The sequence below is a fragment of the Mustela nigripes genome, chromosome 2 (assembly GCF_022355385.1).
Source record: "Mustela nigripes isolate SB6536 chromosome 2, MUSNIG.SB6536, whole genome shotgun sequence".
In the NCBI taxonomy this organism is placed as follows: Eukaryota; Metazoa; Chordata; class Mammalia; order Carnivora; family Mustelidae; genus Mustela; species Mustela nigripes.
The window spans coordinates 202,980,713-203,124,891 of NC_081558.1; the positions used below are offsets into that span (position 1 = coordinate 202,980,713).

At 36.5% G+C, this 144,179-nt stretch overlaps 1 protein-coding gene across 1 annotated transcript; it reads right to left on the reverse strand.

Moving 5' to 3' along the window:
• Positions 1-136,476: 136,476 nt before the first annotated feature.
• LOC132010636 (deoxyuridine 5'-triphosphate nucleotidohydrolase-like) lies at positions 136,477-136,815 on the reverse strand. Its single transcript, XM_059388383.1, has one exon. The coding sequence runs from the start codon at positions 136,813-136,815 to the stop codon at positions 136,477-136,479; it is 339 nt and encodes a 112-aa protein (XP_059244366.1).
• Positions 136,816-144,179: the final 7,364 nt, after the last annotated feature.

Genomic DNA, 144,179 nt, shown 5'->3' on the forward strand with positions numbered 1-144,179 from the left:
TGTACTCTTTCACAACTTTTCTGGAAATCCAAATAAATTCTGAAATTTAAAAAAATGCTTAAAAATAATAGTTAGACAGGTATACTCACTGAAACCAAAGTTAAATTAACTTTGTCTCAACTTTTACAGCATTATTATGCATTTACTCAATATATTGTCTGATTATGGTAACTTTTTACTGCTCAGTCTCTCATTTTATATATGCTAACAACAGAGCAACTCATGATTATATATTTAAATGTTTGGCTGGACTGGGCGTCTGGGTGGCTCAGTTGGTTAAGTGACTGTCTTTGGCTCAGGTCATGATCCTGGAATCCCAGGATTGAGTCCCGCTCCACTGGGAGTCTGCTTCTCCCTCTGACTTTCTCCTCTCTCATGCTCTCTCTCACCCTCTCTCTCTCTCAAATAAATAAATAAAATATTTTTAAAAAATAATAAAATAAATGTTTGGCTGGACTGATGTTTAACATTAATTCAGTGCATCAATTATTTCACTGAGCACCTACATTGTGCAAGAAAATATATTCTAAATGCTTTGGTAAATACCCTGATAAATAAGAAGTTAATCTCTCTTTAATCTAGTAAAGGTCATAAGATAAACACAAAATCTGTAATTCAACACTAGAAGCAGTATGACAAGGGGATGCTCTAATGTGTCGTTCAGATCCTGCATTTAGGACACAGGCATTCTTTCAAGGAGCCCGCTGTATCAGTGAATTTTCAGTGTCCATTGATCTTGGGCATGCCAACATATGTCTTTCAGAGAAAAGAGAAAATCAATGTGTCTTGGCAATTCTCAGCACTAAAAAAGAAACATAAAGCTTTCTAGGCACCTTTTGTTTTGAAAATGCCATATGCTACACTTAAGAATACTACTCTAAACCTTTTATGGAAGGCTGACAGCTTTGAGTGGACCAGAAGAGAAAAGATCCTTCAGTGTGTGGTGAACAAACAACCCTGCCAAACAGTTATATGGCCAGACAGTTTCTGGTACCTGTGGTGGAGAAGGATATGTGGTAAGGTCTAGTTTCAATAAGAAAATAAAAATATAGACCATCCTAGCATTCTATAGGAATTCCATATGAAGTAGAAAACTATGTACCATTTGAAAAATCGCTTTTGATGTGCTCCTGAGACCTGTGGAGACCCAATGGCCATGCTAGGAAAGCTGCTCAACACAAGGTGTGTCCTATCAGAGCCACCACCTCATAACATTGGATAGATCCAGTGACAATTCAGCAGAAGATGAAAGTGATGCTTACAGTATCAGCAGAATCAGAGACAGAGGAGGTAAAAGTAAGCTGTACAAATAGGTAGTCCAGCCAACCAGAAGTGAACTATAGGTGTGCCTGGGTGGTTCATTCAGTTAAGTGTCTGCCTTCTGCTCAGGTCATGATTTTGGGATCCTGGGATGGAGCCCCATGTCGGGCTTCCTGCTCAGCCAGGAACCTGCTTCTCCCTCTGCTTGCCGCTCCCCCTGCTTGTGTTCTCTCTGTCTCCCTCTGCCAAATAAATAAGCAAAATTTAAAAAAGAAAAATGAAGTGAAATATATCACCAATCTGCTTTATACTAGTGCATCCTCCTTCATATGTACAGAACTAAACAATAAAAATTAAAATAATCCAAGAAAGACTAGGGAAGTTTCCTTTGTCTTAACAAGACATGTCTGAAATTTGTACATGTATATTGAATATTAATTACACTCTTCCATTTTTTAATGCGAGAGCTAACAGCCAACCTGCTATTAAATTAATTCCTTTGTCCTTCACATTGAGGGATATATTTCAAAAGTAATGTTTTTATATGATTATTTAAAAATACAGCTTTCAGTATGATAACTTAAAGGAATTAGTATGAAGTCAGAGGTGCACTAGGCTGAGTTGAATAGGCAGTATAATGGAGATTCTGGTGTTTCTAGAAACAAATGCTACACCCTCATTTTTCTCATCCTCAGAGTAGTACCGGGCATCATGCTATGTGGGTGAATCCCATATTACACTAAGTGAAAACAACATACATTTTAAGACTGAAATGCGAGTCTCATTCTTGTAAAGTGTACGTTGAAGAAAGAATGAATTTGAACTACTTAGGAGAAGGAGGCTGCATCCATTATTTTAACAACTGAGAGTGACATTGGGCAGGATGGTGAAAGAGAAGGTCTGAGTGCTCTTCCTCTGTGGAAATACCAATTTAAGAACCATTCACTGGTGAAAATATTTTTTATGAGTGCTCCAGAGACCATGTGAGAAATTCCAGCTCCTTGTTGCATGCACAGGCTGAAATCTGCCACTTGTATCAACTGTCCTCTTATAGCTCAGGGCCCAGAGAGACCCAGGGAACCCACATTTTCTCCCGAAGAGAAAGAAAATAACGTGAGCATCTGGTTTCCCCAGCTTTCCAGCTGCTGGTCAAGAGACCCACTTCTTGTCTCTTAACGCCCAACACTGAGAAAACCGACATAGTTTGAATCATCTGGGGACAGTTGAGAGCAAGGAAAAGGGTGTGGGCTCACATTAACGGGAGCGTGAATATCAACTGAACCATGCACCTCGTCAGTCCTCTGGCTCAGCTACGACCCTGGCAGCTGGCCCCAGCACTTCCCTGCTGGCCCCTGATTCCCCCAAAGCCCCCGCAGCATCTCACACACCTCTGCAGATGGCACACCCATCTCAGCAACCAGTTCAGTCCTGCAGGACTGGGAGAAGGTGCGTCACCCTGAGACTGCTGTTTCAGGAAGGAGGGAGAAAAGTAGGGCAGGTGTCCATCATCTTAGGATCAAAGTGCACTGCCCTAGGGAAAAGAGCCTGATGACTCTCAGTGTTGGCATGACTTTGCAGAGTGAGGAGAGGGTGCACAACACTAAGACATCTCTTTGGGGGAAAATGGAGAGCCATGCAACTTGCACGCAGTTCCCTGACATTTCAGGGTACTTTCCTAGGGAAAAGCAATGGGCAGTTCTCAGCACTTGACGCAGTTTTCTGGGACTGAAAGAAGGCGCACAATTCTGAGACTTCCTTGACAAGAAAGAGCAAGAGCGGTAGAGTAGGTGCATCAGCAGAAAAGGCTTGAGATACCCCAAGAATGTCCAGGTAGACTGATTGGTGAAGGTATTTCACTCTCAAAGCCAGTCCCTAAAGATTAGTAGAGGTGATTTATTCACTGAATGCACAGGCATCAGTGCAAGGCAAAAAACAAACAAACAAACAAACAAACAAAACAGGAAGAATCAAGTTACTACTATCTGAAGTGATCTATAAATTCAATCCAATCACTACCAAATCCCAATGGCATTTTTTACAGAAAGGGAAATAACATTCTAAAATTCATGTAGAACCACAAAATGCCCTGAACAGCCAAAGCAACCTCAAGCAAAACAAAGCTGGAACATAATTGATTATCTAGAGCATAATTAATTACTTTCTGATTTTAAAATCTATTACAAAGATCTGGTAACCAAAACAGTACATACTGCCATATAAAACAGACATCTAGACCAGTGGTACAGAATAGATAGCCCAGAAATAATCTCACACGTATACCGTCAGCTGATCCTCAACAGTGTTCCAAGAATACACTAATAAGGAAAGGATAGTCTCTTCAATAAATGGTGTTGGAAAAAATTAAATATCTACATGCACAAAACTGAAATTAGACCCTACACTATATACAAAAATAAAGTCAAAACAGGTTAAAGATTTAAATCTAATATCTGAAACTGTAAAACTCCTAGAAAATTCCTAGTTAAAAGCTCCTTGACATTAAGCTTGGCAATAATTTTTTGGATATGATGCCAACAGTGACAAATGAAGTGGGATTTCATCAACTTAAAAGCACCTTACAGCAAAGGGAACTGTCAATAAAAACAACCTATGAGATGGGAGAGAAGATCTGCAAACCATATACATCATAGATAAGTGGTTAATATCCAAAATATACAAGAAACTCAAACAACTTGATAGCAAAGAAACCAATAACCCAATTAAAAAATGGGCAAAGAAACTGATTAGTCATTTTCCAAGGTATATTCATATACCTTGGCAACAGGTACATGAAAATGTGTTTACCACTAATAATAAGGGAAATGCAACTCAAAAAACCACCATGAGACTTTACCCCGCAGGTATTAGAGTAGCTACTATCAAGAAAATAAAAAAAACATAGTAAATGAGGATGTGGAGAGAAAGAAACCCTTGTGCATTGTTGGTGGGAATATAAATTAGAGCTACCAATATAGAAAATAGTATAGTCTCCTCAAAAAATTAAAATAGAACCAACATATGATTGAGCAACCTCATTTCTGAGATATCTCAAAGAACTGAATTCAGGACTTTGAAGAGTTTTCCATATCCCCATGTTCATTGCGACATCATTCACAATAGCCAAGATATAAAAGCAACCTAAATGTTCTTCAGTGGCTAAATGGATGGAAACTGTGGTATTTACATCCAATGGCATACTATTCCACCTTAGAAAAAAAAAGGAAGTCCTGCTATTTGTGACTAATGGATGAAAGTTTAGGACATCATTGATGAGGGAACAGAAGGCTGCCTGAGCACAAAGCAAAAGCTGACATCCTGTAACTTTCCACCCTAAGTGACATTCTTTAGGAATCTCCCAACTATCTTAATGTTAATACTTTGCTAGAGGGAAAACTCTTGACAATGGCAAGACTTCTGGTATCTGGTATCTTGTAGGTCCTCTGTAGTATATAAAAGTTCTATTGAAATCTCCCTTTTTCCTTACCTCTCCCAACCCCAGGTGAAGTATCTAACTTGCCACCCCTCAGAAGCCCAGGGCAGCAACTCTTTCTGGCCACTGGTCCTGTCCCCGTGCTTTAATAAACCATGAGGGACTGTGGACTCTGAGAAACACACTGAGGGTTTTGGAGGGAAGGGGGTTGGGGGTTGGGTGACCCTGGTGGTGGGTATTAAGGAGGGCTCCTATTGCATGGAGCACTGGTGTGGTGCATAAACTATGAATGCTGGAACACCAAAAAGAAATAAAATAAGGGCGCCTGGGTGGCTCAGTGGGTTAAGCCGCTGCCTTCGGCTCAGGTCATGATCTCAGAGTCCTGGGATCGAGTCCCGCATCGGGCTCTCTGCTCAGCAGGGAGCCTGCTTCCCCCTCTCTCTCTGCCTGCCTCTCCATCTACTTGTGATTTCTCTCTGTCAAATAAATAAATAAAATCTTTAAAAAAAAAAAAAAAAAAAAAAAGAAAAAAAAAAAAAAGGGGAAAAAAAAAAAAACCACCATTTTACATCAAAAATGTCTCAAGAATTCTTTCCTGGCCATCGGGTCTGGACTCCACCCCACTGAACCTCATCTATATTCTAAAAATTCATCGTCATGGTAAGTGAGGTAAACCAGACACAGAAGAACAAACTCTGTATGATCCCACTATATGAGGAATCTAAAATAATCAAACTCATAGAATCACACAGTAGACGGGTGGTCAACAGGACCTGGAGGGAGGGGGAAATGGAGAGGTGTTAGCCAAATTTTCAGTTATGCGACATGAATAAATCCGAGAGATCTCATGTATGATATAGTGTCTATAGTTAACTATACTATTGGTATACTTAAAATTTTGCTAAGAGGGTAGTTAAAAAAATTTTTAATTTTAAAAAGAGTGGGAAGAAACTTTGGGGGGTACTAGATAAGTGTATGGCTTTGATGTCTGCTTATCTCTCAGTTTATCAAGTTGCATGCCTTAAATACGTATAGCTCTTATATGTCTCGTATCTCAACAAAGTGTGTGTGTGTTTGTGACTTTAAGTGAGGCTAAGGAACTGTTCATGCTGGGTGGGGGCTGGGGGGCACTGCACCTGGATGTCTCAGTCAGTTAACTGTCTGCCTTAGGCTCCATTAGGATCCTGGACTCCTGGGGTGGAGCCCTGCCTTCCATTCCCTGCTCAGTGAGGAATCTGCCTCTCCCTCTGCCCTTCACCCTGCTCTTACTCCTCTCTCTCTCAAGTAAAAAAAACCTTAAAAAAAAAAAAAAAAAAAAAAAAAAAAAGATAAATTGTTCATTAGGTATGTATTGAAGAACTGGAAAGGTAAAAAGTTAGAAGGTGTTTCAGAGACAGCAACTGTAGGAAGAAACTGTCACCCTTGGGGCTGGGTGTACAAAGAGAAGCATTTGAAGTTATTGAATTTAGAAGCTTGGCGAGGTTCCTCCCCAAACCCCCACCCGCAGAGAGAGAGCTGAAACTCAGCCCGCTGAGCTAGGAGTATCCTTGGGCAGCCTATGGCATCTCAGGGAGAAAAATGATGTGTTTGTGAGCCTTGGGAAGACTGCAAAATCTGCTATGGGGAGCATAGTCACTGCAGGGTGAGGAAGTCTTCCTGCAGCGATGCTAATCAAAAGAGGAAGCAAGTACTGGAACAGTCAACAAATAGCAAAGAGTTTCAACCAGCTTTCTCTTGGTCCCTCTCTCTTCCCTGTCCCCCCTCTGTCCTTTCGTTTGTCCCTACCTCTCCCTCCTTCTCCCTCTCTTTTCCTCCCCCCCCCCCTCTTTGCCTGAAGTGTGTCCCAGATAATGGATTATAGGTTGTCAGCTTACCATGAGAATTTATTTCTCTTATGATGTTATTCTAAGTTAGTTTAATTTTGTTTTTTATAGTAATCAAATTTTCAAATGTTTTCCTTTCTGTTTTTTTGAATCTAGTACTTATGTTCCTCTAGTAATATTTATGGCCTCATATTTTACAGGTAACTATTTGATCCATTTAGAAATGAGTGAAGGGTTAATCATGTGTCCCAACAGATTCTACTTAATTATATGTTCTCTACGCATTTATTTGAAGTGCTATCTTTACCACATATTAAATTCCTACATTTTTTTTTCTAGTCAATTTTTTTTAATTGTCAGCTGGATTATATCTCTACTAGTGTTAACCCATTTTAATTATCATAGCTTTGAAATAGAGTTTATTGTCTACTCATACCTCATTATTCTTTTAATTTTTTTTGTATTTATCTTGCATATTTATTTTTTAATAAATTTTGATATTATTTTTTAAATCCAAAAATATATCTATTGGTAGTTTTTCTACAATTGTTCTGAATTCACAGAATAATTTAAAAATTGTTATCTTTACTGATGTGGGAAACAGAGGCAGAAGAAAAATTATTACATTTCCTTACCTACTGAGAAGCCCTTGAAACAGGCAGAGTGACTCTCCTCTCCTCAACTACCCTCACTTTGAGGCTTTGCTAAGGGCAAAGGATAATCCTAGCCTGACTGACGCCCAACCTCCAACCAGGATCCTGTAAGTCTACTTTAAGGATTCCTTTAGGAAATTTTATATCTAAACCTCCAAGATAGTGTCGACAATCATTCTCAAGCATAAGACCCACTGAAATACATCTAAAGGGTCTCATGAGAAGGTTTTTATCACTGGTAATAAATAACCTTTTGCCCGAACAATAGCTAGCCCCTCAAGGTCCTAGAAACCTTGCTTCCAAAATTCCTTAGAGACTTACGCCACCCCTAGCCTCCTCCCAACTAACAAGTATATAATAGACCACTCCTCACATCTGTGGGGCAGCAACTCTTCCTGCCCACGGATCCTGTCCCCGTGATTTAATAAACCACCTGTTTGCCCCAGAGACATCTTAAGAATTCTTTCTTAGCCATCCGCTCCAGACCTCACCCCACCGAACCTCACCTAGATTCTAGAACTTCATCATTTACCATAGAGAATGAAGTGTTTCTTTTGTTTTACTTATTTTTTTACTTTATAAGTTCACCATGTTTAATAAGTATTTAAACTTTTGGGGATTCTTGTAAATGAATTTTTCCCATTATATTATTTAGCCCATCATTATTTTCATAATGAATAGCTATCCTTCAATATTAGATATTTTACCTCTTGTCATATATAATTTGTTATTTATATTTTAAGTTGACCTCCATTGCCTTGAGAAAAAAAAATGTATATTCTGCAAATAATGACAATTTGATCTATCAAACTTTTTTCCTATTAAATTATTTTTTTAGATTTTGGTAAAATACACATCATATAAAATTTGCCTTCTTAACCAGTTATAAGTATACAGGTCAGTAGTGTTAAGTACCTTCACACTGTTGTACAACCAATCTCCAGAATATTTGCCATCTTGAAAAATTGAAACTCTACACCCATTAAACCACAACACCCCATTATCCCTGCCCTCTAGCCCCTGGCAAGCACCTGCCTTTCAAGCTTTCTATTGATTCTTTTCTTTTCTTATCTTTGATGTATTGAACAGTAGTAGTTTAATAATGACATCAAACAATTGAGGTTACACTCAGAATCTTTTGCTTTTGCGACTATTAATGGGATTATGTCAAATTACTAGCTAATTTAAGCAGAAGAGCAATTTTTTAAAAAGGATGTCTATTAATTCACAGAATTGTTGGAAAAGACCATGGTGAACAGACTGAGAAAATAGGCAGGGACAAGAGAGAGCAGGCAAAATGGTGCCACAGAGCAAATTCAGTGAGGACATCATGACCACCTCTGCCAAAATCCCAGGTACTATATTTTATGTTGTTCCCAACCATGGCCTTGGCCCTGATCCCTGGTCACTTAATTCCACCACTGACAACATGGCCACAGTGATCTCTGGAACCTGGGAATGGTTGCTTCATTGTCACCATTGTCATGAGTGGAGGGTATCTGTGAATCCGTAGGTCCCATGCTAAATCTGAGCCAGATTTGTTTAACTGATCATGTTTAATTGCAAGGAATAAAGATGTGTGTGCATGCAGAAGTGAGTATCTCTTTTTTCTTTTGATTTTGCTCTGTATTTGGCTTCTACAATGAAAATCGATCTTTGACTTCCACTGAGACCCATAAGGTGGAGAGTATCCTTATGTATGAGGAAGGTTCAGATACTAAAAAGGTATATTTAAAATGTCCAGTTCATTATGCTTTTTCTAGTCATTCACAGTTAAGCTGGGATCACCTCTGGACAACCTCTCCGAATTTGATCCCAAATTTTCTCTACTTGATTGAAGTTAATTACAATTGAATGGCAAGAAATTTGGAATTTTCCTAGATTTATTGAATTGGTGTATTGGGGCCAAAAAATGGCCTTTTTTGTGTGTGTGTGCTGTCCATTCTTAGGTAGGTGTTTTATATGGATTCCAGAGAAGAGATTATACTTTTATTCTGCTAATATTTTTTTTTAGAATCCCTTGATAATTAGAAATTAGAAAAGAATACATACATTCTGGTAGGGCCTTTTCTCTTTCTTTCTTTCTTTTCTATTTTGTTTTGTTTTGTTTTGTTTTGTTTCACATACTTAAAATACTTAATTAGAAAAATCTTAACACATGTACACCCAAGTATCATAAAAGGATTTTTGGGGAGGGCATCTAATTTTACTATTTAGGAATCTCCCAATTGTGCAATTTCCCCCCTTAATGATAGAATGAAATTGTGGAGAAAGCTTCCTGAGGAAGGTAGCATTAGCTAAGTCAGATAAGGCAATTAAATCTCAACCCAAATTCATAAAATAGGGAAAGGTTGGAGAATAGAAATAAAGCCTATCTTATCTGTCTGATGTTTAGATTCTTCTGATTGTTGCTATTTATCATCATGGAGGATTTAAAAATGCTTAATCAAACCCTTTTTTTCTTAAAGAAACAATTGAAAAGTGAGCTTAGCCACTGATGAACTAGGCAACACTGTTACTGAGAGTAGCAATCCCAATTCAATCTTTGCACTCTTTTTTTGCATTAGAGCAACCTGTAGAGTTTTGACCACCAATCCACTCTTGAATACACATTTCTATTCTGTGTGGATTATATAGTATTGTTGCATAAAAAGGATGTTTTTGCTTTTATAGCAATGGAATCTGATTTTTGTCTTTAACTTCCCTTTAACTTTCTTATTCTTCCTAAAGAAATTTGTGCATCCTTGAATTCCATTTATCATTACCCTCAGGTGTTAATTCTGGAACTGTACTTTTGGAGCTTAATTTCTCCTTTCTTCCATTGTAGCTTGGCTCCATGAGAGAGACACTAGAATCTCCACACTATGGCAGTAATACTCTGGGAGCCCGTAAGTGTGAAGCACACATATTACCATTCTGTATTTGCCTTCAGCAGCCTCACCAGTGTATTTGGGAAGGGCTCTGCTAATATAGATGCAGTGAAGATCTCCATCAGCACCATGCTGATTGGGTGTAAGGGAAATTGTTTTTACATACCAAGAAAAGGAACATGTGCTTTACAAACTGTTATTTTGTCCTCATTTTCATCCTGTCCCAGGAATGGAAATCATCAGGATTGGAATCCGAATTATCACTGAGAGTTGATCTACCCATAAATGCAGGTATACCTGACCCGACCCTCCCCATTTGTCCCAGTTTCACTCAGTTTCATAGTTCCAGGTGGGTCCAAGCGTCTCTGGGGCTTTCTGTTGGCATATAGGCCATTTCAGTTCTATTTGGTTAACAACTGCTTAGTGCAAAGTCCTGGCACACCTTTCCTAAACTTCAAGATTCCTGACCACTCCCACCACAGACAATCTCCGGAATGTGAAATCCATATACTTGCTCTACTTTCTTCCAGAAAAACAAACAAAGAAACAAAAAAGCCAACTGTTTCCAATCCCCATTCACCCTCAAATTCTGGTAAACAATATTTTCTTTTATTATTATTATTATTATGTTATGTCAGTCACCATACAGCACATCATTAGTTTTTGATGAAGTGTTCCACAATTTGTTGTTTGCATATAACACCCAGGGCTCATTATCTTCTATCTCATTATACTCTAGTGGTGGTGGTTTCAGGAAGGGGAAGATTCACCAGGAAGTGGGGATCAGAACTGACAAAGGTCTGAACCAGGAGTCGCCTTTAGAAAAAGATTTTGATTGAAGAAAAAGTATGTTGGGCACCTGGGTTGGTTAGGCAACTGTTTTGGGCTCAGGTCATGATCCGTGAGTCGCTGGATTGAGGCCTGCATCGGGCGCCGATCTCCACAGGGAGTCTCCTTCTTCCCCTAACCTTCTCCTTCTTGTGCTCTCCTCACTGTCTCTCTCTCAAATCAATAAAGAAAATATTATTAAAAAAAAAAAAAAAAAAAAGGAAAAAGTACTTTGGTTAAAAGCATGCCTATATTAGGATTCTCCAGAGAAACAACCTCTACACATAGAGGAAGGTGAGAGAGACTTGAATGAATTAGCTCACAAAATTGCAGGAGCTTGAAGGTCCAAAATCCAAAGGGCAGGCCCACAGGCTGTAAATCCTGGCAGGAGTTTGTTACGGTCTTGGATTCTAAGGAAATCAAGAGGTAGGATTCCTTCGTCTCCCAAAGACTTCAGTCTTTTAAACTTTCAATTAATTAAATGAAGCCTTCCAACATATTTATGAAAAATTTACTTTACTCAAGGTCTATTGATTTAAATATTAGTCAGACCTAAAAAAAAATAACCTTCATAACAACATCCAGACCAGGTTTGACTGAATAACTGGGCACAGTAGCCCAGCTTCGCTGATACATGAAAGTAACTGCCACAGCATGTAACAATTTATTTTGTCAAGAAAACTAACAAAATCCCCAGTTAGGAGAATAGAGCGTGAAAATGAAGGAATTTTAGGGAGTTTTGTTATCACTGAGGGTCAAGATTGGGAATATAGTCTAGAAGTATGCATACAGTGTGATCATAATTTGGATGAGAAAACAAAAATACATTAAAGGAGGTGAAAATTCCCTTATTCTAGGACCTAAAAATCTGTGTTGACCTACTTAGTCTGTAAGTTTTATGAGGGGTGGGCAATTGTTTTGTTTGGTGCTAACCAAAAACTCTGACATCAAACCCCATGTACGAAATAAAGTGGAGACTAAATATCAGTGGCATTAATCAAGAAAATAATACAAAAATAGTATCAGCTCTTATCATGAGGAAATCACTATTACATCAGGAAGTAGAACACAAAATGACAAAGTGTGTATCCTTAAAAGATGGAGAGGTTTTTAAGTCATAACTGGGCAGTAGGACTGTCAGAGGACAATATGTATGCAGCGTGTAGAGTTGGGAGAGAAATGACTAGACGCCATACAGATAACAAGACACACTGATCTAGGACCTTCCTTGAAGCCCTCGAAAAGTACCAAGCTCGTCCTCATTTCTTGGGAGGACACCATCTCAAGGGTGGTGGAAAGAGTCTGGATGCCCAGTTTTGTGGGAACAGGATTATAATTAGGATGACGGGGTTTGTAACTCTGTCTTACTTTCACACATTTTTTGCTCTTCTCTGAATTTTATTTCAAGCCTAAATTATAACCATTCCCCATCCTATATCTCAATAACAAAACAAGAAAAACCCTTTCTTTCAGCTGCACTACACTCTGAAGTTATTACCCATTTATCTTTCCCATGGACGTCGCTGCAATTCTTAATTATGTAGCTATTTTCCATCTACTTCCTAACTTTATATCTCCTCTCTCACTTTGTTCCTTAACATTTTACAAAATTAACAAATCTGCTATTTTTTCTCACGCTCTTGACCTCAACTCTTTTGTCATATTCAATAGTATTAAATTCTCTTTAATTTATCCTTCCTTGCATAATCATATCTTTAGTGGAAACATTTTTTCTTTAAATTCCAGAATCTGATTGCTCTAAAGCGTTGTACAGGTCTCTCTTCCCATTTACTTGCTTATTTGGCATTTTCCTCCAGTTTCTTTGCTGAAAATCTTATCTTCAGTTGAGAATATATACTGTTGTAGGTTAATTGTATATGCCAAGTTGAGTAGGTGATGGTACGAGTTGCTTGAAGAAACACTAGTTTAGATGTTGCTGTGAAGGTGTATTTTAGATATGAGTGACATTTATAATTGGTTGTTTTGAATAAAGTAGATTACTCTCAATCATGTAAGCAGGTCTCATCCAATCAGTTGAAGACATTAAAGATAACAACTAATGTTTCCCCAAGAGGGAGAAATATTGGTCCACAGGCCTGCAATATACATTTTGGATTTGCTGATCCCCACAACATCTGTTTTCACTGCTTTCACTAATGTCAGGCTAAGGTGTTCTTTAACAGGAGGGAATTTAATGTAGCCAATGCTATTACAGGGCGGGGTGGGGATACTGAGAATGACATCAAATGGGACTTTTTATGCCTCAGAAAAAGTTAGGAACCATAAAGCAGGATCCACAAGACAGACAGTTTTCTATAACTCTATAAACTTGAAATTCCTCCAAGTTTGTACATGTTGCTAGTGGTTTAATCCCTGTGTCTTAGTTGGGGTTGTTTAAATTAGGATCATTGAAATAACATGAATTCTTGTGTCTTTCTTGGGGGTGGCGAGGACAGAGGAAACTGAAAACATAGGTTTCACTCCATAGCTAGACTTGAAGGTAAGGAAGCAGAGAGACAGAAATAGTTGCAAGCAGGTAGAAAGTAAGCCTCGCCCCAGGGCCTTTGGAAAGGAAATTCCCCTCCAGTGGTGGTGGTGGTGATGGGAAAAGGGAACCTGGCTTGTGGCTCAGACATACGTTGGGGATGTAAGCCAAAATAATTCCTGAAGAGATGTTCCTATTGCCTGTATATAGGTATTCATAATTTTATTACAAGTTTTAGACAATGAATCAACTCCATTCATATATTATTTTTTCGGATCTTCCTAACCTGATAGAGCAGAAATTATTTCCATCGTTATATAGATCAATTACTAAACCTAATTAGATTCAGGGTTTATTTGATGCATCTGTGATATTGTGATTTATTGCAAGAATTATACATTTGATCTTTTTCCCTATCCCCAGTCCTCCTCCTGGTCCTGGTGCCGAGTTCCTAAAACCCTTGGAATTTCTTGTATTGAGAGCAATAAAGGTGTCTTTTGTTATGTTTATGAGATGACTTTTGGAAAGCACCTGGAGATGGGATTGGTTACCAAGGGATAAAACCCTGTGATCAAGAGTTGAAACTTCTAGTTTTATCCCCCTGAGGTCCAGGGAGGGAGAGAGGCTGGAAGTTGTTGAATCAATCTCCAAAGGTCAATAATTTTATCAGTCATACCTATGTAATGAAGTTACCATAAAATTCCAAAAGAATTACATTCAGAATGCTTCTATATGGGTGAACCAGAGTGCTTCCATGTGTCACCTTGCTGGACTCCAAACTCCATGAGGACAGAAGGCCCTTTGTTTGGGACCTAGCCCTCTGTGTCTTTTTCAGCCAGCTGTTGGTTTTTATCCTTTGGCATCCTTTGTAATAAACTTGTAATACAGTAAGTAAACTGGTTTCCTGACTTCTGAGAGCCTCTGTAAAGAATTAATCAAACCCAAGGAAGGCATCATGGAAGCTCTGATTTACAATGGGTGGAAAGTACGGGTAACAACGTGAATTTGAAAATGGCGTCTGAACTGGAGTGCAGAGTTGTAGGCCAGAGCCCTAAACCTTTGGGATCTGATGCTGACTCCCTGGAGACAGTGTCAGAATTGAGTTTAATCATGGGACACTGAGCTGGTGTTGGAGAATTGCTTAGTGGTATGCAGGGGAAAAACCCCCATGTGTTATCATTGGAGTCAGAATCCATTAGCATCGTGCTGAGGAAGTTGCTGAGCCCCACAAAGTAACTCCAGGGCCCTCTCCTGATCACCTGTGCCCTCTTTTCCCAGGAAGAAATAAGAGACACTCACTAGAATCCAGGATGGATTGACTAAGAAGAAGTCCTGACTTTTCCACCCTTTTAAGAGAGTTGCTAAACTTATAAAACAAAGAACATGAACATGACAGCAACTATATTTCTTAATTTCAAGCTAGAATATACCTTACTTAGCCTGGAGCAGTTGATTTTATCCTGCAGTGTCTAGGAATGCTGCACTGGTGCCCAGGGGCCAAGAGGGTAATGAAGCTGGCCTCCAGGCCCTCCCTGAGCATCACCCAGGGGACTGCCACTAATACTTGGGGTTACTAAATAAGAGGAACACTGGCCTAACTCCATGATAAAAAGAGTGAACTGTTGATATACATAATGACTAAAGAAAAAGACCACCTCAAAACATTACATGTTATTTGATTTCATTGATACATTTTTGAAACGACAAAATTATAGAAATGAAAAATAGATTCGTGTTTTTCGAGAATTAAAAGAAGTGAGAATGGTGGGGAAGTAGATGTGAGTACAGAAAAATGGGACAGAATAGAAATGTCCTGTATCTTGGCTGAGGGTAATCACACTAATCTACGCATGTGATCAGCGTCTCTGGGACAAAATAACACACACACATACACAAATGAATATAACAAATATATATAAAACTGGTGGGATAGGAATAAGTCCATGGATGCCAATTTCCTGGTTGTGACATTGTACTAGTTTTGGTTGCCATTGTGTGAAACTGGGTGACAAGTAGAGATCTCTCTTATTTCTTACAGCTCCAGGTGAACCCACAATTCTATCCAAAAAAAAAAAAAAAGGCGATGACTTAAAGAAGTCATTGTCTAAAAGAAAGTAATAGTTGATATGCTTCTAGGTTCCACCCTTGGGCTTTTTTTTTTTAGTGAACATTTATAGCCACATCAACTGAATGTTTAGAACACAAACTCAGCCAGTAAATAGTGCTGTGCACATGGACACCACCTCAGTTGTTCTTACCCCAAATCCTGCAAGGCAGTTACCAACTTTATTCATTTTATATAGATTAGGAAAAAGAGTTCTTAGAAAGTAAGTACTTTCTCCCAAAGTCAAAATACCAGGAGGCATAGTTAATCAACCCTCATGTCAAATGTAGGTCAGTGTGATTCTGCAGTTTCTATTTAATTATTTTTCATTTAAAAAAATAGCTAATTCAGCAAACAGGATAAAAGAGAGCTGGATTACAAAAGCTTCATGAACAAATGTGTGCACACATTTATTAATTGGAAATTTCTGCTCATCAGAGATTTGGGTACACACTAATAATTCCAAAATGATCCATCCAAAGGTGTCACTAAGAGAAGTAGTAAATCCATATCAGAATAGTTATTTGTTTCTGTACTATATTCTTCACTAATAAGTGTCCTGCTCTTCTATATCCATTAATCTCATTTGAACATTAGGCATTATATGTATGATGATATTTATAAGTAATTGTATACAAGGAAGAATATGTTCAGGATGATCTTGAAGGCAGGCGTTCTTTCCATTTCTTAAAGATTTTTTTTTTTTTTTTAATTTGACAGAGAGAGATCACAAGTAGGCAGAGAGGCAGGCAGAGAGAGAGAGAGAGAGAGGAGGAAGCAGGCTCCCTGCTGAGCAGAGACCGATGCGGGACTTGATCCCAGGACCCTGAGATCATGACCTGAGCCGAAGGCAGCGGTTTAACCCACTGAGCCACCCAGGCTCCCTCCATTTCTAAAACCCCACCCAACCTCTAGCACAGTGCCCAACACACACACATAAATCTTGGTAAATCCTTGTTATGGGAGAAAAGAGGGACGCTTAGCAGAGGTCTCCACCTGTCACCCAGTTTCACACAATGGTAACCAACAGTGTCACAACCAAGAAATTGGCATCCGTGGACTTACTCCTATCCCACCAGTTTATATGCATTCATTTGTTTATGTGTGTGTGTGTGTGTGTGTGTGTGTGTATGCGTTTATTTTGTCCCAGGGTTCAGAAACCTTTTTTCTATAAAGAGACAGGTAGAAAGTATTTTAGATACTGTGGACCATACTCTCTGTGTTGAAACACAGCCATAGACCATGTAGGAATAAATGGGAGTAGCTATGTCTTATAAAACTTTATTTACAAAAATAGGCAGCTAGCCTGATTTAACCCATGGTAGTAGCTTGCCAATCCCTAGTGGAAACCTAAAAGGACTAATAGGAAGTGTAATTTTTTTTAATTAAAAAATATATATTTTTTCCTTTAAAATGCTTTTATTAAATAAATAAATAAATAAAATGCTTTATCACCTTTCGGAATGGGACTGTAACTGTTTTGTTCAGAAGTAAAAGGCAACATAACTAAATTAGTAAAACTTACAGAAGAGTCGTCATTTTTATCTTTTTGATGTAATTTTTTTTTTGCAAACATCAAAAATATTTTCAATAATTAAATTACCCACTGATGGTATAAGTTGTCAACACACTGTGATTTTCTTGTCACTTGGTATGTTCAACCAATGCTACCAGACTATCCATCTAAAGATGTAAAATTATGTGTGTAGCTGAATCAGGTGTATATGAGTCACATGTGATTGAAACTGGTTGAAATGCAGATTCTGATACCTGGGTGCTTCTTTGTGCTTAAGATACTGCATTTTTTTTTTTAAGATTTTATTCATTTATCAGAGGGAGAGAGGAGGAGAGAGCAAGCACAGGCAGACAGAATGGCAGGCAGAGGCAGAAGCAGGCTCCCTGCTGAGCAAGGAGCCCGATGTGGGACTCAATCCCAGGACGCTGGGATCATGACCTGAGCCGAAGGCAGCTGCTTAACCAACTGAGCCACCCAGGCGTCCCGAGATACTGCATTTCTAACAAGCTCTCAGGTGATATCATTATTGTTGATTCAGGAATCACATTTTGAACACCAAGGATCTGGTAATAAGAAACATAGATTCTGAGACTTTTAAAAAATTTTCCAAATTCGGGGTGCCGGGGTGGCTCAGTGGGTTAGGCCGCTGCCTTCGGCTCAGGTCATGATCTCAGGGTCCTGAGATCGAGTCCCGCATCGGGTTCTCTGCTCCGGAGGGAGCCTGCCTCTCTCTCTCTCTCTCTCTCTCTCTCTGCCTGCCTCTCCATCTACTTGTGATCTCTCTCTGTCAAATAAATAAATAAAATATTTTAAAAAAAATTTCCAAATTCAAGAATGTATTGAAAAATTATCAATATAAACTGCTTGGAGTTAGGGGAAAAAAAACCCAAAACAAAAACAAACACACCCTTTTTTTAACTTTTTTTTTTTTTTTTAAGATTTTATGTCTTTATTTGACAAACATCACAAGCAGGCAGAGAACCAGATGGAGGAGGAAGCAGGCTCCCTGCTGAGCAGAGAGGCTGATGCGGGGCTCATCCCAGGACCCAGGGATCATGACCTGAGCCAAAGGCAGAGGCTTTTAACCCACTGAGCCACCCAGGTGCCTCACTTTTTTTCCTTTTAATTTCAGGAAATTATTCATTTGTAAGTTTACTTCTAAGTTTAATCTGATTTGAAATTACTTCTCCAAGTATTGGCAAATATGTCATTAAATATTTTAAGGTAGAAATCAAGTGAATTTAGATGGGATTTTTTTTTAATGTATTAAGCTAGTATTTTCAAAGAACCATGAGATATTTGACTTCTATCGAGCATATTCTACAATTACTTTCATAATAACCCAAGTAAAGATGTGTTGAGTGTGAAGTGTAAGCTGGGCACTCACCCACATAATCTTTTATATTTATCTCAGCCCTGCATTTACAGAAGTACCAAGAGTGGCACAGAAAAGTTTACAAGGTCTTCAAGTCTTGGAGCCAAGACTGATTTCAGAGCTCCACACTGCCGTAAACACGTCTCTCACTAAATCTTATGGCTAATGTTGACAATAAAAAAGCGGCAATTGCAGGTAAATATGTGGCATAAAAATCAGTGAGTTTAGATCCAACCCGACTCGTTTCTACATCTATCTTATTCATGTCAACTCTAATAAAAATGCAAGAAAACTGCCCTTTCCGACTATAAGGGGAAACCTCTGATACATTTTGGGTGCGTGTCTCATGAGGAGGGACAGAGGAAAAGAGAGAAAGGAAGAGGAAGGAGAGAGGAAGATTCTGGAGAGCAGACAGCCTTAGCTCCGGCTTACTGAGCAGAGAAAGGGTGAGCAGGCTCAGCCCCTGTGCTCCCCAGCTGGTGCTTGGTGAAGCCATTAGAGCAGGAGCCCCTGGCAGCAAGCTCTCTTGGGCCTCCAGGCCACCGTAAAACAGCAGCGCCTTTTTTCCACCAGAAGAAAAGGCCAGTGTTTGTGGCACAAGCACTTTACCACATGCTCCTTTTGGTAGAGAAAGGAGGGCAGGGGAAAAAAAAAAAAAAAAGCCAGAGTCATAGGTTTTTCCTTACTTTCTTCTAAGGAGAATATTTCCTCCACTTTGAATAAACTTTAAGAAATTCCATGTTTGAAATGATATATTTTAAAAACAATCAAAAACAAACTAGGTGAACCCGGAACCTATCTCAGTGGATAATAATGATAGCTGAACAGCGCTGGAAGTGTTTTTCATGAGGAATCATCGAGCAGACATTAAAAGAAACCATGATGAATAGAGGGAGTGACTGACTGGCTAGAACAAATATATGTATTAAAAAATACAACGCTTATGATTATTTACTTGACTCTGTGCCTGTGAATTTCTCTTATGAGTTCAGCTGGGTGGATATCAGTTTATTCTAGGATTACGTGTTTTTTCCTGGTATTTGATGTGCTCCTTATCATGGCCTACAGCCAAAGTCAGATGCATTTCATAAGGTAGAGGAGGACGGTCTTCCTGAGGCCAGAACAGACTTCAGGGGACCATGCATACCATACTCCGCTCCAGCCTAACTGCCTTTGGAAAAGGCCAGAACAAAAGGCTTGAATCAAGAATCATTCAGGAACAGAAATTTCAGGGGCTGTGGTAAGTAGATAAAAATTTAATCTACTCAAAACTCTGAGTGCCCTTGTTCAAAACCTAATTATGATTTAAATCTTATGGAATACAATTTGGGCTTTCTTTGGTGATTCAACAGAGTTTCAAAACCATCTTTTTTCTTTATGAACCTGGACTGTCATTGTGCACACTATGAAACCATCTAGTCTGGGTGTTAAACAGGTAGATACATGGGTGTTTACCTCTCGGTTTTATGGCCGGTTTAAAGACTTTTTTTTTTTTTTTTAAGATTTTATTTATTTATCAGAGGGAGAGAGGGGGAGAGAGCAAGCACAGGCAGGCAGAATGGCAGGCAGAGGCAGAGGGAGAAGCAGGCTCCCTGCTGAGCAAGGAGCCCGATGTGGGACTCGATCCCAGGACGCTGGGATCATGACCTGAGCCGAAGGCAGCTGCTTAACCAACTGAGCCACCCAGGCGTCCCTAAAGACTTTTTTTTTTTTTTATATGTACGTGCATTCTGAGTACGCAATACACATATGCACATGGACTCAAACAAATGTATGGTCACTTGTATTTGACAACCTAAATATTATATATTCAATGAGGGCTTAATATCCAAAATATATAAAGAACTTACACAACTCAACAACAACAACAAAAATTCTTTAAAAAATGGGTAGAGGGGTGCCTGGGTGGCTCAGTCAGTTAAGTGTCAGACTCTAGATTTTGACTCAGGTCATGATGTCAGGGATGTGAGATTGAGCCCCATGTCAGGCCCCACACTGGTCATGCACTCTGCTTAAGATTCTCTCTGTCCCTCTTCCCACTCACTTTCTCTCTCTCAAAGTAAATAAATAAATAAATAAATAATAAGCAGAGAACCTGAATAAGCATTTTGCCAAAGAAGGCATACTGACAACCAACAGACACATAAAAAGACACATAAAAAGGCAATACAGATCAAAAGAGCAATGAGATATCCCCATATACCTTTCAGAATGGTTAAAATAAAAAGACCAGAAATAACAAATGTTGTTGAAAACATGGAGAAAAAGGAACCCTTGTGCCCTGTTGGTAGGAATGTAAGTTGATGCAGTCATTATAGAAAACAGTTGAAGTTCCTTGAAAAATTAAAAATAGAAATACTACATGACCCCAAAATTCCCTACTGAGTATTTGCCCAAAGAAAATGAAAGCCCTAATTCAAAAAGATATATGCACCCCTCTGTTTATTGTTGCTTTATTCACAATAGCCAAGATATGGAATCAAGCTAAGTGCCCATCAATATATGAATGTATAAGCAAAATTAGATACATAGATAGATAGATAGATAGATAGAATGGAATAATACACAGTCATAAAAAAAGTGAGAAAGTGCCATTTGTGACAATATGGATGGACCTAGAGACTATTATGCTAAAGGATAAGTTGGACAGAAAATGACAAATTCATATGATTTCATTCGTATTTGGAATCTAAAAACAAAACAAGTGAATAAACAGACAAAAAACAGAAGCATACCTGCATACACGGAGAACAAACTGATGGTTGCCGGAGAAGAGAGAGTTTGAGAGATGGACAAATGGGTGAACAGGAATGGGAGATACAGGCTTCTAGTTATAGAATGAATAAATCACAGGAATATATGGTTCAGCATAGAGCATATAGTCAATGGCTTTGCAGTAACATTGCCTAGTGAAAGATGGTAGCTACACTTGTGTTGATCATAACATAACCCACAAGATGTTGAATTGCTATGTTTTACACTTGAAACTAACATAACATTGTGTGTTCAGTGTGTTAACTCTACCTAAATTAAAAAATAAAAGACCAAATATGGCAAAGTTAAAATATGGGAATTTTTCAGACATTATAAAATATTTTTGCTTTTAGCAAGTTTACAAACATCCTTTATACTTACCAGTACAGGTTTATCCAACTATGACTGGAAACATTTCTACCAGGTCAAATGAGCAAAGAGCAATTTTCATTGCTAGCAGTCTCTTGAGAAAGCATCTCTGATCAGAACAAGAGTTCAGCACAGTACTCACAAAGCAATTTCTGCAGGTGGCCTCCTGGTAGTGGGGTAGGCACTCCGAAGCACATAGGACTCCATTCTTCTTTGGCCATTGAAGCAGGTCTGTACAACAAAATGTCAGTTCTCAAAAAACGCACCCTGAGGGCTATGGAGATAGCACCATAGGCTCCTGACTCTGTCTGGACTGGTTTTTAAACACTAGTCTTACCATTAGATGGATGTGTTTGCTGTGCTTGGTTTTATGGGTTAAGAAGAAGATCCTCCTGGATTCTACATTGTCAGTTTGAACTAAGAGAATGCTGATATTCAAGCATCTTTAACCTAATGGTAAATTTAATTTAATCCAATATACCCATATGTGTATTTTGTTTTGTTTTTAGAGAGAAAGTGTGCACCCATGCAGTTGTGGGGAGGGGTATAGGGCTAGAGAGAGATAATCTTAAATTGGCTCTGCACTCAATGTGGGTCCCAACTCTGGGCTTGATCTCCCAACTCTGAGATCATGACCTGAGCCAAAAATCAAGAGTTGGATGCTCAACTGACTGAGCCACCCAGGCATTTCTTTACCTATACATTTTAAACTTTGTATAGAGTGCCTGAAATTTCACCGATTAAAGATTAATTTACTAATTCTTGCTCCTTTTGAAAATGCAAATATAAGATTGCCAATAACTTTTCTCATTCAGGATGAATTAATTCAGTCAGAATCCTTTTCCTTCCTGCATCTGGGTTCCACTCTACTGAGGAAATGGGGATTTTCTCTTGCTTTATACTTCTGAAGAATGAAAACCTGAGAAATGGAGATCTTCCTATGAGAGAGTGTTAAGGAATTTAAGTAGACAAAAGAGCAGATTTGGTAGAGAAAGCTCTCTCATATACTCTGAAAAGACAGAGTGTATGAGAATGTGGAATTACTAAGCCAGAGAGGTAGTAAGATTTCACAGAGCGCAGTGGGACTGCTTCCCCCACTTCCTTTGGAGCTTTTTGGGGATGAGAGCATAGACTCTGGAATCAGACTGCCAGGGAGGAAACACCAGTTCTGCAATTTACTAATTGTCAGAACTTGAACAATGTCCCCAAATGCTCTATCTCAGTTTCCTCTGTAAAATGCAGTCATCATGAGGGACTCTGAATTATTATAGTTAAAATATCTAGAAGAGAAAGTGGCATGAAAAATGTGCTATACCAATATAACTGTCATCATTTCTCTCATCTCCATGCAATAATTCAACTGAAGTGCTATTACTCAGAACAGTATAAAATCCCTGATTCACATGTAATATTAAGATCCTTGTAAAAGTAGAAGTAGGGGTGCCTGGGTGGCTCAGTAGGTTAAGCCGCTACCTTCGGCTCAGGTCATGATCTCAGGCTCCTGGAATCGAGTCCCGCATCAGGCTCTCTGCTCAGCAGGGAGCCTGCTTCCCTCTCTCTCTCTCTCTGCCTGCCTTTCCATCTACTTGTGATTTCTCTCTGTCAAATAAATAAATAAAATCTTTAAAAATAAATAAATAAAAAACAAAAGTAGAAGTAAATACCGGAAAAATTAAGATGAACCTTCTGTGGAGAAACTGACCTTATTCCACCAAGGAGGTATGTTACTGATATTTCAAACTATCTTAAAGTACAGATACCGATCTCTCAAGTATGTCACTCAAAGTATGTCATTCCCAGAGGAACCAGGCAATTTGAAAATTCTTAGCCAAAATTCTCTATCAGACAAACACAGAGATTTCTTAGGGATTCAGCTCCAGTTATGGCCTCTGAGTAGAACAGGTGACAATTATTTTCCTAGCACTTTTTGAGTAGAAATGTTTTTTGCATCTATTAGGCAGGTTATACGGTTTCCACCAGTGTTTTCCACCCCCAAGGGACAGCTGTTGTGCTGCCACACCTCCTTTATAATATGGAACCCCCAAATTCACCATTTAGTAATTACTCATTTAAACCACAGAAGGCCAAATTATAGTTCAACTCATTATCTCCTTCTTTGACCCAACGTGCAAAAAAAATATATTTGTCATGAAAAACAAAGCATGCACGTGCGCACACACGTGCGCGCACACACACACATACACACACCACCTTTCCCATACCCTTGACTCCTATTTTACCTCCATTCTGTTCTGCCAGTGGATCAGTCTCTTCTCTGACCCAGCTCTCCAAATACCAAACCTTAGAGTATTGTCTAGTACAGGACTTGGCCCAAGAGTCCCATTATATGTTTAGTGATTTACTCATTAGTGTCTATCCTTGGATAATAAAAGGGACCCATCTCATTCTCCCCTGCTTTTATTAGAGCAGCGATGCCATTCTCTCCTTTTCTAGGTGTCAGTTCACTCAGCATTGTGAATTCACTGAAACGTCTAAGAAAATCTAGTACTCTAACTCAACTATCAGTGTGTACCTGCCCTTAGTGAAACATACACCCCATTGTCATCATTTCAAGTAGATTCTGTTTAAAGGGTGTAACAGACCACTGGGCTCTTAGGACCACTATGAATCCTCTGTACACTGACACATTAGATTGCAGAGGGAAGAAAATCACATGAGTTTCATCTCACGTGGCGCAAACCCAGCCAAGTTCTAGGCCACAGGAAAACAAAACTAGACCTTAATCTCGGCTTGATGGATATCTTTTTTTTTAATGAACACCTGGAACAAATCCATCTTTGAGAGCTGTCTGATAGAACTTACCAAACAAATCAACTAAGTGAATCATGAAGAGAAAAAAATATGGCACTACTATTCAATTGTCAAAATAACTCTACAGTCTAATGCCATGTTTCAAAGCCCTGTTGTTTGTGTTTTTATGAGTTTGGTTTCTAAGCTCTTTTAAAGTACACATTCTAGGGCTTTGTAAACAGTCACATTTTCAGAAAGTGTAATCGTTTTTACTTTCTTGCTATATATCCAAACACATAAAATTATTATTTATTTCTGTGGTAAGAACACCTTAATGTTTAACCAAGGGGCTCTTAAAAGTATAACCAATGAAAAAACCTGGATTTGTTTTAATAAATTGATTTTTACTCAACCTACTTTTTCTTGAGTCTTTGGCATGACAACATTCCTTTAGAATTACTTAGCCCAGCTGTGTGGTGGGTGAACCAAAGGACACTGTTACCTAATAGGAAAAATCCACCGTACATACACTAAGGTGTTAGCCCTCTCAACATTCCTAATTCAGGAAAATAAAGCAAATGAAAAGAACTTGTTCAAAGGGAGAAAAGTTGACTTACACTTCTGTCTCCGAGCTGCTTTCAAAAGGCCTCCAGGGGAGGCATCAGGGTTCTAGAAATACTTTCGGATAAGGCGTCGGGGGAGCTCTGGGTTCTGATCCTGCTTGTTCAGCTTTAGCCAGGCTACTTGACCTTAATGGACCCCAGATTCCCATCTATAAAATGAGGAGTGTAATATTTGTCTTTCCCACTTTACAAAGTTATTGTGGGGATAAAATAGAAAAACAGATGTGAAGCTTCCCCAGAGAAATATATAAAATACTACAGATATTAATACTGATTCTCCTTGGCCCTTAGGTCAAAAATTCTTCAGACCACATCTTACCATCCTTAAAAGGAACAGGTTTTTTTCTATGAAGGTTAGAAACCTGAAGTTAATGATTCATTCTTGGTATTACACATTAGATGTAACTCAAGGTCTAAGATAATAGAAAAACAAAACAAAACATCAGTTATTTTTTCCTGAAATTTCAAAGGAAATGTACTTTCTCTTCTCTCTTTTTCAAGCCTACTCCTTGTTTTGAAAATTTGTACATTTGTATACCCTGGAGTGTTTTATTGCACATATGCAACCCCACACCCACCTGCACACATCTCCTACCATTCCCATATGATCTCTCGAATAACCATTCTTTCCTCCACTTTAATTTTTCTTTCACAGTTTCTCTACGCTCTACTATCCATCATAATTCTTTTTTTTTTAAGATTTTATTTATTTATTTGACAGACAGAGATCACAAGTAGGCAGAGAGGCAGGCAGAGAGAAAGAGGAGGAAGCAGGCCCCCTGCAGAACAGATCGCCTGATGTGGGGCTCTATCCCAGGACCTTGGAATCCTGACCTGAGCCCGAAGGCAAAGGCTTTAACCCACTGAGCCACCCAGGTGCCCCCTATCCATTATAATTCTTAACCACAAACTCTTTGATACCACAGGGCTAATATATTTAGATAGTTGCTTCTGTTTTTTCCTTCACATCACAAGAAAGAAAGGGCCCCTGAAATTCGCCTCCATGAATTGCTGTATAAGTCGTGTAGATGGTCACAATTTTATATTGGAAAAAAAATACACTCCAGTGGTTGAATGGGTCTGATTATCTAAACATTGTCATTTAATTTTAAATATTCCTAGTGAACATTATGTAATTTGTCTGAGACATCCTGACCTGACATTTGCACAAAGTTTCAGAAAAAAATTAAATCAAACAACTAACAGCTAAGACAGTGATCAGGAGCCTAGTTAGCATTTAAAGGTCATCATGGAGACTTGTATGGGAAATAGTATGATCTCAGAAAGGAAAAGGGGGTCATGTACTTTTCTTTGGCTGGTCTCTATGACACACACACACAAATATGTGTGTGTGCAATATATAATAATATAATATTTAATATATAATAATATATATTATGCACACACATATCACATGGCATATGTACATACCATTTCAGAATCTTCTTTAGCTTTTCTTGCTAGAATAGAAATGATGTCAAGACTTCAACTTACCCTAATGTATATAAAAATATTTCTTTTTCTAAATTTAGAAATTCCATAATGGTCTTGGAATTCATATGATGTCACTGTCCTAAAAATATATTACAAATTTCCAATAACTTCCAAAGTACACATTTCAGAAAAGTGGTCTTGAAAAATTACTTATATTTTATACACACACACACTTTTTTGGTGATTTTAATAAAAAATTTTCATAAAATATATTTGAATAGTGACTACACAATTGGAATTCATACTGACATGGAAAAATGTTATGTCTACATAAGTACTTTCTCAATTTATTCTGTTTGATTCTTATGGTACATTGAAGCTTTTAATTTATATTTAAATGTTTTACTACATAATTAATTGCTCTTATAATAAAATTTTTATTGCTCTGACTACCATACCGTCTATGAAATATGATGTTGTACAAGTTGTATAAATTCTCTGTGCTTCCTCTTTTTTTTTTTAAGATTTTATTTATCTATTTATTTGACAGACAGAGATGACAAGTAGGCAGAGAGGCAGCCAGAGACTGGGCAGGGAGCCTGACGCAGGACTTGATCCCAGGACCCTGAGATCACGACCAGAGCTGAGGGCAGAGGCCCCAACCCACTAAGCCACCCAGGTGCCCCTCTGTGCTTCCTTTTTTGTTGATTTTTTGTTACTTTGTCATAATTTGGGGCATGGGTAAGAGTACCTAACTCATACTGTAGGTATAAGACGTCATGAGATACCACATATTAGATGCTTAGAAAAATTTCAGTCACAAAATCAGTTCTCAATAAATGTTGGCTGACATTATCTATTTTACTCTCCATCTGACCTAGTAAAATGCACATAGCAAACTTTTCATAAATAGTTCATGAACAACTCAGTAAGTTGTCAAATCTATGACATGGCTGTTGTATAAATAAACTACTTACTTGCATACATACATGTATAGATATGTATGTTTGTGTATGTGTGGGGGGGGGTGGTGTGGGTGTATGCATGTGTGTGTGTTTACAATGTCATAGGAAAAGTTTTAGATAAGGCCACTAATAAAAACATAATGAACGAAGACAGAAAGAGACATCTGAGTGTCACAACTCAGCTAACATGCATAGTCTAACACTGTATTTTCCTAGCATTTCTCATATTATTCAAAATATCCATGTTTATATATATATTTCTTCTTTTAAAGATTTTATTTATTTATTTGAAAGAGAGAGAGACAACAAGCAGGAGGAGGAGCAGAGGAGAGATAAAAAGGGAGAAGAAGGGTCCCTGCTGAGCAAGGAGATGAGGGACTCGATCCCAGAACTCTGGGATCAAGACCTGAGCTGAAGGCAGCCACTTAACTGACCGAATCTCCCCAGATGTCCCATCCTTATATATTTTTGAATACCCTGTTTTTTCTCTTTTGGGAAGGTATAGGTGAGTATGCCGGCCATTTTCTGTCAGAGTATTGAGTCCCATTCTCACCTTTTTTTGTGTTCTTCTCAGTATCACAGGAGTGAGAAGCTTGCAAACTGTATTTCCGAAGCTCCTTTACAAAATGGGAGTTAGCTGGACTTGGCTGGTAGAGATGCTTGTAATAAATGGGCAGTAGGAGGAAGGGCGACATGATTATGCTTCCAGCTCTGGCAGGTGCAGCAGCTGGGAATGCAGGTGCCGACATCAGCCACAGTCTGAGCAGGGGCAGCAAGGGCGGTGCCACGAAAGAGCTTCAGCGGCCGTGCCATTGGCTCAGTGCCCAGGGCAGGTTGGTGCCCTCCATCCACAGATGGCAGTAACTTCCTAATCTCTGAGTGAAACTCCTTCCACCATTTGCTCCTCCAGACTTTCCAACACCTTTCTAACCAATTCACTGCACAAAATGTCTGCTTGAAAGCTCCGGGATGGTATCAGTCTAATTAGACAGTGATTTCCTAATTATACAACCATTTTAGGAAAAGAGTAGAACTTTGCTCTTAGCTGTGTTTATTTGGAAGAAAAAAGAAAGGGTTAAAAAGCTTTTGAGTATGAATGGAATTTTTAACCATAGTGGAAAACTAGTCAATTTAAGTTTTAAAAGGAAATCATTTTTATTTTAGATAGATTTTATTTGATATTAAGATGATATTAAGATGAACATTAAATATTTGTTACTTTTATCAACTGAATATGGTAGAGTATGCTCGATATTTGTTTCTTTTAAGAAATATATTTATACAATATATATTTGTATGCGTATATATTTGTGTACATATACATGTATACATATTTCTATATGTATATATGTATGTGTGTGTGTGTGTCTATATATATATATTTTTTAACTTACTTTAAATGTTAAATCCATTTATCTCACTGGTCGTCTCTAAAAATAAGCACCCATTTCTCCCTCCTCCAAGGCCCACACCAACTTATTTTTTCCTCTTTTCTCTGTTCTCTGATTTACACACTCCTTTAATCAACATATTCAGTTCACTCCTCACCTGAAAATATACTTCACAAACCCACTTCAAGTAAAAATTCCAATGCTTTTATCTTCTCCAGTTTCTGCCAAAATGAAAAAAAAGAGAACCCTAGGTTTCTAATCTTCTAGTACCATATCCTATTCCCGAGTATGTCTCAATCCCCTCCACAATGTTTCTGAAGTGACAGGCTGCAGACTTCCTGCATAAACCCAATACACTACCGCATCAGGATTTCTGAGCAGACTCTCATAGTCTGCATTAATAAAGCCTCAAAGTGATTTCTTGTGATGATGACTACACTTCAAGAAACTTTAAATGTGGATTCTGATCCACCCATCTGAATGGCAACTGCACCCCACTCATCAAATTCTCTAGGAGATTCTTAAATTTCAACCTGTCTGATTTATAGCATTTCACCCCAGCTCCCACTCCCTCCCCCACTAGAATTTTGAACAATGCCATTTTATCTCAAAAGCTTTTGGTCATAATTGCTTAAAATTCTGCCTTTCTCTATTTATACCTGCACAAATTCTCTTAATGAAATCCTTTTATGCTACTACTTCCACTATAATCCCATAGAGGTGATGCTATATTCTCTGTGTGTATGTCCAGTTGTATACGTAGTTTTAAATGCAGATTTCACATTTCTAATCTCTTGCTAGATTTCCTTACTAAAGAGCAACAAGTTATTCATTCAGCCAATATTAGAGGAATATAAAACCACATATCAAGCACAGTGCTTGCTTCTGGAAAATCAATCCAAGAAGCACTCAGGCAAACATATCTATTGCCCCCTTTTCCACTAGAAAGTTACACTTCTTTTATCTCATTTACCTTTTCAATTCGAATTTTTCTTCTCTCAACTAAACCTTTCTCAATTCATGTATCCACCGTCTCCCTAGCTAGTTTCCACTTGAAAACTAAGAATTCAACGGAGAGGGAGTACATGTGTAACAACAGTTTTCATTAAAAAGGCCCTAATTTGCAATGTTCATCATTTCCGTGTTGGAATTCTTTATGCCGTGGTTAAGTAAATATTTGATGTCACTGAACAGGAAATTGGGGACAGATGTGCAATATCTGCTCTTGGGAGCCAATGCAAATGGTGCCCAGGATACCAGTGGAATCGCCTCTTTATCTTCCATATTTATATCACATGTTCACTCAATCACCAAATTCCAAAAATTCTCCCTTTGCATGGTGTCTAAAACTACTCTCCATTTCTCTCATCATGGCTCTCACCTAAACCTCAGGTGTGTTTACCAAATTACATGGTACTGCTTTAAGCTCTCTACCCACAGCTGCCTGACTCTGCTCCTATCTGCCCTCCTCAGGGCATGATGTTTATGTTCTCCAAGGAAGATGTGATCACATCATTCCATGTTTCAAAATGTTTAATCACTTTCATTGGTCAACAAAATCAGTTCTCTCTAAGGCAGCTCTAAGAGTGAAAATGCTGGATATAGTAATGATATGAAACAATAGATTGTGTTCAGGAATGAAAACAAGGTTGTTTTAATGTTTTTAGATTTTTTTGAACTTTTCATATCTTGTGATGCTTCCTTTTTGCTCTTAGAAATGTTTATAGTGCCAAGAAAGTATGCCTGGTTCTTTGTATCCTTCCAATTTCTCATAACTCTCTCACACTTCTTATTCTTACTGTTAACACAGACAGGTCCAAAATAATCACAGTACCTTCTAACCTGCCTTTAGAAACCTCTTATCTCCACTTCATTCTCCATGCTATGGCCAGAGACATTGTAGATAATGACCTGTTTTGAGCATCTAGTACCTTTGCCATTGAATGAGCCACACTACTGCATAGGTCTCCTTCTTATCCATTTCATGAGAAGAATAAGACTTAGGAAGTAATTTGTGCCAGGTTGTAGGAGTATTAAGTGGAAGACCATCTCAGGGTTCTCTCTCAGAACAGCTTCAGTAACAACCCACACTAAGTACACTCTCTACAAGTCTCCAAACTTTCTTCAACCTGAATCCTCACCACTCCCCTTCACATACTTTCCATACGATGTAAATAGCTCGCTAGTCTGCATGCAGCTGCCATTATATCTCTATTCATGTAAGTCAGCAGCTCTAATGCCCTTCTTGTGTTCACCTGGAGGAATTTCTTCATATTTAAATAAACACAGATCTGCTTTCTTCATGAAGAGCCCTTGATTCCTTCAGAAAGAGCTTCTCGCTTTTTTTTTTCTAAACTCTCATGGATCTATTTTGACATCTTCCATGAAGACTTCCATAGTTTAACTTTTATTTTAAGTTTGTAATAGGCTATCTCTCAATACAATATCAAGGTTGTGAGACGAAAGAATAGATCTTCATGGAGGGTGCATTAGTTTTCTTTGCTGTATAACAGATTACCACAAATATAGCAGCTTAAAACAATTCCCACTTACTGTCGTACAGTTTCAGTGGATCAGGAATCGAAGCATAGCTTAGTTGGTCCTCTTCTAAGGGACTCAAAGAATGCACTCAAGGTATCGGCTGGGGTTGGCATCTTATCTGAGGTGGTGGGTACTCTTTAAATTTCACATAGTCAGTGAAAGAATGTATTTCTTATGATTATAGGACTAAAAACTCTCAGCTCCATTTCCTACCATATGCTCTTATCCTCAATGACTTTTTGCTTCTTCAAGGATAACAGGAGAGAAAATTTCTGACTTCTTTGTTCCTAGTATCCATGTCTTCTTTTAATAAGCTCAACTGATTACATCTGGCCCACTTATAGTAGTCACCTTTTTGATCAACATACTGTCAACTGACTAGGGACCTTAACTGCAACTACAAAATCTCTTCACCGTTGCGATATAATGTAACATAATCACAATAATTATATCCCACAATCTTTGTCATAGTCTAATGATTAGAAAACAAATTATAAGCCTGACCCATATTCAATAAGGGGGGATTATACAAAGGTGTGGGCCACCAGCGCTTATTTTAGTTTTGTATCTACTGCAAAAGCCTACTTAGTCTAATGCTTCACTAATAAAAGTTTTGAATTATTGAATAATAATTGTGAAATTGACAAAGTAAATTGGTATTTTTTGTAATAAGTTATAACTTATACATATAAAACACATTTTATATGTGACAAATAGAAGCTTTTAGTGGTTGAACATATAAAAAAAAAAAAGCAAGTAACACAATCTTTGTGAGCTTAAATGGATTCTGTCACTCAAGTGTCACTTTTTTAAATGAATAGAGAATTATAGCAAAACCAAAAGGATTTTAACCAAAGCTAATGCTTAATAAAAACTCTATTCTAAGTACAATGTGGAATCACTCTATTTCATCTTCCAGCCTGCATTGCACAGGTGGGAGCAGTAAAACTGACCTCACCCTGCCCTTTTTTGGTGTGTTGGGGAAGCTACCATCTCTAAGGAATACTACTGCTAGTCATTTAGTTGTTATAATTTTTTCTCCATGTGAACATGATTCCATAAAGACTTCTAATTTTATTTTGTAAGGAAAAGCACTTGATTTGTGAAAAGTTGACATGTTTTTGAATAGTAAGTCTATTAGTCACAACCACACTGAGCCAAAGGAGCAACGAACAGAATAATTAGGTGCCTGTACAGGTGAAATAGTGAAATTAAAACATCATAAAATGTTTGAAATGAATTATACTTCTGCTCACATTCTTTAAGGGACCCAAATTTGTCCACCTAATCCTTTTGGTTATCATTCCAGTTGATCAAGTCCTACAAGTCGGTGTAAGTTATGACTATAAAACATAGACCACTTCAGAACTTCTATTGGTATGAATTCTGGGTTAGCAGCCTATTCTTAACCAGAATTAAAGCCTTAAGTGGCTGAAAGTGACCAGAAGGGGCTTTATTGTGGTCTAATGGCATCCAAGTAAAGGAAACATATTAAATTTACAAAAATAAAACTGACTCTTATATTTGTGAATAATGGAATCCATTTCTACAGAAACAAGATAGGCCAAATTATATAGAAGTTATAGCATTTAAAAAGATCCTCAGTCTACCTCTGTTCTGAGGAATTAAAGGCATTGCTTTCAGGTATAGAGCTGAAAGTCCAATAACTGCATACCAGTCTTGTAGATCTTAAGGACACTTGAGCTCTGAGTCATGTTGAATCTATTTATGAGACTTTCAGATCAGTCTGATGAGTGGTGTTCAGTTGAATTGTATGGTTAAACTGATTGAATCTCCATCTTCAGAAACCTGTCATAGAGATGTTTGAGACTTGATTGACCTCTGAAAATTGAGTCTAGTGACAGTTCCTAGACCTTAAGCATTTACAGAAAATATTAACTAACCATTGCCATACACTTGTAAACTTGTATAAAATATTATCTCATCATTCTTTCTGAGTGAAATATGAAGATACACTAGAAGAAATTTTACCATTTTATTTACCTCCCAAAAAACTCCAGGTAGTTTCTTTCATGAAGATTACATTTCAGATGAAATTACAGATACCTTGAGAGGAGTGAAAATTCTCTATAACTCTACCTGTAGAACTTTCATTTCCTAAGCAGTGGTAGTCATTTGTGCTGTATCCTAATACACCCATTTGCCTTCTTGGCACAAGGCTTTACTGTGGCTAGAAGAGGACATGTGACTATATGACTATGTCTTCACAGTGAGCCTGGAGCACACATGATACAGGTCATTTCCAGAGTGAAAGGAGGCTTGGAGTTCTCTTTCATTCAGGCTTGGCTGCTAGCAGTTGGTAATAGACAAATGTGGACACTAAAGCACTGAGATGAGTATAGCCACCCTTCTTCCAGCATGCAATGAACATCAGCTTACACAGGAAATAGTCTGGTGTTTTAAACCACCCAAGATATTGAAGATACTTATTTTTGCAGTATGAGGCAAATCAATTTGGCTGATACAATTATTTATAGCAGAAACTTAAAAGATTATTGTTAATAATTCTGATAATGGTGATAGCTTGGAAAAATACAGACATGAAATATATTACATGTCTTATATATGCATGAGTCATAATAAAAAGCACCTAAGTTTTCTTCCAAGTATAAATATGTCTGTAAATGTTGGTCTGATGTTCTGTCTTAGCATAATCAACTGAAGCTACAAATCCATTAAATTAATTGGCAATTTAGGCTCCTTTTAAATTTTTCTTTAAAGGAAAAATTTTAATTTTTCATTAAAAGAAGTGGGTGAACATATTGATTTTTAGCACAGATTTAAAAGGGACATAATATTTATGTAAACACATTAAAGTATATCACATATTAACAGACACTGAATATTCATTTATATTAAGATTTTTAGAATAGAATTAAATATACCAATTCTCATGAAGCTATTGCATTCAATGGAGTGCTATTATAGATTCTAAGTCAATTGTATAAACAAAAGATAAGTAGATAGTAGATAGATAATGTATAGATAAAAGATAATGTATGGATAAAAGATAAAATGAAACTATTGAATAAACCAAGAAAGATGTTTCAGTAAGTCATATTACCTGAACCATTTTTTGAAATAAACTTTCTGGCTGTCTTCAATGTCAGATTTCCTTCTCTTGAGTCATTGAAATTAGGTCTTCTTGAAACTATAAAACTAAAATCCACCTCATGACTGGTATTCTTACAGAATAATATTGAAAATGTTATTTATGTCGAACATTTTGCTATTTTTACTTAAATGCATCAGATAGTTTTATGTATGTATTTTTTTCTCTAATGTCCATGACTTTATTGATAAAGTATTCTGAATGTATTTGAAAAGCATATGGATGTCTATGAAAACAATAAACTTGCCTTTCATACTGAAAGTATTGACCACTTGCTTAATAGACTTAAGGAATTCAAGAGGGGTATATTTTTTTCAGACCATGTGAAGTTTAATACCTGGGATATTAAAAATCAGAATTATACCACTTAAGTACTACCAGTCAATAGAACAGAATACAATAATAATATAGTATAAGTAATTTGAATACTTTATATTTATTTCTAGAATATTTTAATCTTGTAAGAAATCAACAACTAAAATTTATTTTGTGATCCCATACCTCTTTATATATTATAGCACATGTCACAATGTATTTATATTTCATTATCTGAGTATTTATTGGTCTTTGAGTATTTAGCTTTGCATCTAGAACATAGCAGCAATCACAACCTTTGACTTTGTTTCTGCCCTGGAACCCCAGGCAGCATGGGGATGGTCTAGCTATGCCTGGCCCAGCCACCCTATTGTAAGGAAACCCTATCAGAAATTCAACTGGCTTCCAAACTGAAAAAAAAAAAACAAAAACAAACTAGGAACTATCCCATGCTATTCAATGCTATTTTAATTTTTTAATCCCTAAATCAAGTACTGTTTTACAACACTTTTTACTTATAAGCATTCAACGAAATTTATATAAAGAAAGATAAACCCTGATGTATCTTTTCTAGAATCTTATGACTAAAGTGTCTAACCTTTCAGAAGGGCATACCATCTAGAAACTACCTTGCATTGAGGAAATGGGAGAAGCTATAATGGTCAGCAATGCATGGTTTCTGCTCAATTAATACTTAAGATCTAGCAAAGAAGCAAAATTTTAATAATAAATCTATGAGCTAATATTATAAGCACTTTAATACAATAGTATAGTTAAAAGTTTGAAATGCAAAGAAAAAAGCAGTTAATAATGCTCAGGTTCTAAGAGAACTTTATGGAACAAAGAGTTTTGCATTGAGGTTCATTTTTTTTTTTAAAGATTTTATTTATTTGTCAGAGAGAGAGAGAGCATACACACAACCAGGGGGTACAGCAGAAAGGGGGAGAAACAGGCTGCCCAATGACCAAGGAGCCTAACACAGGACTCAATCCCAGGACTCTGGGATCATGACTTGAGCCGAAGGCAGATGCTTAACCAATTGAGTTACCCAGGTGTCCCTGTACTGAGCTCTAAAGAATTATGTGGGAAAGTTCAAAAGAGAATATTTACTTTAGATATAGAGAAGAACATACACAAAGATATAGAGGTAAGGGCATGGCAAGTCCCACCATTCTCATTATTAACCTCATTGCTCTGTAGTTTGGTTGTGTTTGTAGGTGTTGAAAAGGAACAAACATAGAGCACTGAGCAATGAGGCTTCAGCACTGGTGTGAAATGGAATTGTGAAGGGCCTTATGTTTCATGTTGTGAAAGCATAATTTTTAATCCTACAGGCAGTTCTGTGTTTTAGGAAGATTATCCTTGTGGGAGTAAAGAAGTCGCGGAATGTGGAGATCTTAGACGCACAAAACGCTAACTAGAAAACTGCTAAGTGTTTAACTTGGGTTAGAAAGGAGAATCAAAACTAAGGTCAAGAAAGCAGGAACTAATTGAATGTGTGGTTTTTGTCCTCAAGGATTGGATCAAGGAAAAGAATCAAGAGGAATCATCTAAGTGATTCAAAGGAAAGTTTGGGCAACTGACTATACCATGAGAGGAAAAAGACATTTTTGACCAGGAAAGCCTATAACTTTTCCAAATAAAGTTAGATTGTGGGAATTCTGTAGAGGATCAGAATAATAATTAGTGAAGAATACTGACCTGAATAATCTAACAACTGCGATGGTCCCATGAAATTTTTAAGAGTCTCAAAGGATGTGAAGACATTTTCTAATTGACAGTTGTACTCCTAAAGGTCATTCAAAAATCGAAGTGACTAAATGGATGAAGAACTAACCACCCTTCCCCAAGGACACATTCTTAAGTTTTCTATGCCCCTCATTATTTTGGCATTTTCTGTAAATTCTAAGATGCTTTGCCAAAGATACTGACTATTCCATTGCCAATTGTATACAAACTAAATGTATAATCTCTAATAATTAAGTCCTCGTAGAGTTTAATGGATATGGTGTGGTATTTAACACAGTGAGAAACCTGAAAATAAAATGAAAAGAAAAAAACAAAAAAAAAAAGCTTGGAGGGTAACTTTTGGAACACCTTTAAGTACTTAACCTGAAATTGAATGGAACTCTGATAAAATGAACAGCTGCATTGGCCATGAAGTTTGACCTCTGGGTGCTAAGACCAAAAATTTTCCCTCAACTTGGATGACCTACATCATCTACTCATGCAGACAATATTAGAATATTAACAAACATCATTTTTTCTTTTCTAAATTAAGAAAACATTTTTATAAAATTATATTACTAAGACATGCAATATATTTTTCAAAATCTACTGAGGGAAAAAAGTGAAAATAATTTAAAAAGGGTCTGAAGGATGATTAGTAGTGATAGATAATAGTTATGTAAGATATCCTATTTGTGAATCCAAAATAATAAAAGTAGAAAATATTTATTAAGCACTTACTGTACATTGTTTATTATATCATTCACTTGGGCCACAGAACTTAAACAAAACTGTGAGGTCAGTATTTAAATGAGTGGCTTCATCACTTCACATTTTGACATTATCTAACATGGAATATATGCAGTTTCTGCAGATATTCCCACTTCACATGAATTTGTCTTAAAAATCCTATCTCATTCAAAGGCTACATTTTTTACTTGAATGTTTAAAAATATTGTTTTCATTTGAAAGAATTTCTGTTAAATTAATAAATGGCATAATATATTCAAGTTCAATCCATAATTTTATGGATTTTAAACATATTCTTATTATTTGTAGTTATTCTATTAGGACTAATGTATATTACTTTATGGAGAAAAGCATTTTTGCACACTCATCCACAAGTGATTGATTTGGTTATTTATTAGCAATTTTTAATTTAGTGAAAATAAAGCCTAACTCAAAGTATAGCTTTTTTTTTTTTTCTCAAAGTATAACTTTTAAAAGTATGAAAACAGTTCAACCTTATATACCCAGGTCAATCCTATATCAATATAATATTTGATCTATAGTTTTGGAGATCATTCAAAAGCAAACTTCCTCTAATGAAGTAACTTTGATGAAATTCTAAAATATTCTTTTAAGGCTGTATATTACATATTCCTTTTTTTAAACAATTACTGAAATTTTGGGTTAAAATTTTATCATTTCGGTATGAATGAAGGGATAGTTTTCACATAAGAACATGGAATATCTTTTGCTTATGAAAGTATTTTAGAGTAAATTCAAAGTTAAAGAGCTATATTTTAATAACAGTGAAATATGAATTAATGAGAATAACATTATGTTCTAGTGTTTAAATTCAGACTGTGCTTATGTACTTTATTTATACTGAGTCAGTAGTTTCAAATAATTTTTACAGAAAATTTTTATAGAAAAATTTTTACAGAAAAAAGCACATTTGATTACATGCAATTTTTCATACAATAGGTACTATTAATGTTTATCTATAGCTGAGTTCACAGAATTTAATCTATCTAGTGAGAGCTAATCTTATAAATAAAAAAATAAAATATAAAAAAATTAATCCTGGGGCACCTGGGTGGCTTAGTGGGTTAAGCCTCTGCCTTTGGCTCAGGTCATGATCTTGGGGTCCTGGGATCAAGCCCCGCATTGGGCTCTCCGCTCAGCAGGGAACCTGCTTCCCCCTCTCTCTGCCTACTTGTGATCTCTCTCTCAGATAAATAAATAAAATCTTTAAAAAAAATAATCCTTTTATTTATAAAACATTTCATGAGTGACTATTATGTGTTAAGATTTTACTAACCAATATAGCAGATATTAAGCTTGAAAAAATAAATAAGCTTGAATAAAATATTATTTCTACTCCAAAGACATTTATAAATTTACAAATTTATGAGACACGGGAAAAGAATTTTATGGCAGTGAATTCATAGTAGTACATTATATGGTGACAGCAATTGTCATAGCAGATACCTGTGAAAGCCACAAGAAAATTAGTGGTTTGGTAATAAGGAACTTCCACTTATCAAGCAGAGTGATTAATGGTTCTACTACTGTAAGAAAAAGTTATGAGATAATATGAAGCTATATAATTGTCTTAACTTGGCCTCTTTAGAAGCTTCAGAAAGAACAAGACACAAGTATTCCAGTTAGCATTCTTAGAAGAAAAAGTAAAGGAATGGGAAGAGTAAACAAGGAAGGAAAGCTAATGAAGGATGAGTAATTGAGCTGGTTACCATTGTTGGCAGATGGGACCAATTGTGCCATTAACCCTTTGAGGGACTCCGTAGAACATACCTCAGAACTGTTCTCCTAAAGAATGGGCTTTTATTTCCTGATTTTTGGTTTTACATTTGTTGAGTTTTGTTCCCAGAGGTTCTAACTTCCTAGCATTTCCTGGCTGTGCCTATTTGCAAACTCAGCAGACTTTTTGAGCTTCCAAAAAAAGTCGCATTACACTCACTGGAAGGTCATTAGAATTTGAATTGCAAATAAAGAGCATGTTTTTGCTGAAACTGGTGGACCAAGGGAGTGTGACCCTGGTTACCAGGCAAGATCTGTTTCTATAATTCAGTTTAATGATTGCATTGATATGGTCATTAAAATTCATTTCAAGTATTACATTATGAAATAATGTTCTTAAAAGTTGCTTGAAAGTTAAACCAAGTTTTTAGGATTATATATCTTAAGTTTTATTTTCATCCTACGTGACCCATATTATATAGTGAAGTAAAAACTCGATTAATAAAGGAATATTATTCCAATGACCAATACATTTTTCAAACAAAAGTCATAACATATATAGTCTAGTGTCCTAGAGTGCATTTTAGAGTATGAAATAAAGAAAAAAGAAGGAAACATAATGGCAAAAAATATATTATTACATACACATTAAAAATTTTAAACACACTAAAATATGTCCTCCAAGAGTTGACAGAAAAATTATAAAATATAAAGGAGGGGGTCTTCCATTATCATTTTGGAAAATGGAAAGGGGGCAAAGAAATATTGGTTCTCCCTGTGTTGAGGTCAGCGTGAGGAGGATTTCAAGTATAAAGCAAACTCAAAACAGAAATTTGAATTCAACTATTATCAGTTTTCACCAATCTTCCCAGGAAAGCACTGAGCTGCCTAGGGAATGAGGAGGAAAAACCCCTGAAACAAAAGAACTGTAACATCGTATTGACTTTCTGTCTTCAAATATCTCTTATTTCGTTGAAACTTCTATACAAATATAAAATATCTGTCTTTCTATCATTAAATTTCTTTCCTTACAGGATAAACACAACACACAAACGTGAATGAGCTACAAATAAAGTATAACTGGTTACTTTGATCCACCTTCTCCAGATGTGAAAAGGTGAAATGAGCCTAAAGAATCCTAAGATTACATCAAAAAGGAAGATTCATAAAGAATAGGTTGCAAACAAAAGATTAACATTAAATCTTTTATATGTTAAACTAAATTTGCTCTAGAGTCATGGACGATCGGAACTAAGAACTTCATATGAAAGATGATAAGTGGTTCCTGGGTGACTTACTCATTAAACATCTGCCTTTGGCTCAGGTCATCACCCCAGGGTCTGGGATTGAGCCCCATGCCAGGTTCCCTAATCAGTGGGAAGCCTGCTTCTCCCTCTCCCACTTCCCCAGCTTGTGTTCCCTTTCTCGCTGTCTCTCTCTGTCAAATGAATAAATAAAATCTTTTCTAAAAATAGAAGATGATAAAAAGGAGAAACACTGGGAGAAAAGATTCTCAAGATCTTACATGTGAGTGTATCTCAGACCAACACCAGATCCCAAAACCCATTTTTCTCAACAGTATTCTGCCTTCAGTTTAACTAAGAGCAATTGACATCTTTCTGAGCGCATAGTTTATCCATCCCTCATCACTCACTCTCCTCTCTCTCCTTTTTCCCCCTTTGCTCATTTGTTTTGTTTCTTGTATTTTACATATGAGTGAAACCATATGGTGATTGTCTTTCTCTGACTATGTTGCTCAGCACTATAATCTCTAGGTCTATTCCCTTACAAATGGAAAGATTTCATTATTTTTTATGGCTGAGTAATATTCCACTGTGTATATATGTTACATTTTTCTAATTTATTCATCAGTCAGTGGACACTTGGGCTCTTTCTAAGATTGGATAATGTAGATAATGCTGCTATAAATACTGGAGCATATTTACTTTCGTTTCTTATGTGATTTCATATAGGATTGATAACTGCAAATGATTATAAAGTAAGGACTCCTACTCTCATTTTTTGAATGGTGTACAATATGTGAACAGCAGATGGGGACTAGAACCACTACTGTGCAACTACTAACGCAGGTCTTTTATATTTTTTTAATTGTACAATAATATAAGGTTTTATGTTGTCTTTTACTTTCCCCTGTCCCATTGACCCCTAAACATATTATTTAAAAATACTATTTTTTCCTAATAAGAGGTTATTTATAATGTCAACACCTGCTTATTTATGCTAGAGGCTAAATCAGAATTTAGGGTTAATTTGGAGCACTTCCTGTCATCTTAGTGGTGGGGAGCCTTTCTCGAAGACCGAATAAGGCAACTTTTGATTCCAACTCTGCATACTGGGTAGTAGCTAATGGTTTATTTTTGTGTCCCAACTCCCAAAGGGAGGCTGGAGAACAGTCGAGTGTTGTTCCTGACATCAGTGGTTTTGGCAATTATAGCATAAGAGAGAGAAACAGTCACAAGTTGAAAACACAGGCCAGTTTACCCTTTTAAATACAGTTGCAATGAAAGAATTCACCTATTAATAATAATAAAGTGGGCCTAAGGTTAAAATTGTTTTTATAGCTTGATCTTGATATTGGTATTTTCTAAAGGAATGTTTTCCACATCATTTGCCAAAGCATTCTGTTTTCAAACATATTTAAATTTCCTTGTTAATTAACTTACATATTTCCCCAACAACACTGAAGGGCTTCTGCTCAAAACTGGAGATTGGTAACCACTTTGTATTGGTGAATGTGAAGTTTTGGTGTTTAAAATATAATTTCAAAGACTATATGAGGAAATGACTAAAGCTTATATTAAAAGAGTATTAAATAAAATTCTTTCAAATGTGTTCTCTATGTTCTAGTTAACTTTAAAATAATATTTAAAAGTTAATGCAAAACTATGGTTTTTACTTTACTATATAATCTTACTCTTGGCCTAGAAATTGGTAAATGCTGATGAAATCTAAAAATCATGTCCTGTTCTGTTGAGTTAGCCTTGGCTTCACAGCGGTGGTTTGCATAAGTAGTTGGAAGTGTACACTTTTCTTTTCCCTTAAATCTGAGGTCACTATTCAGCTCAGCTAACTAAATTTAATGTGCAAACCTGTATTTAACTGTTAACACCTAAATATACAGCTGAGTTTTCGGCCTTCTAACAGTAAATATTAACTTCCCAAACAATTGGCATTAACATTAACACCATGTTTTGAAACCAGAAAGAATAAAAACAGGTTTTTTTAATTTAAGGTCTTTTAATCAATATCCAGTGATAGCTTGTTTGAGAAAACCCAGATTCTGACAGTTCCTTAATATTATGTTCCATATTTAACTGAAAAACTTCATTTTAATTGACATTTAATTGACATTTTAATGTGTAAATTCAAATGGACCTAATGAGAAAATTATAATTTAATGCCTTAATTGACAATTTAAAATGATTTTACTTAACAGAAATACTAGGTTTAGAAAAGTCTATTCTAGACACAAAGAAAAACTCAGTTGTTTTGGTTTCTGATTTATTCTAATCCTGGAATAAGCTGAGTAATCTTCTACTCAACACTGAACCTATGGAGGGCCAACAGAGCTCCTCTAAGTGGGACTGACATTTCAAATGAACTAATCCTACATATATGCATCTGCACACACATGATATGTGAACTTTTTATTTATTTATTTATTTAAGATTTTATTTATTTGATGGAGCACCTGGGTGGCTCAGTGGGTTAAAGCTTCTGCCTTCAGCTTGGGTCATGATCTCAGGGTCCTGGGTTTGAGCCCCACGTCAGGCTCTCTGCTAAGCAGGGAACTTGCTTTCTCCTCTCTGTCTCTACTTGCCTCTCTGCCTACTTGTGATTTCTCTCTGTCAAATAAACAAATAAAATCTTAAAAAAAAAAAGATTTTATTTATTAGAGAGAGAGAGAACACGTGCACAAGCAGGGGAAGGGCAGAGGCAGAGGGAGAGGCAGACTCCTGGCTGAGCAGGGAGCCTGCTGTTGCGGGGCTCAATCCCAGGACCCTGAGATCAAAACCCAAGCCTAAGGCATACCAGACCCTTAACTGACTGAGCCACCCAGTTGCCCTGTGAACTTAAAAAAAAAAAAAAGAAAGAAAGAAAGAAAGAAGAAATAAGAAAGAAAAAGATTTTATCTATTTATTTGAGAAAGAGAGTGAGAGAGAGCATGAACATGAAGTAGAGAGAGAAGCAGGCTCCTTGCTTGGGAGCCCAATGCAGCACTCAGTCTTGGGACCCCAGAATCACAACCTGAGCCAAAGGCAAACACATAACCACCTGAACTAACTAGGTGCCCAATTTGTGAACTTTGTGCTGACATTAGATTCTAGAACAAATAGTACATTATGAACTACCTGTCCAGTGCGAATGCCTTAACGAAGAATTTGTCTGAACAATGACTAAAACCAGGATTATCTCTGGATCATTTGAGATGCTGTGAAACTTCTGGGTGATTGATGCTTTTGTGTTTTTTGGGGGGATGGGCTGTTGTGTCTCATGATGGATAATGAGACTTATTCTTTGATCTGCAGGCTATATAACACATTGGAATACAAAGTTTATTTTAAGTGAGATATTTGACATTTGGTGAACCATGTTAAATATTGATGGATCAACTATCGAAGCAAAAAAAAAAAAAAAAGTGTATGAAAGGTTTATACCTTGAATCTTGAGATTCCACCCTCTGATATATCTCTAGATTTATCTGCCCAAACACTGCATTTGTTGCTGTTAATGTGTTTTCTTGTCTTTTCCCATTTATTGTTATATTAATATTAGTGAATCTTTGATTTTCAGAAAGTCTATCATTAACCTATTCACGTTATTTCTATCTTCATTTTATTTATTTTTTTCTATCTTCATTTCAAAAAGTGGGGTTTTCATTGATTGACATTGAATAAACACTCATTAAAAACTTACTGTATTTCGAACTCATTTTGAAGGAGATTCACAGTGGAAAAAAATAGACTAATGAGGAAGTCATAGGGCCCTAAGGTAATATGAAGGTTCCCGGGTTCTACTGCCAGATTAGGGAAAAGTACATTTCTTTTGTTTTTTGGTTTTTTTTTTAAGATTTTTATTTATTTATTTGACAGAGAGAGATCACAAGTAGGCAGAGAGGCAGGCAGAGAGAGAGGAAGGGAAGAAGGCTCCCTGCTGAGCAGAGAGCCTGATGTGGGACTCGATCTTAGGACCCTGAGATCATGACCTGAGCTGAAGGCAGCGGCTTAACCCACTGAGCCACCCAGGCTCCCGAAAAGTACATTTCCTGAGAGATGGCTTCCAATAGGGGTTAGGATTTTCTTTTTGTATCCCCCTTTTCTCCTTTTCTGCCTATACTTCAGAATTGAAATAATGACCAAAAATGGAAGAAATTAAAACTTGGCTCTACACAAAATAGCATTTCAAAAGAAGCTTTCGTACAACCTTTATTAAAACTAAGTGGGTGAACACATCCCAGATAGCTTTATTTAAAAATTAAGAGACAGATATGCTTCTGTATCTTGGTAACAGATGTCTACAGTTAACCGTTGACGTGACATGAATTGTACTTTCAGCTACTTCAATGATGGAGTCTCCATCTTTTAAAGATTATTCTACGTTGGCACTTTCACACTAACTTGGCCTTGCTCCTCTAAATGTCCTTGGCTCAGTAATGTTTTACAATAAACTTCTAAGCCAATGCAGGCAGAATCTTGGCTTATACAAAATCTGCCTCTGCCCACTTCGGGATATGTGTTACAATAAGCAGATGTACTTTTTTTTTCTTTATTAATAATTTAACATATCTTTTCATGTTAATGAAACCTCAAATTTTTTTTTAAAGAGTTTATTTATTTACTTGAGAGAGAGACAGTGAGAGAGAGCATGAACGAGGGGAAGGTCAGAGAGAGAAGCAGACTCCCCATAGAGCTGGGAGTCCGATGTGGGACTTGATCCCAGGACTCCCGGATCATGACCTGAGCCGAAGGCAGTCGTTCAACCAACTGAGCCACCCAGGCGTCCCGAAACCTCAAATTTTTAATTCAATTCTTTTTGTAGAGTAAACTCCAGTTTGTTTAAACAGTTTTGATACCTGCGAAGTTGGCTTATCTTTAAAAGCATAAGAAAAAAAGAAGAACTAGGTACAAATAACTAAAATTAAGACATCAGATAATTTTCTGCCTGTAATTTTTTGGGGGTAGGAATGTTCCCCCTTCCAGTAGTATATATTCTTAAATGATACTTTAATGCAGTGTATTCCTTGAGATTTTTCCTTAGTCATGTTAGCCGTGAAAAAAAAATGCTAAATGCATACTTGTTCAATATTTCATTTTCAGTTTTATTTCTCTATACCTATGTATAGAGAATCTCACTTTACCCTTTATACCAACAAGAAAATCTCCTCACTTAATGGAACTCCCAAGTATAAAATTGATTTTTATGTCAACTTATTTTATACACAAGCCATTAAAATATAAACTCAGAAATATATACCATACTTAATTGTCATTTAAATCACGTTTGAATTATCATACTATTCTTCTGTCTTACTAAGTATGGATCAAATGATACGGGGCTTTGCAGTGAGGGTGTCTGGGTATCACAAATGTGCTGAAATCTAAGGGTTCAAAGGTCTGTGCAGTTGGAGAAAGCTGAAGCTGCCACAAACCAATTACTGACCCCTTCTTAGCAAAAAATATAAAGGAGCATGATGAACACAAGAGTTGCCTGCAGTCCTAGCTTGTGAACTAAAATTACCTAGGAAATTTTAACATGTCCTAATGCTGAGTCCTATCTCCAAGCATTCTGGAAATTGCTCCTAAATTTATTAAGAAATATTAATAAGAAATATTAATATAAGAAATATTAGTAATACTTGGAATACATTTAGGTGCATATTAAATGTATTCACTTTGGGGAAGAATGCTAAGGAAATAATAAATCCTTTACTATTATGCATTTAAATTAAAAGACAACTTTTATTTAGTGCTATTTTAGGCAATTAGACTCTTTTTAAAAGGAGACTTGAAGATGGGGACAACCTGATTACATTTATAAACTTGGTATCCTTGACTGATTTTATTTCTACAGTGAGTTAATCCGGTTTATCTTTCTTGAAACTTAAAAAGTGCCTATATTTCTGTGAGTTTTTAAGTACTAGTCATTTTTAATTCACTTCTATAGGATGAGAAAATTTATTAAATTAATAAAGATGAAATACAAGTCCCTGAGTCCACTTGGAGTATCTATTACACTATTATAAAAATGTACTTAAATTTTCAGTACATATAATAAAAAAATAGTTTAGCACTTGAAACTTTGTCAAAGATTGGTTAATATGGCCTTTCCATGTCATATTGGAGTACTGTTTAATAGTATTACTAAATTTTCTAGACAACTGTATCTGCATTTGATTTTGCAGTTAACTATTTGATCAGAGGTAAGACACTGTGAAACTACATATGAACTTGGAGACTTCTGCCCAGAAGAGTATATATTCCTAAAGACTATGTATTAATGCTTGTTTGGACATTAGCTAATTTTCAAGTCTCATAGTATTCATATTCTAAGATTCTTTTCTCAAACTGCCTATAAATATTCACTTCCTTAAAATACTCTTTAGCCCATCTTTATCAACATACTGGTTCCCTTATTAATCAATTACATACATTTTTAACACAGGTCCAGTATCTAGACATTATTTATTAACATGTTAAAATGAAAAGACTAGTTCTTAGAAATCAATATATAATAAACATAGACATTCAAAAGAATATAATTTATTTAATTCAGCTCTTTATTAATGCATTACTAAAAACATGTTAGGTATATGTGTATGGGTATCTTACTTTTCATGTGTTTCGAGCTCATTTTCAACATGAATTTATCATTTTTATATAACACAATAGACTTTGCTGTCACAAAAATGAAGGATGAGGGGGTGCCTGGGTGGCTCAGGGGCTTAAAGCTTCTGCCTTTGGCTCAGGTCATGATCCGAGGGTCCTTGGATTGAGCCCCACATCAGGCTCTCTGCTCAGTGGGGAGCCTGCTTCCCTTCCTCTCTCTCTCTGCCTACTTGTGATCTCTGTCAGGTAAATAAATAAAATCTTGAAAAAAAACAAAAAAAGGAATGAAGGAGGAATCTTGCAGTCCTACTTGATAACTGATTTCTCTTATGCATCTCTAAGAGAAACATTGCCAGGATCAGATAATAAACAATCACTCAATTAACATGTCCATGGTTCTGCTTCAGGAGAACTGGAACAATGGTGGAGATCAAGCTGGGAGTCAGAAGCCCGTGGTTCATGAGGTGCCTCATTCTGGAGTGGAGAGGAAACCATTTTTTGAGGGTAAGCTCTATTATCCTGAAAGCAGTATATTGAAATAAGTTTAAAGATATGCCCAGTGTTCTACTGGTTAAATCCACTGGACTTGTTAAAATATTTCTTGAAGTGTTTTATGAGATGCAAGTACTCTTCCTTTTAAAACTTCTACTCCTTGGCCTCTCTTATATTTTTCTGTCTTTGTTCTTCACCTACCTCTTTGCATGGCAGTAATACCTATTTTGTGTCTCCATGTTCCCCTTCTGTTCTCCATATTGGTGGAGACCATCATAACCATCATGATCCTCATCGTCATAGATACCTCTAAAGAGCCAATCATTGTGCTAGATCCTTTAAATATACTAAACTGATGTTTGACATGTCTCTGCAAGATACACATATATGCTATACCTGTGAGTTTGAGTGTGACAAATCCCATCTTTGTAGATGAGATAACATGCTTGGTTAGATTAAACCATGTGCTCCAGAGCACATTGAGAAGCTGCATTGTGGTTCACAGTGGCTTCACAAAGGCGCCTGCTAGTGCCATGCTTCTCAAATTTTAATATCCATATTAAGAACTTTCAGATCTTGTTAAAGTGTAGATTCTGCTTCACTAAATTCAGGAGGTTTCTTGAGATTCTTCATTCCCAGCAAACTCTTCCATGATGTGACTATTTTTGGTCCACATACCACACTTTAAAGTAGCAAGGTGAAGAGTAAAGATAGAAGAGGAAAATTGCCCTGTGATTCAAAGCTGAAGTACTCAGGAGCACACTATTGTTAATAATTACTCGATCTTGGTTGGCACAATGTCAAAGATTTGAAAAGATCAAGAGTGTCTTGGAAGGTATACAATAAAGGGCTAATTCAGCATACCTGGGGAGACCCAAATCCAGCACATTCTGAAGTCTTCAGGACTGGCCCTTGACCAGCTGCTGGGAGGTAACCTGTGAGCCTTGGAATATCTTTCCTGATAAGAGTCTTCGTACCTCTGAGACTGTAGACCGCACCAGACAGTTTATGTTAACAATGTTTATACTAACACTGTAATTTACTGGGAACATCTGTCTCTGTGTCCTGGGGCTCAGCTCCATGCTGTGTCAATTCAACTTTTGTTGGGAAGTGGGGAGGCTGGAAACCAAGTAGCTATGGGTCCTGCATGCACACATGATGAAATTCGAATAAGGCCTTACACACCAAAGTGCAGGTGATCCTACTGGTTGTCAACGCTCCACACATGTTGACACACATCATTGCAAAGAGAATTAACTGCCACCATAAGATTCCACTAAGAGGACACCTGGAAGTTAACATCTGGTTTCTTCTGGACTCTTTTCAATGAGGCTTTTTGCTTCTGCTGATTTTAATCTGTGTTCTTTCACTATAATAAACTATAATTGAAAAAAACAGCATTTCTGAGCTATGTGGGTTCTTCTAGGGAATCATCAAAACTGAGGGCAGATTTAGGGGCCCCCAACACAGAGTGTACATATTTGGAAAAGAAAAAAAGAATTGGTTTTAACAGACACTGGTGATAACTTACACTGTATTTCTGAGGTCCACTGGATATACCTGAAATTCACTTGTATCTAGCTAATTGACAACTTCCCATCTCATGCCTAGGTCTTTCTGATTCTGGGCTTGTGAGCTTCTACCAGCTTATGAATGCAGCTCAAGAGGGAGAAAAGAGGGTGTTAGGGAAAGGGATTTAATGTCTCTTAGGTAACCCTGAAGCAAACCCCATGGAAGATGAGAGAAGGCAGGGAAATGCTCCAGTCTCCTTCACCATGAAACAATTTTGACGTATGTTCTGGATGGCCCCAGCAAGAATAAGCACATAGCAATGATTACTCATTCACACTGGTTTTTCTCCATTCTTTATCTCACTTTCTCCACTTTCACTAATGCCTTCTGAGATTAATTTATTAATAAACTACCTGCCCCCAAGTCTTTGTCTCAGAGTTGGCTTTAGAAGGAACCCAAAATGGGGGCACCTGCTGTTTCAGTCAGTTAAGCATCTAACACACTTGACTTCAGCTCAGGTCTTGATTTCAGGGATTTCAGATCAAACCCTCTGTTGAGCCCTGCACTGATGGTGGAGCCTGCCTGAGATTCTTTCTTTCTCTGCCCCTCTCCCCAACACTTGCACACCTGTGTGTGCACTTTCTCTCATTCTTTTTCTCTTTCAAAAAAAAGAAGAAACCCAAAACTAATTCAGTAGTAATGGGAGCTTTGCAACAGGGACGAAGGGAATCTCATTCATCTAAGAAGCGTATGTACCTACCTTAATGAAGCCAATAGGGGATGATTGCTTATTCTTCTACCTAATATCTATATGTGTTTGCAAAACTTTATCCCCTTTACTGTCATTAAAGAATCGTGTGCCCTTACCTCTTCTGATTGCTCTGTTTCTATCACTATTGCCTACATATGCAATATGTAAGTTTATAACAAAATTGAGGGGAAGGTACATAGATTTCTCATATACTCTCTGCCCCCACACATGCATAGGCTCCCCCATTACCAACATCGAGTGCCAGAATAGTACTTTTTTTTTTTTTTTTAACCAGGGTTGAATTGCATTGACATATGATCACTCAAAGTCCATAGTTTAATTTACCTTGGAGTCATTTTGGTGTTGTACATTCTATGGGTTTGGACAAATGTGTGATGACATGTATCCATCATTAGAATACCATACAGAATATTTCCATTTCCCTAAAAATTCTTTGTGCCCTGCCTATTCACCTATTCATCCACCTTTCTACTCCCCTCATCTCAGCAGCCACTGACCTTATCTTTTATTGTGTCCATAGTTTTGACCTTTCTAGAATGTCATGTTGTTCAAAATATACAGTATGGAGGCTTTTCAGACTGGCTTATTTTCACCTCTTTTGCTTCTTTTTTCAATTGACCTACAGAAAGAAGTTTTCAGCTGTTTTAAGTAAATACCAAAGAGTGAGATTGCTGGGTTGTGTACAGGAAGCATATGTTTAGTTTTGTAATAAACTACCATATTGTCTTTTACTTGGGCTGTGCCAGTTTGCATTCCCACCAGTAGTGAATAAGAGTTCCAGTTGCTATATTTCCTAGCCTGTGTTTGGTGTCATCAGTGTTCTGGATGTGGCCATTCTAAAAGGCGTGTACTGGTACCTTGTTTTAATTTGCATTTCCTTGATGATAGATTATGTGGAACATCTTCTCATATGCTTATTTGCCATCTGTATAGAGTCTTTGGTGAGGAAACTGTTAAGATCTTTGGCCCATTTTTTAATCCTTTTTTTTTTTCTTATTGTAAGTTTTGAAAGCTCTCTTATATTTCAGATGAGTCTTTTATTAAATGAGTCTTTTGCAAATTGTTTTGTTTTGTTTTGTTTTTTTTCTCAGACTCTGACTTGTCTTCTCATTCTCTTGACATTGTCTTTCACAGAATGGAAATTTTCAATTTTAATGAAGTACAGCTTACCAATTCTTTCATGGACTGTGTCTGGTATTGTATCTGTATTTTTTTTTTTTAGATTTAATACAACTATTAAATAACTCTTATATTATTTCATATATAATTTAAGAATATTACCACCTTGGGGCTCCTAGGTGGCTCAATCATTAAGCTTCTGTCTTTGGCTTAGGTCATGATCCCAGGGTCCTGAGATCAAGCCGTGCATCGGGCTCCCTGCTTGCTGGGAGGCCTGCTTCTCCCTCTCCCTCCCTCTCCTTATAGTCCCTCTCTTGCTGTGTCTCTTCCTGGCAAATAAAATTTTTAAAAAAAGAAAAAGGAAAAGAATATTACAATTTTATATTTCTATGTTTCTTTCTATAGTTGATAGTTCTTTGTCATTTTGTTGTCATATGTTTTTTATTCTCCATATTATAAACCTCAGAGTACATTCTTAGTTTTGCAATAAATGTCAATTGCCTTTTAACATTATTTGAAAGTAATAAAAATCTCTTTTATATTTATTATTTCCAATATTCCTCATTTTTTGCAAAGATTTATCTTTTAATCTCCTGTCATTTTCCTCTTACAGATCATTTCTTCTAGTGTATGTGTATTTGTGAGGAAATCTGTCATCTTTGTTGAAAAAAAGTATTTGCCTTTATTTAAATTTTTCTATTTACTTTTTTTATATTTTTATTTGAATAGATTTCTAGATTAAGTTGTTTGCTCATTTTGCTTTGAGTACCAAATGTTGCATCATTTCATGACATGAATATTTATGATAAGAAATATTTATTACATTAGTTTCTTTGTCAATAAATGTCTTTTTTTCTCACTTTTTAATGTTTTCTTTCTAACTAGGTTTCTCTAATTTGGTCATTATCTTGATTCTGCTTGGAGGCCAAGGTGCTTTTGATTTTTGTTTTCTGTTGGCTTACAGTTTTATCAGGTGTGACAAAATCTCAACCTCTGCTATTATAAATACTGTTTGACCTCCCCCACTTTCTGGGATTATAGGTATTGTTAAACTACTTGATAGTGTTTGTTTGTTTGTTCATTTGTTTTTATTAACATATAATGTATTATTTTCTTTAGGGGTACGGTCTGTGAATCATCACTCGTAGTAATCCACAGCAGTCATCATAGCACACACCCTCCCCAATGTCCATAACCCAGCCACCCTATCCCCCCCACCATTAAACTATTTGATAGTGTTTTAAGGGCATTGATTTTTTTTATTGTTGTTGTTCTTTTTTTTTTTATGTTGTTGTTTTTTTTTTCTTTGTGCTATACATATTGGTGATGATTACTGCAAGTTGCTCAAATTCACTAGTATTCTACAGTATTTAATCAGTTACAATATTATCCAGTGTATTTTTCTTTCCAGATACCATGCATTTCCTAAGTGTTCCTGTTGAATTTTTTTTATCTTTCAATCTCCTCCTCATATTTATGTGTTCTTTTTACATTGTATATTTTATAGTCTATATAAATTATATGTTGTATATTTTATAGTCTAATAAAAAATATAAATAGCTGACAGATTTAACTTCTTTTCTATTTGCTAATTCAGTCATCTCTGTCATTTCTTCATATTTCTATCAGTTGGTTTTTCTTCTTGGCATGGATCTTTTTTTCCTGCTTCTTTGTATTTCTGGTAATTTTTTAATGTCTATTGGCCATTTTGAATTTTGTGCTGTTGAGTGAAGGATTTCATTCTACTCTTTAAAGAGAGATGGATTTTATTCTTATATGCAGTTAAGGTAATTGGGATTAGTTGAATGATTTTTGTGTCTTGCTTATGCGCTTGGTTAATGGTGGGTTCAGAGCAGACTTAACTCTGAAGCTGATTTGTTACACTGGTTAGGTCTAATTCTTCTGAGAATTTGACTTGATAATCAGTGTATCTGTCACATGTCTTTCCTTCTGGCTGGAGTAAAGGTAAAATCTTCCCAGGCCTTCATGAACTTCAGGAATTCCTTTGGCTTGTTCCTTTTGATAGTTCTTTTCCTCTCTCATGCAGGCACAGATTAGTACTAACCCAGACTCCACAGCTCTCTTTCTAAAGGCTCTTCCTTGTGTTAGTCTGTTTGGCTATTTTCCAGTGCCTTGGCTTCCCCAGACTTTGATCTCTGACTCTAACATTCAGCCAGTCATGCGACTTCCTTTTGGATTGCACATTGCTGTGCGGCAGACTGCAAACCACTTTCAGAAAGTAAGCTGGCACAATTTGAGGGCATACCTTTTTGTTTCCCACCTCTCACATACCAGTCTTGTGTTGCCTGTTGTCTAATGCATGAAACCAGTTGGCACCTATACTTTTTCCTGAAATCTTTTTTTTTTTTTTTAATATTTTATTTATTTATTTATTTATTTGACAGGCAGAGATCACAAGTGGGCAGAGAGGCAGAAAGAGAGGAGGAATAAGGCTCCCCGCTGAACAGAGCGTCTGATGTGGGGTTCAATCCCAGGACCCTGGGATCATGACCTGAGTCGACGGCAGAGGCTTTAACCCCCTGAGCCACCCAGGTGCCCCCTTTTTCCTGAATTTCTAAACCTTTAGCATTCATCGGCTATAGTAGAAGTCTCAGTGACTTGCTCTGGTTGCTACCTACCAGCTGTGTCATTTCTTTTTTCCCCAAATCTAGCAGTTAAATCAAGGTCAGTGTTGGTGTTGGCCATTATCTATATATATATTTTTTTCTCTTAAAAATAGTGTGCTATTTTTATCTATAGATTCAGGTGTCCCTTCTTTTCTTAAAATTTTTCAATAAGTAATTTTTCATTGTAAGTGCTTATTCCTATTCTTCAAAACACCAGATGTTGGGTTTCCATTTTCATGCTTTACTATCTACCAACATCTTATTAAGGATTACTATGCTTTTGTCATTTTCTTCCTTTACTTTTTTGATAAAGATTAATTTTTATGGACCGTTCTGTTATCCATTGAGGATTATGCACATTTTTTGCTTGCTCAAATCATAAGACAGATTTCATCCTGTCTTATGACCAATGTATACATAGAGATCTATAGAGATCTCATCTTCTCTTGGCCTTTTTTATTTCATCGTTTGCTGTGCTACAATCGTGTGGATGGATGGGGATGCCATGAAAGATGTAAAGTCTGTATAAACCACGTAACAGGACAGCGTATTAACACTGAACATTTTCTTTTTTTTTTCTCTAGCTTTATTGAGGTTAAATTGACAAATTTTATATATATTTAAATTTATATTTATATATATATACTTAAAGTATACAACACATTTCACATATTTTATATATATTTAAATTTAATTTTATATATATTTAAAGTACACAACATGTTTCACATATTTCACATATACATTGTGAAATGATTACCACAATCAAGCTTCTTAACATATCCAGCATCTCACATATGACTTCTTTGTGTGTGCGGTGAAAATACATAACTACCCTCTTATCAAATTTCAAAGATAATAAAAAGTACAAAAGATAAGAAGTGTTGGTGAGGATGTGGAGATAAGGGAACCCTTGTGCTCTGGTGGTAGGAATGTAAATCAGTATGGACCATTATGGAAAACAGCATGAAGTTTCTCCCAAAAATTATAAACGGAGCTACCACAGGATCCAATAATCCTATTTCTGAGTAGATATGCAAAGGACATGAAATCAACATATTACAGAGATACCTGTACACCCATGTTCATTTCAACATATTCACAATAACCAAGATATGGAAATAATCTAAGTGTCTAATAAAGGATGTGGTATTTACAAATCATGAAATGTAATATGGTATTTACATTTAGTGGAAAATTATTCAGCTTTAAAACACAGGAAACTTTCCCATTTACAACAATATAATTGAACCTGGAGGACATTATGCTAAGTGAAATAGGCCGAACACAAGGACTATATGATCCCACTTATATGTGGAATCTGAAAAAGTGAAACTCATAAAAACAGAGAGTAGAGAGGTATTTGGTAGGGCCTGGAAAGAGGGGGTAAATGGGAAATGTCATTCAAAGGGTACAAAGTTACACAAGATAAATCAGTTACACAATATAAATAAATTCTGGATATCTAATGTGCAGTATAGTGACTATAATTAATATTATCATATTATATATTTGAAACTTGTCTTTGCCATTTTAATTTCATTTTGTGTGGTTTCATGTAGCTATTCACCATGTTTTGGATATAGTTTCTGGTGTTATGGTTTCTATGACTTTCTTTCCTAGAATTCCTTAATATTTTTACTTAAATTTCTCTTTTTTAAGTTTTTATTTAAATTCTAGTTAGTTAACATACAGCATAATGTTTCAAGTATACAACATAGTGATTCCACACTTCCATACAATACCCATGGCTCATCACAACAATCTTCATTGCCCATTTTTCTCACTCCCCCACTGGCACTCCCCTCTGGTAATCATTAGTTTGTTCTCTATAGTTAAAGAGTGTGTTTCTTAGTTTGCCTCCCTCTTTTTTTTTTTCCTCTTTGCTCATTTGTTTTTATTTCTTAAATTTCACATATCAGTGAAATCATATGGTTTTTGTCTTTCTCTGATTGTCTTATTTCATTTAGCATAATACTCTTAAGCTCCACCTATGCCCTTGAAAATGGCAAGATGTCATTTTTTTTAAGGACTAAGCATGATTCCATTATAGATAGATAGATAGATAGATAGATTTTATCTGTTCATTGGTCAATGGACACTTGGGCTGTTTCATAACTTGGCTGTTATAGATAACATTGTTATCTACAAACACTTGTAGATAACAAATCTTTATAAATTAAAGATAATTTATTTTAAAATTATAAAAAAGATAATTTATACCTTTGAATTAGTATTTTTGTATTCTTTGGGTAAATACCTAATAGTCTAAATAATGGATCAAAAGATAGTTCTATTTTTAAGTTTTAGAGAAAACTCTTTACTGGTTTCCAGAGTGGCTCCACCAGTTTCATTCCCACCAACAGAGCAAGAGGGTTTTATTTGTTTGCATCCTTTCTCTTTTCTTTTTGATAAGTCTGGCTAGAGATTTGTTAATTTTATTTTATTTTTTAAGGAACCAGCTCCTGGTTTCATTGAACTGTTCTATTGTTGTTGTTGTTTTCCAGTTTCTATATCACTCATTTCTGTTCTAATCTTTATTGTTTCCTTCCTCCTATTGCCTTTAGGCTTCATTTGGTTTTCTTTTTATAGCTCCTTTATAGATGATTTTTATGGCTCCTTAGGTATACGATTAGATTGTTTAGTTGGGATTTTTCTTGCTTCTTAAGAGAAACCTGTATTGTTATATACTTCCCTCTTAGGACTACTCTTGCTACATTCCAAAGATTTTGGACCATTGTGGGGTGCCTGGGTGGCTCAGTAGGTTAAAGCCTCTGCCTTCAGCTCAGGTCATGATCCAAGGGTCCTGGGATCGAGCCCCACATCAGGCCCTCTGTTGGGCAGGGAGCTTGCTTCCTCCTCTCTCTCTGCCTGCCTCTCTGCCTACTTGTGATCTCTCTCTGTCAAATAAATAAATAAAATCTTTAAAAAATATGTTTTGGACCATTGTATTTCCATTTTCATTTGCTTCAATGTATTTTTTAATTTCTTCTTTGATTTCCTGGTTGACCCATTGCTTAGTAGTATGTTTTTAACCTCCAAGTATTTGTGATCTTTCCAAAATTTTCTTGTGGTTGAATTCTAGACTCATAACATTGTGGTCAGAAAAGGTGAATGGTATGATTTCAATCTTTTTGTATCAGTTGGGGCCTGTTTTATGACATAAAATGTGATCTATTTTGGAGAATGTTCCATGTGTATTTTAAAAGAATGTGTATTCTGCTGTTTTAGGATGGACTGTTCTGAATATATCTGCTAAGTTTATCTGGTCCAATGTGGCATTCAAAACCATTCTTTCATTGTTTATTTTCTGTTTAGATGATCTGTCTGTTGACTTAAGTGGAGTGAGAAAGTCTCCTACTATTATTGTGTCATTATCAATTAGTTACTTTATGTTTCTTACTAGTTGTTTTTTATATATCTGTGTGCTCCCATGTTGGGTGCATAAATATTTACAATTATTATATCTCCTTGTTAAATCATCCCCTTTATGATTATATAATGTCCTTTTTGTCTCTTTTTATAGTCTTTGTTTTAAAGTCTAGTTTTTCCAATATAAATACTGTTATTCCAGCTTTCTATTGACATCCATTTGCATGATAAATGTTTCTCCACCCACTCACTTTCAATCTTCAGGTGTCTACCAGTCTAAAATGAGGCAACCTATAAGTGGGTCTTGTTTTTGTTTGTTTCTTTGTTTGTTTTTTTAATCCATTCTGGCATGCTAGATCTTTTGACTGGAAAGTTTAGTCTATTTACAGTCAAAGTAATTACTGGTAGATATGTATTCGTTGACATTTTATTACTTGTTTTGTCATTGTTTCTGGAGATTTTCTCTGATCCTTTCTTGTTTTTGTCACTTTTGGTGTCTCCTCAACTCAAAGAGTCCTCTTTAATATTTCTTGCATGCTACTTAGGTGGTCATGGACTCCTTTAGTTTTTGTTTATCTGGGAAACTATTTATCTTTCCTTCTATTTTGAATGATACCCTTGCTGGATAGAGTATTGTTGGCTGGAGATTTTTCCCAGTCAGTACTTTGAATATATCATGCCACTCCCTTCTGACTTGCCAAGTTTCTGTTGAGAAATCTCCAGCTAGTCTTATGGGTTTTCCCTTGTAAGTCAAGGACTTCTTTTGTTAGAATAGATTTAGGTATTACCTAAGGGATACTTCAGGGAGGGGTGGTATAGGTATTGCAGTTTATATCATTCTTTTATCTAGGTTTCTGTTATGGAATACAATCTTACTAATTTTCCTACACAGAGGAAATGCCTACCATTAGCATTCACTTTTTCAGAGATATTGTGACTCAGATTTAGTTTCCTGGGGCAATAGGATATTTGTGCTATCAACTGTGGATTAAGGCTTTTCCTCTTCCTTTTGCTTCTCTTTACTTCAGTGAGTTTCCTTCTTCATAGAGCCCAGTTTGTATGAAATAAAAATGATTCTCCATGCACTTCAATTTCCTTCATTTTATGGTCACACAATACTAAGTTACTCTACATTGGCTTTCCTTCTTTCACCATTATCAAACCATTCTGTAAGATGTTATTATTTTTTTAAAGATTTTATTTATTTATCAGAGAGTGGGGGGGGAGAGAGTGAGAACAGGCAGACAGAATGACAGGCAGAGGGAGAAGCAGGCTCCCTGCCGAGCAAGGAGCCTGATGTGGGACTCCATCCCAGGACGCTGGGATCATGACCTGAGCTGAAGGCAGCTGCTTAACCAACTGAGCCACCCAGGCATCCCAGGATGTTATTATTTTAAGAAAAAGATTTTTGAGTTGTACTTCCCAGAATAGTGACATGATATTTAGCAAAATGTTCATTCTAAAGATACATGGATGATGAATGTGAAAGCATGGGGTTCTTGGGTGGCTCAGCTAATTAAACATTTGCTTTCAGCCAAGGTCATGATCCTAGGGTCCTGGAATTGAGCTCAGCATCAGGTTCAATGGGGAGTCTGCTTCTCCCTTTTGTTCTGCCCCTCCCCCTTCTCATGCCTTCTCTGTTTGTCAAATAAATAAATAAGATCTTTAAAAAAATGTGAAAGCATTCAGATCTTTCTTGTTTCAGTTAAGATATCATAATATCTGGCATGTTTGCTCCACAGTTGTGGTTTGGGGTTATAATTCTTTCTTTGAAGATGTTTATCTTCTCTATTTTTCTAATTTTGTTTTTGCCATCAGTAAGTTTTAACAGAGAACTAAGAAGAAAAATGATTTTATTCAATGCCTTACAGTATCCATGTTTCTGAACACACATTTTATGGCTAACTAATAGCTTTAAATGCATGTGGCTCATTTCCTACCCTCCTTTTTTCTATTCATGTGAATATATCACAACCAAGTATATGTTTTATCAACAATAGTACTTTAATAGTAAATTAATAAATCATCTGATGATTTTGTGATACCTATAATTCTATCTTCCAGCCTACCTCCACTTCTTATTCTAACTACATGAATGTGAAATAAATGATTGACTATAATTTCAAAAATAAGTGGTCTAAAAAAGTAAAAATAGGGACGCCTGGGTGGCTCAGTTGGTTAAGCAGCTGCCTTCGGCTCAGGTCATGATCCCAGCGTCCTGGGATCGAGTCCCGCATCGGGCTCCTTGCTCCACGGGGAGCCTGCTTCTCCCTCTGACTCTGTCTTCCACTCTGTCTGCCTGTGCTCGCTTTCGCTCGCGCTCTATCTCTGACAAATAAATAAATAAAATCTTTAAAAAAAAAAAATAAATAAAAAAAAAAAATAAATAAAAAAAATAAAAAAGTAAAAATAAAAAAATAAAAATAATAGGTGGTCTAAAATTTTTTATTAGCTGAAGATTTTAAGAACTGAGCTTTCAGTTTGTTTAAAAAGAAAAAGGTTTGTGAAGAACATATTTTGCTAATAGTCCCCCCAATTTCAAATTTAATTTACATCTCCTCCATAGATTTCTTATTTATGTGTATAGCATTAAAGTAAAATTTATTTCAGGGCTATCATGTTGAAAACTTTTACTTTTTTTTTCCCTAGAAATATAGTCAATGATGAGGGAATAAAAAATGAAATAAGGAAATCTTAATAAGTCATAGTATAGGGGCGCCAGCCCTGAAGCCAGGCTGTCAGGGTTCAAATCTTGATTTCATCTTCTCCTGATGATTAGTTTTGTTTACTTACACTCTCCTTGCCTTTCTTTCATCATCTACAAAATAAGTATGCTAGTAATAGTAACTATAATTTATCAAGTGAAGGATAATTTAATTAATCAGCTTAATTTACTTATAGCAGAGGTTGGTGCAAAGTAAGTGCACAATAGGCTTCATTATTATTACATTATCTTATTTTGCATGATGGGACAGCAAACAGGTATTAAATACTTAATCTAAAATAAGGAACATTGGGGCACCTGGGTGGCTCAGTTAGTTAGGCAAATGCCTTCAGCTCAGGTCATGATCCTGGAGTCTCAGGATTGAGTCCCACATCAGGCTCCCTGCTGGGGGGGGGGGTCTGCTTCTCCCTCTGATCTCTTCCCTCTCGTGGTATTTCTCTATCTCTCTCAAATAAATAAATAAAATCTTAAAAAAGAAAAAAAAAAACCCAGATTGCTGGGTCACACCCAGAAAAGTTAGAAAATAAAATAAAATAAAGAACATTAATAGAAACAAAGTTAAGAAAATATACTTATAAGAGTAACCCATTTGGAATATAAAGTTTCAACCTAATGGTTTCTTAAGTGGATTTGAGGTATATGAGTATATACATATTTTGAAATGCATTATTACAGAGATGCCTGGATGGCTCAGTCAGTTGAGCATCTGTTTTCAGCCCCCGTCATGATCCTGGAGTCCTGGCATTGAGCCCTGCATTGGGTACTATGCTCAGTTGGGAATCTGCTTCTCCCTCTCCCTCTGCCTGCCACTCTCCCTGCTCATTTTCTTTCTCTCTCTCTGTCAATAAATAAACAAAATTAATTTATTAAAAATTTAAAAATAAAAATAAATAAAATACATTATTACATAGTTGAGGAGAAAATGCTACCTCTTACAACAATACCTAGCACATTAATAAAAACTAAAGATTGAATACATCCTAAAAATTAACACAGATTATACCTTAATTACCAAAAAGAAAAAAAGACAAATATAGAAAGCAATTTAAAAAATACACAGTGTCAAGAAAATTGCAAGGCTGCTCACCTATTCTTTTAACTATTCTTCAAACTTAGCATTTTTTTTTAATTAAATGAGATGTGTTGAAATGCATAGAACAGTGTCTGGCATCTGGCAGATAATCCAGAGTGCTCATCTCTGTATTTGCTCTCAACTGGCTGGGATGTAGTATTATTAAGACCAGTGACATTTTGGCACCACTGGGCTAATTAGGTTACAGTTTAGTTTCACTCATTGTGGAATTTTTACATCCTGAAGTTAATGCTCATCTGCAGTGTGGATGGGTTATGTGGGACGTGGTAGAACTTAATGCTTAAAAGAGAGCATTCAGGAGCCAAACCATTTGGGTTCATCTGACTAGATCATTTATTGGCTCTGAGAGGTTAGGTCATTTATTTATTTTTCTGAGCTTTCACTTGTGAAGATCAAAAGGGTTAATATATAAAGTATCACAGTGTCTCAGCTCAAAAATTATAGTGTTTGCCATTATTTTATACTATTATCATTGCCATCACTATTAATTCTCCAAGCATCCTTACTGGATAAAGCCAAATACAAGGATTGATATTCTTCTTCTCGGGAAATAAATAAAAAAGAAGAACCAAAAATCTTTTAACTCTGATACTTGAGTACTCAAATATTTTGCTTTATCTCTTTGCTCATATTTCTTTATTATTTAGTTTATTTTTTTCCTTTACTCAAGGGTTCTGGTGTTGGGTAGTGGTTCTGTTAGACTGGTCAAGGTTCATACCACAGGCAGTGGATTTTATCCAGATAGTTCCTGGTTTCCTCCTTTTTTAAATAAATCAAATTCATGACAGAGGTTGATAGGAGGGCTGCTGTCCATTGTCAAATGGCATTGTAGCCACAGGCCTCTTATTAAAGCTTGAGAGAAGATAGTGATTACTGGTGTTTGTGGCCAAATTTTGTGCATGCCTGCCCACTGGGTTTGTTTGGATACCAGGAAATTATGGACTGTATGATTTGAATTAGGATAAGATATTAAACATTTGGAGACATTCTGCAGCAAACTGTTTTGTAAAAGAATGTTGAAAAGCACCCCTTTAACCAAGTCAGTGAGATTAGCTTAGTCATGAGAATTCCAAGTAAGTTTTCTGACCTTGAGATGTGGACGCAGCGCCAAAAAATAACAGAGGAGACTGAAGATAGATGCTGATCTTTATTTTAATGAGAGTGTTTTAGTGCTAACGTAGTCATCTAACTCAACCCCATCATTTCCAGGCCTCAAACATTCTAGCTGCCTGTCTCAGGAAATGGGGACTGTTCCCTCAATATTATCATCAGAAATGTCATGTCATTCCAGTCCTTCTAGTTCAGATACTTAGTTCATTTTCTTTCTTTTAAAAAAAAAAAATCTTTATTGTTGTCGTTTTATTTAGTTTTCCAAGACATGTTCTTCAGTTAGTTATGGCGGTTAATAGTCCTTCCTTGTGCTGGATGCCCACGGTTCCATTTTTGTATAATTTCCATGGCTATGTACAGATGTTAACTATAGTCCATCCGTGTGGACCTCCAGTCTTGGCAGCTTGGTTCTTCCTGTGTTAAACCACTCCCTGACTTTTGTGGTAGTTGTTTTGTTATCACCCAGCAAAGTCACTACTATTACCTGGGAAATTAATTGCAAGGTCAAAATTCTTTAATTGCTTTAATCCTTAAAAGACACAAAATGTCTTTTCACACAGTTTTATGTGTGAGAGAAAGGACAACACCCTCAGTTAACTCTGTGGGTAGAGTTTTGTCTGTAGTAATGGGCAGGGCATCAAGAATGTTGTATGTCCTATCATAGAAGACAGCAGATGCTAGGGCAGGGCCCAGTGGTCCTTTTTCAGCCAGCAGGGACTTCACTTTCATCCTAGAACAACTGTCACCCTCTTTCTTAGGTAAAGGGTAATCTTTTATTCAGCCATAAAGACAACTTTTACTGGGAAACTAAATGCCTATCAGCTATTATCTCCTTTTTCAAGACAGTAATACAAAGAACTTTTGATTAATTTTTTGAAGCAATAGGGTACTCATTTATTTATTTATGGTTTCATTAGCCTTGTGTTTTAAGATTTTGTAAGAACATGATGAGCCTCTTATTCTTTACTTAAGCCTTAACTTTATTTTTTTTTTTTAAATTTACCTATTTATTTTAGAGAAAGAGATAATGTGTGAGATCAGGATGAGGGACAGAGAAAGAGAGAGACTACCAAGCAGACTCCATGCTGAGCATGAAGCTTGATGTGGCTTTATCCCATGACCCTGAGATCATGACCTGAGCCAAAACCAAGAGCTAGGTGCTCAACCAATTAAGCCACCCAGGTGCCTCTAAAGTGTCTTTTTTAAAATCCTGCATACCAGCCATAGTCCTATGTAACATTTTGTTGGATGGTTTTGTAGAGGATGGCCTATTCTTGCATGGCTTTATGCTAGGATTCAGATGCCCCGTGCCCAGTTCCCAAATTATGTCTCAACTTGGAACAGGATGGCTTTGGTAACATCCTTACTATCTGACCTTTATGTGTGTATTTGAAGTCATTGCTTTTCAGATTGTGAGTGAAACATGCATGCTAGTTGCCAACAGATGTAAGAGAGGTTTTCACAAGCCAATGCCAGCCTGATATAAGTCCCAGTGTTACAAGATGTCATAACAGACCCCCATGGATAGAAGGATTAGGATCCCTTGCAAAACATCTTTATTTGGCACACTCGCGGTACTTGGATGGTTCTCCTTATGTCTGAGCAAGAGTATGAGTGAGTGGATCCTCCCAGGACAGTTATTTCTATGTTTCTGTGTATATTTTCTTCATCATGAGGATTACAGAGAAGGGATAAGACTATGTGGGACAATATGTGTTGGTTAGTTTGTGTTTGCTTTTAATAATAAGGCCACATATGTAGTGTATTTGTTCCTCAGAGCAGCCTTAAGAAATCACTGCAAATTGTGTGCCTTAAAACCACAGACATTGACTCTCTTACAATGTCAGAGGCCAGAAGTCTGAAATTGGGGTGTTGGGAGATCATTCCAAATTAAACCAATTCCCGATTAAATTAACTTCAGATTAAAACCAAACAGATAAAAAAGAAACCCAGATTTTTTTTTTTTTAGATGAATTGTCCAACCAAAGACACAAAAAGTTCAGCACACTTTCTCCCATCTTAATTCTTTTCTCTTCATACAAAATATGGTCCTCCTAAAGCAAGAATCTACCCACAGAATGGATATTGTTGATAATGAGAATACTGAGAGCAAGCCCCTTCAGAACGGGGGTTGGATGTTGTAGAATCCAACTTCAACTACTTCCATGAAAAATCAAAGAGGAAATACCATCTCCGTGCCTAATCCGAGCAAGCAGGACATGCCTCACAGCAGGCTTCCTCCATGACTGGGACTCAGACTTCTATTAGAGCTGTATCCAAATCCTAATGTCAAAAGAAGAGTCTTGGTCCTCTTTGCCCATCTCCTTTATGTTAGGCTTCTCCATGCTGGCCATCGCTCTTTGTAACTCCCATTTTTTTTGCCTAGGGAAGCTGACTTTGTGGGCTGCCTGCTTTCACTCTGGTTTCCACTTGGCTTCAAGCTGCCCATTAGAAGCACTAGCAGGAGCATGGAGAATGGGAAAATTAAGGAGGTATTTATTCCTCAAGTTCTACCCCTTTTGAATACCAGTAGGCCGACTGTGTTGCTTTACCAAAAACCACAGTGTTTCTAGGTTCCCATTATACAGCCCGCTGGGCACAGTTTCTTTCTCTAGCAGTTTTGTTAAACGTTGCTTCCTGTAACTTTTCCAAGCCAAGGGGTAAATTTTCCTTGTCAAAGTTTACTGGGTTGTCTCTATTTGGTTTCACTAAACTCTGTCATAACTTTGTAGTTAGTCCCTTTACTAAATACTCATCAATTACCTAATTTGAACATCTCCTTTCTTTTGTTCCTGCATCTGGACTGATAAAGATTGTTAGACCAGAAGAAAAGGATTTTCATTTTATTGATTTATGCCTGCTTAAATGGGATCATATTATGCCCCAAGTCAACCACTTCTTTCTTTTTTCACCTTTATTCTTTTTTAAATTATAATTTATATTCCTTCAGGTTCACACTTTGAAAGTGTGGAATTCAATATGTTTAGTATATTCACAGGGTTTTGTGGTCATCACCACTCTCTAGCACATTTTCACCAACCCCCAAGAAAACTCAGTACTCACTAGCATTCTCTCCCCATTCACACTTGCCATAGCTCCTAGAAACACTAATCTACTTTCTGTAGATTTGCCTCTTCTGGATACTTCATGTTACAGGGTAATGCAATATATGGCTTTTTGTGTCTGCCTGCTTTCACTTAGCATAATGTTTTCAAAATCCATTCATGTTCTATGTATTAATTAATATTTCATTCCTTTTAATTACCAAATGATGTTCCATTATGTAGATATACCATTTTTTTATTTATAAATTCACCAATGATGGACAGCTGAGTTATTTTCATATTTTAGATGTCATGAATAATACTACTATGAACATTAATGTACAAGTGTTTGTGAAAATAAGTAGAAAAAGTGCTGTCAATTTTCTTGGGTATATATCTAGGAGCAGAATTGCTGATTTATATGGCAACTCTACATTTAATTTTATTTAGAACCTCCAAGCTGTTTTTCAAAGCATTTCATCACTTTACATTCCCTCAGGAATTTCATATTCATTTTAGGAATATGAAATTTCCCATGATTCTAGCTTCATCTAAATTACCATAAAAACATTCATAGCATTTCCTTACAATTTTTTTTCAATAACTTCAACAGTGATGTTTCTTCTCTCATTCCAGATTTTAGTAAGTTGAGTCCTGTCTATTTTTATAATGGCCATTTTAGCTAAAGCATAGTCTATTTTGATCATCTTTTCAAAGAATCATCTTCTGGCTTTGTTGATTTTGTCTTTTATTTTTCTATTCTCTGTTTTATTTATTTTACTCCAATTTTTTACTGTTTTCTTCCTTCTGGATCCAATAATTCAGCCAGTCCCTGCTAAGGGTCTCTGTGCGCTGTTGGAGCACACCTCCAACACCCAGCCAGGCAGTTGAAAACTCTGACTTCTTCTTCACTTCCTGCTTTCCCAGAGCCTCCTGTTCAGCATAGGCCTTCTTATACCTTCTCGAAAATAGATGCTCTGCTTGGAATGTATGCCACCACCAACTTGTGTGTGGACTTTTACAACCTCGGTAAAAATGCAAGAACTTTTGAAAACACTTGTTGAGGGTGTCTGGGCTGCTCTGTCTGCTCAGGTCATGAAATCAGGGTCCTGGGCTCAAGTCCCTCATTGGGCTCCCAGCTTAGCATGGAGCCTTTTCTTTTCTCTCCCTTCTGCCCCTCTCCCTGCTTGTGCTGTCTCTCTCTCTCTCTCTCTCTCAAATAAATACATAAAATCTAAAAAAAAAAAGAAAAGACATTTCATTCTATAGCTTTCCCTTTTAGCTTTATGGTTACTTATGATCTGTTCTAACTATTATCTCTTACCTCAGGCTTCCATAAAATTAAAAAAATGTCTCTAATATTTTCAACAAGTATCCCAGAGAAAAGGCTATTCACATTGGGTAAGCTCCAAGTTAGGTCACATGAAGACAGATTTATAAGTGGGGTTTCCCACTGAACGACCTACCACGTCAAATAATGACAATTCTCTGGGAATGATACTGGTGATTGCCAGACTGCCAGTGTTCATGATAGAGGGCTCTTCGTTTAAGTCCACCAGGGTACTCTAGAAAGGGACATGAGAATAGAGCAAACTAAAATACCATAAAGCTCACAATTTTTTCGGATATTAAGCCAATACACACACAGAGACGCACACACACTCTACACAAAGTATCTGGAGTCTTGAAAGCACTTGATTAATTTCTAGAGTTTAAAAAAAAATGGTTCTTATTATTTCTGCCAGTTTTTTTATTGCCTGTATGAAGGAAATAATTTTCAGATGCTCTTTCTCCACCACTTTCTTTTTTGTATCACAGTAGAATTTAATATAACCTGAAATGAAAATACTTTTATTAGCCGTTGCTGGAAAGTACAAATTATGATAAAAATAATATTTCCTTCACATATATGATTTAAAGACAATTTATAGTTAAGACTTTATCTGAGGTGCCTCGGTGGCTCAGTGGGTTAAGCCTCTGCCTTTGGCTCAGGTCATGGTCTCAGGGTCCTGGGATCAAGCCCTGCATTGGGCTCTCTGCTCAGCGAGGAGCCTGCTTCCCCCACTCTCTCTGTGCCTGCCTCTCTGCCTACTTGTGATCTCTCTCTCTCTCTGTGTCTGTCAAATAAATAAATAAAATCTTTAAAAAAAAAAGACTTAATCTTCAACTTAACATCTTGGGAAATTCTCTTCAATAATTCATAGAGCCATGATATTTTCCTATGTAACATAATGTAGCTATAACTGGAGACAGTTCTGATCCTCATTACTTTTCTTCAATACATGACTTTCCTCTAAACTCCCTGGTAAAGTTATCTGACTCCTATGATTATCTTCTTTCTCAAGTTTAACACTCAAGAGATGACTAAAGCATATGAATATTTCGATGTAAATCTCCTTTAAATGAGGTATGGTAACCACATATTATTCTATGAAGCTGAAACACGATTCCTTTCTTTGTTTCAAATGTACAGCTACCTGGTAGGCATTTAAGTGATGCTGTTTGCTTTGGCTACATCACACTGTATTAGTTTCGAGTCTTTTCTAGGGTATGATTTCTGAAATTGCATGTTCTAAACCTAGAAGGCACTGCTCATATGCTCCAAAGTGGATCCTGTACTTATTTTTTTTGTTTGATAAGTCCATTTTAGTAATATATATTTTCCTTTCAGGCACTGGTCAAGACTTGAAAGCCAAGATTTTCATGAAAAACATATTCATGTTTAATTCCTGGTATGTTATTGACAAAAGGAAAGTGGTTTCTGCAGATGAAGATCTATTTCATTATTTTTCCATGAGTACCATCGAATGCTCTATTTTGCCATTTTTTGAAGGTTCATTTATTTATTTGAGAGAAAGAGAGACCACAGAGGGGAGGGGCTGAGGGAGAAGGACAGGAAGAAACTTAAGTAAACTCAGCACTGAACATGGAGTATTTAGAGGGGCTCAGTCTCAAGACCTGAGATCATGACCTGACTTGAAATCAAGAGTTATATGCTTAATGGACTGTACCATGTAGGTGTCCCCTCTTTTGCCATTTTTAAATTAGGGCCCTCCTAGGGAATTATCTTCTAAGAGCAATATGATGCTGACTTTCCCCTTAATCAGAGTGTAGTGGTAGAATTTTCAAGCTTCCTCATAAGAATTAGAGAAGGACTATTAATGCTATAACTATCTCAAAATAGAAATTCTCTGCCATGGGGTGCCTGGGTGGCTCAGTGGTTCAGCCACTGCCTTGGGCTCAGGTCATGATCTCAGGATTTGGGGATTGAGCCCCACATCAGGCTCTCTGCTTAGTGGGGAGCCTGCTTTCTCTGCCTACCTTTCTGCCTACTTGTGATCTCTGCCTGTCAAATAAATAAATAAAATCTTTTAAAAAAAGAAAAAAAAAGAAATTCTCTGCCACTATCATCACAACATATGTCATCCCTTCCACCAGCATTGTTATGACAACTACTAAGAGAAAAATTGATTCCTTTATGTCAATAATAGCTGCCTAAGTAAAAATCACTTGTTAAACATTAGACTATCAGCCCCATGTAGTATTTTATCTGTTTCATTCAGCACCAGGTTGTCAGACCTAAGCACAATTCCTTATGCATAATGGCATCCCAAAGCATAGGGTGAATGATTCCAATGCTCAAATTCTATTCCATTAACTCAACATAAGTTGCCTCTTATGCATAGGATATTTTTTCTCTGTATTTTTTTCCCATAATATGGTAAATATCTGCAAGATTTTGCAATTTTCAAAAATAGTTATACATTTAATTTTCCCACCTGACACTCTAATAGCAGCTATACTTTCTTATCATAGTTTTACTAATAATCTCATTTAGACTTGGAGATTTTGAGTGGGATTTATCCACGAGCCACAAGGTGAGAAATGTGAAAAGGATTCAATCTCAGGGTTTACAACTTCTGAGGCTTTGTGTACTTCACACTATCCATATGTTTTTAGAAGCGTTTTTCAAAATTTGCAGTGTATCTTACTAATATTTATTTTGTAGGGTCCCTCAATTTCTGCTCCTTTCCCAGCTTTGGATAGAGATAAGGATTTACTGATCTAATGTTGCAAATTGTAACTAAAAATTTGTAACCTAAAGAAATTATATTTATCATAATATGCATGAACTGAGTTTATCTGGGTATTTCTTGCTTGAGGTATCTCCTATGTTGGCAGAGTGAGAGAGGGTAGAGTTATTTGAATGTTCAACTGAATTGGACCATCCAAGAGAGCTTCCTCAATTATATGTATGACATCTTTGGTAAAATTTCTGAAAGAGCTGATGGAAGAGCTTTCTTTTTCATAGCTTGTTTGAGTTTTCTAACAACTTGCAGTGTCAGAGTAGTTGAACTTTTTAAATGGCAGCTGACTTCTTATAGAGTATGCATTCCAAGAGAAGCATGTCCCATTTTATTGTCTACATGGTACAAGACTGATTCATTGTGGGTAAGGACTATACAAACATGTGTGCATACTGAAAGGTTTATTTAGGGCCCTCTTTGGGAACTAGCTATGATCAACAGCATGGGATAATGTTGAACATATGTATCTACAGCTGCATGACCACTTTCCTTACCTGCAGAGTAAGTTTAACTTATTGGATGACCTTGAGAAAGTTACTTAATTTTTCTTGGCCTTAGTTGCTATATCTTTTGAAAATATAACAATTACTTCCTTATAAGGTTGTGTCCTATTTGGATGAGATAATCAACAAGAATAAACTGCAAACTGTAAAATGTGATCTCATTTTTTTATTAATATTGGCATGAGAGCTTGGCTTCTCCTCTTTGAAAACCAACTCTCTCTTTACAGATAATTTCTCTATCCTCAGAGATTATAAAATTTAGGTCAAATTGCATCATGTGAACCCATAGTCCACCTCCACCACCACTGGACTCCAGGATCACATGTATTCAAGAGATAGTTTAAAGAATATATTCACTTTCCAAAGTAACCATTTTTAACTATCTATCTATCTCTCTCTCCTTCTCTATACTAAATATGCCTCAAATCTAGTTAAAAAAAAAAAAAATAGGGGCCTAAGACCTTGCCTGGACAAGGTCATAGATTCACAACCTTCACCAAAAATCATCTCAAGTATTATTCTATCAGCTTCTTTTGGGCTCAACAACTTTGTAGTAGGTTGATTCCAATAACCTGAGAAGGAAGTGATACCTATTAAACAGCCAGCACAATTGTAAGAGCTGGTTTTCACCCAATTGTTTAATTATCTTTATTGTCCTCTCTCAATTAGGGGAAAAAATGAGGACCTGAAGGGATAGAAAAAAGGATAGTATCAGGTACATTTATTTGAGGCGATAAGAAAGGCAGAAAAATGGAGGAGCAATGAAATACATACACGGAAGCTTATATTTGGAAGACAGTAATTCAGTAGAATAAAACTCAGTACGAGAAGAACTTTTATACCCTGAACCAATCCTTAAAGCCAAACTTAACCATTGCTTTTCTTTCCCTTATTACACTAAAGGAGATATCTGAATCATAGTCCTTCCTTTTATACAAATGTGGATGGGAATGACTCAGTACAGGGAGAAATCATGGCGAAGAACCTAGAGAGAATAGGTTTTAGGAAAATGTTCTTTAATTATAGGATGGGATATGGTTTGGTCTTTGGTAGGAACAATGACAGACTAAGGACTCTCAAAGGAAAGAAAGCCAAGGATGTGACTTCAGATGCAAATATGTTGATAGATTTGGGGGTGGGGCCATCAGAAAATTGTCCTTTGGTTTATTTAATTTTCTTAATAAAAATTCAGGCCATCAGTTGAGAAAGGAAAGGGAAGAAGTGTTGGAGACTTAAGGAATGAGAGGAAAGTGTAAAAATCCAATGGATTTTTATATCAAATAGGATCAAAAAGGGAGATTAGTGTGGATGGTGAGAGGGAAAAAAGGGGTTTGCTTTTCTCAGCTCTGGAATTACATGCTACACTGGCCTGCAGCTACTAATAGTCATCTTTCCAAACATGTGGAAAAGTGTGACTGAAAATAAAGCCAGCACTGAGAAAAGCAGCCCATATATAGAATAAGGGATATAAAATTCTCATTGTACCTTTCAAGGACATGGAAGCAGCCAGGCTTGAACATAGAACTTTCCCCTGAGGTTTCTAGTACATGAGTACACAAATTATTTTTTTGATTAAGCTTGTTTGAGTTTTTTGCTCTTTGGGGGTGGGTTGTATTTTTTGTTTTTGTTTTTGTTTTTTGGGTCATTTGCAGTTAAAAGAATACTTAATACATCTAATAGTGGAGGAGAAATAGGTCTTAATAATAACTTCTTAAAATGACAAGAAAGCTGTATAAGAAGTCTAGCAGCTTGATTATCTGGGTGGGTTTTAGAGTCAGAAAACCAAATTTGAATCTTGGCTCAAGTCCCTCTTAATGAAATGTGTAAACCATGGATTTGCTTAATGTCTCTGAGCTTCACATCTTCATCTGTTAATTGAATATAATGTTGGTAAGAACTCTCAAGTATTAAGTCTTAAGCATTATACCAATGTTTTATTCACATTATCTTAATCTTATCTTAATCAAGTCTTCCAATTTTCGAGTGAAGTGGGTATTATTATCCGAATTTTACATGTTAGAAAACTGAGATTAACAAAGTCAATAATCATCCTAACATCCACAACTAGTAAGGTGGCATTGAACCCATGGCTATGCTACCTCAACACTAGGTTGACCAATCTAGTCTATGCCTGTGGCACCTGCATTCCATCTGATCAGCACACTCTTTCACATGCAAAAAAAGTCTTAGCATGAATGATAAATTATATAGTCACAGATGCAAGTTGGGTCTCTCAAGAAGCAAGCTCAGGTCAGAGATAAGCTTGCAGGAAGTTTATTGGGGAATTCTCTCTCGATCTCTACTAGCGGGGAAAAGAAAGGAAGCAAGATTGGGCAGAGAGAAAAAGAACAAGAGCCTCAACCAACCCCACAAGGAGCTCCGAAGCTGGAAATGTTTTTTGGAGTTTTTATATTTGGAGCAAGGGGGGTCTAAGCTGTTATAACACTCCATTATCCCCCTCAATGCATGGGGTCCAGTACCCAGAAGGGGGGTGATGTTGGACAAGAGAGTACACTTTACCTAAAGACAATTCTTTTTTTCCTTTGAAGACAATTTCGTGAAAAAGCTGACAGCTGAGAGCTTTCTTGCTGGCAGCATTCCCAATACTTGGGGAAATAAGTCCTCCAGAAGAAAGACCAGACTTCATATTGCAGCATCCATCAGCTGTAAACTTTCCTTAAACATGAAGCACTGCTTCAAGGCAACAGTTTCCCTAAAAAGCTTTACTGAGGATTAATGAAAGTCTACCTACACTATTTCTAAGAGCACATGGTATATATCGACACATACATCTATATATACCCTTATGCACATATATATGTATAAATATATATATTTATATTTATTCAATAAATACCAGCAATATTTATTAAAATATATAATATATTTATAATGTACTATATGTAGCATATAATATAATACAATAATAAGAATAGTATTATTGTAAATTTATTGCTTAAAACCAGAAGTCTGAAATAACAGAAAAATAGGATTTATGAAAAATTTTAGGAATTTATTTAACTTGAAGGATTGCCAAGAATAGACCAGCACAGTATCCTGTCATAATTTGTCACAAAAATCAGAGAATTAATGAGGGCCACTTGAGCACAAAGAATCTAGATATGGGGAAGTGATAGGAGCCCTATCTGAAGACTAGCAGTGAAGGGAGTGAATAGACAAGACTAGCAGTGAACTTGTGAATAGACAAGAGGTATGACTATCATATGCACTATTGAAATCTATTATTGTCATACTCTAAAGCTTTTGAAAACATCAACCTCCTTAAAGAGAAAGAGGGGAAAATGTTTTTCCCTTACTTTATTGTTTAAGTATTAAACAATAAGTATTGTCTTGTTTAAGTATTAAACAATTAAGTATTAATTAAGTAATAATTAATATTAATTAAGTAATAATTGTTTAAGTATTAAACAATTAAGTATTGTCTTGTTTAAGAATAAAGCCCAAAACTGGCATAGATAGGGAAAAGGTCTATCTGGGAACCCCATTAAACTATATGGCTTGCCATGTCTCCATTCTCACTGTTGTATTAATTAACACTACTCTTAAAAATGTGTGGGGATAACCAGGGCCTTTAACTAAGTATATTAATAGTGAAAGTTAAAGTCCTTCTCAAAATAATCTGACATGATTTCAAATAAAAACAACCCATCCGAGGCACCTGAGTGGCTCAGTGGGTTAATCCGCTGCCTTTAGCTCAGGTCATGATCTCGGGGTCCTGGGATCAAGCCCCACATTGGGCTCTCTGCACAGCAGGGAGTCTGCTTCCCCCTCTCTCTCTGCCTGCCTCTCTGCCTACTTGTGATCTCTCTCTCTGTTACATGAAGAAATAAAAAATCTTAAAAAAAAAAAAATCCTCTGCTAATTCCCCCTTTAAAAAAAAAATTAAAAAAAAAAAAAAACAACCACCATCCTTCCAGGGGTTAGGGCCTTTGGAATATGTAGACCCAGAACCACATATTTGCAATTTCCTAGCAAAAAGACTTTAAAACTTTTCTTTAGCATCCTTAAATCCTTCCATAAGGAGCATAGGCACTATGTTTGCTAACTACCTTCATGCAGTAGCATCCTTGGCACTATGTCAACTGTTGGTTCGACCCACCCTTGCTTCAAGTGTGGGTGGTACTTCTGTTGTCTCTTGAACTTACGCTGAACAAGACCATGACATTAGTTTTTGCAACATAGGTAACTCACAGTTTGGAAGACTTAACTAAAGTCAATTTATATACTACATGAGTAAGTTCAAAAGAAATGTAATGTTCAATTAGCAAATAATTTATTTTTTTAAAGATTTTATTCATTTATTTGAGAGAGAGCGAGCGAGCCTGTGTATGCAAGAGGGGAGAGGCAGGAAGGGAAAAGGAGAGGGACAAGTAGACTCTGCACCGAACCTAGAGCGCTCTGAGAGGCTCCATCTCCTGACCTAAAGATCATGACCTGAGCTGAAATCAAGAGTCAAGATACTCAACCAACTGAGCCTCCCAAGCACTCCTGACAAATAATTTAACTATTACTGAAGTTTTCATTCCTTAACCTCACATGAATTTTGTCTCAATTTTAATCCCTGATTCTACAAATTTTTCAGTGGTTGTTTTGGATAATAGGTATATTTTGAAATGTACATGTGAGTTTTCAAAAAGAAAGGAAAATGAAAGGTGATATTTTTTTCTTGGAGTAGAACTCATATAAGTCATGTAGTATAAATAAAATTGATACAAATTTCCATATTAGCTCTGATTGATGGGGAAAAGGTAAGAAATTTTTAAAGCTACCTTAAAAATAAGCATACAGTGGATTTTACTCTCAGGATACCTTTTCATGGTTTCCATCCCTGGGAGAGAACACGGCATTATTAAACCTTGTGAACCCTTGACCCTGATTCATATAAAGACAGCAAGAACAAGTCCCAGTTATTAAAGAAATCTTGACATAGACACATTCTTTCTTTTATAGTGAGAAATAAAAAGGATTTCCTTTACTCTAGGGAGAGGCTATTAAAGCTGAATATTACAATGTTCTCTAAGGGGGAGAGAAGTTCATTTTCACACTCCAAGGGAAGTGTGCAGTTCACTCAAAATTCCACAAAAACTATAGTTTTTTTTCACATAAATGTACAATATGGAGGCTATTTGTGGTGTTATAAAGAGTTATAAAATGTAAAAACAAAATATGTCTGTTAAGAATATAGACTAAGTACTTTTCCTATAAAAGGAAAAATGAGAAAAATTCTTATTAGATGAGCTTCCAAAAATTTATTATTTTAATTATTACATGATGGTGTCATTTAATGTTATAAAGAGTAGAACTTAGGTAACAAACCATTCAACCATGTATGATACATCCAAATAACTTATTTTACTAGAAATGATGATATGAACTGACATATAGACAATATTTACTATAATCTTTACCTGAAGAGGTTTAATTTTGAGATGTTATAAAAAGTGATGGGTAAATATTATTTAGGAATGTGTCTTTGTTTCTTTCTGTGGTTTTACATGCAAAGATATGAAAAATCCATAAAAATCATAAATGCTGAATTTATTTTGTGTTGTAATGAAACTATAGATAATGACATGATTGTTTTGCTAATAATACTGATTTAAAATATCAATCCATATTGATCTTTTTCATACTCCAAAGCTAACTCAATATGACAAAATATTTGTTTGCTGGCCTACACTTTGTTTTTCAGACACAGCCTTCAGAATCCTGCTGACTGTTTGATTATAGTTTTCCAAGAGAAAGAAAAGAAAGAGAGAGAGTGGAGAGGAAAGATAGAGGGGGAAGAGAGAGAGAGGGAGGGAGGAAAGAAGAAAAAGAGAAGACCTAAATCACTAGCCAATAAAAATCTTGATATTTTATGTGATTTTTGCCAGCTATAACTGGGAATTTAGTTTTTTTAAATTTTTTTTAATAACTGTGAATTTAAAAAAATACAGTATCTCTCAAATTCAATCCAAAACTACTGACACTGATCTAGAAATAGACAAGGTGGTAGACGGTTCTTGGGAGACCCTGCTATCGTTTACCTATAAATACAATATTTAAAAATAAATAAAACAAGTAAACAAAAATTGCAAGTGAAATTTTATTATTCTTTGGAAGCAGAGACTTCATCTTGATGTAGCAGCCATCCCTGGCTTTCTGTTGCAGCAGTGCTAGCGCTGTATTGTGCAGGAGAATGAATGCAACGGAGAAATACATCGGCAGACAGCAAACGGGGGACTGAATTGAAGGGATACTTTAGAGTGATTAGTTAAAATAATTTTGAACTCCTTAGCGTACTTCCCTTTTTTTCAAATTCATATACCTTCTTAACACTCAAAAGCAAAAAAAAAAAAAAAAAAAAAAAACAACAAAAAAAAACACTTTTAGATATAACATTAAACTAAATTAATCTTACTTTGCTGTGGAGGGTCACATTTTAGTCTCAAATCAAAATTATTGAAGGGAAATTCTAAGATCCATGTGCAAAAAATGATCCAATGTTCCCATGTAAAAATAATTTTTTTTTTGTTTTTTAGAAATACAGAGACATATTCATTTTCTGAAAGCAGGGAATCACAAAATAAATAGAACAGAATGCAACTTCATACTAAACCATTTTGTAAGTATCAGTCAACAATACATATAGGGTGTAGGTAGGTGTGTGTTTTGTTTTGATTTTTTTTGTATTTTAGACAAGTGCGATTTAGCTCTATTTTGTTGACCTTGCATAAATGCTTCTCTCACGTAACTCACCAAATGAAAACAGAAAAATCATTTACTACTAAAAGATACATAGAGAAAAGGATATAACTACTCATTATTAACCTTGAATCTTGACATTGCTAATTCACCAGTTATTGAAGATTTGATTCTGTAATATATATAAAGTGCTTTTTTTTTTTTTTTTCCCCCCTGGGAATGAAAACCTTTTGGAACTGAGATATGGTACACTGGCACTAAACTAGGATAACATTTGTTATTTCTGTAATAGCTTTTTGTATTTGAAATTCCAATCAATATTTTTTTTCTACTTGGAGGTGGTTTACTTAATCATTTCAAGCGATTAGCTTTCATAAGAAATGAAGGCCTGCCAGCATTTATGTAGTTTCCCTGAGTTCATTTTGGCCTCAGGCTTGTATTTACTCTTATTGCACTCCCTAGCTGGGATACCAGGTGAATACCTGGGAGAAAGAGAAAATTAATTCAAAAAGCAATAAAAATAAAATAACTAATAAAAAAATAAAAGTATGCAGCATACTGGGAATCCTGTTCAATGAAAAAGCCAAGTTATTCCTCTCTGCATGTATGAGTTTTAGTATTTCCAAAGATTAAATAAGAGTGTCATTTTTATTAAAACTTCTGTCCTCTGCTTTAGAACAAAATTCTTTTCTCCAAGAAACATTTGGCTCTATACATCAGTTTTGGCATACACTTTAATACAAAACACAAGAACAAAATGCTTTACACTATTCTTAAAAAGTTTCAGTCTCATTTCTTCACATTAGACACCAGTATTAAAATGATGACTATACACCAGAGTCTCTTTAGTCTTTGAGAAGTTTAAATAAATTGTGTAAAATTCTGTGAAAGGCTCATCGGTAATTATACAAACAATCTAACAGTAAGTCAGCAAGCCACAATAGTGGTTGTCTATTTCTTTTTTCCTTTAAAATCTATATGAACAAATTTATGATGTCCTTTGTTGGAGTCTGATTTAAGAGTTCTACTGCAGGGGAGCCTAGGCTCAGTCATTAAATGTCTGCCTTTGGCTCAGGTCATGATCCCAGGGTCCTGGGCCCCTAGACTGAGTCCCACATTGGGCTCCCTGCTCAGTGGAAAGCTGCTTCTCTCTCTCACTCACTCCTCCTGCTTGTGTTCCCTCTCTGGTTGGTTCTGTCAAATAAATAAAGAAAATCTTAAAAAAAAAAAAAAAAAAAGTTTACTCCATTGCAGAACAGAACTCTTTGTGTAGAGGTGAAGAGGTTGAAAGCATTCCTCTCCATTGTGTCAAATGTAAATTTAATAACCTAATGCAAAGATTTGCTGGCAAAGAGCATTGATATGCTGGTAAACAGAAAAGACTCTTCTCTCCACAGTGGAACTGACATAGCTACATTTCCATTATTTTTATCTTTATATGCAACGACTATCTATCCAGGTGCAAGTGTTTGAAACTGAGGAATGGTACTGGCCCACAGGCTCAGATTATAGGTTACATTTGACCAAAAGAAAGACTTAAAATAGCTTATCTTTTTTTTTCTATTGATATTCTTTCTAACAGCTTGCATATTGTCTGAAAGGTTTTCATATCTTAGCTTTCATAACATTGATATTTAGGGAGTTTGCATATCCTTAGTTCTACCACATAGATGCAAACACTTGCACATTTTCTAGGGTTTTTTGGGTTTCTTTGTTTGTTTAATTCACTAGTATTTACCTTCAAGTTTCCAAATAACCTTTAAGAAAGGTTTAACTGAATAGGTATGGATGACTCAAACTTCTCACATTTCCAAGAGATGCTCATATTGAGGAATGCCCTTTGAGCAGCTCTTGAAAACTAAGTCCTGGGCCATTGTGAGTAGGGAAAATAGGAATGGTGGTATTTGTTATCCGTTGGCTCCTAAACTCCTATACTCTTATTGGTTCAACGACCTTGCATCTGCAAGGATAGCATCCAACCCCACAAATATTATCTTCAAGTGTGACATTAGCGTCATTTTTAAAAGGCTATTGCAACATTTTCTCAGGCCACTCTTTTTTGAGTGTTGTGATATCTAGGACGCAATGGCTTGAGTCCATTGTTACACCATTCACCATAAAATTGACTTCTTTGCCTGAGGTTTTATAACACAGAATTCTCTGTCAGTATAACAATAAGCCATCTGTTAATGGTACTACCTTGGGCACTTCAGTGAATAAGAAAAGCAAAGTTTACATGGGTCCTACTGAGGACCCCTGCTGACCTTTTGGAAAGATTCTAAAATAATCACCTTGCAGTGGTTGGTTGTCCTCAGGAGAGAAGGTTCCAGCATTGCCTCTGGTGATGGCAGGAATGATAATCTGCAACAGCAGTAGCCATATCAGCTTTGTGATAGGGAGCCCATATGGATGGGCTTCCCAGCAGCTGCCATGGCTACCTCCATCATTAGCCCACTGTGCATGTGTGCTGTTGGCCAAGGAGGAATGCTGGCTGACACAGTTTTTTAGGGTCTACTCTCAATGTACTCCTAACTTCTGATGGGCATTGATGTGAGATAACAATTCACACACTTTCAACCCAATCTCATGTGTTTATCCATGTAATTTTTTTCCCCAAAATCAAGGAAATCAATTTAGTAAAGACCCATGTCTTTTCTACTCTTGATTCTCACTCAAATACCATGACTCTGCCATTGCTCTTTTAGCTCAGAGTACTGGGATTCTTCACTTGATCTAGGAGAAGAGTATTTTGGACAGAGGTAACAGCAAGATTAGACTCTGATGTTATATATAGCTTTCCTGGATATTTGAGTAACAGGAAGGCTAGTATGGCTGAATGGAGTAACTAAGGGCTTGAACAGTAGGAGAAGCCAGAGAGGAAATGGGGTGTAGTAACTCACTTCTCCTGGCACTCATTTCCTCTGGTTCCAAAATCCAGCACAGAATTATGCTAACCATATAAGGCTAACTAGCACTGACCTAAGTTGTCACGTGACATGCAATGTTTCTATTCTTACATCTAAATCAGAGGTCTGTGAACTACAGCTCAATGGCAAAATCTGGCTCTCCCTCCTGTTTTTGTAAATAAAGTGTTATTGGAAAACAGCCAAGATCATTCATTGACAAATTGTCTATTGTGATAGAGACAGTGTGATCCACAAAGCCTAAAATATTTGCCCTCTGACCCTTTACAAAAAAAGTTCCCTGACTACATTACAGAAATTATGCGATCCTCTCATTAGTAAAGACATAAATGGCAGTGTATGATTTTATAAATTTGCCCTTGACCTCAGTCTTATGCATTATGTCTCAGGTCTTGGTTTAGTGAAGTAAAGAGCATGCCGGTCCCTACTTTTTGTTCTTAATTGCAAATTGACACTTGTGAAGGGACTTGCTTTCTATCTGTGGCCTTTTGTTCCTGGCCAGTACTCTTCTTCTCTGCCTCAGAGTTTTCTGAATGCTTATGTGGAATGCAAACTTCTGTTAAATTTTGGCATGCTCTACTTTGATTTTCAAAAGGCCTGTGTCTGCCCCTACAGTGCTTTCTGCTCTACAGGGTGTACTGTGATTTTGATCTCCAGCTCTTTCCCACTCTGGCTTGTTTTACTACAGGTAATGAGGCAACAACCCAAGGTACAACACAGACAATAGGTCTGCTTTATTTAGAGGCATTATTCTGCTCCTATAAAAAAGACCTCATTAGAGTGTAACTTGGTTTTAGTGTATTCTTGACAAGTTAATCTAACCGAGAGATCTGCATGCAAATTCGGCTTTCTGGTTACTGTCTTGGCTACTCATGCAATGTTGTTCTGTTTTGTTTTTTAACAACTTTCCATTTGTACATGCCTACCTCGGGGTATGGTCAGTGGAAACCACAGCTTCTTTGTTAGTTGTAAAGACCTTGGAAATTTTAGTGACAGTTATAATTGGCTCATTCATGCACACATGCTAAGGAAAAGGAAGCTGGGTAGTCATCGACAGCTGTAAAAGGAATGCAGATAGTCCCTGCTGCTGTTTTTAGTCTGAGACCTGACAATTCTGTCCTGGTGATCAGCAGCAGCAGCATCCTCGACAAAGCCTCCAGTTTATTCAGTTTCAGAAAAAGAAAGCTGTTATCAACTGAATCCTTTGAATCCCTAGTTCCCATATTGATCTAGCTCTAAAACCTATGTCATTATCAATTTTATATAGGTATTAATGTTAGTCTGAAACAGGTTTCTCAAGTAATGGAAAGAGGACCTGAGGACTGTATTTGTGAGAAACCAAGACCATCTCACTTGGGAACTTTATCTTATACAGTTACTGGCTTCAAATCTGAACAATTCCCATAAATGCCACCTGTTGTCTTTCTCAAAGATCAAACAAAATATTTTCTTTGCAAACAGAGTCATCAGATTAGCCCAAAGTCCTCAAATTAAACATATAAATGTAATTGTATGGCGGAAGCTCTGAGTACAAACACTTTCACTGAAACCACCAAATAGAAAAATATATTTGGTTTATTAATGGTTTTTATTAAATAGTTTCATTACAGCCAAGTATTAAGATGTTTCTATAACCCAACATAATGGCTAAGGGAGAATAATTCTACTCATAAGTTTCTGTAGTTGCCTCAGTAAACATAGATGTGATAACCAGAGAGAAACTTAAATTGCTAATTCAAACTTAAAAAAAAAAATTCTTGAAACCAAACCCTTTCATGTGGGCTGTGAATTTGTTAGTAGGCTGTTTTTCAGTCTGGTGGAATGATTACTGTCTTCTCCTCAAGTGGAGGATTTCCATTACAACTACATAGGAACTCCAGGGAAGGCTCTTTTCAATGCTAGTACTGTTTGTTTTTGGAAGTCCTTATACATTCTTTGCTATTTATGGAGGGAGAGACTTAAGTGATTAGGGAATGGTTAACTGTTGCAAATTAAGTGTAGTTTTGTTAAGAATACCTTTGCTTTATGACACGTGTAAAACAGGTTTGTAAAGCAAAGTGTAAAATTAATGTATTTCCATCTACAGATATGTGAAATTATATGATGTTACATTAAATTAGTTAATGTTTATGTAGAATCAGTTATATGCCAGGAACTTTACACATATCTTTTTTTTTTTCACTTAGTTGATGTCTTATTCTTACAAGACATTAAAGACTAATGTCCCTATTTGACCAATAAATAAATCATGGTTGAGGTTCTTAAGGGAATTACCCAAGTCAAAAAAATAGTAGAATCAACATAAATGAGTCAGACTGTAAAGCCTATGCCTTTCTCCAAGACTAAGTTAGGTATTAAGTATTCTGATTAATTGCAAATTGCTTAAATATGGGCATAAAATCCAAAGAATATAATAATTTTAGTTTTTGTTCTCACATATTTGAAACCCAATTAGTGCATTTTCACAACTGGGAGCATAATGTAAAAGAGAAACTTGGTATTTTCAGTTTCCCTTGTATTTCTGACCTAAATTCATTTTACAAACAATCAGAATTCACCAGCATGTTGTATACTCAGTAATTATGTTTTGGTACAATACCTTTTACCTGAAATCTATATTTTATAAGGGACATTTTTTGTAAAAGAAAGCAAGTTTTAATGAGTAAGCTACACAGAAATTCTCATCTCACACTTAACAATGAATATTATTGTTCTTACAGTTTTTACTTCTCAGTCATAAGACATCCCTTTGTGGTTGTCATAATTGGTCTAATGAATTTCTAAAAATAAATGAAAGTCTAATTTGATCCAGTGCCCATGAACAATCCACTCATTCACTTCTAAATCACTGACCTGATTTGAAGACGAATCATGCCAAAATGAAGTCATGCTTTTCTCTTAAGTCTGTTGCCTCAGTGAAAGCTTTTGAATGGCCTGTTCTTAGGGTTTGAAGTGGGGATTTCCAGTGACAAAGAAACACAATTTGATCTCATAACCCTGGACACCACAGCCTTATTTGAAATGATAGAAACTTAAGATTTGAAGAAAATCTGAGTCATCATCTAGGCAGTGGTTTTCACCCAAAGAGAAACTTATTGCTCACCTTTATTTGAGCAGTTGGGTAACATCACAGGATACTCAACAGGTACAGAGGTAAACATTCAAACAATGTCTCTAGCTGGGTAAATATCAATACATCTGGATGTCTAACACTCCTCATCACATAATTATTCATCCAAGTGTTCCAGAGCAAGTATTCCTTTATGTTAAAACTTTCTACATTGGGAAGTGTTAAAGACCTTTAAGGAAGGGCAATTTTAGTTGTATTAAGACACTAATCTCTGATTGGAAGTGTGTGTGAAAGATGGATAGAGGGACTTGTAATTTATGTTCAAATGATGAGATTATAAGAGAGATTTCTCCCATACCATCTGTATTTTTGATGGTTCCCTGAATGACAGGGGAAAGTAAAAAATATCTTTAATTTCCATATTTCATCTTTAGTAATTAATATACTGGTATCATAATTAATTAGGTATCAGTTATTATATTGATTATGAATAATAACTGTACTAGTGTACAATAGAGTCATTGAATGTCTTCACTTAAGATAAACTTTTCTTACAAAAGTCAGAATTTTGTCAACAATTTCCAGAATCAGATTTTTAAATCTGACCCTCTATATAACACTCGCCCCTCAAAACCCCCAAGAAGGAAAGATGTTAAGATTAAAAGACAAGGCATAATAAATATAAAAAGTTAAAAGATATTGTTCTCAACAGGTTGGAAATAGAAAAGCCTCATGTTTTTCTTTGTATTAATTAAAACACATTTCTAATGACAGGAAGAATTGTTAAAAGAGTACTATGAATAATTACGCACAAAAAATTAGAAAACCTAAATGAAATGGGAAAATTCCTAGCAACAATAAACCACCTAATATTACTCAAGAAGGAAAAGAAAGTTTCCACAGACCTATCATCAATAATCAAACCTCCCAGTACAGAAAAGTCCAAGTGTTAAGATATCACAAGTGAATTATAGCAAACATCCAAAAATTAATTAACACCAATTCTTCTCAAACCACTCCCAAAAAATAGAGGAGAGGACACTTCCTATATGTGAGGTCAATATTATCCTGATATCAAAGTTAGATGGAGACATTATAATAAAAGTAAATTAAAGACCAGTATTTCTTGAGAACATAGCTAACAAAAAGAAAATTAGTAAGTTGAGCCTACTCACAACATTATCTAAAAGAAAAAAAAAAAATCCAAGAATAAATTTACCAAGGGAGGAAAAGAATCTTCATTGCTAAATGAAAACTATAAGGCACTGTTAAAATAAGTTAAAGAAGACCTAAATAGATAGAAAGATTGGAATATTTAATATTGTTAGTATTCTAGTACTGCCTGAAGGAAATAAAGCTGAGAGTCCAGTAGCAACAATAAAATGAAAATGATAGCCATTGTTTATTAACAATAAACATTGTTTATTGTTTATATTGTTTATTATAAATGTTTATTAACAATAAAATGAAAATAAATTCATTCATCTCTGTACAACTAATTTTCAACAAGGATTCCAATTATAGTCAATGGGGAAAGGGTAGTCTCTTCAACAAATGGAACTCAGACAGCTGGACTTTCCCAGGAAAAGAATGAAGTTGGACTCTTGACCATAGGGTATCAACAACTGTTTCAAAGTGAATCAATGACCCTAAATATAAAATCAGAATCATAAAACTCTTAGAATAAAACATAGAAGTAAGTTCCTCGATCTTGAATTTGGCATTGGAATGGAATATGGTGCCAAATACATGAAGAACTAAAGAAAAGATGCAAATTGAACCTTATCAAAATTAAAAATTTGTGTATCAAAGGACATTATCAAGAAAGTGAAAAAATAATTTAGAGAACAGGAGGAAATACATGCAATTTATATATCTAATAAGGCTTAATATTCAGGATATATAAAGAATATTTACCACACAGCAACAAAAAGACAAACACGAATTTTAAAATTGCAAAGGACTTGAATATATATTTCTTCAAAGAAGATATATAAATAAGGAACAAGCACACAAAAAGATGCTTAATATCATTAGTTATTAGGGAAAGCAAATCAAAATCCCAATGAGATACCAATTCACACTTACCAGAATAGCTCTAACTAGAATAAAGAGAAAATTACAAGTATTAGGATGTGTAGAAATTTGAACCTCCAGGTACTGCTAATGGGAATGTAAAATGGTGCAGCTGATGGAGAAAATAGTTTAGTACTTCCTTAAAAAATTAAACATAGACTTAGCCATGTGACCCAGCTGTTCCTCTCTTGGTATATACTTTGTATAGTTGCAAAGAGAAGTTCAAACAGATACTTGTATGACATTGTTCATTATTCACTACAGTCAAAAGATGGAAGCAACCCAAATGTTCACCAAGAGATAAATGGATAAGAAAAAGTGGTATATACATACAGTGAAATATTATTTGCAGCAGAAAGGAATGAAGTTTTTCATGTATGCTACAATATGGACAGACCTTGACAACAACTGTATTTATGATAACATTAAAAAGGAAAATGTGCTTTAGGAATAAATTTAATAAAAGAAGAAAAGGCATATACACTGGAAACAAAAAAATATCATTAAAAGAAATTAAGGATGGTTGATTACACATCCCATATTTATGTATTAGATTATTATTAAAATATCAAAACTCCCCAATTAATCTACAGATGTAATACATTCCCTATCAAAATCCAAGCTTCTCTTTTAAGAAATTGAAAAAGGGTATACTCAGATTCATGGGCAATATGAGGGACCTGAATAGCCAAAATAATCCTGAAAAAGAACAAAGATGATAGGCCCTCACTTCCTGAATTTAAACTTACTACAAAGGCATGTTAAAGAAGACATTATAGATAGCATATGGATAGATATATAAATAAATGTAATTTAAAATCCACAAATAAATCATGTATTTATAATCAGTTGTCTTTTGGTAAGGTTACCAAAGAAAGGGAAAGCAGTCTTTTCAACAAATTATGTTGGGACAAGTGGAGAGCCACATGCACAGCAATGAAGCCAGATAGCAGCTTCACATCATACACAAAAGTTGACACAAAATGAACCATGGATCTATATGTAAAAATGAAAACTATAAAGCTTTCAGATGAACATATAAGTTCTAAATCTCTGTAGCCTATGTAAGCCAATGATTTTGTAACACAAAAGCACAAGAAGAGAAAAACAATAGATGAATTAGACTTCATGATTATGAAAGTTTTATGTTTTAGAGGATAGCATCAAGGAAGTGAAAAGACAATCCACAAAAATGGGAGAAAATATTTGTATATCATATACTTGAGAAGTGTTTTTTATTTAATATATAAACAACTTTTAACATTCAACAATGAAAGGTAAATAATGTAGTTGAAAACTGGTCAGTTTTACGGATTGAAAGTATAAACACAAAAGTTAGTTGAATTCCAATAATGACTACTTGTATTAATCAGGGTTCTCCAAAAAAATGAAAACACTATATATTTGGGTGGAGAATGTGGGTGGATGAAGAGGAGAGAGAGATTTATCAGAGTTGGTTCATGTGATTATGTACGTTGGGGAGTGCCAGTATCTGCCATCTTCAAGCTAGAGACCTAGGAAAGCCAGTGTTGGAATTCCAATCCAAGTTCAAGGCCAAGGGAAGCCAATGGCTTAAATCCCAGTACAAAATCAGGAAAAGACTAATGTCTCAGCTCAGGCAGTCAGCAAGAAGATAAAGGGGATTTCTTCTACCTCTGCCTTTTGTTGTATTTAAGTCCTCAACAGATTGGATGCTGCCCAGCCTCACTGGAGATGGCAACTTACCTGAGTCTCCCATTTCAAGTGCTGATCTCATTCAGAAACTCTCAAAATAATATTTAATCTGGGTATCCCTTGGCTCAGTAACATTCACACATAAAATAAACCATCACACTACTGAAATTTGATGAGTCTACACATTGTAAAGAATACCATTATCATGTTAAAATAATTCAACTTAAAATTCTGGAAAACTCCACTAATAGGTTTTTGAAATATTTTAATGAAGTTTAAAGTTGTATACCTCATTTTGTAGTTGCATATTGCTATTTTTTTAAATGCCATTGGTTGAAAATTCTATGCCTTGTGTTTTAGTTTGCTAGGTATGCCATAACAAAGTGTCACAAACTGAGAGCTCAAATAAGAGAAATTTATTGTCTCACAATTTCTGAAAATAGAAATCTGAGATTGATTCATGGGCAGGATTGATTCTTTTTGGGGGATGTGAGAAAAGAACCTGTCCCAGATTCACTCCTTGTCTTATAAATTGTGGTCTTCTTGTTCACATGGCATTCTCCCTGTACTATGCTTGTGTACAGTTTTCCCCTTTCTATAACACATCAGTCATACTAGATTAGGGCCCACCCTAAATGGTCTTATTTTAAACTAACTAATTATAATTAATTAATTTATTTTAAATGAACTATTTCCAAAGAAGATCACTTCTGACTTACTAGGTGTTTGAACTTGAACATGATTTTTGAGGTGGGGCACAAAATTCAAATCATGACTTGTTATTAATGTAGTTTGTTGGTGTTTTTCCTCTCTTTTGTCCCCTCCACTTTCAGAGCAGCAGCAGATTTTTCTCTATTACTTTATGTAATTATTCATGTACTTCTCAATGCTTTTTTTTTTTCTGTTGCCTCCTTTAAAAGTGTTTTCATATTTTACAAACATAAAATTTCACATAGCACTCTTCTCCATGTTTTCTTTCATTATACGTACATCAGGAAAAACTAGGATGATTCATTCAGAAGAAAGGCAGTTTCCCAAATCTAAGAGGTTGGTTGGGGTAATGGTTGGCGGCATGTACCCTCTGCAGTCATGTACACTGAGTCTGAATGTCAGTAACAACATTGTCTGGATGTTGGACTCCAGGTAAGATGCTTATCTCCTCTGTGTTCTTTTTCTGTCATCTACAATGAAAGAATAATTCTACTAACCGTATGATTAAACTGCTTCTGAGGAACAAGTCAGTTGTTATGTGAAAAGTGCTTAGATAAATGTCTGGCTTATACAATGCACTCAGTAAAAGTTAGCAATATTTTAAAAACTTCCTATTACTCCATTCATATTTCCTATAAAACTAATCGAGCCTTAGTAAAATTCAAATATATATACATAAGCACAGGTCAAGGAACCTTGGGAAAGACTATGTCTAAAATTTTGAATCCTTCACAAGGAAAACCTAAAGGAAGTGTTTTAAACTTGATATATCTTAGCCTAAATTGGATTTTAAAGTGGTTCATGTGGTACAATTTAAAACTGAATAGCCCAACCTTTGGAAAATTTGCTGATGTTATCAGATTGTGGTTTCTGGGACTCACAGGGCTAGACTAAGGACCGGAAGACTATCTAAAGTTAATGATGACTCAAGGATCAATCATCCCAAAAGACGTCAGTTGGTTTTAACAGTGGGGGGACTATAATTTGCTCCTCTCTGAGGATAGTATAGTATCCCTTCTCTGAGGTGTGAAGATGCCTCAAATGCAGCCAGTGGTGGTGAGCAAGCTTCTACTGAACTTGGGAAGGCTGGTCATAAGCCAAAAAGCAGACTTGGGAAAATGTGTAAGGATCATTCTATACCTGGAGAGCCTTCTTTCCTTCATCATGGATGTGCAGGTTACAGATATTTTCCCTGTCTTACCGTAAACTATCAGAACATATACTTCACTTTCTAGATTCCTAACTAAATATTTTGTGGGTATGTTTCTTAATTTATTCCTCTGCTCTAGAAGTGTCATCACCTGAGGATAGGGACCATGAACATCCTGCTCTTCATTTTATTCCCGGCTTAGGATGTTATAGCTGCAAATTCTTAGGATGTTATAGCTACAAAAGTATTTGCTTATTGACTCAATGGATCTAGGAAAATCATAAACCAACTCATATTCTTATAGAAAACATGAATTAATTGATCAGTTATCAAAAAATGGTCAAATATGAGTTAGCATTTAAAATTTCTATAATTTATTTGGAACTATAACCAAGTCATCACTTTAAAGAGGATTCTATCCTTTACAAATATATTTCTTTGATGTGTTTTGATCACATAACTCTTCTAATTCATATTATAATATTTGATTTATAAAAATTATTTTATTTTTTGATTTTTTATTTTAAAAAATATTGAGAAGATGTAGTGAGGTATGACACAATAGAAAACAAGCTTCTATACATTTATCCACAATTTTGATAAAAAAACTAAACACAATAAGTGTGCTGGTAGCAAGAGTTTTAAAAATTAATCTATTTTATGAAAAAGTAATGTTTGTCCTTACAAATTAAAACACCATAAAATGTATGAAGTAAAAATAAAACTCTCTTTTTTTCTCCCCTAGCTAACTTAGAAGTCAACCATTGTCACTAGCTTTGTGTACGTAGGTTTGTGTATATGGGCATTTATGGATTCTTCCATAGAAATCCTATACATGTAAAAGAATTCTTTTTTTTTTTTTGTAAAAGAATTCTTTACATAAATGTTTTCACATACACATACAGTTTTCTGAGACTTGTATCTTACCCTCCACTTTCTATCAAGTAAACAGTATATTAGTAAAACTTACATAGTTATATAATATTATACTAATATGCTATTTTATTAGTTTATCTTACACAAAAGTTACCATTCTTGTTGAATGGGTGTGACAAATTTTTTTAACACAACTGACTTTGATGGATGTTTATGTTTCCAAAAAAGGTAGTAATTCTTTTATTTCTTTAAAATAGGGTTCTCACATGCCATTATTATTAACCGACTGAGCCACCCAGGCATCCCTCACATGCCATTATTATTAATAGAAGAAGTATGGTAAGAATATCTTGATAACCTTCTCTAAATATACTTCCCAAATAGGGAGCAATAAAACATCCTGCTACCTACCACAATAAAATGTCATTGAAATAACTGAAATTCTGTATTTTGTGGTTTCTTTATTTTGAGATTTTTTTTTAAATTTTATTTATTTATTTGACAGACAGAGATTACAAGTAAGCAGAGAGGCAGGCAGAGAGAGATGAGGAAGCAGGCTCCCTGCTGAGCAGAGAGCCCTATGCGGGGCTCGATCCCAGGACACTGGGATCATGACCTGAGCTGAAGGCAGAGGCTTTAACCCACTGAGCCACCCAGGCGCCCCTATTTTGAGATTTTTGTAGTAATTTGATCTCAGCTCTTTACATAAGTAGGTTAGATTTTCCAAATACTATCACTTCCATTTTGCCTATTTTCACTGAAATACTTAAACACTCTTAAAGAAGTGTCTGGGAATTTTGACTTGCTAAATTATTTCTTATGTTTATGCTCTCCTGTTTTCTTCCCTTCTTTATTTTGCAATCCCTGATTCTCTTAAACTCCTTTATTCCTCATAATTATACTTCCCTTTCTTGTTAAGACATCTTATTCTTTCATTTTGATTGAAAAGGTTATTCCTAAAGTCGATCTCATTGAAAATCAAAAGCCTCAAACAGTAAAACAAATAAAAATAAGCATACCGTAGCATACTGTTTACCCTTTATAGTTTGGATGGGAGGGAAAAGGTCAGAGGAAATGGAAAACATGAAACCTACACACTTCCAGGCTGAAATTTGTAAATTGATTGTGTCAAGTTTCTTGTGCCATTTATAAGTAAGTGGAAAGTAGAAAGTATGGCTTAGTCCCACACAATGCTGAGTAGAAGCTGCAAACAAGGTACAGATGTATCCAGGAAGAAACAAATACTTGTTACATTTCCTTCACTTATATATATTCTTTGGTGCTCTTTGTCTTCTGATAGCCTTATACTTGGGTTAACACTTTATAACAGCACTTAATGGTTTTACAATGGACTGGCTGAGTTAATTGTAATGTGTTAACAGTAATTTAAATGAAACATCTTTGGATAAACAATATAAAGTATTTACAGGGTATGAAGTCTAGTTAGCAAGGCTAATTTGCTTTATTAAAATGTGGCATTTAACTTAGTATACCCAATCAGTTATACTTGATACCTATGGTCATAAAATTGGCCGATTTATTTATTTATTTATTTTTCTTAAGGAGGACACATATTGCATGGAGTACTGGGTGTGGTGATTTATCTTTTAAAAAGATTTGAACATTTATTAAACTTTTCCCTTAGGGTTCCAAATTAGACATCAATCAGCACTCTTTTTTCTGTCATCAAAGAAGAAAGCTCAGTCTAACTCAAAAATGAAGAATTGCCTTTTAAATCATTGCTTATAAGTCATGACCTTTTAGCTAAGATTATGTGTAAAGAAGAATTGTTCTGTTTGTATGCTCAGATGCTAACTTTAGGGATACCTGGGTGGCTCAGTGGGTTAAGCCACCAACTCTTGATTGCAGCTCAGGTCAGGATCTCAGGGTTGTGAGATAGAGCCTTGGATCTTAAGCAGGAAGCCTGCTTAAGATATATCTCTCCCTTTCTTCCCGCCCCTCCCATGTTCATGTGTGCTCTCTCTAGCTCCCCCCTGCCAAAAAGCTAACTTTAAAGTCATATCTTGAATTAAAAAGAACAAAACACTGTAAAATCATAAAATTTTCAGCCAATATTTTAACATCTTTGGTAATGTATGTCATAAAAAAATATATCACAAATGTGCCCACTGGGATTTCTCTATCTATTAAGGAGTTTATGGACACAAAAAGAAGGGTTTTTAATGAGATACAAAAAATGATTCTGCCAAATAAAATAGATTTATTCGGACCAAAAATTTCTCACGGCTCTCAGAGATATTGAGCTGCCTCTAAATCTATTTAAAGATCCCACTATGACTCTTTAGCAATCACTTCCGATTAAAGCAGGGAAGTAGAAGTCATCATTCCCATTCAGATAAGGGCTGTTCTGCCTTAACTACCACACAGACATATTTTGTGAACAAATGTTGCTATTATTTAAAATTGCAAATAATTGGAAAATAAATAGCCAGTGATTTGAAAAGCAGTGTCTTAATTAAGTTACATTTAAATATTGCACTATGTTGTAGCCATTAAACTTATATATTAAAAAATATTCATTGTCGAGGAAAGCATTTAAAATTGTGGTGTATCAATAAGTCAAAAATAAAAGGCAAAAAATCCATATACCATACATGACTGCTGAAAGAGTTTAGAAAGCCAATGAAAAAAATTAAACTATTTATGTTGATTAATTCCTAAAACCAAAATATTGAGTGAGTTTAGTTCTTACTTTCATTTTTTTTTTTTTACAAAGTTGTCCTGAATTAATGTTTACCACTTTTTAAATAAAATTCAGTTTTAAAAAGTACCTCTTTTGGGTAGAACACACTATCTAGAAAAATTGGCCAGGCAGAAGGAGAAAAGATCAATGCCAAAGAGCTTTGTTTCTTGAGAAGACAGCTCAGAAGAGGTAACCTTGGGCAAGAGATAGATAAAGCCTGAGGCTTGATCTGAAACTAAGCTTTTAGTCACATACTTTACCATTTCCCTAGTTACCCACCTAATACTGTTTTAAGGGAACTATAAGAAGAATGATTACATTTTTCTTCCCCCATTTGCACCCACCATTGTTTCTAAGAAATAAAGTTACAGTGTAGCAACTGACTAAAGAGAAGGCAGTGGCAATGGTTTCTAGAAAAGCATTTGATTCTGATCTGTGTGTAAACAGAAATGTCAGCCCCAATTCCTCCATGATTCCCTCAATATAAACATGCACCCGGAGATTGAGAAGTCTCTTAAGGGGTAGTTATGTCATGAAAACAAAGGTATACTTTGAAAACATTGAATTTCTAAATGCATAGAGTAAGTTTTTGTTGTTGTCGTTTTTTGGAGAGAGAGAGGCGCACAAGCTGGGTGGGTATTGAGAATTAGTGGGGAGGGACAGAGGGAGAGGGAGAGCATCTGCAGCAGACTCTCCACTGAGTGCAAAGCCCATTTCAGGGATTCATCTCGACCCTGAGATCATGACCAGAGCTAAAACCAAGAGTCAGATGCTCAATTGACTCAACCACCCATGTACCCCCAGAGTAAGCTTTTTAAAGAACCACTTTCATTCACGTGACAATTGAGGTAACAGAGTAAGGTGGCTAAACATTCATTAAAACTACTAGAAAACAAGTTTTCTTCCTTCCATATTTTCTGATGAGAAGTACACTATGAGCTTATCCTTGTTTCTCTCTACATAAGGTTACTTATTTCCCTCTGCCATCTTTGAGGATTTTCTCTTGTATTCTGGTTTTCTGCAGTTTTAATTCCATGGGCCTAGAGTTATGTAAGTATTTAGGGTTTTGTTGTTTTGTTTTGTTTAGTGTTTATCCTGTTTGGTAGTCTGAGCTAATTTGATCTGTTGTTGGTGTCTGTCATTAATTCTGTGAAGTTCTTAGTCACTATTACTTCAAATACCTCCTCACCTGTTTTCTCTCTTTCTTCCCCTCCTGCATTCCATTTTGAATATGATATATTTTTTATATTGTTCCACAGTTCTTTTGCATTCTGTTCTTTTTTGTTGTTGTTCTTTTACTTTTCTCTCTCTTTGCATTTCCTTTTGGGAAGTTCCTATCTTCAAGCTCCCTGAGCTTTTACTCTTTAAGCATGTTGACTCACCCGAGAAGCCTACTACAGCCATTCTTCTTTCGAGTACAGTGTTTTAATTTACATTTCCTTTTTTTTTTTAATTCTTTTTTTCTTTCCATCTCGCTGCTTACATTCTTCATATTTTCTTGCATGCCGGCAACTTTTTCCATTAGATTTCTTAACATGTCGATCATAGTTTTTGAAAGGTGATTGTGTGATGATTCCAAAATCTGTGACTTATATCTGTTCCTGGTTCTTAAGACTCTTTTCTTTCTTCAGACTCTTGGTTTTATATCTTTTGTCTTTTACATACTTTATAATTTTTGTTGTGGTTGTTGTTGAAAGCAAGACATGTTGTATTGGGTAATGAAAACTGAGATAAATAGGGTTTCAGCGTTAAGATTTATGTTAATCTGGTTTAGAATTGGACTATGTTAAATGATTGTTAAAACTGTAGGTGCCAGGTGCATCAAATTCCTCTAGTGTTCTTGTTTTTAATTCCAGTTCCAACTTGGAACTGCCCTGAGTACTTCTCTTCAGAAGTCTCTGTCTTCAGATCTTTCTCCTGTGCTCCACTCCTCTCATAATGAAGCACTGTTGGTGTGGTGGTAAAGTGTGGGGGAGGGAGAATAATCCCCCAATTAAACCTGAGTCTTTCATGGACCTACGTCTCTAAACAGTGTCCTTCACAAATTTCTGCCAGGTCTTTGTTTGTTGGTTTGTTTTTCCTGTTCCGCTATTTTCTTCCCTGGTTTGGTGTTCCCAATACATTTCTTTAAAGTAATGGATACTGTTAACATTCCTCCCCCACAACCTTGGTTGACCATCTAATAATTTTTCCGCATTCATCATGTATCCATTCTGCAAATTCTATTTAACTTTTCATCAAGCTGCTAAATAACTAAAAGATTATTAGCTATGGAATAGATATGAAAATAATTATTGTCAAGTATTCCTGATACATTAATCTTCTTAATTGTTTTCCCTTTCACCCAGAGTAATGTGAAAGAGAAATCAATTTTTGTTCCTGTTGCAGTTTTCATTAGTTGGACAATTGCTGTGGGCTGACTCAACAACATCCAACCTCACTCCTGTGTGAAACACCAATATGATATATCTGTTTCCTCTACTCCACCTCAAATCTCAGTGCTTCTCTTCTTTTTTTTCCAGCATATTTCTGCATGAAAAGATCTACTTCAGCTCTTATCCCTTAATTGGTTATACTGACCCACAACGAAGAAATTATCTCCTAGGACATTTCCTGCCCATAATGTCAAACCCAATACAGCAGAGCTCTTTATTATCCCTTCTAAGCTCTCTTGTTTCCTTCTGCTAAGCATTTCAGCAAGAGGACACTTCCTTAGGGTTGCATCAACCCCTGATAAATATGCATTCCCAACAAATACCATGTTTCAGAGACTTCCGTTGTCTTCAGTTAAGAATTCTTTCTTTGACACTCAGTTACGTCTCTTGATATCGATGAAATTTTTCATTCTCCTTAATATTACTGTTATTTGTAGTTTATATGTCATTAAATTGAGACCTAAAGAGAGGATACTTTTCTCCTCTTGCAAATATATAACATTAAAAACTATAAACCAGATTCTCAGCTTGCCATTTTATATTTGATGTGGGAACCATTCAATAGCACCACTTTTCTCTGCTTAAAAGTAGAACCATTTGAGAAATTAAACAAAGGGTTAAGTCACATCAGGAGGACTGGGTGTTACCTTTGTTACTGATCAAGCTTATATTGAAGAATGTTGCGCATATATGTATATATATATATATATATATATATATATTTTTTTTTTTTTCCCCCTGAAATGAATGTTGGCTTTGAGCAAACATTAGAACCCAGCAGGCCTTTTAAGTTGTGTGTGGCATGAAGAGAAAAAGAGAAGACTGCAGTCTCCTAGGAGGCTAACTCAAAGAAAGGAGAAGGAACAGGCCAGGAATTTAATTTCTCCTAAATTCACCCAGCAGGTAAGTTATTCCACCTCTTCTAAGGCACAGTGAGCAAGGAGTTCTTTCCACTTAAAAGGGAAAAAAAAAAAAGTTTTCCTATAACACATCAGTGGAAATAATTTAAACACCTATAGATTGATAAACTGACTTCATTAATAGGAAATTTAAAAATCATAAATTGTATTATAATGGGAACAAAATAAAATAACAGATGTGATTTCCATTCTTAACATCCTATAGGTATAAGCAGCATCACATTCATAGAAAGAAAGCATGGATTTCATGACCCAATCTACATAACACAAAGGCAGAAGTTTCTGCGGAGCCCAACTCCTAAGTATTCTGGAGTCCTCCAGATGTGAATTAACACGTGCTTATAAACAAATCCATCCTGACTGTGAGCTTTGGCTATCCACTAGTCATTGCAGCTTCCCTATCAACATACACCCAAGTGTTCCATTAAGACAGCAGAGTCTCCATTGAGGATTGGTTTCTGCTATAGATTTTGCTAAGGACTGCTCTCTGTTGGGTGCCATCATCAGTTTGCATCAGTGCTCCACAGCAACTGGTGTTAGCCAGGACAGAGTAAGGCCAGGCAAGTCTCTGTTGCAGTAACAGAAATCTTTAAAATTCTGTGTGTTCTATTTCTCATTCACATCACAGACTGATACAGGACTTGGGATTCCAGCCAACCTCCCTCCCATGATATAGCCTATCTCTAAAATGTGGCCTCCATGATATCCACAAAAGGGGAAGAGGGCATGGGTGGTTTAATGACTACTTATGGAGTCACGTGAATCCAGTGATGTGTTGGAGGTGGCGCAAACTGGTTTTCAAGAGTAAATTTTGTTTATCTCCTCCCATCTCCAAGTTTACTGATACCACTTTGATAACTCTCCATCAATCACGATATACTTACGCAAGAAAAGTTGACAAATATTTCAAATAATATTTCTTTTTTCCTCTTTATAAATTTTCCCATGGAGCTGGCTTGCTAACATGCTACCACACACATCATTTCCACTCTCCTCCTGACCAGAAAAGAATCACATGGCCTCACTTTCATTGCAAAAGACAGTGAGAAAGGTAGTGTTTCTACACGTCCAGGATAATGAATGGCAATAGTGAACACCTGGCCAGCATTTACCATAGTTAGATCATTTATTAATGATCTAAGCTGTTAGATCATTTGTGTTGCAATAGGGAGCAATGTATTTCTATTGGTATGTTTCAGTGTCCAAGATATATAGTTGTTCATGGAATCTATGCATGCCACAATGTCTTATGGACTTTATAAATGACAAAAAAGCCCTTTAAATTTCTTCCTATACCCCTGATTCATTGAGAGTTCCATAAAGAAAACAAACCATTTGTGCATTTTAAACAAGAAAGAATTCATCAAAAATAAATAGGTGCTTACCAATTCATTGAAAGGGCTTAAGGAGCCTATAACTTCTTGGGGACAGCCCATGACATATAGATCTCAAGAGCAAGCCAACATAATTAATCCAGAGAGAATGAAGCTAGCACTGCTATCGCTGCCATAATAACTTTTACTAGACACTGTAATGTAGAGTCAATCGTGGAAATTTGCATGTCTTCAAAGAACAGTCATAGTGAGGAATGGCTGTAGGATGGAGTCCTGCGTCCGGCTCCCAGCTCCATGGGAAGTCTGCTTCTCCCTCTGGCCTTCTCCCCTCTCATACTCTCCCTCACTCTTTCTCTCTCTTTCAAGTAAATAAAGAAAATCTTAAAAAAGTAAAATAAAATAAAATTCATACAATGAAAGTGAAGCAAAGGAAAAAAATCAGGTTTAAAGAAAATATATTAGAAACAAAATGGTATCAAGGAGGAAAGTCTGCTTTTAGGCATATTGCTCATAAATTCCTATATTGTTATTAATGTTGGAATACAAATTTCACTGAGATCCATGGTAACCAACACGGAAATGGAAAATGATCACCTGTGGATGGTACATTTTCTTTGAAGACCCATCTAGATCTACTATGTGATTCTCAGAGCCCAGTGCCAAATGAAAACACAGAACCCTTGTCCAAAAAACATTTAGAATTGGAAGACAGCAACAATAAAACATTAAAACTAGGAGTAAAACCCAGCGAAGGTGGGACCCTACCTTAGTGCTCAGGGCAAACATCTATGAAGCCAACTAGTCCAAGAGCTCAGAAACAAAGCTTTTCCTAAGGTTTATGGCTAAGAAACAATCTCTTACAGCAGTTTCCATACACAGACATTAATTAATACTGTGACTAATAATAATAAAATCAGCTAATCTTTCCCAAGGATTTGGCATATGCCAGAAACACACAGTTCGAGAGAGCATTCCCCCATTTTTCCGTGGAGGTCAAACTAAGTCAAGGCCAGAACATTAAAGCACAAAGCAGAAACACCAGTTCCAGAGCAAAATCACATGGTATATCTGACTTTCTAGTTTCAAAAGCAAGGATCAAGACTTCAGCTAAAGAAGTGGAAGTGCTGCCAGATTTCCCATGGTTACTCCTTTATACACAATTTCCAGGGCCAGGAACTATAGCCTGTGTGCCAAATCTAGCTGTTCTTGTTTTTGTATGGCCCACAGGGTGAGAATAGTCTTTACATTTTTCAGTGATAACCTTTTAAGTAATATCACAAAAACTTATATTAAATCCTCAATGTACCTCTTGGCCTGAAAAGTCTAAAATATGTACTCTTTAAGGGAAAGTTTGCTGAGGCCCCTGCTTTATTCCATTGAACTATACTTAATGATGTGCTCATGTTTTCACTCTATATGCATATTGGCATTTTTACACATGTTCATTTTATGAAAACTAACATTTAATACTTTCCCCAAGTGTAAACCACTCTTTTTTTTATTATTACTGTTATTATGACTTACTATTATTTAATTACTTATTATTATTTAATTACTTATTTTTATTTAAGCTGTCAAAATATTCTATATTTCTAGACCATTCACAGAGCTATTCTTACTTTATTTTACATCTTCTTAAATGTAAAGGTTATGCAGTAGACCTCCTTATTTTATCCTCCACACTCAGATTGTGTCTTTCAGGTATAGGCAAATTCCTAGAATTTAAATGGGGAAATATTGGTTCATGAAGCAAATCCAGCCTTCACATATGAGATCTTCGGGTCAATCACCTCAAGTCACTTTTCCCATTTTTTCATCAGTAAGTTAGGAATTGTGGCATAATTGTGGCATTTTTTTAAGCTGAGTGGGGAGCCTGAGGAGGTCTGGATCCCAGAACCCTGGGATCATGACCTGAGCCAAAGGCAGATGCTTAACTGACTGAGCCACCCAGACATCCCTGAATAGTTGCTTCCATCTGAGATTCAATCTTCCTGCAGGCTTATCAAGTCATTCTAGTACATTCTATCATGGCAAGAAAAGCAGATTTTATTTGGTAGTTTCTCAACTGCTATTATGGATCAAAAAGAGTAATAGATGTCAAAGAGTCTTTTTTTAAAAAAGATTTTATTTATTTATTTGAATAAGAGAGAGGGAGCACAAGAATGAAGGTGGAAAGAGGCAGAGGAAGAGGGAGAAGTTTACTCTTGGCTGAGCAGGGAGCCTTCCCTGGGGTTCCACTCAGGACCTAGGAATCAGGACCTAAGCCAAAGGCAGATGCTTAACCCACTAAGCCACACAGGGGCCTTATGAAAGAGTCTTAACTATATGATAGAAACTACAACTCTATCTAATGTTAAATAATGCCTTAAAGACACTGAAATAATAAGTTCATGGAAGATGACATCTCTCAACTAGCACAGTCTTGTATTTATTTACTGTTTACAGGAGCCATAAAACCACCATGGTTTCATGCTTTGCTAGGTGTTTTGTTTTTCCTATAAACACTTCACTGTATAAGTCATATACAGTTGAAAGGAATACATAAATCAGATGCAAACAGAGCTTCATAAGTTACTGTTACAAACTCAAAACATTCTTTAAACTTAATTATTTGAAATAATAAAATTCAATCTCCTTCAATTGTATATTCAACTCCTTGAGTTGTATACTGGTTGATCTTTGTTCTCTGAAATCGTATTTAGTGAACATTCTGTTATACTTGGATACAAGAATATACTTTTAGTTTCAAAAGGACATTGAGAATTTTTATTTACTCGCTGTTTCTATTCATGCCTGAGGGCAACTTTTTCTTATGGGTACACATGCTGGGGACAATAACCAGGATAAAATTTTAAAAATTGAAACTGTCCATATTTTCTACACCTACTCCTTTCAAATATGTCTGCTAATACGGTTCATAAAATGTGTATGCTTTGAAACTCTTTGCATAATTTGCATAATTATTCACATAATCCTCTGAAGGCTACTAATTATTTTATATTAACTTCAGTTACCAAATAAATTACATTTTGTAATGGACAATAATTATAACAACTATAAAAATATAATTACGGAAAATGTGTTCAACACATAATCATTTATTCATGATTATTCATGATTAATAATCATTTGATTACTAATTAAGTAAATAATTAAATAAAATTCACTTGACAGAGATTATTGCATATTTGCAAAGTGATAAGCAATGAGGTCTGTCTGGAAAAGCAGCAAAAATGTGACATAAACTCTTTATGGAGCTTACATTCTATATTAAGTATGGTATAAAAATGAGAAATTTCTGGGAAAGAATGAGACCCTGAATCCTTGTTTTGAAATTTAAATTCCAAAGCCCTTAAAAAGGTAAACGAAATTGACCAACTCAAGGACTATTCAGGAGCTATGTTAAAACTAGAACTCATGTTCTGTGTTTTGATCTAGTAAGGCAAGTACATATTACCATCATTATGTTCATTTTGATTAGATTGTATATGTTATGTTCATGCAGATGTTTTAAAATTTAGCAAATGTTTTGGGAGCAATGGTCAATTTAATATCTTGTAGTGAGTTAGTTAATGAGGATCCTTTAAAAACATAAGCCAGAAAAAAATAAAAACAAAAACATATGCCAGGTTATATGTATTTGTTTACGATTATATTTACTTATAGGTCAGAGAGAGAGTACAAGCAGGGGGAGCAGCAGGCAGAAGGAGAAGCAGGCAGAGGGAGAAGGAGGCTTCTCACTGAGCAAGGAGCCCAATGCTGGACTCCCAAAACCCTGGGATCATGACCTGAGCCAAAGGCGGGAACTTACAACCAACTGAACCATTCAGGCTTCCCAAGTTATGTTATATTGAAAAACCTACAACAGCTCACTATTTCTCTCAGGCAAAAGCCAAAGAGCTTGAGAGAGTCCTGTGTAATCTGCCCTCCCTACTTCCTGTTATTTCTCTAATTTCAACTCTTACTACTCTTCCCTTTCTTCTTCTGATCTGACCATATTGTCCTTGCTTCATTCAAACAGACTAGTCACACTCCTACATCACGCCCTTTGCATTGAATGTGTTGTTGTGCAGAAAGCTGCTTTGACCAGCTCCTCCACAGCTTTCAAGAATTTTCTCAGCCGTCACCTCAGTAAGACCAGTCCTGAAAACTATCTGAAACAGTATCCTATCCTCTCCCACTCACAACTCCTTACCTTGCTTCTCTTGTACACCTACTTTTTCCACATTGACTCTAACCATCTAAACTATCTTATAATATACTTATTGGTTATTTTGTTATTTCTATTTTCTATACTCATTTCTTCCTGGCTAGAATACAAACTCTCCAAGGACCATGTTTGCTCTTTGCTCTTCGCAGCGATGTATCCCCAGCACTTACTGGTGTTTGGTATGTAGTAAATACTCAGTTAATAACTGTTGAATAAGTGTTAGTCTTATTATATAAAGGAGATGATGTGCTAATAGAGAGGAAAACTAAGAGATATTGAATGTGGTTCCACTCTCACCCAACTCACACATAGAATACTGCCCCATAAAATCTGCCCTATGACACATCCTTATACACATGTATGCATACACACGTCCAACAGCGAAGGCATTTATGGATATATCAGTAATTCTAAAGTTTTTACAAAGAGGTGAAAGAGATGACTTTATGCTAAAGCACTCCTATAAATTCCCTTAAAATACTTGTCTTCCCCGAGTGTTCATTTCTTATGACACCTGCCACACCCATGTTTCCTCTCAGACATTTTCAACCATTTTCTCAAACCTCTCCCTCACTCTGTTCTATGGGGTGGAGGGGGTGTAAGTCCACCCCTTCCAACATTCTGTGACTAAGCACCTAGCTTTTTCCCAGTTGTATATCTCCCTTTCATCAAATTCAGCTAAACAAAGTCTTGCTAGGAATTCTCACTCCTTAGCTCTGACCATTGGGGTCAACAGTGTAGAAAAGGGTATTATCTCGTTGTTTAATGTGAATACATCTTTTTCTCCACAGAGTCTTCAGTAATGAAAAGGTATTGCTTAGGCTTGTTGGAAGCAAGGAAACTTATGAAATAAGCACTGCTCAGTCCATATTAAGGGAACTTGACCAATATTTTTATCTGTTCACCGAAAGACAAGAGAGTTAAACCAGGATACAAGAAAAGCAAGTCAAATTGAATCTAACAGAATGATAGAAACGGATGGATTATATCCAGAGCCCTAAGAAAAAAGTAATAAAGAGAGATTTAAACCAAAAACAAAGTAAGGAAAGAAACCAAAAAGTAAAAATCCAGAAAGATTCAGATGAAGTGAATTAGAAATAAAATTCACAGAGATAGTATTAGCGAACAGAGAGAGAAATAATAAGTGTAAAAATAAGAATTCGTTAAGTAGAATCCCATAGAAGTAAGTCAAAAGAGGCAAATTTAACCATCTGTCTGTCCATCATGGACAATAAAAAATGTAAAATATTGTGTTTTATCCTAGTAGAGGTGGATTGTTACTTCTGGCAGATATTCAAACCTGCAGATTCTCTATGCTTTCCTCCAGTGTGAGTTCAGGTGTATAGGTCAGCAGAAGGGTACATCATGCCCACAGCTAACCTGGATAATTTCCTGCATTCTTGGGGACTTGACTCAGAACTACATGGAGCAAGAGAGAATAACTTTGAGATTACACTGGAAGAATTATCAACATGCAAGAAGTCCATTTTCCATCTACCTCAAATTTCAGTGCATCACATTTTGATATTCATAATTGACTTGCACTATACATACATGCATAAATGGAGTTTGCCTTGTTAATAGCAAATTACTATCATACCACTTCCTGTGTATTCTCTGTATTACTCAGACCAATGGGATTAAAATTATGGATCACAAAGAAACTAAGTGAGAATTTCTCCAACCTGTCACTCCTAATTCATCTTCTACCTTTTAAATATACAAAGATCATAATCAGATTTCACTGAGATACAAGTTTCAATTATTTTAACCATTTTCATTCTGCTGTCTTAGCATCTCCAAATAAATAATTGAAATATAATAGACAATAAATTAATATTTGTGATAATTTCCTTATTACTATTCCCTTGCTTTCAGTGAATGAGAAGATATTCTTTCTTTGCTTGAGGAACCAAAAATATTAGGCCATTAGTTATTCTTTTTTTTCTCTTTTCCTCATTTCTCTTTCCTTCTTCCTTTTGCTATCAAATGTTTCCAAATTATATAAATAAATATTAATAAATAATTTTCTAGTATCAAGAAATGCAAAGTTGAAAAGATACATCATTTTTTCTTTGCTTTTTATAAAAATTTTATGTACTTATATGAGAGAGAAAAAGAAAGCATGAGCATGGTGATGGTAGAGAGAGAGGGAGAAACAGACCCCTCTCTGAGTGCAGAATCCCCATGTGGGGTTCCACTCCCACCTGGACCCGGGTCTCATCTTGAAGTTCATCACAGAGCTTAACCTAGGGCTGGATCCCAGGCTCCAAGATCACAACCTGAGCTGAGGTCAGATGCTTAACCAACTGAACCATCCAGACATCCTGATATGTCATTCATTGTCTTTGTGGTGCTTGTATTCCAATAGAGATGGAAACTCTCATACAATGAATTGCATGAAATCATGTCTACCTATAAAGTGAAACATAATCCCTACAAAGTAAGTAAAGGAAAGGGATAGTGTCCTAAGAAAGTGAATAACTAAGAAAGAGAAGAGATGTGCTACACTTGGGGAAAATTTCATTAAAAAAATTATTTTTCTGGGAGCTATTAGATATTTGGAAATTATTAAGGTATAACCTTGGGGTTTGCCAAAGAAGGAAGGTTCAGTGGCACTGCTGGGGTTAAGTGTTCCTGGCAATAATGTGACATAATCTTGCCCTAACTTCCTGCTATCCACTGCCCTAAAATGTATAAGCATGTGTGGGATTTTTTGTACCATCACAGATTGTTGCTCCAAAATATAGAAATCCCTCTGCTTCTCCTTCTTACCAAATGTGTATAACAAATCTAGAAATCCAGTGAGTTTAGAGCAGAAAAATTGAGAGGAATCTGGGACTGGAGGAGAAGGCAGAAGAGATGATGTAAGATCCCGCTTACCATGTAAAGAATTTTGGGTTTCATTCTAAGAATATTCAGCAGCCATTCTAAAAATATTTATTTACTGTCTACTATATGCCTTGTTTTTGGGATTTGCAAATACATACCAGTAGAGACAGTAAAGAAATAAATAAAATATGCTCTATGTTTGAAGATGAAAAATACTATGTAAATATAAATAAAGACAGAGTCAGGAGAACTTGTGGGGGGTGGACAGCTGTGAGCAATGGCAGGCTCTACTTTGCCTCGTAAGGGTTTATTTCTTGTTGCAAGATGTAAAATGAACTAGATGGAAGGTTTTTGCAATAGTCTAAGCCAGACATAATGGCTTGGCCTGTTAGTGGTGGTGGAGGTAATGAGAAGCGAATAAATTTGAGAGACATACAAAAGGTAAAATTGGCAAGACTCCATGATGAATTTGACATAAGGACGACATAAGAGGACTGTTTCCTTCAGTGCAGAATCAATCAATGATAGCTCCATTTTTGAGATAGGAACACTGGGGAAGATTAGATGGGTTGTTTTTTTCCAACTGGTAGTAATTAGGAAAACCTCAAATGAATTCCTTAGTAATTCACCACAACTTATCACATGCATGACTTGAATCATAAATACATATATATTTTTTTCTTTGTCCTTCGTTTTTCTCTACATTTATTGTTTTTTTGTCAGTAATTTTGTACTTTAAAAAAATGGTTTTGATTAAGCCACAGTTAGTGTAAATTAACTAGAAAAAAATAGGAGGTAGAAAAAAATGGGAGGACTGAATGTTACCTGACTTCAAGGCTTACACTAAGCTACAGTAATCAAGACAGTGTGGTATTGGCAAAAGAATAGACAAATAGGTCAATGGAACAGAATAAAGAGCCCAGAAGTCAATTCCCATAAATATCATCAACTGATCTTTGACAAAGGACAAAGGTGACACAATGAAGCAAAAATAATCTCCTCAACAAATGGAGCTGGAACAACTGGACACCCACATGCAAATAGAATAAAATAAAATAAAATAATAAAATAAAATATCTAGAAACAGATCTTACACCCTTTACAAAAATTACCTCAGATTGTACACCTATGTGCAAAAGCAAAACCATAAAATTAATAGAAGGTTAAATTGGGGGAAATCTAGATGATCTGGGCACAATATATCTTTTTTAGATACAACACCAAAGACATGACTCATGAAAGAAATACTGATAACCTGGGCTTCATTAAAATTAAAAACTTCTGTTTTGCAAATAATGATGAAGAAAAAGAATGAGAAGACAAGCTACTCATTCTAAGACTGAGAGAAAATATTTGCAAAACACACATTTGATAAAAGACTGTTTTCCAAAATATACAAAGAACTCTCAAAATTCAAACATAAGAAAACAAGTGATCTACTTTTAAAAATGACCAAAGACCTTAACAGAAACCTCACTAAAGGAGATATTTAGATGGCAACTAGACACATGAAAAGATGTTCCCAAACATCTCATCATGGAAATTCAAATTAAAACAACAGTTAGGTACCACTAGAAGGGCCAAAATCTGGAATATTCACAACACTAAATGCAGAGCAGGGGAGAAGTAGCAGGAACTCTCCTATGTTGTGTGTGAGAATGCAAAATGGTGAAGCTGCTTAGAAAGACCATTTGGGGTATGCAATCCAGGAAGCACACTGCTTGGTATTCACCCAAGGAGTTGGAAACTTATGTCTACATAAATCCTGCCAAATATGTTTATAGCCATTTTATTCATGATTGCCGAAACTTGGGAGCAACCAAAATGTCTTTCAGTAGGTGAATAGATCAACTTCAGTACATCCAGACAATGGTATTTATTGAGCACTAAAAAGAAAGAAGGAATCAAGCCATGAAAAGACTGTAAGAAACCTCAGAAGCATTTAACTAAGTAAAAGAAGCCAATCTGAAAAGGCTGCATATTGTATGATTTCAACTATATGACATTCTGGAAAAGAGGATGTGATGGACACAATAAAAAATAGGTAACTGACAGGCCTCAGAAGCCGTGGAGGTGGAGACATGAAAAGGCAGAGCACAGAGGATTTTAAGGACATTGAAAATGCTCTGTATGATATTATAAAGATGGATATATGCCCTTCGACATTTGTCCAAATTCATAGAATGCACAACACCAAGAATGAAATCTTCAAATGAACAAATTATGGATGGTGGGTGATTAAGATATAGATTTACCCTTGACAAAATATGCCCCATTCTGGTGACTAATGTTTATGATGGGGGAGTCTATGCCTATGTGGTGGCTGGGAATATACAGGAAATCTCTTTATTGCCCTATCAGTTTTGTTGTAAACTTAAAACTGAAAGAATTAAAGTCTCGGACAGAGCTGAGGAGTCAGCTCTCAGCTTGGGGTTACCTTGAACCGGTCACAGGATGGGTGAACTCAGAGTGCGGCCGGAGGCCAGGGAGACAAGAGTGATTGGGCTCTTTTCTCTGAGGGCATACTGAGGAGTGGGGCCCTGAGCTCTCGGCTCCTCCGGGCTGGGCCGGAGACTGGGAGGCTGCCATTTTCATTCCTGTCCTCCTGAACTCTACAGAAAGCATTCAGGGGACAAAAGCTCCTGAAAGCCCCTGGTAAGGGTGGTGCAATTCCGCCTGGGGCAAAGACACTTGAGAATCATTACAACAGACCCCTCCCCCAGAAGATCAACAAAATATCCAGCCAAGACCAAGTTCCCCTTCCACCGAGAGCAGCAGAATTCCAGAGGAGGAGAAAACAAAGCACAGAACTCACAGCTTTTTCTGCATGATTCTTTAGTCTTGCAGTTAATTTAATTTTTTTATTTTAATTTTATTTTTTTTTTCTTCTGCTAATTTTTTTAACTTTTACCCTTTTCTTTTTAATGTTTTTTAACTTTTAACTAGTTTATCATATATATACATATATATATTTTTTATCTTTATTTGTTCTCATTTTTTAATTTTTTTTTTTTCTGAACTTCTTTTTATCCCCCCACCACGATTTGGGGTCTCTTCTGATTTGGTTAAAGCACATTTTCCTGGGGTCTTTGCCACGCTTTTAGTATGCTCCTTCATATACTCTTATCTGGACAAAATGACAAGGTGGAAAAACTCACCATAAAAAACAAAACAAAACAAAACAAAAAAACAAGAGGCAGTACTGAAGGCTAGGGACCTAATCAATACAGACATTGGTAATATGTCAGATCTAGAGTTCAGAATGATGATTCTCAAGGTTCTAGCCGGGGTCAAAAAAGGCATGGAAGATATTAGAGAAACCCTCTCTGGAGAGATAAAAGCTCTTTCTGGAGAAATAAAAGAACTAAAATCTAACCAAGTTGAAATAAAAAAAGCTATTAATGAGGTGCAATCAAAAATGGAGGTTCTTACTGCTAGGATAAATGAGGCAGAAGAAAGAATTAGTGATATAGAAGACCAAATGACAGAGAATAAAGAAGTTGACGAAAAGAGGGACAAACATCTACTGGACCATGAAGGGAGAATTCGAGAGATAAGTGACACCATAAGATAAAACAACGTTAGAATAATTGGGATTACAGAAGAAGAAGAAAGAGAGAGGGGAACAGAAGGTATATTGGAGAGAATTATTGGAGAGAATTTCCCTAACATGGCAAAGGGAACAAGCATCAAAATCCAGGAGGTGGAGAGAACCCCCCTCAAAATCAACAAGAATAGGTCCACACCCTGTCACCTAATAGTAAAATTTACAAGTCTTAGTGACAAAGAGAAAATCCTGAAAGCAGCCCGGAAAAAGAAGTCTGTAACATACAATGGTAAAAAATATTGGATTGGCAGCGGACTTATCCACAGAGACCTGGCAGTCCAGAAAGAACTGGCATGATATATTCAGAGCATTAAATGAGAAAAACATGCAGCCAAGAATACTATATCCAGCTAGGCTATCATTGAAAATGGAGAGATAAAAAGCTCTCAGGACAAACAAAAACTGAAAGAATTTGCAAACACCAAACCAGCTCTACAGGAAATATTAAAAGGGGTCTTCTAAGCAAAGAGAGAGCCTAAAAGCAGTAGATCAGAAAGGAACAGAAACAATATACAGTAACAGTCACTTTACAGGGAATACAATGGCACTCAATTCATATCTCTCAATAGTTACCCTGAAGGTTAATGGGCTAAATGCCACAATCAAAAGACACCGGGTATCAGAATGGATAAAAAAAAAATACAAATCCCATCAATATGTTGCCTACAGGAAACTCATTTTAGACCCGAAGACACCTCCAGATTTAAAGTGAGGGGGTAGAAAACAATTTACCATGCTAATGGACATCAGAAGAAAGCAAGGGTGGCAATCTATATATCAAATCAATTAGATTTTAAGCCAAAGACTATAATAAGAAATGAGGAAGGACACTATATCATACTCAAAGGGTCTGTCCAACAAGAAGATCAAAGAATTTTAAATATCTATGCCCCTAACATGGGAGCAGTAAGTTATATAAACCAATTAATAATAAAATCAAAGAAACACATCAACAATAATACAATAATAGTAGGGGGCTTTAACACTCTCCTCACTGAAATGCACTGAAATGGACAGATCATCCAAGCAAAAGTTCAACAAGGAAATCAAGGTCTTAAATGGCACACTGGACCAGATGGACATCACAGATACATTCAGAACATTTCATCCCAAAGCAACAGAATACACATTCTTCTCTAGTGCACATGGAACATTCTCCAGAATAGATCACATTCTGGGTCCTAAATCAGGTCTCAACTGGTATCAAAAGATTGGGATCATTCCCTGCATATTCTCAGACCACAATGCTCTGAAGCTAGAATGCAATCACAAGAGGAAATTTGGAAAGAACCCAAATACAGGGAGACTAAACAGCATCCTTCTAAAGAATAAATGGTTCAACCAGGAAAGTAAAGAAGAATTGAAAAAATTCATGGAAACAAATGATAATGAAAGCACAACGGTTCAAAATCTGTGGGACACAACAAAGGCAGTCCTGAGAGGAAAATATATAGCAGTACAATCCTTTCTCAAGAAACAAGAAAGGTCTCAAGTACACAACCTAACCCTACACCTAAAGGAGCTGGATAAAAAAACAACAAAGAAAGACTAAACCCAGCAGGAGAAGAGAAATCATAAAGATCAGAGCAGAAATCAATTAAATAGAAACCAAGAAAAACAATAGAACAAATTAACGAAACTAGGAGCTGGTTCTTCAAAAGAATTAATAAGATTTATAAACCCCTGGCTAGACTTAGCAAAAAGAAAAGAGAAAGGACCCAAATAAATAAAATGAAAGAGGAGAGATCACAGCCAACACCAAAGAAATACAAACAATTATAAGAACATACTATAAGCAACTCTACGCCAACAAATTTGACAATCTGGAAGAAATGGATGCATTCCTAGAGACATAGAAACTACCACAACTGAACCAGGAAGAAATAGAAAGCCTGAACAGACCCATAACCAGTAAGGAGATTGAAACAGTCATCAAAAATCTCCAAACAAACAAAAGCCCAGGGCCAGATGGCCTCCCGGGGGAATTCTACCAAACATTTAAAGAAGAACTAATTCCTATTTTCCTGAAACTGTTCCAAAAAATAGAAATGGAAGGAAAACTTCCAAACTCCTTTTATGAGGCCAGCATCACCTAGATCCCAAAACCAGACAAGGATCCCATCAAAAAAGAGAACTACAGACCAATATCCTTGATGAACACAGATGCGAAAATTCTCACCAAAATACTAGCTAATAGGATTCAACAGTACATTAAAAAGATTATTCACCACGACCAAGTGGGATTTATTCCAGGGCTGCAAGGTTGGTTCAACATCCACAAATCAGTCAATGTGATACAACACATCAATAAAAGAAAGAACAAGAACCATATGACACTCTCAATAGATGCTAAAAAAGCATTTGACAAAGTACAGCATCTCTTCCTGATCAAAACTCTTCAAAGTGTAGGGATAGAGGGCAAATACCTCAATATTATCAAAGCCATCTATGAAAAACCCACCGCAAATATCTCTCAATGGAGAAAAACTGAAAGCTTCTCTTTTAAAAGAAATTAAGACAAGAGAAGCCAGTTTACTTAAATCCAATCAAGTAGGAAAAATTATTATATTTGCCATATAAGAAGTATACAGTTGAAGTTGTCATATTTGTGAGACTTTTTATTGCAGTAAATGCAATAAATGTCTGATAATTAGCTTTTTTAAAATTATAATGTAAGTTCCTGATATTATGGTTTTTATAGCTAAGGCATCCACTTCAAAGACAGCCATCTCAATAAACACATTGTAACTTACACAGCTAGATGATGAGCCAGGCAACCCCCCAACACCACAATGAAGTTCCCCTCTTTTTAGAGAGAGGTCCGGTTGACTTAGATAACTGACTAATTGACCTCTTGCTTTTCCCTTCTTGTGCTTTAATTCTCACTCATGTTTTAAATTCTCTGAGCATGAACTCACAAAATCTGAGGCACCCTTTCCCAAATACTAATAAAGGCAGAACCTCAGGCCCATGTTCTTATCTCTCTCCCTGCCCCCACTCTACCTCTCTCCCCATGATCCTGTTGTGTGGCCCCAGGTGTGTGGTGTACCCTCCAGGAGTTCTGAGTAACAAAACTTGTCTTATCAAAGTCTCCTGACCTTTGTGGCAGAGGTGCATTTTATAATCATAATAAAGCTCCAGGATGGGTCCAGCTATAATACTGGCTCTGAGTAAAGAAATGTCTGTGTAGGCTCACCACAATACGGGCACAAGTGAGTGCCCACAGGCATTTCTAGCTGATAGCTTCACAATCAATAGGCTAAGACCAACATAAAACATTTATTTATTCATCAAACTTTATTGTATCTCTGCAATAGGTGCATCACCCTACCACCTACTGGTGAATTACAATAAGAAAAACAAAGCTTGTTTAGGGGCATTTGTATCTACCTATCCTTGGATTCTGAGAATTGTGAAAAGGGCCAGAGAGTATCTCACGTGTTATTTTATTTATTTATTTTTTTTTTTGATGCTGCTTGCCACAGCTTCCTCTTGGTCCTAGCTGCTGCTTATCCAGACCTTTGGGCAATTATCTGCTGTCACTGGGGTTCCCTTACATTGATGCGGTCAGGATATGAGCCATAACCTCTCTCCATAAAAAAGAAACAATTTTTCTCTAAACACAGCAAGACACACTTAATTCATATTGCTACAGTAAAAGAGAGAGACTTTAGTGTATACCAGACTCAATTTCACTCAAACAAAAGGCAGGAAGCTCTTTAAATGTCGGGGTGTGTGTGCTGAAGGAAGAGTACAGAAGGATATTGGGAGGGAAGGATTGGTCTGTATGATTAAGCCATCTGTGCTTGTGAATTCACACTTATCCAAAAAAGGGAAACAAAGTTCTCATATACTTACATCAGGAGGTAGTTTTGCATATTGGAGCATGGTGTCCATCCAAGTTAAGCTTAGCCCCCCACAGAAGCTAAGAAATAGGGAAACTATCTCTCTAGATGTCTACATTTCAGAGAGATGGTCCCCAGGTCTTCTAGGGTATATTGTTTGGGAGTAAATGATTTGCATGTCAAAGGAGCAGAGAAAGAACATCTAATTGAAAGTTTTCAAAAGTAAAAACTTTACAAAAAGGGTGGTGGGGGTATATAGTCAAATATTTAGTAAAACAAATAGTGAATTTGGAGGGTAGTGTTGAGCATTCTCAAGCAGCTCATTTTAAGAGGACTGGGGTCTTCCTTGGACCATGGTCTTGGACTGATGAAGCCAGGCTAACATTTGATCAAGGCTTAGTAAGAGGGCTTGAACAGAGCTATTTGCGCTGAGTTTTTCACCTTCTCACCTACTCCCTATCACTCAAAGTTGATTGAACTCATCCACTATGCTCATGACTTTTATCCAGCTTAATCCTTGTTGCCCTTAGGAATCTTGAATCTCAGACATTCTTTGGGGAATCTTTTCTCTAATCATATAGGCCATAATGCATGGTGCACCCTCTGACTGTAGCTTGTAGTTCACGGGGATCACACGGTTTCTAGGGGCATGTCATTAAAAGAGAACTCAGCTACGGGCTCTCACTATATATAGCTAGAAACTGTGGTTTCCTCCCTACATACACAACCTCTCATATGTCTATTTCCAGACTGTTCCTCATTTTCCTTAAGGAATTATTTATTCTTTTCTCCCTCCATGTTGTCTTCCATTGGACTCTCTCTTATTTCCATCTGACAGGTCAATGCACATCAAAAGGTACCTCAATTTTGAATAGGGTTCATACTTTTCATGGGCTAAAAGTTTCCATCTTTGAAAAAAGAATCAATGGTTATTTTAGGGAAGAGAGCTTTTCTGATTATGCTGTTCCTAAAATAATTCTTCTGAACCTCAGCTTTAATGAAGTATTTATTTCTGTACTTACAGATTTTTATTCTAGTATAAAAATGGACAATCATTTTTTAATATGATTTTTGTGGGTGAATTTTCAGGCATTTCTATTTGATCTTCTAATTAGTTTGAGAGCACTAAAATGTAAAATTATCAGGCATTAGTGATAGTAGGATCTACTGTTGGGAGAGATCTTGCTGGCTTCTCATGGGTATTTCAACTAGCCTTTGGTCTTGATGTTGAATTATCTCATATATCTAATGGGGCTCTTTGTAAATTGGTTTAATTTATCAAGTGACACATGATGCCAGGAATAAGACCAATTAAAATGTCCACATTTACATGTTTGAATTGTGACACATCTCTTATTTATGTCAAACTTCTTTAAAAAGCTAATGCTTTAATATTCTTTATTTAGGTCTTTTTATTAGCAATGAAAATGTTGATTGATGACTGAGCCCATATTCTGAAATAAGAAATGTACCCTTTTATTGTCTAATTAAACTAAGTGTTAGACTACATAAACAAGCTTCAATAGCACAGTCTGTTTTTGGTATTAAATCCCATACCTTTCTCACAGTGAAATGGTACTTCCTTTTGTGTTAAAACACAGTCTTGTTGTGGTCTTACTATAAAAAAAATTACTCAGTGTGTATTGCTAAGAAGAATAAACTGCTCAGGTTGGCTTTTTTATCCCTATATATGCATTTGATGTTTTTCAGTGTATCCTTTCAATAAAGTCTTTAAGTGATGTCATTTGCTTATAAATCCAACATGAGAAACCTAAAAGTTGACTCTCAGCATTTTCTTTGCTTTCTTCATTTTGTGGTTGATTCTGACCTACATAAATTCCCTGAAATGAGTCAGGTTCCTTCCAAATAGTTCAGCATTCCAAGCACTTCATATAGGCTGCACAATACTTGCTCTTTTCTCATTTCTACTGCCAATATGCTTTGTTATAAAAATGAACCATGTGTTTTTGGTTGTTTTTTTTTTTTTTTTTGCCAGTAATAATATATTTGCTACAAAGGTAATATTGCAAATTTCACCAGGTTCCACCAAGAAAATGTATTTTTTTATCATTACTATTACTATTTCTCTAAAGAAATATATGTAAGAAAATAATGTAAAGAGGGAAATTTTAAAATACAAATTGTATATGCAGATAGTTACAAGTGATATCCAGGAAAAGCTTGGAACAGTTTTCCTGTTTCATTCATCCACGTAGTGTGTATACTAGGATCAATCATAATGGAAAAAACAACAACAACAATGACAAACTTCCCCAAAACACAACCACAGCACAGCTTCATTTTTCTTGTCCTCTCTGTAATAGAGACTCCAAGTTGACACAGATGGTAATAATAAGGAGGCAAGTCTTGAAAGCTGCCAACTGCGTCATCCTGAACTCTTTCAACACACCTCATCTGAAACGATAACTATAATTCCTGTCCTACATTGTACTCTGCTGCAATGTAGCACATCTTTTAAAAGTATTAAGGAAACCATTCAGTGAGAATTATTGGAAAATAAGAGAGGGCAAATGTTCTGGTCAACCAAATAATGAGTTTTAATATTTCCCAGCAGTTACCTAAAATCCCTGCTGAATTCGAAGACTTAAAGATGAAAATGGGGAGACAGAGCTTGATGGCTATGGGGGAGGGGTGGAGGAGGGACTTAGTATGTTCCTCTTCAGTGTTAATCTTCCAATTTGTCAGAAATATTTCCATATACTTAAACCCATGCTAGCATTTATGAAATGCTCCAATAGTAGAGGCAAAAATCCTTTAGAGAAACATCCATGTAAAAATCTGTGTAGATTAGGCAACCAGAGAATACAGAATAATCCAGGGAATGCCTTGACCAAGAAAACTTCTATCCTGCTTTATCTCCCCTATAACATGGTAAAAGATAGTAAGTAGTAGTAGTACTTTTTAAAAAGATTTTATTTATTTATTTATCAGATAGAGATCACAAGTAGGCAGAGAGGCAGGCAGAGAGAGAGGAGAAAGCAGGCTCCCTGCCAAGCAGAGAGCCCGATGCAGGGCATGATCCCAGGATGCTGGGATCATGACCTGAGCGAAAGGCAGAAGCTTAACCCACTGAGCCACCCAGGTGCCCCACTAGTACTTTTAATTTAAATCAATCAACAAACATTTTCTAACTTTTTGCACAATAAAATATTTAAGTAGGTTTTGTCAGATGCTCTATTTATGCACATAATACTTTTTTACTACTTACTGTAATAGTGCTCAATTTTGTGCCCTGGAACTGAGTCATATTCATGCAACTCCAATGTTAAAAGTCTATAGCCTGTCACAGTAAATTTATGGGGAAAAATGTATGTAATTTGTTCTTGTTTAAAATATCAGGGACACCGGCATGGCTCAGTCAGTTAAGCATCTGCCTTTGGCTATGATCATGATCCAAGGATCCTGAAATCGGGTCCCATGGTGGGCTCCCTGCTCAGTGAGGAGTCTGCTTCTCCCACTCCCTCTACTGCTCCCCTTGCTTGTCTCTCTCTCTCTCTGTCAAATAAATAAGAAAAATCTTCCAAAAAATAAAATATCAGAAAATACAGAACAAAATGGCTTTTATTATTTATTCTGTCATTCCTGTAGTAAACAGAATCCAGCTGAGAAAATTCTACAAGGTTTACCAGAGTAAGGACATGGACAATGTATGTTGAGGTACCCAGACATTAGCAGTAGTGGAAACTGTTATCATTCCCTAGCTGGAAGGGCAGAAGGATAATAGCACTACTAGAGCTGAGGAGAGATGGAGCCCTACCACGGGGATTCCTTAATGGGAGTTGCAATCATGCAGGGTAGCAAACATTAACAGAAAAGCTATCAAACATGATAAGGACAGGAAACAAATATCCCATCCCTCCCCCTTACCCTGTTATTCCCCTATCAGTGTTTCCCATTGGCTGAACTCAGCAATCTGAAGCCAGACAGTAAGGAAGCCAAAGTAACATAGCCCAAGGTCTCAGCCTCTCATCAGCCTCTCAGTGCAGAAAGAGAATGAAAAGACAAAGAGTAGATTGTGTCAGAAGGCAAAAAGAAGAAACTCAACATATCCATATTCCTGCATCAAAAAACTGATCACAAAGAATTAGCACCTAGTAGGGAGCCTGGTTGGCTGTGTTGGTTAGGCATTTGCCTTCGGCTAGGGTCATGAGCCTGAGGTCCTGGGTTCGAGTCCCACATTATGATCCTTGCTCAAGGAAGAACCTGCTTCTCCCTCTCCCATTTCTCTGTTTGTGAACGCACTCTCACACTCTGTCAAAAAATAGATGAAATCTTAAAAAAAAAAAAATTAACATCTAGTGATATTTGGTCCCAATTTTTCTTTAAAAAATTATCACTCAATTATTTTGAATCCAGAATGTACATTGGTTTTTAAAAATTCAAAAAATGTATAATCACAAGGACACATTACTCCTTATATTTGAGTGAACCTCATTTAGATATTTTTTAATATATATACAGATACAGGGAAAAATGGAAAACAGATTGACAAAAGCCCTTATTATTTAAAAAAAAAAAATGGGACCATACCAGGAAAACATTTCAGTAAAATTACTAAATTTCATTATAATTCTTAAGAATAAGAACATTGAAAATTAACTATAAATATACTACTAGAGCTTAAATAAATGTTTTCTTACCACAATGCTATTTTATATATTTATGTACTTAAAAATGACCTGAAGTTCATTTTTACTCATAAGATTAAGACATATATATAGTTTTAACCACAGTTTCCATTTAAGAAATCTATTAACACCCTGCTATAAATAAGGAAACTGTCATCATGTCACATATTTCAATCCCTTCTCTATGTATATCCCAACATTTATAAGCTACTTTATTATATTTATAGTATTCATGTTTATTTTTTGTATTATTATGTCCTTCAAGGATATTTAGATCCAATCTTAAAGGAAATTGAGATTTTTAGCAATTTTTATCAGTAGTAATTTACAAGGCTTTCTGTACTTGAATTCTGTATTCCAATGCAATCTTATACTCCAAAAATTCTTTGATTCTTTCATGTTTTCAAATGTCTCCATGTTCTACTTACACTTGATAGATAGCTCAGTGTGATTGCATCACACTCCTTTTTCTTTTGAACTTTTGAACTGGGTGAGTACACAAATTGTATAGAAGAATATCCCAAAGGATTCATCCTTATACTGCTCAGGATTTCAAGTCACTGACATATATGTAGACCTCACACCCATGTTTATTAGACATTACTCCATTGTTTTTAGGCACAACATATACTGCAGAGAAAGGATAGGACTTATCTGATTTTTCCTCCCTGTTTGTATTTCCTTTCTCTCCTCTAGCTGCCTGATGAGAGACTTTTTTACCTTGAAGTTTAATACCTTGAGTAGGTTATATTTTAATGTCAAATATATTGAGTTAAGATTTCCTAGCATACTATTCAGAGACTGACTTTTCTCCACATCTTTTTTGTTTCACATAAAGATAAAGGTGTTTCAAAGAAATCACCCTGCCTGCAGAAGGAGGCCACGTGTTCCTCAAACATCACCTGAATGTTCAAGGAAGTACATGAAGCTGTGTAAAGAAAGTTAAAAGGCTGAAATCAACAAAGGCCTTGTAAGAAACAAACAATATTGCAAACAAATAAAAATACATTTGAGTTATATTCAGGCCAAAAGGTGATGAGTCACTGTGGTTGCTTGGGTTGGATAATGAAATATTACCTGGCACAGGAATAAAAGCAAATGAGTCTTTAAAGAGCAGAGGTGGCTCAGTAAAGGGTAGATACAGAATAAGTATAAGCCACTGAAGATTAAACTTGTTTTCTTTAAGGTCTTTAGTTCAGGAAAAATGTTTTGGAACTTTGGTAACTTACAATGTCTCACATTTTGAGTTTCAGGATGCAGAGTTCAGATTGAATTATAATACAACTGGGTAAATTAGTATGCAGTTTAATGATCATATCAAAATATTAACTATTAATGAATTGAAAGAAGATTTCTTGTAGGACAGAGAAGTTAAACTGTAACATCCTGTTGGAAAGGACCAGGGCTGTCTTATTCCGGCATATCCCCTGTGGTTAGTGCTGTGCTCAACTCATAATCATCATATGAAAAGTATTTATTTGATGGGTGAGTACACAAATTGTATAGAAGGATATTCCAAAGGACTCAGTCTTACACTGTTCAGGATTTCAAGTCACTGACATATACGTAAACCTCACATCCATGTTTATCAAGTGCATGGATGACCCCAAACCCTCCCATAAGGGAACACATATCAGTTGGGTGACCGTGTTGAGATACAACAGCGTTTTTGCAGACTGAAGAAATAAACAATGATCCCAAGAAAAGAAAATTGGATAGATGCATCCGGAGCTCCAAAATCAATTTCAAAGTTACCACAGAGGTATAAATGACTAGGAAGACAGATGAAAAACCTCAGAAGTTATATACTTTACTGCAATTTTAATATAATATGAACAATGTGGTTTGACTTTTGGAGGAAAAACTAATAGAAACTAATGGAAACTGATGGTTTACTCATCTCTCCTCCAATGATGCTAGAAACATTATTTCTAGGTGTAGAATCTCAAAGGAGGTACAGATTTTCCGAACCACGTTCAGAAAAAATAAATCAGGGTGGTTAAAAGAAACTTGATGCCAATTGATTGCCAATAGGTCAAAGAACTGAGGATTTTGTATCAAGTAAAAACTCTTTTGGACAAAACCAAATACCTACAAACATAAAGGATGTCATGTGAAAAAGACATTATATGTGTCCTCAATAGCCTCAAGGGATCCTGCTGGTCTGTAAGACAAATGACCTGAAGTTATTAACAGAAATTTAGATTCACTAAATATAAGAAAAATGATATGGACTGCCTTAGATGGTATAAATTTCTCATCACCAGAAGTGTTCAAAGAGAAAGAGGCAGAATAACCCTTAGAAGATGATTTTAATAGAGTTATCTAAAAATTGGATAGATAATGGAATCAATTATTTTAAAGACCATTTTAACACTAAGATTTTTCTTTCTTTTTTTTTTTTTTTTTTTCTTTTAAGAATGTGGAAAAATGGGCGCCTGGGTGGCTCAGTGGGTTAAGCCGCTGCCTTCGGCTCAGGTCATGATCTCAGGGTCCTGGGATCGAGTCCCGCATCGGGCTCTCTGCTCAGCAGGGAGCCTGCTTCCCTCTCTCTCTCTCTCTCTGCTTGCCTCTCCATCTACTTGTGATTTCTCTCTGTCAAATGAATAAATAAAATCTTTAAAAAAAAAAAAAAGAATGTGGAAAAATAACTTAGACTGTTTAGGTTTGAATCCCATTTTCACTACTTATTAGTTGTGTGATAGTGAGGAAATTAAGCTATTGGTGCTTTAGTTTTATTCACTTCTATAATGTCAATAGAAATAGAGAGAATCACATGAATTAATATGTGGAAGATACAAGGAGCTTGCGTGGCTCAGTCAGTTGCCCATCTGCCTTCAGCTCAGGTCATGATCTTGGAGTCTTGAGATTGAGCCCTGCGTTGGGTGCTGAGCTCAGTGGAGAGCCTGCTTCTCCCTCTGCCTGCTGCTCCCCTTACTTGTGCTCTCTCTCTCTCTCTCTTTCACTCTGGCTTTATCTCAAATAAATAAATAAAATCCTAAAAAAGATATGTGGAAGATATAATGAGTGGTTTAGAATAAATATACATACTCCACAAAATAGTTATTCATATTTTGAGGAAAACATTGAAAAATTCAACTCTTCATCAATGCTGTTCCAACTATGTCCCCACAGAAATTTACAGTAACAATGAAAGTACAAAAGGACAAAGGTGGATAAGTCAGATTACCTGGCTTTGACCACAGTAGCACTACTTTTTATATAGAATCTAGTAGACTTTGGCCCATGGTAAGTTGCAAGAAATTTTTGTGATAAAAAAATATATACCTTAATTAATGTTGGGCTTTCATATAAGGTAATTTCAAGGAGCTCTTTCATGTACATTTAATGTACATTAAAAAAATAGCAATCTTAGCTAATGATTTGTTCATCAAAAATATCATCAAGAGATCCATTGACAATCAATAAGTAAGATATATTTATTATTAAGATGTATCAGCATATTTAATAGTTATGTAAATAATGTTTCAATGTTTCTGTAACCATGTCAAAGAAACAAGTATTTTCAAAACATAAGTAGGATAATTTTTCACATTTAATACTAAGAGACATAAATTAATTAGGGTTATTATATACTCATCATTATCTCTAAATTCTCAAATTTATATTCCTGAGAGGAATTTTCAATGTCATCTTGCAGATGAGATTTTCAATGTCATTTTGTGAACTTTGATCACAAAGCTAGTAATTGAACGTATATTTTATTTTTTTTAAAAGATTTTTTATTTATGTATTTGACAGAGAGAGATCACAAGTAGGCAGAGAGGCAGGCAGAAGGGGAGGAGGAAGCAGGTCTCTGCTGAGCAGAGAGCTCGATGTGGGGCTCAATCCCAGGACCCTGAATTCATGACCTAAGCTGAAAGCAGAAGCTCAATACACTAAGCCACCCAGGTGCCCCTATATTTTATTATGAATGATGATCATAATAAACACTTGCCTTTTATTGAGGACTGAAATAATGTCAGGCACTATAATACAGTAAGACAGTTACATTATTTGCTTTACTTGATCCTTTTTACAGAGTTGTGAAAATCACTGGCTTGGCTATATAGTTATTAATCCCAACTATGAAGACCTAAGGTCTAGCAAGACAGTGAAATAATCTAAGTTTGCTCTTGATTCTTTATGGAATCCTCCTGATGTATGCCATCTTCATATCTGGATGACTAAGAACACCATGTTTTCTTTTTATCATATCATATCTTATCCATATCTTAGCAACAAAAGCAGGAATTAGTCAATAGGACAAGCATGTTTCAAATTAGCATATTTCAAACTACTCTTCTTTCTATGGGTATCCATTAAAGATTTTATTTAGCCTCCTAATAATAACTTTATACTTGATAATTACCTAAATAATTTTGTTTTTATTCAAGTTCTTATCATTTATGCCTGTATAAACATAGCTTGAAAAGCTTTTTTTTTTTAAGATGCTATTTATTTATTTATTTGACAAAGAGATAGATAGAGAGAGAGGGAACACAAGCAGGTGGAGTGGGAGAGGGAGAAGCAGGCTTCCCACTGAAACAAGAGCCCCATACACTGTTCGATCCCAGGACCCTGGGATCATGACCTGAGTTGAAGGCAGTTGCTCAAGGACTGAGCCACGCAGGTGCCCCCATAGCCTGAAAACCTTTTAAAGCAATTACATAATCTTGAAGTACTCAAAAGTTTAATGCCAATGTGCCAAATTGCTAAAATGCTTACTCTAGTTTTAGTATTTATGTGACATTTGCCTTCATAATATTACATTATGTAAATATTTTACTTTGGAATCACCACATTGGGAAGGAAAAAGAATTTCTAATAAGGACAAATTCATGTAAATTTGCAAATTTGCAAATTTGTTTGAAGGATTTTTTTTTTTTATTAAAATGTGTTTAACCTCCTATTTTTAACCTGTTGGCTATATGCAAAATATCAAAATAAAAAAAAGATCTAAAGTTTCTGGGTGTTCAGATGGTCAGTACAATGAGTCAAACTGGAAGTAATAATTAATCCTTTTGACTTACTGAATAGTGTGTGTGCAAGAAAATGGAAAATGGCAGCTCCCTAATATTTTATGTTTCCCCACAGAGTAACACCAGGTAATAGTCAATCAGATTACATGCATCACAGGATGGGAAATTGTCTTATTGTTGACGATCCCTGAATAAAAGCTTTCCATTTTATGGACTTTAAGGGACCAGACTAGTAAGAGCAGAAGGGCTAGGAGTAAAAAAAAAAAAATAGCAAGTCAGAGTAGAGAAATTGACTTGGTTAAGATTCCTTAAAAATTATGCCTTCAAAAAAAGGTACCCATGCTAGGATATAAACATACTTATAAGCAGGGCTGGCTTGGTACTGAGGGAGACAAAGTCATTTGCTGGAACTCCTTTCAGAGATGGCAGTGCACTAAGTGTGCATGAATCTGGGGTGGTAAGGGCAGCTTTCACCCATGAGGCGTATTGGGAAAGGTCACTGTAACTGCCTATACTTGGGCCTGAAAGATCACACATAGGATTTTAGCCTGGAGCCAGAGTCCTTAGAGGATTTTGATATTTTCATAAATGAGAACAATAAGCAGCTATGTTCTACCTTTGAGGAATTGGCAAAGCTATTTATGCAATATGGCTACATTTTGTGTAAATTCTATAAGATAAATCATGTTGCCAGTTTTGGGTACCATTGGTCTAAAATACAGCCTTATTTTATTGAATTTTTAATAGAAAGGAGAATGGGGTATGATACAAGCTCCCTTCATCTGTACTTTTTTTCTAACAAAAAAATAATAATATCATTTAGGTCAACATTATTAGATAGGTGAAAATTTTAAATTTTTATTTTCAAGACATTTACAGTTATTTTGTATGAAAACTTATGGTTTAAGTGCAAGGAAATTGAATTTTAAAGGTTAAAAGCTTTGAATTCAGTAGCAAATGAAATCTGGTTGAAGAAAGTGCCTCAGCCAACAAATGAGATGGCTGGGTACCCCTGTGTCCTACTGATGATGGTTGGCAAAGTAAAGAATGATACTGAATATATGGTAGCCCTCTAGCTAGTGTCCTTGGAATTTGTGGCTTCCTATATCCTTCTTTATTCTTTCTCTGAATTTTGAACTTCTGGCCATCTTTTGCTCTTCAAAATTCCAGTCTTTTTTGACTGAATATCTAAGGTCAAAGATGTCTCTCTCTCTCATTTTTGCATTTCACTTTTATTTTTCCCAAAATAAGAATATAATTAAGAGTTCTATAGTAGTTTATTTTTTTAAGGAAAAAAAAAACCCAAACCAATATCAAACAAACAAAAAATAGCAATATCCCAAGACAATTTCATCTTTTTTCTATTTTTAATTATTTTCAGGTAATTGTATTTAATGAATTATTTTGATATTTGTCTCCATGAACCAAACAACATAAACTTAACATTATCTCTTTACTTCCACATTCCAAAGAAGTTATCTCTTTCTCAACTCTCTGCTCATTTCCCATAACTGGATTTCCCATCACTATTACTCTAATAATTACATTAATGTAAGTTTCACTAGAGTAGGATCTTTTTCTGTTCTTTTTATTGACGTATCTAAAGCATCCACAATAGTTACTGGTACAGAGAGGCTATTTAACAAATAATTTTGAATTGTTGAATAAATCCTGTAAAATTTTATTTTTTTACATTGTTCTTATATTGGGTCATCATTTTATTGAGCCTATGTCCTCCCCGTTTCTTATTCTATTCCCTTTTTTGGCAGAACACAATCCTATGGAGCTTTGCAACAGAGTATATGGAAAGTTTTTGTTTGCTTTTTGTTTTGTTTTGTTTTTTGGTGTGTGTGTGTGTGTGTGTTTTAGGAATTATATATAGATAAGTTTTTATTCTAAATTTAAATTAGAACGATTATTTAGACAGGCAGTGAATTTTAGGTTAGAAATAATTTTCACTCCGAAAGTTGGAGTTATTGTTCTACGCTCTTTTAAAGTCTTCATTCTATTTCCACTTTCAGTGAGAATTTGGCAGGATATAAAACTCTAGATTGAAAGTAAATTCTCATCAGTAGTTAGAAAGTATTGTTTTATTGTATTCTGTTCTAACATTTCAATTAAGCTTATGTGTATTTTATTCTTTCTCTGGAAAAGTTATCAAGCTCTTCTATTTTCCTTCATGTTCTGAAGCTTCAAAATCTGGCTTTGTCTGAATTTAATTTCAACAATTGTACTGGGATCTTCACAGATTCTTTTAATCCAGATGCTTTTACTTATTTTTCAATTCATGGAGTTTTTCTTCAATTGTTTGATGGTTTTTCTCTCATGGCTTTCTTTCATCTCTCTGAAAATCCAATTATCTGGATAGTAGATCTTCTGCCTTGATTGATCTTCTAACATTCTAATTCTTCCTCTTTGATATTTGAACCCTTCAAAGTTATACTTTACAGTATGTGAGATTTCCTCAATGTTATCTTCCAGTCTTTCTATTGAATGTTTAATTTCTACCATGCAATTTCTGAGAACTCTTTTGTTCTCTCACGTTTTTAGAGTCCTCTTCTTGCTTTATGGATGCATTTTGTCCCCCTACCTTGCTAAAGTTATTAAAGATGGTTGAAGTGTGATATCCTTTGGGAAACCTTGTACAACAACCTCAGAGGGATTAGTTACTTTACAGTATTTCCAAAGATATATAGTTATATCTCTCTTTCATGTTTACTCTATAGTAGTTTTCCATTATTTAACATTAACATCTACAGTTTTAAGCTGGAAATCTTGATGTAATTTACATAAAATTTATATTAGTGTCCTTCATTAAAATCTAAAAGAGTTCTAAGTCAAATCTCAAAAAATGTTTCTTTGTAATAAGTCATAAAAAATATCAGTACATAATATACATTTGCTTGTATCTTGCTAATAATTTTATCCTTAGAATTCAGCAAAGCACATATCTTGCTGTACATGCTCAATATATGCCATAAAAATAAACTGATGACATTTGAAAGGGTTATTTTTCTATAAAATAGCATCATGGCCCTAAGTCTTCAAAGATGTGTTTTAGAAATGGGGGAGTAATTCCTCTGTCTTTTCGGTAACAATATTTATTTTATATCTACTCTGTGATATGAAGATAAGTAAAAAAAAGGTATAAAAATTCTTATGGATTTAATCATCAAATTATGTAGTTCATCATAAGTACATGCAAATCTGAGTTAAAGGAATAAACAATTTCATGAGAACTGAGAGTCTGTTATTCACTTATAAATACACTTATTAACTCTCACAAACTCTGTTTATTGCTGGAGATTGTTTTCTTTCTTTCTTTTTTTTTTTTTTTTTTTTTTTATAGACCAGGAGTTTAGAGTAGCTAATTAGTGAATACAGCCAAAAGTTAAAAGTAACACAATAAAAGAAATATAATAAATAAAATCTCTTCATCACATTTTAAGCCACATACTGTACAAATTACTTCTTTCCTAAATGCTGTTTGGTACCCATCATTCTTTCTTTTTTTTTTTTAAAGATTTTAATTTATTTATTTATTTGACAGACAGAGATCACAAGTAGGCAGAGAGGCAGGCAGAGAGAGAGGAGGAAGCAGGCTTCCTGTGAGCAGACAGCCTGATGCGGGGCTCAGTCCCAGGACCCCAGGATCTTGACCTGAGCCAAAGGCAGAGGCTTTAACCCACTGAGCCACCCAGGCTCCCCGCTGCCCATCATTCTTGACAAATAACTTTTACTCAGATTATGTAACTCATTGCTAGAAAAAATAATGTTTGTACTTGTGACATATTAATTAATGTATCAATGATGTTCCATTATGATACCCTCGAACCACAAGTATTTTCCCCACTAATCCTGTCTTCACCAAACCTGTCTATATCCTCTCTTAGAAACTCAGCATCTTTTAACAGCCTGAATTAAGGAGAATAATGGTCCCCAAAGAAATCCACACCTAGACATTGGAAAATCTGAATATATTATCTGAGGTGGATAACAGGACTTTGCTAATATAATTAAATCCTTGAGATGGGAAGATTACCCTGAATTATTGGGCAGACTCAATATAATTGCATTGTAGGGAAGAAAAAAATAATTTCCCACTACCCTTCTAAATTCTCAGCTGGAAGCCTGGAAGGAGAAGGGAGATTAAGAGAAAAACAAAAAGAAGTCTATTAACATGTATACCTCTAGAGCCTTCAGAAAGACTACAGCCTATCAACATCTTGACTTTAGTACCCTGAAAACTATATTAATTTTTATCATTCAAGTCATTAAGTTAATTATAATTTGTTATGGTAGCAATAGAAAACCAATACAACACTGTAATAACCTCTCTTTCTCTGAGCTAATTTCAAACTTGCTAAGCTTCCTAATATTTTTATCAATGAGGAATTTTATGCTATAATGTAAGAAGAATGTGTAGAAGTTAAAAAAAAAATCACAGATCATTGATGTTCCACTTAATTTGGGTCATTTTATCCAAGTATTACATTACATTGTGATAAAGGTCAAATGCTTATAATTAAACAGTTATAGATCTATTCTTTAACCCAGATAATTGGAAAAAAGGAGGTAAGATAAAGGAAGTTTATATACATTTGAGATACTTTTTATGTTTTATATACATTTGAGATACTTTTTATGTTTTCCTTATGTTTTTTTCCTTAATAAAAAAAGAAGTATCAACAATCAAAAATGATAGAAATTTAATGTTATATTCCATTTCTTGAATAATATGTGAAAATTTTTTAAAAAGTCAATTTCAGGAAAAACAATTTTCTTTAAAACCACCATTTTACTGCCATAGTGCCTACTCGGGCTGCTTCTCTCTTGCTCTCTGTCAAATAAATAAATAAAATCTTCAAAAAAAAAAAAGTCCTCATTGTTTTAAATATTTGATTTAAATAAAACCTTCCTTCTTCTTCTCTTTCTCTTTTATTTTCCCTCCTCATTTATCTTGAATACAGAATTTACAAAATAGTTAGCTCGAAACAATTACTGAGGAACCAAGAATTCTCTGGGACAGAAACTCTGTTGCAAACACTAAAAAACAAAGAGTCAAGCAATTTGAACATCTTATTAAAAAACCTAATTCTTAAAACATCCGTGTGTATCTATTGGGCCCATTACTTTTCAAAAGTCTAATAAACAGAGCTTGCTGGTGGGAGTTGGGCGGGGGATGGGCTAAATGGGGGATGGGTATTAAGGAGGGCACTTGTCTTGATGAGCACCAGGTGTTGTATGTAAGTGATGTATTACTAAATTTTACACCCTAAACTATTATTACAGTGTATGTTAAGTAACTGGAATTTAAATAAAAACTTGAGAAAAAAAATGAAAAGGAAAACCTCTGTTATTTGAACTCATGTTAGTATTTATGAAAGTACAGATTTTCCCTTCCCCATTATAGTGGGATATAGAAGACAAAATTCCATTCACCCATCTCTTTTCAACAGCCTGTGAGAATGTGTGGACTTCATACTCACCTTTAAATTTAACATCACCATATAAATATCAACTGCTTTTTAAAAAATCATATGTTTTATCTACTGAATTCTTCAGTTTGGAAACCATGGTGCACATAATGAGAAGTACGATTTATGATGTGATATATGGAGCTTATAGAATTAGGGAGATCTGTATTTATATTATGGAGCATGTATTTGCTTTTGGCCATTCTTATTTTAGTCCAAACTTTTGCAGTAATCCCAACCCAAAATGCTCCCTTTGTGCCCTGTCCAGTCCTTTATTTCCTACTTTGTAACAAGCATCTGGGATTAAAGGAAGAACAACCGACAGTTTAAGGACTTTGAATGAGTGTAGATTTTTATCACCACTCTAAAAATAGAATAACAACTAAAAAAGAAACATCATTAAAATAATTGATTCTAGAAAAAACATCCTGATGTTTCAAATACACTAAGGAAGCAGACATATTATAAACCTGAAAGGAGTTTGATTTCCTAGCACATCCGACTAAGCGACTGAGCTGTTACTGGCAAAGGGAGGAAATGCACACAATCAAAATCTCAGCGCAGGCAAAGTGTTGCATGTAAGCAAAGTGTGTGTGCACACATGCTCGTGCTTGCATGTATGTTTCAAGGAGTCCATTTGTGTTCGGACTTTTGAGAATATCTTGAACAGACTTTAGCTTATTAAAACCTCATTTTCAAAATGGACTTTCATAAAAGGGGAACCCTAACACCCTCCCTGGCTGGAACATCTCTTGCTAGTGTCATGGTTTGCTAAACCAGGCTTCCAAGGGCCAGAGCCCTTTTATTTCCAGGAAATAGTAGCAGGTCAGCAAATTGCTTGTTTGTGGTCTGTTTGTTTTCTCAGGTCTGGCTTTCCTTTGATCTGGGGTGAGCTCAAACTAATTTGGAGTAAAACGAAACCAGTTCTCTGCTTCCCTACCTTTAATCAGTAATGTCTCTGTTTTAATTAGAAACAAAAGAAAAGTTCTGTGTCAACTCCAGGCAAAGGACTGTGCAGTCTTGCAGGGGAGGAGGGAGTTGGAGCCCAGGATGGAAAGCAAGGCAATATGAAATAGCGTTTGGCTCTATTTTCTTAGGAAAAATAAGGAAGGCTTGCTTCACTCCAGTTTAAGTTACAGCACACCCTTTCCTCTTTATTTTTTGTTACTGCTCCTCCATCTTCCAGTAATTTTTCTAACTCTGCCTCTGTTCCCAGTGGTACTGTAAGTCCCTGGCATCTTTCCCCAGGAGAATCTTGATTATAATCCTTCCCTCTACTTGCTGAGCTAAGCAAGTGACTGTCAAAAATTCTATAAAAATTGTATGGGAAAGATTGATAACTCTTATTCCTTAACTGGAATCAAGATCTATACAACTTGTGAGCCATCTTCAATGAAGTCAGCACTTATAAATTCCTTTGTCCTTTCTACACACTGGGACAACTGTGAATTAGAGGTAGCAACTAATATTTTTAAGATGGTGTGTTCCTGAGATAATTTACTCAAAACTTGAGTTTTTATAAGCTAAGTCCGTGGTTTCAAAATGGTGAATGCCCTATTACTGAAGTTGGTATGTTTATGCAACAAATACATGTCGTTTTATCATAAATATGTGGAGGTGTATTTTTGTTCATATCATTTCCTAATTTTGTTTAGTGTCTCTTCTCCACTTTTTTATGAATTATGCATAAATGAGAATCTAAGCCTCTTTTTCATGTACAATGATCCTATTTTCCTGAACAGAAACCCTAGTGGAAAAGTATTAAAATTCAGATTCCAAAATTAGCCCGTGGTAGAGGAGAGAGAGGGTGGAATGTTCACACACCCATTTATTATATGCTGTACAAAATGAAACAGGGACAGATGCTTCATGATGTCTGCGCTTAGTTTTGGTGATTCTCTCTACTCTGCTTAAAGAATTAGTCTAAACTACTATCTCTTATTCTAGGGGATAATGCACCACATCTTATCACATCTTAGAGTCAATACGAGACTGTCAGACAAGGAAGCTGACCACCTGGGTTCTAGTCACCACTCTATCCTAGCCTTCTATAGAAATAACTCTAGTGTTTAATTTTTTTCTCATGTACATTGTAAAAATGTGGAAATGATTTCTAAAATTTAGAAGAGTTATATATTCAGCTTCTCAGTGTAACCAACAGATAGTGAAACCTCTCCCCCTTTGTTGCAAGAGTTTTAAAATTTGTAGCAGGGGCACAATCAGTTAAGTGGCCAACTCTTGATTCTGGTTCAGGTCATAATCTCAGGGTCATGAGATTGAGCTCTGCATCACTGGGCTCCATGAACAGCAGGAGTCTGCTTGAGAGTCTCTCTCCCTCCTTCTCTCTCTCTCCATAAAATTAAATAAGTATTTATTTTTTTTTAATTCTTGTTTTTCTCTCTTCTCTCAAGAATTTTATCCTTGTCCACTTGCTTACCTGAGCTAATGCCTCTTTTTGAAAAATAAAGGGAGAGAACATTCCATTTTTTTTTTTTGTTACTGAGAATTTATACAGAACTACGTAGGAGTATTTGGTATTAATTATACCACTTTTGGTAATGTGCCAGCTGGCTGAGTTTGGCTGCTGGTGGCAACTTTATAGCAACTTTATAGAAAATATGTCGATCTAAACCTAGTTTAGCTAAAAAATGAGAGAAGAAAGAAAATGCTGAGACAAGTAAAAGAACAAAAGCTTAGACAGCTAAACACTTAATAAAGGTAACTGCACTAGGAAAAAAGTCCTCTGTGGCCAGAGAAAAAATAAATCCATCTCTTATAACTATAGACTAGTGGAAATACTTCTTAATTATTTATGAATTATTGAGTATTCTTTTTAAAAAATTGGGCTTCTTGTCCTTTACGAAGTTGTAATGTGGACTCAATGTTAGAGCTTACTGAATGTCACAGCACGTGTGTTGTTTCTGAAATATGTTGATACCAGAGGTAATGATTGAGATGACAAGAATCTATTATAATTTTTTCAAAGATTTATTTATTTTAGGAGGAGAGAGCACACAAACAGGGGGAGGGGCAAAGGAGAGGGAGAGAAAATCTCAAGCAGACTCCCCACTGAGCACAGAGCCCAAGTCAATCTTCCCACCCTGAGATCATAACCTGAGCCAAAATCAAGAGTCAGTCTCTTAACTGCCTACGCCACCTGGCACCCCAAACAGGGAAATTTTTACTTTTTTTTTGTAAAAATGAAATTTATAAGAATATATCTCATTACCACAGTTAAAAAATTGTTGTTGTTGTTGTTGTTGTTGTTGTTGTTGTTGTTCTTGCTGTCATTTCTTAAACACCACCATAGAGGCACCTTTACAGGTCATCCATAGATGCCTACGGAAGGTCACAGCACTCTTGAGCTCTTGCTGTCCCTACCAGGTGAGAGTTATAAGCACACCATTCATTGGTTTGAATTCATATACTAGTTAGATTTCCCCAATCCTATCCTTGCAAGATTTCCTAGAAAAGATGAGGCATATTTTTTACCACTTACCTGTTGCCTGAAAGATGCTTCTGCTGGCAGAATGAGATTAGTGAGGAAGCCTGCCCAGAAGTGAGACACATGCACTTTCGAGATCATACAGAATAGGAAGTTACCCTCTGTTGCAAAAGAAAAAGAACAGATCGTAAACTGAAACAACCTGATCTCCACCTGTTATCCTGGACATATTTGGACTCAAGGGAAGTAGAGAAAACTGAATCACAGTTTTTTTTTTTTCCAGGCAAAGAAGTCCTTATGGCTGACAAAGGAAACAGAATTAGGCCAAAATAAAAGCTAAATAAAGGACCTTCTTAGGGAGGGGTGGCTCAATGGATTAAGCCGCTACCTTCGGCTCAGGTCATGATCTCGGTGTCCTGGGATCCAGCCCCACATCGGGCCCTCTGCTCAGCAGGGAGCCTGCTTCCTCCTCTGTCTCTGCCTGCCTCTCTGCCTACTTGTAATCTCTCTCTCTCTGTCAAATAAAATAAATAAAATCTTAAAAAAAAAAAAAGGACCTTCTTAGATAACTAGATCTGGATTCCTTTGTTTTTCTTAGTGGGGTATACAGGTTCACAGCAGGAACTCACAGAGGAGTATAAGAGTAGCCCATGGAGCAATTAATTTTCTTCATACTCCATCAATATATCACTCAGACTCTCCTCCAGATAAATATGGAGCCAATAGTTTGAAAAAATTGGTTACATAGCTAGATAAGCATGTTCATCTCATACTGCTCACTACTTATAAAATGATCGATGCTTCAAATAGAGAGTAAATATTAAAGCCATTTCAGTGAGCTACCTCACTTTTTGTACCTTCATGTTTGATATATGGAAATATCACCAAAAATGATTAGCTTTTTAAAAAATATTTCATTTATTTAATTATTTAAGAGGGGTAGAGAGAATGAGTAGGAGGGTGAGGGAGAGAGAATCTGAGGCAGAATCCATGATGAACACATCACCTGACATGGGGCTCAATCCCACATCCAGGAGATCATGACCTGAGCTGAAATCAAGAGTCAGATGCTTAACCAAGAGAGCCACCCAGATGCCCCTGATTATTCATTTTCAAATAATGGGATTGTGAGTGTGTGCTTGGTGAGGGAGGGACACATGCATGTGAATATGACTGATTTTGCAGTCTAATTCAGCAAAATAATAACCAATAGCTGTTTTGCTAATTCCATGCAAAAGATAGTGTGAAAACATAAGCTAATCAATATTTCAGTTCCCATATTTGCTCTCTGCAGCATGGTGATTAGATTCAGTGTTTTTAAATCATTCTCCAGCAAACCCATCTTTTACTGGTCTTCTTCTCATATGTTCTAATGACCAGTGACAGGAGTGTTAAAGTCTCCACCATAATAGCACATCTATGTATCTGTCCTTTCAATTGTATCTGCCTGAGCTTCATCTATTTTGAAGTTCTCTTGCTAGGTACATACAGAATTGAAATTTTTATATCCTCTTGGTGAATTGACCATTCCATTGACCTTTTTTAGGTCCTGGTGAATTTCTCTGCTTTGAAGTTTACTTCAATATTCATTTAGTCATTTCACCTTTCTTTTGATAAGTATTTCCATGATTTGTCTCTTTCTATCCTCCTATTTTTAACTTACTTATATCATTACATGAAGTGACTTTTCTTTTTTTTTTATTTAAATTTATTTATTTATTTATTTGTTTGTTTGTTTGTTTATTTTTATGAGCATATTATGTATTTTTATCCCCAGGGGTACAGGTCTGTGAAGAGCCAGGTTTACACACTTCACGACACTGACCATAGCACATACCCTCCCCAATGTCCATAATCCCACCCCCTCTCCCAACCCCCTCCCCCAGAAACCCTCAGGTTTTTTTTGTGAGATTAAGAGTCACTTATGGTTTGTCTCCTTCCCAATCCCATCCCGTTTCATTTATTCTTCTCCTACCCCCTTAACCCTCCCCCATGTTGCATTTCCACTTCCTCATATCAGGGAGATCATATGATAGTTGTCTTTCTCTGATTGACTTATTTTGTTAAGCATGATACCCTCTAGTTCCATTCACATCATTGCAAATAGCAATATATCATTTCTTTTGATGGCTGCATAGTATTCCATTGTGTATATATACCACCTCTTCTTTATCCATTCATCTGTTGATGGACACCTAGGTTCTTTCCATAGTTTGGCTATTGTAGACATTGCTGCTATAAACATTCGGGTGCATGTGCCCTTTCAGATCACTACGTTTGTATCTGTAGGGTAAATATCCAGTAGTGCAATTGCTGGGTCATAGGGTAGTTCTATTTTCAACTTTTTGAGGAATCTCCATGCTGTTTTCCAGAGTGGTTGCACCAGCTTGCATTCCCACCAACAGTGTAGGAGGGTTCCCCTTTCTCCGCATCCTCGCCAGCATCTGTCATTTCCTGACTTGTTAATTTTAGCCATTCTGACTGGTGTGAGGTGATATCTCATTGTGGTTTTGATTTGTATTTCCCTGATGCCGAGTGATGTGGAAACTTTTACATGTGTCTGTTTGCCATCTGGATGTCTTCTTTGCAGAAATGTCTGTTCATGTCTTCTGCCCATTTCTTGATTGGATTATTTGTTCTTTGGGTGTTGAGTTTGCTAAGTTCTTTATAGATTTTGGACACTAGCCCTTTATCTGATATGTTGTTTGCAAATATCTTTTCCCATTCTGTCAGTTGTCGTTTGGTTTTGTTGACTGTTTCCTTTGCTGTGCAAAAGCTTTTGATCTTGATGTAATCCCAATAGTTTAGTTTTGCTCTTGCTTCCTTGCCTTTGGCGATGTTCCTAGGAAGAAGTTGCTATGGCTGAGGTCAAAGAGGTGGTTTCCTGTATTCTCCTCAAGGATTTTGATGGATTCTTTTCTCACATTGAGGTCTTTCATCCATTTTGAGTCTATTTTTTTGTGTGGTGGAAGGAAATGGTCCAATTTCATTTTTCTGCATATGGTCGTCCAATTTTCCCAACACCATTTATTGAAGAGGCTGTTTTTTTTCCACTGGATGTTCTTTCCTGCTTTGTCGAAGATTAGTTGACCATAGAGTTGAGGGTCTATTTCTGGGCTCTCTATTCTGTTCCATTGATCTATGTGTCTGTTTTTGTGCCAGTGCCATGCTATCTTCATGATGACAGCTTTGTAATAGAGCTTGAAGTCTGGAATTATGATGCCACCAACTTTGGCTTTCTTTTTCAATATTCCTTTAGCTATTTGAGGTCTTTTCTGGTTCCATATAAATTTTAGGATTATTTTTTCCATTTTTTTGAAAAAAATGGATGGTATTTTGATAGGAATTGCATTAAATGTGTAGATTGCTTAAGGTAGCATAGACATTTGGGTGCAATTGTAAATGGGATTGACTCCTTAATTTCTCTTTCTTCTATCTTGTTGTTGGTGTAGAGAAATGTAACTGATTTCTGTGCATTGATTTTATATCCTGACACTTTACTAAATTCCTGTACAAGTTCTAGCAGTTTGGAGTGGTGTCTTGTCGCTTTCGCCAGCAAGAACGACCAGGAGACCTCAGCGAAGCAAGCTTTATTTCTGTGTAGCTGTTGGGATCCCCTTCTCCCCCGCCCGTGCATGTCTATATATACCAAGGTTGCACAACCAATCACTCGCAGGCGCATAGATACAAAATCCTAAGTTCCGCCTCCTGGCTTGAATCCAGCCGCCATCTTAATGGCGTGTTTACTTTCGGGCACCGAAAAAGTCGTGCGGCGCCCGGGGCCCCCCGCAGGCCCAGCCGGAGCAGCTCCGCACCTGATGGCTTGAGGCAGCAGCGGCTGAGGCAACCAGCGGGCACGGCGGAGCCCAGAAGCATCACCACGCATGCGCTACAAGCCGCTTGGGTACCGACATCTCCCCCTTTTCTTTTATATTAGGCATGCAAGGCAGGAGATCGTGCCTGTCTTAGATTGTCAGCTGCCATGAACATGCTTACCCATCATCGGATAATTCCCCCTGGTTGGAGAACTCCTGGCTTAGGTTGCTATGTGCATGCAGCCAATCTTACCCGTCATTGACTACCGATCTAGCGCTGCCAGTCAGATTTGGGGAAATGTACCAGCTTCCAGTGCCATGCAAGCTTGTACTAGCGCCAACTGTTGCCTACATTGTTGTTTATGTAATGATGCAAAACGGCGGAACATAAGGATTTACAACAGATACCCAGTCCCGTAATGGAGCTATGTCAATCTTATCTGCTTAACTCTTTCGACAGATTAGCAGCAATAGAAAGGTCATTATAGGCCACGGAGGTTATGCAAAGTCCAGAAAGTGATTGTATGCATCCGGTCGTCAATAGTTTCTGGAGAATGTCCACTTGTTACAGATGTGGTGAGAGCTACAGCTGCTGCAGTTGCTGCAGCTGTGGAGGCTGCTACAGCCGCAATAATGGCTGCAGTGATCCCAAAGTCTCTTTTATGTCTTTAGAGCAATACAGGCGAATTGTTAGGATTTACAGAAACGGGCATGGGAATGAAAGTAGGTATACAGGAGGGAAGATGGTGGACTCATTCGTCAGTGGCATGGGGAACGGCCAGGCTTTCACTATTGCCCATTGGTGCATCTGTTGAAGGGATGCTGGTGTCGCCAGGATCGCTATCAGGCCGAGCATCAGGATGGGACGGGCCATGTTGATCAATTCTTCTAATCAGTCGCTCCAGGACCCAGATAGGCACTTGGGCATCCTGTGGAAAAAGACAAACAGAACCTCGGTGCCATCTTAGGACCGGGTCAGGGCCTCTCCATTGGCCCGTGAGTATATCCTTCCACTTTGCCTGGGCTAGAGTGTGTTTGGTAACCGCCGCATGCCTGTCCACTGCAGATGTACCATTATGGTCCAAGGACAAAAAATTTAAAATGTAAAGGGTGAGAGATGAAACATCACGAGGTGACTTGTAGTAATCCCCTATTCCCCCTTTTCTTATTTTTTGTAAGCATCGTTTGAAGGTGCCATTGGCGTGTTCAATTATTCCTTGACCTTGTGGATTGTAAGGTATACCTGTAGTATGGACTATACTAAGTCAATTCCAAATTGACTTAGGAATTGATGGAAAGATTTTGATGTATATGCAGGTCCATTATCTATCTTTATTTGTTTTGGGATACCCCAATCTGCGAAGCATCGTAGGCAGTGTGTGATGACTTGTTTTGAATTCTCCCCCATGAGGGGAGTAGCCATTATGATACCCGAATAAGTGTCCACTGATATATGTACATACTTTTGTTGCCCGAATTCAGGTACATGTGTGACATCCATTTGCCATAGGTGATTACCTTGAAGGCCTTTGGGATTTACCCCTAAGGAAGGCTGAGGGAGTAATGTGGCACAATCCCCACAGGTCCTTACTATATCTCTTGCCTGTTCTTTGGTGATATGGAATCTATATCTTAAGGTATTAGAATTCACATGCCATTTGCTATGGAACAGCTTCGCCTGTTCTAAGCTAGGGCAAATAAGTTGGAAATGACTATTGTGGTCTGCTAGAGCATTGCCCTCGGATAATGGTTCTGGTAGGCTCCTATGGGCTCTGATGTGATCTATAAAAAATGGTGCAGTGTGCAGTTGCACAACCTCTTGTAGTTGCCTTAAGATCCATGGAATAGGTGAATCACTTAAGGAGAGGATGGCTGTTTCAATATTTTTTGTTGCATTTACCATGTATTGACTATCAGAAATAATATTTAGGGGAGTGTCTGAAAATCTTTGGAGCACTAGGAGCACTACTAGTAGCCCTACTTGTTGAGCCGACCTGGCAGGAACTATGACTGGGTTCACGATTCCATTTATGATATAAGCTCCTGTGCCCTCTTTACTTCCATCTGTAAAGATAGTAGAGGCTTCTTTTAGTGGTGTCGATCTACTAATTTTTGGTAGTATGAATTCAATACCCTTTGTGAATTTTATAAGTGGGTGTGAAGGATAATGATTATCAAATTCTATTGAGTAAGAGGTGGTCAGTATCGCCCAGTCATCTAGGGTAGCACATAGTAGGCGAATCTGTTCCTTAGTATACGGCACGATGCAATTGTCAGGTATGATTCCAAGAGTAGAAATACAAACAGTGATCAATTTGTTAGCTAGCATGGCTACTGCAACTGGATATGTTGTGATTATCCGAGGAAGAGTGTTTGGGAGGTACAGCCATTGTAAGGGCCCACCTTGCCATAGCACTCCAGTAAGTGAAGAAGGGGATGGAATCACTATGGCCTGGACTATCTGGTTAGGATCACATCTATCTGCTGAAGTCAAGGCAAGCCTGTCCTCCACAATTTTCAAAGCTTGTTTCGCCTCCAGAGTAAGGCTCCTAGGAGAGTCTAGACAGGCATCACCCTTCAGAATATCAAACAATGGTTGTAATTCTCCTGTAGTTATTTTCAGGTAGGGTCGGATCCAATTTATGTCCCCCAATAACTTTTGGAAATCATTGAGTGTTTGTAATTTGTCAGTTCTAATGGAGGCTTTTGAAGGTTTTACCATGGTATTGTATAGTTTCATGCCTAAATAGTCTTTGATGTTGGAAGCCTGTATCTTTTCAGGGGCTATAATTAACCCCCATGAATTTAGCTCCTTTTGTAACATTACTAAGGCTTCCGAAACTGTAGTAGAATCAGATCCACACAACAATATGTCATCCATGTAATGGTAACACATTAAATCAGGGTAAGTCTCTCTAATAGGCTGTATGGCTTTAGAGACATATAATTGACACATAGTGGGGGAATTAGCCATGCCCTGAGGGAGGACAGTCCACTCATATCTTTGGTTAGGCTCTGCATGATTAATAGAAGGTAGGGTAAAGGCAAATTTAATTGTATCCTCAGGATGCAGAGGGATAGAGAAAAAGCAATCTTTTATGTCAACCACTATTGATGGCCAGTTTCTCAGTAAGGCAGTTATCATGGGTAATCCCAGCTGTATTGGTCCCATGTTCTGCATTTGCCTATTAATTTCTCTAAGATCATGTAAAAGTCTCCATTTACCAGATTTATTTTTAATAACAAAGATAGGTGTATTCCAAGGTGAGGTAGAAGGTTTCATATGGCCCGCCTCTAACTGTTCCTGTACCAGGGCTTTAGCAGCTGATAGTTTTTCGTTAGTAAGGGGCCACTGAGGCACCCAGCAGGGCACATCTGTCTTCCACGTTATTTTCATTGCCTCAGTGGCCCTTACCAAAAACCCAGGCCTTGCCCCTTATATTCTGAGGTGAAATGGATGGTGTCTATTTTACCTTGCTCCTGTTTCCCTAAACCATTTCCTGGTATGTATCCCATTTTTTGCATCATAGCTATTGATCGGGGGCTGTATATAGTTTCAGTTGTCAGGTGGACGCTCATCTGTTCCAAAACGTCTCGTCCCCAGAGGGAAATAGGAATATTGCAGAATATTGCAGACATAGGGCTGAAAAGTTCCCCTATGGCCTTCGTCATCCTCGCACTCAAGGGTAGCTGCACTTTGATCAGGACTTTGAGTGATTCCTAAACCCCTGAGTGTTTGTTTTGCTTGTGTTAGGGGCCATCTCGGAGGCCACTCTTGTTGGTTGATGATGCTCTTATCGGCGCCCGTATCCAGTAACCCTAAAAATTTCCTTCCTTGCACCTTGAGGGTAATTATGGGCCTATCAGTCATATCCAGGGTCAGGCATGTTAGGTCAACTCCCGTAGACCCCAAACCTCTCGTACCTTTTTTTTTCCTTTACTGGGAAAGGCTTCATGAGGCTAGGGAGTATGAGAAGTTGAGCTATCTGATCTCCTGGGCTAATTGCAGTAACTCCCCTTGGTGAAGACACCAGTATCTTGATCTCTCCCTCATAATCTGAATCTATTACCGCAGGGTGAACTATCAGACCTTTGAGATAAGTGGAGCTTCGGCCAAGTAATAAACCTGCTTGAATGCCCATCTCCGGAGTTAGGACCATTCGGGCGGCTGCTCTGATATCGAGCCTTGCTGATCCAGAGGTTGCGCGCCTTTCTCCGAGGGAGGATACCATGTCCTGGGCATTTGCATTAGTGCCCCATAAATTTGTGTTGGGCCCCGGGGCACGAGGCCCTGCTTCCCGTTTTTTGAGTAATTGGATTGAATCCAATTATTTGGCGGCAGGGGATTTCCTTGAATATCTACATTCATTAGCCCAATGATTCCCTTTACGGCAACAAGAGCACAACCCAGATGCGGGCTTGACTGGTCGAGGGGGTCCTTTACCCTTTGGACAATCCCTCTTAAGATGATTGTCCCTTCCACAAAGGAAACAAGCCTTGGAAGAACTCCTGGTTCCTCCATTGAAACTTCTTATTCCTTGGGCTACTGCTGCTGCCACAACTTGGCCCTGAACAACTGTATCAGTGATGTCTTGACACACTTTGATATATGTAATCAGGTCCTTAGACTTCCAAGGGCGGATAGCCTCTTTACACCATTTATTTGCTTGTTCATAGGCTAATTGTTTAACAAGGGGCATTGCTTGGTCCACATCCCCAAATATGCACCTTGCTACTTGGAGCAGACGATCTACAAAGTCAGCATAGGGTTCATTAGGCCCCTGCAACACCTTGGAAAGTTGTCCCTGCAAATTGCCAGAACCCTGTATGGTCTTTCAAGCCCTAGTGGCTGCAGCTGCTATCTGTACATACACCCCTGGGGGGTACCCAATCTGATTGTTTTCTCCCACAAATTGACCTCCTCCCATGAGCATGTCAATATTCCAGTGGGGATTCCCTGACGCGGCATTACGCCGGGCAGTTTCTGAGCTACACTCTTGCCAAGCAGTTTTCCATATCAAGTATTGTCCACCAGACAGAGTTGCTTTTGCCATGTTAGTCCAATCGTCTGGGGTAAGGTTCATGCTACTGACTGCTTCCAAAAGTGAAAGTATATAAGCAGCCTGTGGCCCATAAGTAGTGACTGCTTCCTTAAACTGTTTAATAAGTTTGAAGTCTAGTGGTTGATGAAACCTCTGTTGATTTTGACCTTCTAACACTGGGTATGCAAGAGGGGAGTGTTTAGTGAAGTCCATAATGTCCCTCCATCCTGCGTTTCTACATTCTGGACAACCGCATGCCCCTCGGGAGCATGAAGTGTTATATGGTGGCGGCCATTCTGCAAGTGGCGCTATAGGCCTCCATTCAGGGGTAGGAATTCTTGACCTTCTGACAGAGGGCGCTAGGGAGTCATATTTTTTCCCGGCTTCTTTGTATGTCTTTCCCTTTAAAGGTTCGTTAGGCACTTCCTCTTTTAATTTTAAGTGTGTCATGGCTTCCCCAAGCTCATCTTCAGAGGAGCTCTCCTCTGAATTTTCTCCCCCTCTGCTAGATCCTGCCTTAGAGGCTTCTCTGACCTGCTCCTCGATAACATTTTTAACCGTTTTATGGTTAGAGTCTAGCGGAGTGCCGTTAGCCTTAAGCACCTCTGTCAGTAATCCTCCCATATTAGTAAACTTTGATCCCATTATTTCTTGTCCTATGCCTAGGAACCCTCTTACTTCTCGTCCTATACTTAGGAACTTTCTCACTTTTCATCCTATACTTAGGAACTTTCTTATCTGAAATTTTGTGCACACTTACCGGATCGTTGCGTTCACTGAGAACTCCTCTGTGTAGGTTTCGGGTTTCCCGGGGTTCGGCACCACTTGCCGCTCTCACCAGCAAGAATGACCAGGAGACCTCAGCGAAGCAAGCTTTATTTCTGCATAGCTGTTGGGATCCCCTTCTCCCCCCCCTGTGCATGTCTATATATACCAAGGTTGCATAACCAATCACTCGCAGCCACATAGATACAAAATCCTAAGTTCCGCCTCCTGGCTCGCATCCAGCCGCCATCTTAATGGCGTGTTTACTTTCGGGCACCGAAAAAGTCGTACGGGCACCGAAAAAGTCGTACGGTGCCCGGGGACCCCCACGGGCCCAGCCAGTGCAGCTCTGCACTGTCGCCACCCGGTGGGGGCGACGGCTTGAGGCAGCGGCGGCCGAGGCAATGAGCGGGCATGGCAGAGCCCAGAAGCGTCACCGCGTATGTGCTACAAGCCGCTCGGGCACCGACAGTGTCTTTTGGGTTTTCCACATATAGTATCATATCATCTGCAAAGAGTGATAGTTTGACTTCTTCTTTGCCGATTTGGATGCCTTTAATTTCCTTTTGTTGTCTGATTGCTGAGGCTAAGACTTCTAGTACTATGTTGAATAGCAGTGGTGATAGTGGACATTCCTGCCATGTTCCTGACCTTAGCGGAAAAGCTTTCAGTTTTTCTCCATTGAGAATGATATTTGCGGTGGGTTTTTCATAGATGGCTTTGATAATATTGAGGTATGTGCCCTCTATCCCTACACTTTGAAGAGTTTTGATCAGGAAGGGATGGTGTACTTTGTCAAATGCTTTCTCACATCTATTGAGAGTATCATATGGTTCTTGTTCTTTCTTTTATTAATGTGTTGTATCACATTGATTGATTTGCAGATGTTGAACCAACCTTGCAGCCGTGGAATAAATCCCACTTGGTTGTGGTGAATAGTCCTTTTAATGTACTGTTGAATCCTATTGGCTCGTATTTTGGTGAGGATTTTTGCATCTGTGTTCATCAAGGATATTGGTCTGTAGTTCTCTTTTTTGATGGGATCCTTGTCTGGTTTTGGGATCTAGGTGATGCTGGCCTCGTAAAATGAATTTGGAAAATTTCCTTCCATTTTTATTTTTTGAAACAGTATCAGGAGAATAGGAATTAGTTCTTCTTTAAACGTTTGGTAGAATTCCCCTGGGAAGCCATCTGACCCTGGGCTTTTGTTTGTTTGGAGATTTTTGATGACTGTTTCAATCTCCTTACTGGTTATGGGTCTGTTCAGGTTTTCTTTTTCTTCCTGGTTCTTGTGGTACTTTATATGTCTCTAGAAATGCATCCATTTCTTCCAGATTGTCAAATTTGTTGGCATAGTGTTGCTTATAGTATGTTCTTATAATTGTCTGTATTTCTTTAGTGTTAGTTGTGATCTCTCCTCTTTCATTCATGATTTTACTTATTTGGATCATTTCTATTTTCCTTTTGATAAGTCCAGCCAGGGGCTTATCAATCTTATTAATTCTTTTGAAGAACCAGCTCCTAGTTTCGTTGATTTGTTCTATTGTTTTTTTGTTTGTTTGTTTGTTTGTTTCTATTTCATTGATTTCTGCTCTGATCTTTATGATTTCTCTTCTCCTGCTGGGTTTAGGCTTTCTTTCTTGTTCTTTCTCCAGCTTCTTTAGGTGTAGGGTTAGGTTGTGTACTTGAGATCTTTCTTGTTTCTTGAGAAAGCCTTGTTTATTTTCCTCTTGGGACTGCCTTTGTTGTGTCCCACCAATCTTGAACTGTTGTGTTTTCATTATCATTTGTTTCCATAAATTTTTTCAATTCTTCTTTAATTTCCTGGTTGAACCATTCATTCTTTAGAAGGATGCTGTTTAGTCTCCATGTATTTGGGTTCTTTCCAAATTTCCTCTTGTGATTGCATTCTAGCTTCAGAGCATTGTGGTCTGAAAATATGCAGGGAATGATCCCAATCTTTTGATACCAGTTGAGACCTGATTTCGGACCGAGGATGTGATCTATTTTGGAGAATGTTCCATGTGCACTAGAGAAGAATGTGTATTCTGTTGCTTTGGGATGAAATGTTCTGAATCTATCTGTGATAGTCCATCTGGTCCAGTGTGTCATTTAAGGTCTTGATTTCCTTGTTGAACTTTTGCTTGGATGATCTGTCCATTTCAGTGAAGGGAGTGTTAAACATTCCCTAATATTATTGTATTATTGTCAATGTGTTTCTTTGATTTTGTTATTAATTGGTTTATATTGTTGGCTGCTCCCACGTAGTGGGCATAGATATTTAAAATTGTTAGATCTTCTTGTTGGACAGACCTTTTGAGTATGGTATAGTGTCCTTCCTCATCTCTTATTATAGCCTTTGGCTTAAAATCTAATTGATCTGATATAAGGATTGCTACCCCTGCTTTTTTCTGATGTCCATAAGCATGGTAAATTGTTTTCCACCTCCTCATTTTAAATCTGGAGGTGTCTTGGGTCTAAAATGAGTTTCTTGTAGTCAACACATAGATGGGTTTTGTTTTTTTTTTTTAAATCCATTCTGAAACCCTGTGTCTTTTGATTGGGACATTTTGCCCATTAACCTTCAGGGTAAGTGTTGAGAGATATGAATTGAGTGCCATTGTATTACCTGTAAGGTGACTGTTACTGTATATTGTCTCTCTTCCTTTCTGATCTACTACTTTTAGGCTCTCTCTTTGCTTAGAGGACCCCTTTCAATATTTCCTGTAGAGTTGGATTGGTGTTTGCAAATTCTTTCAGTTTTTGTTTGTCCTGGAAAATTTTATCTCTCCACCTATTTTCAATGATAGCCTAGCAGGATATATAGTATTCTTGGCTGCATGTTTTTCTCGTTTAGTGCTCTGGGTGCCACTCAGTGCACCCTCAGAGGATAGGGCCCAATCACTCCTGTCTCCGTGGCCTCCGGCTGCACGCTAAGCTCACCCAGCCTGCGACCGGTTCAAGGTAACCCCAAGCTGAGAGCTCTTTCCTTGGCTCTGTCTCTGTAGCCGGCTTCCCCATTATAATACCTGCAAGCTCTGTGATACTCAGACACCCCCGATCCTTCTGTGACCTTGCGGGACCTGGGTCCACACTGACCCTGTGTGGGCTTCACCCCGGTTTAGCCTTTGGAGTGATGTCCCTCAGCAGAACACTTTTAAAAGTCCGATTTAGTGCTTTGTTGCTCTGCCGCTTGCCGGGAGCCGGCCCCTCTTCCTGCAGTCTATCTTTCCGCCGCTTTGGATTCACTTCTCCGCCAGTCCTACCTTTCAGAAAGTGGTTGATTTTCTGTTTCTAGAATTGCTGTTTTTCTTCTCTTCAATCTCCTGTTGGATTTGTAGGTGTTTGCAATGTTTAGATAAGTTATCTAGCTGATCTCCTGCTACCTGATGTAGTCTCAGCCTGCTACTTCTCTGCCATCTTGACTCCTCCATGAAGTGACTTTTCTATAACCAGAGTTTGGATCATTTCTTTACCCTCTTCTGAAAATCTAAATATTTTCATTTATTTTTTTAGACAATTTACACTTAATGTAATTACTGATATTTGAAATTATGCTTACCACTTTATTTTTGTTTTGTTTCTCTTCCCTTTGCTTTTTATTCTTCTGTTTCCCTTTCCACCCCACCCCCGTCTTCTTTTGGGTTTATTGAACATTTTTCAGTTTAACAGAGTTTGGGTTTTATGACCGCTATTTCTTCTACAATTTGGTATAATCTTCACAAACTTGGCAGAACTGTTGCCTTGTGCTCAGGATGGCAGAACACTCTGCCAGACACTTTTCGTTTTCTGTGTTTTGTCTTTTTCCAAATGTTGATCATCTATCCTCAACTTTCATCCTCTCTGTATATCTGCATTACAAAGAGGGGCTTACACCGTGTTTATTGTCCTTTAGTCGTAGACTGCTTGGCCATTTGCTGGATTCTGGGCTAGTTGTGGTGGGTGGCAAGAGTTCTTGTTGTCCAGGTTTGCCTTCATTTTAAGTATATACAAATGCCAAGCCTCATGGAGAAGGAGATTGGGGGACTTTCTTACTGTTCTTTTTCTCCATGTCAGGCAAACTATGCCTTGATTTGTGTTGTTCCTTACTGGGTATTCCCAAATCCTACAGATTTAGAATTCTGAGGTCAGGATGGTTTTTGTCCCTCCACTCTAGATTTTTTTTTTTCCCTTTCCCAAAGACAAAGGATTTTTGTTGTGCTCTCAAGGTGATGGATGAGCTATTGACCCTCCTCCTGGAGTTTTAGGTTTTGGTTTCAAAGGAGAAAGGAGACTGAAGCTTTGTTTATCTCCATTAACACCCCCCCCCCCAGCAGCTAAATATTATTTTATGGAGGGTTACACCAATGAGAAGAGCTCTTATGATCACTAGCCAGCTTCCAGATGTTCTCTTGAGTTTCTGAGGGAGATTCATGGGAGTTTTTTTCTTTTTTTTCTTTCTCCCCCCCCCCACCCCGGGGCAGGGGAAGAGCTTATGAGAGTGTATAAACCCCAATTCTTCCAGCTTTACATGGATGATAGTTTACACTTGGCTTTTAATAATTTTGTGAAAATTGTAACTAACTTTATTTTCTTATTTGCTTTTATAGCAGCTACTAAACAACTTCTTCTCCCAAAGCTTTGACCCAAGGGAGCTAGTTCTTAAGCCCTGTCTCAGGTTGTAGGGACATTTTTCTCTATGGAATTTGAATAATTTAGTTGGATTGCAACTTCAACATTCTGATGGATTCAAAAAAAGTTATGATTTTGAAGTTTGTTTGACTTTATCTCACTGTGAGAATAGGATCAATGTTCCTTTCAGTTTTCTATATCCTAGCCAGAAGCAGAAATCTTCCTTTGGTCTGACTCCAGCTACATGATCTAAAGTAACCAGAAAGAACTAGGAGAATGTACTAGCACTTACTAACTTTATGCTGATTTAATTTAAAGTACTTTAAAGTAGTGAAATAATGTAGGAAAGGTCAGACATCTGGGAGAATGCAATTCCCAATATGTACATTTAGTAAAATCAGATAATTTTCTGCCCACAAAAAGTATTGGAAAATAGTTGTTTAACATCAACCACTACAAAAAATGACAGAGAAGAGATGCAATCCTAAATATGTTTATCAGTTGAAAGCTTTGGTAAAATAGAGATTTGATCGTAAAGAGACAAAGATAAAGCAGTTCCCCTCCCCACCCCATAAACCTTTACTTATCTTTTTTTTTCATTGTGAGACTGATTATATTTACTATTTTTCTCAATATTTTATGGAATTCCTTCAAACTGATAGTGCTCTCTCCCTGAAATTTATCAATGAGAGCTTTCATTAAGGTGTAATAGACAAAAAACTGAATCTAAATGACTATAATCTTAGACTATAAAGAGAGGAGACACTGACCAACATAATTTTCTTTTAAGGGTTGTCAATAACCAACCCATCTCAACTGGTGTTAATACAAGCTTAACTCAATCTTCCATGTTATAGGTACTATACCATCAAATTGTAAATCGTCATATAGAAGGTTGTTTATGTTCACTTAGGCAAGAGAAAAATAATGCCCTGAGAGATTTTATAAAAATTTTAACAATGTAGACAGAAATAAATCATATTAGCCATTAAAGCTTAGCTCAACAGAAAATTAAATTAAATTAACTAGAATCTTAGTCCCAGAGAAATCCAGTCAATAGTGGTTTAATAATAACAAGCATACCTTAGAAATATTTATAAGCATTTCTTCTGAGAAGGTCACTGTGTTTTCATCAATGCATCCTAAGTTAGTCCTCCAAGATCCCTCTGAGATTTTCT

Excerpts from the sequence above, each read along its gene's own strand:
- LOC132010636 (XM_059388383.1), bottom strand. The coding sequence starts at position 136,815 with ATGGTATCCTCCCTCGGAGAAAGGCGCGCAACCTCTGGATCAGCAAGG.